Source organism: Ptychodera flava, chromosome 5, assembly GCF_041260155.1.
Source record: "Ptychodera flava strain L36383 chromosome 5, AS_Pfla_20210202, whole genome shotgun sequence".
In the NCBI taxonomy this organism is placed as follows: domain Eukaryota; kingdom Metazoa; phylum Hemichordata; class Enteropneusta; family Ptychoderidae; genus Ptychodera; species Ptychodera flava.
In genome coordinates this window covers 46,451,280-46,553,577 of record NC_091932.1, presented here as the reverse complement: position 1 = coordinate 46,553,577, position 102,298 = coordinate 46,451,280, and the positions used below count along the sequence as shown (strand labels likewise).

The window sequence follows — 102,298 nt, the reverse complement described above, 5'->3', positions numbered from 1 at the left end:
TGGTTATTAGGTACCTTGGGCCCAACTCATTTAAACATATAGATTTGATGTCAATATTTGATGCTTTCTATTTTTAATGAATTTTATTTCTTTTTTTGCCATTTTAGTAAAAAATCTTTTTCTCTTAAACCAATGGTTGGATCACTTTAAAATGTGGCATGCAGGTGCCTTGTGATAACTCAAAATAGAATTCATCGAAATTATGGCAAAATTTGCATATTTGTATTTTTGGGCAATTTTTGCCATTTTTGGTCAAAAAAATCTTCTTTGAAACTGTGTATGCCATTACTTTCTAATTGGGTGTGCAGGTTCCTAGGAGTGACCTGAAGATGACTCGGTGAACTAAAGGCAAAATTTGCAAATTTGTGGTACTTTTTGCCATGCTTTCAAATTTGGTACACAGGTGAAATGTAGTAGGTCATTCATTTAAAGTCAAGTACTGCCAGTGTGAATGAGCAGATAATGATTGTGCTGTTCTAGGCTGAGGTGTTATTTTTAGGAGTGATGCAATGTTAGACGGTAATTGATATAACTGAATTTGACTTACATTGTATGTAACTCTTGTACTGTATAAACCCTATCAATTCACCCAGAAAAAAATAATTAATATGATTTTAAATATTTGAATTAATTAGGAAATCAACAAAGCCAAAATAATTTTAGTGTAGAATTATTACAAAGTTCAACATTTTTGACAGTTCATAGTGAAATGTTTACCATCTTGGATGATAAAAACATGTAAAGGCAACTTTCCTGAATCCCAACTTTGACATATTCTGTACCGTCATGTATTGTTCTCTGTATGTTATCTAAAAGAAATTGCTCATAATAGTTTACCTAATAATAATAATAATAATAATTTATTGTCATATATATACGCTATTGCACATACAATGAAATACATCTTGGTTTTGCGAAAACAAAAGGACAGACAGTGAGATAAAAAACAGGGAATAAAAGAGCAATACACAAAATAAAAGAAACACAATTAAAAATAAACATGTTAGAATAAAAGCGCCGACTTCAGAAGTACAAGTGTAGGAACTATGAGAGACGAGATGTGTGAGCTCTTCCAGTACTCGATTTACATTCATTTAACATGCGAATTGCTGTAGGGTAAAAACTGTTTAGGGACCGATTAGAACTTGACTTGATTGAACGGTAACGTTCACCAGAACGCATAAGTTGAAACAAATTGTGTGCAGGTGGTACTGATCATTGACAATGGAGACAGACTTTTTGAGAACACGGTCCTCGTAAAGACTGTCTAGCGATGGAAGATTACAACCAATAATTTTACTGGCGGTACTGACGATCCGGTTGAGTCGTTTCCGTTCATTCATTGTGATATTGCCATACCAGACAGTGATTGCGAATGTCAAGACACTCTCAATCACTCCGCGATAGAACCTAATCAACAAGTTCTGACTAACACGAAAACTCTTCAACCTCCGCAGAAAGAATAAGCGTTGCTGGCTTTTCTTAACTATGAAATCAGTATTGGTTTCCCATTTCAAGTCAGCAGATAAGTAGACACCAAGAAATTTGAAAAATTGAACTATTTCCACTTCGGTGTCATTTATAGTAAGAGGCGTAATTTCTGATGGATTTTTACGAAAGTCCACTATTATTTCCTTTGTTTTCTTGACATTCAGTTCCAAGTTGTTATTGGAACACCATTTAACTGTATCGTCCACTTGTTTCCTATATAATGATTCATCAGATTCAATAAAACCGCCAAGGGTGGTGTCATCGGCGAATTTTACTATGAAATTGTTCTCCTCAGAACTCACAGCACAATCATGTGTAAACAAAGAATAGAGTATCGGTGACAGGTTACAACCCTGGGGTGTACCGGTGTTTAGAACGATAGAGTTTGAAAAGTTACTGCCAATTTTCACGATTTGGGAGCGATTCAACAAGAAATCGAGAATCCATTTACAAATTGAGGGATTGAAATTCAAGTTGGTGAGCTTATCATATAATTTAAAAGGTGATACAGTATTAAATGCTGAACTATAGTCAATGAATAACAGCCGACAATAATTTGGAATTTTCTTATCCAGAAACTGAGAAACTTTGAAAAGTGCCCAAGATACAGCATCATCAACCGATCTATTTGTTCTATAGCGACTGATATGGATCTAAAGATGCAGGAATATTCGACTGAATGTATTTTCTAACAATGGTTTCTAGACATTTCATAACAGTAGATGTAAGAGCTATTGGACGATAATCATTTAAGCAAGTAACTGGAGTGCGTTTTGGTACGGGAATTATGATGGATCTTTTGAACACATTTGGAACGTGACTCGTTTTCAATGACCAGTTAAATATCACACATAAGATTTCACACAGTTCATCTTTACATGATCGTAACAGGCGAGGACAAATTCCATCTGGACCAGAAGCTTTTCTCACGTTCAATGTACTTAAAGTGCGTCGGAGGTCCCCCAAGCTTACTTCAAACGGAGGAGGCAGCGATTCACTTGTAACTGGTGGAATGTCGAAAGGACGGTCGAATCGCGCGTAAAATTCATTTAAACGATCCGGAAGGGTTTCATCATCCGTTGGAGCTGATTTTGACTTTGGTTTATACCCGGTGATTTTCTCAAAGCCTTTCCACAATTCCCGTGAGTCAGTTGCCAAAATATCATTTTCTAACTTGTCTCGATATAGACGTTTCGCATGTTTAATCGCCTTCACAACATCATATTTTGCCTTCTTCATAGCTGAACTGTCGCCAGATCTGAAAGCAGCTTCTTTCGCGCGAAGATGGGTAGCTACGGTCCGATCAAACCAGGGTTTATCATTGGGATAAGATGTTACCAACTTCCTGGGAATACATAGCTCCTCGCAAAACTTGATGTAATCCATCGTGACCTCGGTGCACTCATCAAGGTCAGCTGCAGTTTCAATAAACAAGTCCCAATTCGTACACGCAAAACAGCCTGAAGTCGCTGAATGGCTGCTTCTGTCCATCGAGGGACAAGGCGTTTTGTAGGTTTTCACGTTTGAGTTGTTGTCTGTATGCGGGAACTAGATGAATCATATTGTGATCAGAGTTACCGAGAGGTACCGAGAGGTTTGTCATGATAGGTTGGCCAAATAAAGAGAGATAGAGAAAGTTCCGATTTCCAGTTGTGGTCAACTTGATAAGGATAAAATAAAATTACATTTTGAGGAAAAAAATAGAGTGGTCAATTAAAAGAGTGGTCAAAGTGATAGGGTTTTTATGGTAAAGCTTGGCTATAAGATTCCTCATGTTCTATTTATAGCAATTATGCAATCTGTGTAAACAGTGCAATGAAAGAGTTACATGATTCCTTATAATGCTTTTGATGACCTTGAACTTCTTAAGTTGCAAACATTTGTCTCTTCAGTGTGCTTTCTCTGAGTACATACAGTCTCAACTTATTCAACAGAACTTACTTACAATGTTAATTTGAGAGTTAAAATGTGCTTGGTTAATAGGATGAAAATACTGATAAAGATAACCAGCTGAAGATTCTTTATAACCTGACAGATATGCTTTTTAACCCTTTTCCTGCCGAGCGCCCTTGTCCGTTATCCTGCCAAGTCAGTAGAAAACTGCCCCATAATATGTGCCTGCAAAGAATTGGCTCTCCTGCACGTTATCCTGCCAGGCATTTTGGCAGAAATCGCCCATTTTCAGGGTAGTTTTAGCCGTACTTATACGTGTTAGACTTCGATAATTTCTACATGCCCGTAGACAGGGGAAGGAGCTCAAGGGTTACTGCAGAAAAAAATTGAGGTCACCGGCTTTGTTTGCCCCTGGGAGTGCGTCATTTTATTGCCGTTTCATGTTTATTTTTTCTGAAATAAACTCCTTCAGTATTGCGCACGTCCACTAGGCACAAACATCACCTCACTCGTCTGTTAGTCAGAGACCCTGGGGGTCGTGCTAGGGGTGCGGCAGCACCGACAAACCTGTCCTGTTTCCCCAGGGTAGGGTCAATTGAATACGTACCTTCAACGACTTGGCAGTGTAGCACAAAAACTACGTTTTTGCCGTTGTATAACAGCATGGCTGAGCCATTGAAGCACAGCTCCACGTAGTTTAGCCAGCTCATTTGGGAGTTGGCTTACGAGTATTACCGTTCATTACCGACTTAATCGAGTGGTCCTCAGTCAGGTACGGGTTTGTACCGTCATGGCTTGGGCTGCAGCTAACCAGTGATAACCAGTCACTACACCCAAGTCGTCAGTCTCACTTTTGCGATGCACGGGTACAACGCAATATGCTTCCATTGTTCTAGCCATCGACGTGTCCACATGCCTGGCGGCCATTGTACTACTAGCTGGTTTGCATAACAAAAGCAGTCCCTGCTAAGTGCAGGCGGTATCCCCGTATCATTGACCTCATGTCCCCTTTTGAATTCTCCGTACGCAAACAGCGTACGTAGTTACCAATGCGTCGGCAAGAGGATACGTTTGCCTGCAAACCAGAGCCAATACTTCGGACGATGGAATAAATAAAAAATCCAAAGCCACGTCCATTGAATGGCATGGCCAAGGCGGTGAAGGACGTTGCCTGGCTTGAACTTGCAGAGCTGAAGCCCAGCTTAGTACGTCGGACACCAGTTTGTAATGGTATTTCCGAGTCGTTCATATCCGTTCCTTTTTATAAGCAGTAGTATCAAGTTGAACAAGCTGATATTGATAGGTTGGGCGGCTGTTGGAGGTTAAAAGCTGTAAAAATAAATGTATGTATGTATGCATGTCTATCTGTCTGTCTGTCTGTCTGTCTGTCTGTATGTATGTATGTATGCATGCATGCATGCATGTATGTATATATGTATGTATGTTAGTATGTGCGGATGTATGTCCGTCCACATTAAAAACTCCTAAACCGCAGCACCTACCATCTTAGTATTTGGTGGACAGGTGCACCCAGGGGTGGAGATGTGAATTTGTTCAAATGAATATGCCAAAGTCAAAAATATGCAAATGTGGGGGAAAAAAGGAAAAATCCTGCAAATTGCTAAAACTCTGTAACCACTGACCAGATTTGGTTGAAACATGGTATGCAGGCTCTTTATAGTGACTTTAGTTACATTTCTTCAAATTGTGGTGAAATGTTGAAAGTTGTATTTTTTGGGCGATTTTCCCGTTTTTGGTCAAAAAATCTTATTTTCTGAAAGCGCTCATCCCATTGCCTTGAAAACTTGTATGTATGATCCCTGGGTTTGCCTTTGTCAGATTTGTTCAAATTGTGGTGAAATTTTCATATTTGTATTTTTGGGGCAATTTTTCCCATTTTTTGTCAAAAAATCATTTTCTCCCAAAGTATTTGTTGGATTGCTTTAAAACATGATAGTCTTGATCCTAGGGTTGTTTTCTGTCAGATATGTAAAAGTCATTATGAGATGGAGCATTTCATATTGCTGGGGTATAAGATTAATTTGGACTTGCAATGGAATTTTCTTAGTAATCAACCTGTAAGAATGCAATGTCATGTTACTTAGTATTTCTGTAAAATGGGAGCACAGTGTCATTGACACTATTTTTATTATAGAGAGATTAGAAATATCCTTGTTTTGAAGTGGTTGTAGTTCATTTCTGTTCATCTTGTGTGATTCTATTGTAGGATAGCTGAGGCAGGGTCACAGAGCTGTTGGTGTGGAGTGCTCAGAACTAGCGATTACGTCATTCTTTTCAGAGCAAAAAATAGAGTACAGCTCCACCCCTATGAAAGATATACCTGATGGAATTGTCCACACAGTAAGAAATGTGCATTTCATAATTTATTCATACTTTCACCTGTGCTTCACATCTCGTGGAACAAATGTGCAACTGACATGCGGTGACTAGTATGTAAGCTGCTTTAGCTGCCTGGCTTGGCATTGAACATTGAACATCGGCAGCCCCATAATAGAACCAGGGTGGGGACATGCTAATATTACCAAATTTAAATCACAGTCACCATAATTGTACATAAAACAACTGGAAGTAGTATTTGTTAAAGGTATACATGAGTCACCTGTAATCTAAATATGCCCATATATGGTATATGGTCAAAGGGGCGTTCCTTGGTATTCAAATGACCCTGTGAGGGCACTGTTTTAAAAGCGGCCACCCACTTAAAATCTGTGATTGTTAGATTTTCTCTTTCCATGGTAACTGTGGCAAAATTGGAACAGGTGACAGTATACCTTTAATACATCAATTGCACATGCCCATTAATAGGTTGAACTTGAACAGACATTCATGGCCATTACATGATGCACAAATACACATAGAATATACACATATTTCAATATGCCAATTTTGCAAGTGGGCTTCTTTGTATGTGATTTCTTGGATATACTGAGTCTGTAGAACACCTTACATCCTTTTTATTCTGGAGTAGAAGCATTGGTCTTCCCTTTCCTACATTATACTACTGGTGGCGCTATGCATCTCCTGGCACTTAGCACTGCTCATGCCAGCACTTCTCTGTATTAAAACATCAACTGTATTTCAGCCAACTATGATGAAAATTTTTTATTGTCAGACCTGATATGTATTGTTCCCCGTTTGCATTTTCAGGGAAGCTTAAGGTCATGTACCAGTAAATTTCAGAGAGATGAAGTCAATATATGCTGATCATAGTTCCTTTTAATGAAAATTTTATCATCAGTGGCAGACTTTGCATATCAACATAGTAATTGATGTTTAATGTTTACTCAATTTTCAGAGTAAAGATGGCAAAATCAAATTGTTTCAGTGTGATTTCTATCTATTTACAGAGTAAGTGAACTTTATTTTTGTTACATCAACACATATCATAAAACTTATGAATTTTAGAGTTGATTTTTATCTTGTTATTATCTCAAAAACCCTCAGAGCCAATTATTTAATACACCCTGGAATCTGATTTGTTTTGTACAGTTTGCGCTCAATTCCCTGTTTACAGGTCAACACTCCCCCAGACAGAACCAGGTTTGTGCCAAACTAAATGGTGGTGAAAAGGTTAAGAAAAATCAATTGTCAAACTGGCAGATTCCTCACATAGAAGTGAATATGAACTCACACTTCCCAAACAATGGTAATTGACATCAGATATTAATTAAGGTAGTATACGCCTTGAAATACTTCAATATCTGCTCAAACTTTTCATAAAGAAACTTTAAGCCATTCCCTTTTGAGATCAATACTAAAAATTATGGTGTTGTGTTCTATGCAAAGTTTTGTACTAGAGAAACAAATTACCTAATATTTACTAGCATTTGAAATTCTAAATGGCTGCCATCCCCGTATTGACCCTATGGGGAAAAATTAAATGTTTGATTTTCACAAAATAATGATCCATTGAAAATGTGCTCTGTGAGCTTCAAAATGAACCTCACAAGTGGTAAATGTCAGGGTGAATGTCAATCCCTTAAATGCACATTTAAGGTTAATTGTAGCTTTCCCTGACTGATTTGACAGTTTTGACACATGCATGGTTGTCAATTGCCATTGTCCATCACGTGTGTAAGATGAGACATGTGCATTCCTCACCCAGGCCAGCATCACTGCTGATAAAAAAATCCTTACTTTAAAAATCCAGGCTGCAACACTGGTGTTGGTCATGCATGCTGTATGTAATAGTGTAGATTGCCATTGTAGGCTTAATTTCTAAATATGGCAACCATTGCATTCGTTTTGTGAGATACTGCAATGTTAGTTATGCTGTTCATTTATTCATAGATAAATCAATTAATGATTTGAATTGATGTTGATTGGTCAGTAAAATGCGTTACATTTGGAAATTGCAAACTAACTTAATTTGTTTTCAACAGAATGCATGCTGGGAAATTTGACATCGTATGGGACAGAGCGTCTCTGATTGCAATCAATCCATCGGACCGAACAAGGTAAGTTTTTCACATTTTCTCTAATTATATCATCAAAGTATTTTCCCAACCCAGGTTCCAAAGAAAATAAACTTTTTTTGTATGCGCATTACTATCGTGACAACAATATACCAAAGATAAATTTACTTTAGCCAGATATTCAGAATAATTATAATGCTGTAATATGATTATCAAAGTCTTTAATTTATTTGATCCAAAGGAACATGAGATAATCATACAAATAATAATATGTAAGTGAGGTAGAAAGAATGTTGGCACAACTGAAGGATTCAATTGTTAAGGAATGTGTGTAAGAGGGAGTCCCCTCATAAAAAAATATTTGTTTGCCATTGTAAGATAACGCATGAAGAATGAGAAATTAGATATTGTTGAATGCAAGACCTTCTTACTACATACATTTTGAAGATAATCTTGAACTTTTGATGATATGTTAATTATTTTTGTTCTAAAAAAATTGCAATGTATTGTGTACCATTAATGCAATGTTATTGTTGGCAAATGAATTCTAGTTCACATTACAATTCATTTGTCAACAATAGCATAGGACAACTGTAGTAGGGTAGAATGTGCCCCGGGGATAGGTATCCAGACTGTCAAATTTTTACAATGCTTTCTGGTCTACTGCTTGTGGGGCTTGTCTTAAAGCTCTTGGAGTAAGAAAAATGTTAACTGTCCTGATAATCAAAAATTATATTTTTCCCCCATTGAGTTAACACAGCAAGAGAGCCATTTTGAATTGCAAATATTGGTATATGTTTAGGTAATTTTATTTTTCTCTTAAACGTTCCCAAATTTAAACAGTGACCCTGATTTTTGTTCTTGATTTTGATTTTGAAAGAGAATGGTTGAAATTTTCATTGCGGAAAGTGTGGACAAAAGTCTTTCACTTTTGAGGCATATACTACCTAACAAGTTGAACACTTGGTGTTTTGACATGAATTTGGAGTAGAAAAAAAATGTATTTTACAAAATATCAGAAAATGTCAGGTACATGATAGGTCCAGGTAATTAATTCACATTCCTATAGATGTATAGCAACAGATTACCTTGTTTGTTCACAGCACAAGAATGACATTCACTGATCAGTTTACTTGACTCTATTTCAGGTATGTTGATAAAATGACATCACTGCTGAAGCCAGATGGATCCTATCTTTTGAATTCTTTGAACTTCAATGAAGATGCTTTCAAAGGTGAGAAATATTCTCAGGTATTGTACATGAAACTAAGATCCAAAGATGTTTATTGTACATCTCATGTAGAATGATCAAAATTAATGATTTAATGCAAAGTGTACTAATGAACATTATGAAGGTATGCAAATCAATTGATTATATATTATTTTCAATGGAAAATATTTATTGGCCTAAAGCTGTGTAATGTTATCACAAAAAAGTACAAATTTGTCATTGTTTAAAATAATAATGGGTACATTTTGGTATTTATTAGTCATCTAAATGTGCCATATTTCACAATTGATCTTACAGCCTTGCATCATTCATAGTTGATTTTGTAGCTTTGTATCTTTGCGGAGTATATGTCTTGGGCCATATACATACATGTAAAGACAAAGGCTATATCTGAAGCTTGTCCTTTTTAACGCTCCATGGATTATAGTTGCGCTAGAAATTGTTGTGACATCGCAGACACTCGGATATTAGTGACGTGTATCATCCTGTGCTTTGCGTCAGGCGATACACTGGACTAATATCCAAGTGCATGCTTTACAGTATTTTCATACACCTGTTACCACAAGCCTAGTATTCAATAACCTACATATTTGTGCTGTAGAGTTCATATTCATGCAACACGTTTGACCTCTGACCTGACAATTTTCAATCTAAACACAGAAATTTATGATGCGTAGAAGTTGCAGTGGCTTTCCAAAAAACCTTTTCATGTGGTACATTATATTAATTCAAATGAAGTGCAACTTTGTCTGAATAAATTCCTTAATTCTTTCTAACTAAACAAATAATAAACAAGTTGCATAGTTTATGATATCTGTGTACAGAAAGTAGTAGATACCATGGTACTAACTGTCCATCTGTAGCTGAGAATTTATCACAATGGATCTGCATACACCTCATCCAATATGTTACTCATCGAGCACCCATCCACACAGTGCTGTATATTGTGGATATATTATTATTAAAATTGGTACAGAAGTGTCACATACTGTGGAAAGTCATTTCAACTGAATTTCAACACAGAGTTTGTTTATTAATTTCCCTTCGTAATATGTGTTAATTCTATCCAGGTCCACCTTTTCCTGTTCCGTTAGAAGTTGTAGAGAGACTTTTCGGTGAGTATAATAATTCCTTGAAATTAACAATCCCCTGTATCCTTTGACAGAAAGCATTCCATCATTGGTGGTTTTTGGATAAGTTCTGGGATAAATTCTGATTTTATGAAAGCACATCAACTGTACCTAGAGTGATTAAATGAGAGTTTACAAAAAGTATGCGATGGTCAACATGAAAATAGTACCCACATACCGGTATGTACCGGTATAGTCCAACCAAAGGAGCTGATTTATGTACATAATATCTGAAAAAATTTCCATCCCAGTTCCACTGATTTTTGTTTTGACTTTACAAAGAATTTCAAATTGTACTGAGTTGGCTTAATCAACTGTTGAATGGTGTGGATGTAATGTAAGTAATCTGTCGACTGCATATCTCACTTAAGCAGTGTAAATGTTGATATTTTTAAAGGTATCTATCAAAGGTCACTGCCAAGGTGAATACTTGTGTATTTCTTATTGGATAAGAAAATGATGAGCAATGGCAGGATGCATTTGTTGCTTTTTAAGATAGAAATAATCAGAATAACGTACACAAATTCTTTTAAGTTACCAGCTTTGTAACACCTCTGTTCATTTATTGTAAATCCAAACAAGACACTACATTTTCTCCTGTCTGTTTTTATTTCAGAAAATTCTTTTGTTGTCAGGTTCTTGGAAGAAATCGACATCAAGGCCACTGACAAAAAGGGACGTCTGGCAAAGTACATGTTTGAGCAGGTGATACTGTTGACACTCAAGTAACGAAGTCCCATCATCTTTATGGTTTGGTTGTTTGATCCGAGGGAGGTACATAGGTTGGGTTTATCATAGATATAAACTTTTTAATGTGAGTGGAACTAATTTGGGATAATTGGACGTTGAAGTAATGTTCATTTAATCTGCAAATGTAGGCTCATCTGCTTTTCTTTTTAAGTTACATACTTGTTTTTATGAGTAATTTGTAATATTGCAACATTCAGCTATAGGTCTCCTAACACATTTGAGAAATTTGAACAATATGAAGATCGAATTGTGTTATTTGTATATGTATATATCCAGAGTTTGTATCAATTCACACCATTCTGACACAGCCTTTGGTTACATTTTAGCAAGTTGTACAAGATGATTTTTAAATTTGCTATTTAACCATTTTGTCAAAGGTATACACACCATAAGGTGGAATTTGGGCTGTAAGTATGTAGAAATAAGTATTAGTTTAGCTACACTTACAATCTTTCATAAGACATAACGGGCCTTATTGGAACTGTTTTCATAGCCGTGTCCATAGTTTTACTCTACCAAGTTGTCTGAAATTTGGAAATTCTGTGACCAAAGGAATATATTATATATTTTTAACACTTGTTAATAATGAAATCAGTAAATTAATTTTGATTAACCCTTTGAGTGCTGCAGTATTCCCACCAAAATTTTAGTGGAACATTCTACAAATTTTTGATAATTTTGGACCAAATGGATATCACATTTAATTGGTTACAGTTTTTTATCAAAATTTTGGCCAAAATCTGAAAAAATTTTACTGGGGTAACATTTTATAAAGGTGACAAACATTGACTTTGGCGCTCAAAGCGTTAATAACTCAATCTTTGAAGGAATTTCAGTTGTGATGACAAAATGTAATTTTCTACGTACCGCCTTCCTTTGTGGAGGAGATAGAAGTGGTCAGAAACGTGAACAGAAAAAAAAACCATCCTGTCCAAGTTTAAAATTTAAGAAGTACTCTTTGTGAGTAAAATTTCTGTCGAGAGAGATGAGTAGACTTTCATATTCATACCATCGACATCATTCCCATTCCCAGTGAGATGGTGAACCATTGATGTACAAATCCGAGAACAGGTGGACACTGGTGGCGCTGTTGATGCTGCAAACCATGTCACAATCTTTGTGCAGCAAGCTGTAGCATCGGAGGTCAATTTATTGTTTTCCTGTCAATGGTCATGGCCAAAGTATTTGAAATCGTTATGTACAATTTTCATATTTTTCAACATGAAGGATAGAGCAGTACTAATAAAGATGTCATTGGTAACTGTATTGGTATCCTATGACACACACTTCCTCAGAATGTATAGCCAACAGATGTTTTAGGTATAATGGTATTTTATAAATTTTGAATGAGGTTAAGAATACACAGAAATATCCCTATGACTTCTATATTGTATTTCAGGTCCTCTGGAAGAATAAGAAAACGTGTTTATTTACTGAACAAAGTAATGAAAATATAATAAGTAACTGCAGTTGCTGCTTTAACAGACCAGTGGTCTAGAAATGCTGACAAAATAAGCATCATTGCTCACTCACATAGTCTAATTATAATCAACAAAATTGCAAAACGCCAGGTTGCTACATCGCAAATGTAAAGGACTTAAGCCATGTCTGTTTTGAGAAGAAGACTTTACAGTATTATTTTTCATAATTTATTTGACTTTGAATTGCCCTATACCTCTGTAGCTAAACTATGGCTCTATCTTATCCTATATAAGAGTACAAGAGGGCCGGTATCTATTGAACAATATGCCAGTATGTGTCCAAAAATGCACACCTAAATTTCGGGGTTGCCACTGACTTTTGACCCTCATGTCATCCTGTACCTGCACATAGATAATTATAGGCTAGCCAATAGAACGATAGCTTTGATTTTTTGTTTACAGGGATGATTACATGAGTTAAGTTTTTTGTCAAAATATCACATGATCTGGATGACTTTTGACATCGATTTCACAAATATGCCTATAAATTCAGTAACTACATGTGCCACAGCCTTCATATTTGGTGGGATGAGGTGTCCCATCCTGAATCATTGATTATAAGCTTATAGCAAATAGAATAATATTGATGTTGACTGTGAATTGCAGGGGGAGGGTCACTGTTTGTCGCACATGGAAATATGGGAGGGTCACTTTGTTCCTTTCAAGGAAAGGACGATTAAATCACGTAAAATTTATTTGTAACAACCATTTCAATAGTCTGTTATGTTTGTAAAATTGAAGTAAATTTGTGCTTTATATATCTCATTCGTCAAAGTTGTACAACCATGATCCTATGCCACGACTTGTCATGGTATTAGCACTCCCCTTTCGCCATTTGATAAATCAAATGAAATGCGCAAAATTTTCGAAAAGTTTGAGGGTTAGGCTGCAAAAAATATTGCTTCTGGCTCTCATAGTTTTCGAAGTTAAGTCTTGAAAATAGATCCCAACCGTTTTTGTTGGCTTTCCATTGTCATTCCTAATTTTGGGTATTGAAACACAATCCCTCGAACTCCATCACCAGATGGTGGAGGGACTGTGATGGAACCAAACATGGCAAAGAAGTGCTAATCGTTCATGGGTTCCCTATTTTATGCAAACATTTTAAGATTCAGATCCAAGTTATCTGACATCAAAAGTTGTTGTGATCTCAGCTTGCTATACATGTAATTGTGGCTATGCCTGAATGGGAATTTTCACGACCTGTGATTTCCACTTCCATCATTAAACATTCGTGCCCTTCCGTCTGAAGCTCGTAGATGTCGTCATATCGGGCAATTTATTCTCGAAAAGGAGATGTCCTGGTGCTTGAACTATCAGTCCATAGAGAGTTAATATAGTATTTGCTTTGATGCGCATACAAAAGTTTTGCAAAGTTCAGTGTTCAACAGGTCATCGGTCGAGAATCAGCTCTATGCGAAGAAAATCTTATGAAATTTGCACGTCCATGGCTAATAAAATGGGAATATAAATGTGCATATAGTGTTTTATTACACTGACATTCAACATATTTATGAGCGTCTAAACCTTTGAATTAAATTTAAATATGACGTGCTGGTCCGTATATCTGTAGAGTTGTCAGGCCAGATTTGCTAAAATGACTCTCCCTATTCCCCAGTCACAACCCCTGTATTAACTAATGCATCCCTTGTGAAAAGCAATCCTAGAGTCATTAGACTAGCTATCTATATTTGAGTGAGAGGTGACGTAAATGAAGAATAACTGGTGTCAGAAAACATTGATCATAATGCATAAAGCCACTAATCATGATATCTAATGGTGTAGCTCTCACAGTCTAGATCAATTCTAACGATAGCCTTTTTTGGTACTTTTGTTTTTCGCAAGTCACTATTTTGTTTTGTTTTTTTTGCTCTTTGCGCTTATATTTTTGTTAACTTTATTTTATCTTTCCTGCCAGGAGCATACTCTGTCTATGAGCCAATGGTATTTATGTGTCAGAGTTAAACCACACAACTCATTTCTGATCAAGGATTCAATCGACGTCCGGCCCTGACTAAAACACGATTTAAATAGTTTCTCTCTTGAGAATAGATGGAATGGAACTAACGTCACAAATGATAGTATATAGCGCATTATGAAAATGGAGAGGTGACAGTACGGTGATCTTGTTCTTCAGATTTACTTTGCTTTGATGTTGTGATCTTCGAAAATAAAAACGGACAGTATCGGTGCACCTACCGGTGCACACAGTGAAACATTAATTTGGTGTTAGGTATGCAATGTGTACGGTCTTGGCAAAAGTTGGAACTAATTGTCCATGCTGATTTATGCAAATGTTCAACGTTGATGTCGAATGCAAAAAGTGAAATAAACTGAAGATAGAGTTTAGCTGTTCCCATGGTGATTTAAATACAGAGGAGCAATAAGCTTAGTAGATGCTGTGCGATAGTCAGGCGTATCCCAGGCACGACCTGACAGTCCCGTGCTGGGGCTACCAGGCTTTGACCTGGAGATGGGGTCTGGCATTATGGATTAGGAACCGCCTTTCCTCTCCCTGCCGGCGGTTAACACCCTCATGGGGTGCGAGATTTCGGTGTAATATCAAGTCCGTTGTTGCCCTTTTCTTCTTTTGTTCGTCAAACTTTTTTCTCACGAAAGGAAAACTAGTCTGAAGAAAATTAAAGATATATTTTCCTAACCGTCTACTTTCTTAACCGTCTACAGCACAGTTAATTTGCAGTTTTTTGGCTCATACAGGATCTAAAATAATATATAAAATATAATATAACATAAAAAATAATGATATAAACGAATGATATAAACAAATCTTATGATATTAACAAGACGCCCATCACTTCACATAGCATCACCGATACATTGACACTGAAATTAAAGACGGCCAAACCATTTGATATCCTGCCACATTCTACACAAGACGTCTTCTGAAAATTAATCTGTATTGCTGTCATCTTCTAGCAAGGCCAACAGCTCGAAGGGATTCTGGGAATAATTCCAGCAAGGGTAGAAGGGTCGCTGATTTTACTTTGAAAAATGAGGGTTGTTGGAAATGTACTAGCTGTTGCCGACAAAGTACGACACCTAGTATTGTCAGTATTGTCTGTTATCTCCAACGTAATATGTCGTCTGAACAACATGTCAAATACTATGTGGTAACAGTCAGTTAAAGTTGAGACGTGCAGCTTTGTCGCGACTCAGAGATTAAGAAAGGGCGATACGATATCGTCCCCATCGAAAATGTGAGACAACTCAAGACGATTCTACCGACAATATCTGTGGCAAGGCTAATATTTTAATATTTTGAGCCTTTGGGAGACAGCAATGTATGAATATTCATTTCATCTAGTTTCACAAAAGGTAGGATGCAACCGTTAAATCCGCAAATACCTGAGTTTGCTCACGACTTGGTCGGGAGACATGCAGGTGTGAAACTAGCCAGTGTCTCGCTTAAACAGAAATTGGCTACAAAATATCTCTATCCGTCAAGTTTTTCTATATTCAAGATGGCGTTCAATAATATCGAATTTTTACTAATATTGTAGGTGACAACGTTGGTTATTGACATCGTACCAAGCATATTTTACTGTGATTTCGCAATTTTTTCAGTTTCTTTATTTCTTCATTTCGCCGTTTTGCGATTTCGTCGATTATAATTGGGCACTTACTTAATCCGATCGGCTTGTCTGGCGGCCTAACCATTACCTGAGTGGACATAGTGCGACCCTGTGTCTGAGATACAGGCTGGATCTTAGCACACGTGTCGAATGTTATCTGATCTTTGTTTTGTACGGAGAACAGATGTTGTGCCGTGCAACCGGATGGATAGAGACTGTTGTACAAATCATCTGATGTTATCTCGGTGAATTATTAGATTAATATCTGAAAAATGTCGTGGACTTTTGAGAAGTTGACCAATAGGAACACCAACACGTCAGATGTCGTCACCAATTACAATTCTCCACATCGGAATTTACGGTTTAAAACGGTATAGCGGTGTTCCCATTCATAGCAGCTTGTCCTTTCTCTGCCCGCACTGCCCGTACAAAGGTAAGTAATAATTTAATTGGGGTTGTAAAATTGTTTAAGTTGTAAAAGATGAATTAGATGATAGATTTATATGTTGAGACCATAATATTACACATTTCGGGTTGTAAAATTAGCGTACATCAGCACTTTGGAAGTTTCGAGTAAATCCAATGTCGACACACTCTTTGAGGAAACGTCCTCCCAGAAGACAAAATACTTAAGACATCATTGGTAGGTTTCAATGAAGGTTTGTAAAATAACAAATACGTAGACATACGCCGCTGTTTTCCAAAATAACGCAGCCAATGGACAGGTCTTACTCACAGTACATGGAGTTAGTGACCAATTAAGTAATTAATCGTTTCACTTTCTATGGTCTAGTATCGTAATATTGACTTTTTCATTAGCTTACATTTATCCTCGCTGCAGAGTTCATGCTTCAGAATACTTGTATAGGGAGTGTTGAAAAGGCGAGTCCTCTGTTTCCGTACATCATTATGAAAATTTAGAAGCGGCTGAAAAAGTCTTGTGGACATGTACATTTTACCGAAAGCAAGATATTCAGTGCTGTGTAGTTTGATAAAAGCTAAAACTTTACCATATTTGAGTATCTTCGTTTTTTTTTCAATTTTATGACTTCAAAGGCTGTAAAATTTCATGGCACAATTAGGTTTCTTGTCCTTCTCCGGCATTTACCATATGGTCTTCGCGAGTCGTGGTTGACCTCGAAACGCACGTGTTGACCTCAGGGATCTTCGGGTCACATTGATACCGCAGAACAGTTATCTCTTATGCGTTGATATCATACCAGTACATTGGTGAAGCATGATACAGCGATCTGATTGGTCGAGACGTGTAAATAACAACGCTTTATTGACGACATAGCAAACCTGAAACGAGCCAGATCTCGGTCAGGTCCCCCCCTCCCCCAAAAAAAAAATTCAATATCGATTCCGATTCGCGACAGCATTCCAATATACTCTTCTGATATAATGACAATAAACTACACAACGAGTATCAGGAGTATAGCACTGACCACATCGCGATGTGTATTTTGACCAGTATATGACGGAGGTATTCTCGGGACGTTCGCGCAGATATGTCGTGAATGGTCAAATTGAGTAATTATTTCGCCGCAGGGTGTGGTTTATTGGTCACTCACCGCTTTGAGCTAAGGTGTTGAATGCAGTATGGGGGGTTTTGCAATTCCATTGTTTCATCACCTTTTACCGTGTACTTCTGATGCAAGTTGACCCAACTAAACATTCACTGCTTGGACAAAGAACTGTTCCAGTAGTTAAATTATAACAACACGGCAGGTAGTGGCAGTAGTGGCTTACCCGTCCGTGGGAAGGCGCCTGACATGCAACAGGTGGTGACAATCAGTACACAGATCGACATCTTTGCCCAAATATCAGGACTTAAAATATCATGAGTTTGATCTACACCCCAGGCTTAGCATATCTTATGTAGAGTGCAGTCATTTCCCTAATCGTGATAGAGGGCGAACAAAGAAATTTAGGAGGCCAAAGGTACTTTAATTATTATTAATTGCATGCTGTGTACCGCGCTAATCTCGTATTGCGTATCGTATAGTGCTGCATTAGATTGAGATGTACAAGTTACAACCAGAGGAAATTATCCTAGTCTATCATGGCTTATAAAATAAAAGCTCTCTTAAGAAAACACGCTGGTATTGTCTCTTCAAGAGATTTAAAAATTTATTTATTATTAATATAGCATCAGGTGAACCTGAAAAGGAAAAGGCTTCTACAAGTAGCCCGTTGATTTCCCTAGTTTGAAAAGATGGCGGCGCTTTTTAGCCGCTGAATACTCTCTATTGATAATGAATGACTTGTCATCTGTTCTAAAGGTAATGTGCGCCTCGAAAGTGATAGACTTAAACTTTGCATAAACCGTCTCATCAATATAGAAATAAAGGTCAACGCGCTGACCATTAACATTATTTATGGGCAAGGGCGAGAGGAAAGCCAAAAATTAACGGGGTCGGCAAGCCTCGCCCCTTAATTTTTGGCTTTCCTCTCGCCCTTGCCCATAAATAAACATTAATGGTCAGCGCGGAGTCTGTTATTTCCATTATATTATCAATGCATCTCCAAACCGTCAAAATTTACGAAACTTTCCCAGGCGAACGACAACGGGGCCCCAGAACTTGTCGGTGAGAGGTGCGCGCTGTAAAAATTTTGAAAATCCGTAGATTTTTCAAAAAAAGGTCTAAACTTGACCCACAATTTTCCATCTTATTTTGTGATTGATTATGATCTTTGTGCAAATTGTACAAATTACAATTTTTTTTCTAAAAAAAGTCACGATGTTTACGGTATTATTCATACTCACGGGCACGCAAACAAATCAATTTTCGATTTTCAAAACACAAAGAAGGCGAAAACTTTTCTTACTCTAAGAGCTTGCGTCAAAATGAGCCAAACAAGCGGTAGACCAGATATCTATTGGCATAGCCTAGGCGTACCCGAGGCGTGTTCTACCTTAAAGGTGCTTCCAATTAACACTAATTAGGATGTAGCCCCGTGTAATTCAGGTCACAGCTTACACTTTTAATTTTGTGGATCGTAAAAAATGACTCCTTTGTAATTCTCAGGTGTCGACCATGAAGCGTGTTTTAGTGTTGGCGCTGTTTACATTGCTTTTGTGCAGCCTTACTCTTTGCGAAGAGGAGAAAAAAGATGATGACAATCCTTTCCCCGGTGACACCCCTGAAGCTGATGGCCAAGGATACAAAGGCCACTTGACATTGCCTTATGATCCTGAGCAGGAAGCTGTCGCTTGGCGCACAGAGGATATTCATGAAGAAGACCTAGCTCCAATAAAGAAAGCCGGCCAGGGAATGCGCATACCTTTTAACTACATTATCATATTGAAGGCAAGGTTGTTTAAAATAATTCCAGTTCAATTTACGGACAATTAATTTGTCGCTTTATGTTGCTGAAAAGTTATTAAAAAATGCGAAGTTCGCAATTTTTCTAGATCAAAAAGAGACAAGAGGATATTCAATATTAATTTTCTTAATAATCATGTCTATCCGACAGACGAAGTCAAATGTAAGCAAGACTAGTAAGAACATACATTTAAAAGTCCTTTAATCGTCATCATCATCATCTCAAGTGAGACCATGACTATGACTATTGCCATGCTGTTGACGCCACAACAAACAATACTTCTTGACTTTTTCCTTCTCCTACGTAGTCGCTATCATCGCTTTCTATTCCTATCGCCATTGCTAGTACTACTGATACCAGTGACATATCGTTATTAGTATCGACAGTACGACGCCGCCTACATCATCATCGTCGTCCTTGTCGTCACCTCCTACATCAGCAAAAGCAGAAGCAGCATCTTCTTCGTCGTCGTCAACAACATTGACATCACTGCAATCATCATTATCATCACCATCACGATCGTCATCATCCTCCTCCTCCTCATCATCATCATCATCATTACAGTATCATCCTACCCTCCTCGTTCTTCTCCGATATCAGCTTGTTTGTTTCATCGTCTTTGCTGAGGTCATCATCATTGACCACCCGTGCACTCTCGTCAGTATTTCGCTCCTGAGGATGACCTTAGTGGTAATGGTAATTTATTTAACATCTGACAATACAATACTGTATTTTTACGACAGAGATTACCAAAAGTTAACAGAGAATGTACAGATAAATGTTCCATCCCGTCGTATATACATCAATCCAATATGAGTACTTTGTTTCTTCGCCCGAGTAAATAACCTTGCTTTTCTCCTTCTATAGGAAGGGTACTCGTCTCAAGTCGTTGACGAAATGGTAGACCGAATGAACGAATTCTGTAAAAAACTTGACACGGAATGTACATCTGAGGCAAGTTACTATAACGTCATTAAAGGCTATCATATGGAGGCAGTCGAGAGAGTCCTCAACGAGGTGAGTGTCAGGCAAAGGTTATATACTATTGCCTGAATACATGGGTTTAGGTGCCCGAGAGCAGGTGACAATTTGCCCGACGCCAGGAGGGCAAATTGTCTTCGGCTGCGAGGGCACATAAACCCATGTATTCAGGCAATAATGTTTTTATTACATGCCTCTTCACAATGCTATATAACATTTAGTTACATGCAGGGCATTTTCAAACAATTTTACCACCATCGACCAGCATCAAACAGATTTTAACGCAAGTCCAAATAGCAGTGCGCGCATGGATATTTTACATTTAGCGTTAAGCGTCTACTTTGACGTCGAAAACATCGAAAGGTTTCACCGGCTCGGGTAACCATGGAAACCGGTCAGTACATCGTTAACCGGCCCGCTAACATCCCGGATGTTCCTATTCAAATCAATGCACTGATTTACATCCACCTCGAGCCATGTAATAAATTACCGCGAGTGACGTCCTTTGCGTATATTGCAGCAAACAAGGCGTTCATATATTCATAATTGTCATGCACAAGACAGCAAACGTGTTCCGGATGTCCGGATATCAAGGGTATATCCGCTTATTCTTCGACAGCCATTCGGCTTTTGTCGGAATTTACTTACTCTAGCCTGGATTGCACTTTTGTACAGTAAGCAGCAGATTTTAGCTTCTTTTATGTATATATATATATATATATATATATATATATATATATATATATATATATATATATATATATATATATATATATATATATATAAACAACCGAATTATCGTATATTTTCAAACATTTTGAAAAATTACTTCACAGTGTAACTCTGTCTATGTCTGTCTGTCTTTCTGTCTGTCTTTCTGTCTCTGTGTCTGTCTCTGTCTCCCCCTCTCCCCCCAAAGACGCGAACATGGGAGGAAGTGTCGTATGTTGAAGAAGACCAAATTTTCCAATTAGAACACGCCTCTGATGAAGACGTCGAAAAACTAGACAAAGGCAGGAAAGACGACAAATCAAAAGAAAAAGAAGAACAGATTACGGAAAAAGATCTAGACAAACAAACGAAGAAGAAAGCCAAGAAGGTGAAGAAGGTCAAATATGACGACGAAAAAATCGACTTCGGCAGGCGGACAATGACAGACGAAGAGATAAGACAATTGGGCCTTGAATTAAGCAAGGACGACTGGGTTGACAGAATTCTAGACGATTTAGACAGAGAAAAAATGAGAAAAGTCCAGTGGAATCTCGACAGAATTGACCAGAGGAAATTACCAACTGACGACAAATACCTGCCGGGGGGTAAGTTGGCTCGCAATGTCGAATTGTTAAGTGAGACACATACGGTGGCATGAAGCATACACTGGTATAACCATCGAACTCTGAAAACCTTAGTAACTGAAACTGGAAATTGAAACAGATTCGACAAGTTTCAAAATAGGTGAAATCTACAATATTTATTGTGGTTCTGAGCTGTGAACTGCCGGAAGATAGACCATGGTTTTTTTTGTTATTGCCCAGTCACAAGAGTTAGTGTCTTAGCATTTCGGCTACCGAATTTTGTAACTTGTAAACCCATTTGCCCGGATGACCCACCTCCTTCTATGTGGCATTTCTTTTTAATTCCCATTTGTCGTATCTTTTTACACTTCTTTCCCGATGAGATGGTTTGACGTCAAACACAACTTATGTATGAGTGCTTACTAAAGTTTGACCACAGAACGCCCTTCAAACATTGGCGACGAACACACAATTAAGATTTTAACAACCAAATTTCCGAGTCACAGCGCGAATATGGTCGCCGCAAATATGCATGTACGCCGCCTAAATTTACTCGACCAAATCCATCATCAAAGATTGAAATGGTAACATTTTGAAATATAACATGGCTTAGTACCGGGAATCCAAAATATCTCCATACAGATTGGATGGTACATTTTGGTAATCAAAATGAAGAAAGATATAATGGGGCTTTAAATGCCATACTGTCATAAAAAGCAATATAACACATGTAACATTCATGAAAAATACTTTGCCCATAAGTCCTTCTTGTAGTGATAGCAGCCAACACAAGTTGTAGTACTTCTACTACAAGTATTTGTAGTATACTGCTACCATGTATTTTTACTTTTGTTCACAGGTGACGGTGCTGGAGTGGATGTCTACTGTGTTGGTACGGGAGTGAGAATCACCCACACAGACTTTGAAGGCAGGGCTTCAGTCTTCTATGATGCACTCGGTGGAAAAGTAAGATATCCTTATGTTTATTTGATTCAAACCTTAGTTCCTTTCAGAAGTATGACAGTCAGAAAAAGCAATTTAAGTGCGAAATATATAAAGCCGTTAAGCAAAGCACGGTTACTGTAACCATGCCTCAACTATGTATTGACAACAGCATTACGCCAAGAAGTGTGGCAATATTGTCTGTGCTTGTATCTTATTCATAGCTTCGTTTGGCTGGAAAGAGTGAATGACAACCTCATTGAAATCAGCGTCTCTTGTGTTTTTTTCCTATAGGGAAAAGATTGTCATGGCCACGGTACGCAGACATGTAGCATTGTTGGGGGTAAGATTTGGGGAGTTGCCAAAAACGTTACTATGCACGCAGTCAGGGTATTCAACTGTGGCGGATATGCATATACAAGACACCTGATCAAAGGTAAGACAATATGCAACAATCAAAGCGTTTTTATGTCTCTCTCTCTATTGTACGTATGTAATTCACATTCATTAATTTGTTCGTTCGTTCCTATGTATGTATGTATGTATGTATGTATGTATGTATGTATGTATGTATGTATCTTTGAGTCTCAGGCGCCACGAAAATAGATTAATATCATGATTATGAAATATAAATATTTTTGACCGTCCAAAATCAGTTGCCTTTGCACGTCATCAGTGTCGAACCTCCTTCCTGTTCCGGTATACTTGAAATATCACTGAACGGGTTCACGTTTATGTCCTACAAAACCGTACGCTGTTTTTAATAACGTATCGTCTCATTACACTATGATAAGTACAGAGTGGTAGGGAATTTCGGCCCTGAGGATATGCTAAAACAACTTTATCAATAATATTAATATTGCACAATTATGTTATTGATATGTTTTTTTTCTCGACAGAATATACTTGTAAACGCCTAATTGGCGTGTGCATTCATTCTTGAATTTTCTTTACTACTCCTTACCATAAATGATATAGCATTTCCCCCTGTCTTGATTTAATTACCACAAGTCTACGTACTGTCTTGTATTTTCAAAGCATTTGATGTCATAGCTGAAAAGGGAAAAGGTGGAGTGGTGCAGATGCCCTTCCTCGGTCCAAAATCCAACGTCACTGACCTGGCAGTCAAAAACCTTTTCAAACATGGATATCTGACAATTGCACCAGCTGGCAATAACCAAGGCAACGCCTGCTACCTTTCACCAGCACGTTCACCCGAAGTAAGTACTATACTATACTCTTTCTTTTCAGGAACACTTGTGCTAATTATCGACACCAGTAAAATTTCTACGATTCCGCTGTTTTATTTAATACTTTCATTTGTGTAATATCTTCCCAGAACATCTGTGTGGCAGGTCTCCGTGACGACATCATCGACGAGAGGGCGATCTTTTCAAACTTTGGCGCATGCGTTGATGTGTTCGCACCAGCCGGTAAGATCAAAGGCGCCTCCCACAGATCTGATAAAAAGATCAAAGAACATGCTGGAACCTCACTGGCAGTGCCTCATGTTACAGGTAAGTCAATAAAGATTAACCCTATTTAGGATGGTCATGTTTGGGAAAAAGTATTCCACAATTTTTTTTTGAATTTTCCGAATCGATATGTTCACATTTCTGTAAGCATATTAAAATTGTTTATTGTTATAAACCTTATTAACATAAGTTCGACTATTTTAAACGTACTCGTCACGGGAGTTGGACCTTTCTATATACTTACCCTTAATTCTATTTTACCAGCTTTGTGCAAGGCATACTACAGGTGCGATGAGTAGTTACTACAGATGCGAGTTAACGTTTGCTCTTGAACAGAAAATAGATAAAACTGGTCATGATTCGCCGCGTGTAAACTATCTGATAAGTTTAATGACGTCGTTTGTTTGCACCATAATTGGAAGTCTTCCGAGTTGTTCCAACTTCAAAATCAATTTTGACATGCCCTTAATTTTAATTTTAAGTGCAGGATTTCATATCATCCATATTCAAATAAAATTATATATCACCTTTGATGTATAGGTGTAGCAGCTATTATCTGGGGCAACAATCCTGACTTCACGCCTGCTGAAGTCAAGGAAAAACTCCTTGACGATGCAACAAGAATTCCAATCAAATACGCTGAGGGGGCGCCAGAGAAAATCGTGTACACGTCAGCCAATCCAGAGCCACAATTGGACGAAGGTAAGCATCCCTTCAAATATTTTGTCATAATGCAAAGTACGCATGCTCGTGAGACAAGTCTCTATTTCACGCATGTAAGATTTTGATACCACTATTGCCTTTGAAAGTTCAAGGGCAATGTTATGTATCCCTTGTAGGGAGACTGGCCGGATGGACTTGTGAACAATGATATGGGATTCAATTTCCGTTCAAACCTTTCGTTTCTCTTGATTGTTGCATTTTCCCGCCTATAATTTTCAAATAGCACTGATCGCAAATGACGTCACTGTTCTCTCTCGTTAATATGCATAAATAAATAAATATTTGTCTGCATTTCCCACATAACTGACGACAATAAAACCTGCTAATGTTACAATGACAACTAAAAGCTGAACTTATTCGTATGAATTGATGGCTCAGACTACAAGATGCAACAACAGCCGCGCATGCAACGACAAAATTTGTCCGAATTTCAGGCATACTTGTCCGAAAGTCGCGCGCATGCAGCTATATTTAGTAACAACTCTGAAATCGCGATCAACGCTATTAATATGAAAGCAGCCATGGTATTGACCATACCTCATTTTATTTCATGTTTGAACAGTTTTGTAATATTACTGCGTAATAGTAAAGCTAGGAACAGTTTTAGATGTAAATTGCTTAATGTGGAAGCCAATTCTATCATTACGGGTGAGATTGTGCTACGACCTATTGAAATTAAAACCCCCAAGTGACTGTACGGACATGGCTCTACAAATAGTGCAGTGAAAGGGTTTTATGTGAATCTTGTGCTTCCAGTTGAATACCTTTTTAAGGTAGTATGCACCTCGAAAGTGAAAGACTTAAACTTTGCTCTAACTTTCCTTAATGAATCTCTTAATCATTCTCTTTCAAAATCAAAAATAAAAATAGGGGGTCACCGTGCAAATTTTGGTACTAGAGAAACAAATTACCTGAGATTAACCCATATTAGAAATTCAAAATGGCCGCCATTCCTGTGTTAACTCTATGGAGAAAATAAAAATTTCGAATTTCGAAAAACTAAGCCGGTGAAAAGTTTTCTTTCACCAAGAGCTTTAAAATGAACCCCCACATGTGGTATATCAGAAGAGAAAAGTTTGAGAGTCCGCATGTCTGTCCTCGAGCTGCGTTCTACCTTAAGCAGACTGTAAATTAATTTTTCGACTTTCTTGTCACATCCATGGCATGAATATTTAAAATTTGGCCATATAAATGTGTTTTTTTCGTTAACATGCCTCCGAAAATTAGGGCAGGTAGTAGGGAGAAAAAAAAATTCATTTTTGTTGACTAAGACCCTTAAAATACTAAATTTTTAGAAAATTTACTCAATTATTTTTGAAAATGCGAAACAAACATCAGGGGTTCGCGGTTTTTTTTGGGGGGGTAGATCGGGTTACTGAATGCAAGCATATTTTCTCAGGCCTTAAAGCTGTCTTCGCTGTTTGCTCGACCGAAGACTGAAAGATCCGTCGTTTGAGGGCGTTCTCTACGCTCCCCGCCCTCGATCGAACAACGGATCGTTTGTCTACCAATCATGTAGCATGTGAACTTCTTATTCTCTTTTCTACATTTCAGGTACTTGTGACAAAGACAGCTGTAAACCCGAATAAAACCGAAGAGAAGCAGGTGTGTTGGAAAAACTGCGTAGATCAATGAATATACCGTGTTTTGATATTTTGATGTTAATTTTGCTGAAACTTCAGCAAGGCTCCCCCTTTTGAGCTTTAATTTCTTCAGAGCAATGTGTCTGACGCGCGGTGGACACTTCTGAATAATTTTATACTGAGTCAAGATGTTACTTGTATTTTGACGGATTTCATAATTGGACAATTACCTTCAAAGTTTAGAATGATAATTTGCCATGCTGTTCAATAACTTTAAAGATATCCCTTAAAAATCTTACTGCTTTTAAACCTTTCAGTATTGTAGTTCTCAGTAATATTTTTGTTTAATATTTTTTTCGAAAAAAGTTATCATTTTGTTTTTGTTAAAGAGCAGAGATATCTGTTTGATGTAATTTACAAGTTCAAAACTTAATTTAACGGTCATGAAATTTGGCTGTGATATCAACATTGTTCTATCTATGATTCTATCGCCTTTTCGACAAGTATCAGCGATAACGCACGCCCTCAACGATATACTAAGGATATGCTGAATTAATGAGGTCGTATCTCGGGCCAAAGATTTGTACGCTTTAATTCAAACAAGATATCTATTATTGTACGTGATCACAATCTCTGTATATGACGCTACATCTACTTGCAAAAGTTTTTCTGAAGGTAAACGATTTGAAACCATTATATTTTATTTATTAGAGCATAGATATCATGTTTCATTTTAGGTTTTAAATTTAATTTGCTTTAGGAGTTTGCTGTCTTTTAGAATTCCCAGACAGTGATTAATTGAATTTATTTGCAACTTGTTGTAACAACAACAATAATAATTGTTATTATATAAAAGAAGATAAAATAAAGAAGAGACACAAAATATTACGGCCAACTGACCAAAAAAATCTTAGTTTTGCGGACAGTCTCTCTCTCCACATACACAGACACACAGACAGACACAGACAGAGAGACACACTTACGCTTCAGGAACAACCATCCGGACTATTAATTTTTTACAATACTTATTGGACTACTTTATGGTGAACCAAAGCGCGTGGCATTACAGTCAACAAATCTCAAGAGATGTTTAACAGAGTCTTGACAAGTCAGAAAACAATTGTCTTAACATTGCAAATGTCGCTTTATAAGCGAGCTTTAAACACGAGGGGGAGCTGAAAATCTTCCAATATTAAAGGGTATCTGCCACTTAGATTGGAAATACATACCCGTTTACACTTCGAACAGACCAATTTTTTGTCGAAATCGCACGGTTCTGCACATTATGACTGACGTTTGTTTGTATTGGCAAACTTCTGCCCAATTTGAGGTGATTGACCAATGTTTTGTACCTTATTTTTTCCTAAAAGAACGCAGTTCTCAGGCTAGCTGGTTGTGTTTTATTCGGATAATATCTACCAAAGTTTATAAGTTGTTTCGTTGAAAAGTTGGCCCACTGGGTGCACGTGCCTCTAATTTTGGACTTGGTAAAAACGATGACTTTCATAATTTAGTTTTGGCCTCAAAGCAAGCCACCACTTGTACCTCCCCGCGCCCTGGGGGACAGGTCTAAAAAATTGAGCCGTTTACAGTCGCTCCGGCGGCAGTTTGCTGAGATCGGATCCAAGGTACACTGTAAAAATAGCGGACGCTAGACGCGTCTTTACGCGTTCAAAATGTACATGTCGGTGTTCAAATTTGAACGGCTAGTGTTCATATTGTTACACCAGTGTTCATAATATTAACAATGATGTTCTAAACCTGAACACTATGTGTTAACAACCATCTCCTTCAAGTGTTCAAAAACTGAGCATCACAGAAATTTTACAATACTGTGAAACAATTAACAATCTTTTGTGGTTTTTTACTTTACAATGGCTGTATTAAATTTACTATTGCTTCACTGTCCGGTAAACATACACGGATTTTGGTGTAACGAATTTCACACTAAGTGAAAAATATTTCCGGCCTACAATTGCTGAAAGCATGTTTTTTCTAAAAAAGGAAGTATACAAAATAATTTTACACGTTTATTACGGGTTGAAAGTTCAAAAATTAGAAAGAAAATCTGAAAACCACCATGAACGTTTTAATTTTAACATCGGCGTGCAAGAGGCGTTCTACTTCTAAACACTTGGTGTTCAAGTTTGGTGCCTTTTCCTATCCCATGATGCATCAAAACGGAAGTTGCGACATTTTTCTTGTAAGCGCACCCTGAAGTCGTGATCGTGCGGAAGCAAGACCAGAAAGGGTAAGTTTCCTCTCCAAAATAGTAAAAGGTATTAGATTTTTGAAGCATCTATATTATCGTCCTTTGAAATTAATTGTATTGTACCTTGAAATAGCTTAACTACGTGAGGAAACCTTTTTCTTCTTTCATGGCTGCTATACTAACAATTAGCTGTGACTACGCAGTGGTACTTTTGGCCATAGCCTATCGATCGATCTCACTCGGGTCAAGGGTCACTCAACACTGATGTAGCGATAACCCTTGACCTCAGCGCGATCGATACGCCTTGCATAGTACTGCTGCGTAATCACAGCTAATACATGTCTTTTAGCAAACACAATCGCATGTAAAACATCAGTTAAACATCGTAGAGTATACAATGTATTGTTTCAGCATATGAGAGTTTGGCTTTTTTATTTTAATCAGTTGATGACAAGAAGCAGCAAATATTTTGTAACAGTATTGAAGAGAGGCACTGTATATGAAAGTCTCCCCTTTTCCTTAACCTAATCAGCTCCTTGTCTTTCATTTAAAGTTTCATCTCGCCATATTACCTATCGTTGCATTTTTCAGGATGTAAAAAGTTGGATTTAACTGAAAATCGAAGAGTTGTTATAGAAGCTGGTGTAAAGATAACGAAGAAGATGAGTGTACAGGTAGCTGTCTGGAAACAAGCTTGAGAACCTCAGTTCATCTCTAATGTAGATTTAAACTTCCAAGGGTCAGTAACTGAATTTTGATAAATTTCTGTATTTTTGTTCTGAATTAATCAAAGCTTTGGTAGCATGCTATGATCAACTAAATGTTGTCGGAGGATAAGCTTTCACAGACGTGTAGTCTCCCTTATTTAAATTAAACCTGAAAGCGACAGACCATTCAGAGTAAAAATGTCCGCTCTGAATTACTGATTTTTCTGAAAATTTCACTCTGAATTTTCTGTCACTTTCTGCTTCAATTTTTCATCTCCCCCCCCCCCCCCTTGCATCTGATGAAGGAGACTTCACGTCTTTGAAAACTTAGCCCTTGTAACATTTAGTTGATCATAGCGTGCTACCAAACCGTAGATTATTTTGTATTGTAGCTCAACACGTCTCTTGTACTTAGCAACTGGTTTTTAGCTTTGCTGTCAGCTAAATAGGTAGATGTGTAGCATTGTCCTCAAATTTGTACATCCAAAGGTTTTTCTTCAAAACAGCCTGTACGAATCCTTAAATATTTGGATTACAGGTCCTAAGGGATTACCCTAATCAGATATGTTCAAATTATGATGAATATGCAAATTTATATTTTTGAGGCTAATTTTGCTATTCTTTGGCAAAAATCTTCTTCTATTTTTCTGCCGTCTTCAATATTTGGTAAACATGTCCCTAAAAATTACCTTTGTCAAATTTGTGCTAGTTGTGATGAAATATTCAAATTGTGATATTTCATGGCAATTTTTGTCATTTTTTGGTCAAAAAATCTTTAAAAATCTCTTTCAACACTGCTAATTGAACAGTTTTGATATTTAGGACATAGATCTCTACTGATAGTCGTTTTCAGATTGTTCAAATTATGCAGAAATTTGCAACTTTGTAATTTTAGGACATTAAAGATATTTCAGACATTTTTAAGACATAAAGGGATTACCAGAATGTGATATATTCAAATTATGATGAAATGTACATTTTTTCATTTTAAGGGTGATTTTTACCATTTTTGGTAAAAAAAATTGTATAAAAATTAATAGCAGGAGACACCAGAATTTGAAAGGTCTTTATGAATATGTTTTAAATTTCTGAGAAGTATATTTTTAAATGTCACCCATTTATTTCAGGGTTTATTTAAAGATATTACAAACAAACAAACCTTTTTGTTTATGAAGGACTTTGTTGGACTAGGAAATAGGTTTTACCCTGCCAAGGACCCTTTTTCTCCACCTTCTGCATGTTGTGCCTTACTGTGACACTTTGACAACTTGACATGTTGTGTTTACTTTAGTGTGGACAACTATATACCATGTGTTGCAGAGAAGCCTTGACTAACTTCTTTTTTCTTCAAAATTTACAATTGTCTATACAAGAGGAAATGTCTGTAAATAACCATCTTACAAAAATGGAGTATGCATTTCATACATATACTTTTCAACACAATAAGTATGCCAATTTTGAGCTTTTTCAGATTATTTTTGTACATTTTAAACAAGTATGAACATAAAACGTCATCCACAATGTGGTGATTTTTATTGCTTATGTTTTTGATAGGAAGGTGTTAACACTGTTGGTTTTTTCCTCTGACAAACTTTACATACAAAGTTGCAATGTTTATTTGCCCATTTTACAGTAAATTATTGTATTTTACTCTAGAAATGTTTCGTGTATTTTTAGAATAAAATAATTTTACTGGATATCAATGGTCTGTAATGTTATTTCAAGGCTTGAACACCCCGTGAACGCCCAAAATTAAAGGTGTTCAACAAGCGCGCATCATGTGTTCTAGCCTTTAACACACTTATCGTTGAACGGCGTCCATGCGTTCAAAAAGTGTTACAGCCCTTTGAACGCGTAAAAGCGTTCAATTTTTTGAACACATTTCCTGTGCAACGTGTGTTCAGATATGGAACACCATGGTGTTCAATATAATGTCTGATGAACACGTAGCGTTCAAAATCTGCACACGTATGTTCAAAAATTGAACGTTGGTTGAACACGTAGTGTTAGATTTCTGAACGTCTACAGGCGTTCAAAAAGTGTTACAAAAAGGCGTTTAATTGGTGTTCTATCCTTTAACACTTAACTTTACAGTGTAGCAGAGCGCCCGCTCACGGCTGAATGTTTGCGTCTACTCAACAAAGACAATGTTGACGGTCTCTCATCCCCTGACACTTTCCTGGGCGATCGTCGCAAAATATATTTTGAAACAAATCTTTCTGAAATTAAGGTCAGGCTAAACAAGCAAGACTGCAAGTCTAAACACAGGAACGAAAGTACTACATTTGGGTCAGACGAAACTGAAGGACTCCTGGGCATTCAATATATTGTTTTGCGAATTCAATATGTTGTCCTAGGCATTCAGTATGTTGTCCTGGGCGTTCGATATATTGTCCTTGACATTCAATATATTGCCCTGCGAATTCAATATATTGTCCTGGGTATTCAATATATTGCCCCTGCATGCGATATATCGTCCTGGGCATTAAATTTATTGTCCTTGGCATTCAATATGTTGTCCTGGGCATTCAACATATTTGTCTGCGAATTCAATATGTTGTCCTACGCATTCAATATATTGTCCTATGCATTGAATATGTTGTCCTAGGCATTCAATATGTTGTCCTAGGCATTCAAGATATTGTCCTGGGCATTGAGTATGTTTTCCTGGACGTTCAATATATTGTTCTAGGCATTCAATGTTTTCCTTGGCATTCAATATATTGTCCTGCGAATTCAATATGTTGTCCTAGGTATTAAATATGTTGCCCTAGACGTTCAATATATTGTCCTGGGTATTTTTATTTGACAAAGGTACTTTGATTTGCAATTTCATCGAAACTTAAGAATCCTTCGACATATATCAAATGCCCAGGACATCATATTTGATATTAGACCACTTAAGTCAGTCATGGCTTTCCATACGGTTGTGTACTTCCGTATATGTTATTTTTAATATTCTCGAAGTTGGACATATGGTCATTGCTCAACCTGTACAATTTGAATTTGAAAATCGACCCGAAAAGGGAGTGCACAGTGCTTATCAATGACATCAGTTCGCCTTGTTTCCATGACAGCGTGCAAAAAGTCACCTGTTTCCAAGGAGATCCTTTGCTTCAGAAACAATTATCTCGGCAATGGAAATCGAAATTCAAAATTTCTGTTGGTGGGTCTCGATCTTCAGCGTGGTTCTGGGATAAACCATTGACATGAATAGGTAAGATTGGCTGTCATATTTCAAAAAACGTGGACAGAAGAATACTTGTATAAGCGTGTCAAGAGGGCACAGACGTGGTATTTTTAATATTTATTCGTCGATTTTAGTAAAAATCGAATCGATCAAAGACGCAGCTCTCTGAAAACTGACACAATGCACAACATGCGGAACTTGTATTTCTCACGCTCTGTTTTTAGGCAGAATAATACAGACGAATTCAAACAAGGGAAACACATCCATCCTTCCTACATAAAAGCCAATTGGTCTGATAACATATCTTGTATTATCTTGAAAGAGTGCGCTGAGGAGTTATCTACAATTATTTCTTTATACAGTTACAAGATTAATTCAAGGAAAGACTGTACGCTGTTACAAGAGGATATTGCTCGACTAAAAAATGGTGTTGAACCTGGAAAATAACTTTAAATGACACCAAATGTTCAGTCATCTCTTTTAATAGAAAGACTCTATTGCATTTCACTACCCATGTAAATAATAGCCAACTAGAAAGAGTTGATAGAATTAAGGATTTAGGGGTAATCTTTCTAGCGATTGGAGTTTTCTGCACATGTCTCTACAGTAAAGCTTTTCGCATGCTTGGTTTTATTAAGATAGAACGCGCCTCGGGGACAGATAGTCGGACTCTCTTAAAATTCTACAATTCTTTTCTGATCTACCACTTATGGGATTCATTTAAAAGCTCTTGGAGAAAGGGAAACTTTTACTCTCTTAGTTTTTTTCATGAATCAAAATTAATAATTTATCACAGGAATGGCGGCCATTTTTATTTCAAACATCGCTAAATGTTGGGTACCAGTAATTTGTTTTGCTAGTTTCCAACTTTACACAGCGACCCCGATTTTTATCGTTGATTTTTTACATTCTGGAGAGTTTGAAGCAAAAGTTAATGTCTTTCACTTGCGAGGCGCGTGCTACCTTAAGCGCAATCGTAATACTTTCTCCGACACCACCTCCTTCAATTCACTGTGCATAGCTTGTATAAGAAGTACTTTAGAATATACTTCTGTAGTGTGATCTCTTTGGCAAAACAACAACAGGACAAAACAAAGAATCCTAACAACCAAAATTATTATGAAGCATTTTGCCAGCGTTTTAAAGTTTCGCCTCTTTATCATTGGAGACGATTTTAGATGTTTCAATGTGAAAAGAATGTGTATGATTGTCACCAAATATATCATTTTTCGTATTAATTTAACGTTCCTCAAGAACTATAAAAATTCGCACTGTTTTCGGGCTCACAGTTAGTAAACTCATGTGTTTTAAGTACTTGGCTACTTTAGATAATTGTGAATTTCAAACCCCGCCATTGATATCACTTCATCTTATGGAATATTCAGACACATGGTCAGAATGTCACGCCTATAATTGTAGATATTTTTAAAGGTTTCACATAGTCAGTCGTCTGCAAAATTGGCGCAGTTGTAACACAGACTCTCAGAAAGATATGTAAGGGCCACTAGATCTTTGGAAGGTGGTCGGAAGATTTTGACCGTGTCAGATTTTAGCGTTGTTATAAAGGGTAAGGTACAAAACACCGTTTTTGTTCAATAATTCAACACGGCTCGGTTTTGAATCACATTAATATTGACATTTTGGCCTATTATTATAGTTTTTGCTACAATTTATTTTGACAATAATAAACTTTAATATTAACGTGATTCAACTTGAAAAAACAGAGCACTGTAGAATTTTTGAACAAAAATGGTGTATCGCAGGAAGTGAAATGATCGGATATAGTATGAAAGGAAGAAACACTTGTCAAATATATTTTTACATTTTTAAAACATCTACATGGCAATCAGTAGAATTTTTCTACCAATAAGAGATTTCAATAATGTAATACGTACTTTGTGAAGTGAATACGGTTTCCAAATTAATTTTGTTTTTACGTTGTTGAGTTTGATTTGCACGGAGAAGGTGGCGGAGTACATAATTTATTGTTCAACTCTTGTTACAAGTGCGCGTTTGGTCGTCTTCCTCAAACTATTCAATAATAATGTACATCTTCCGAGGTGAGCATGTGTATAAATTGTTTTAAGCGATCCACTGGGCTTTCTTATTAATTAAAGTCTCATTTTTGATCAAGAAACAAACAAACCTTCAACCCAGTTATCAAATCTGTCTCGTTCTGAACGCATCTTTTGTATATCACTTGTAGCAGTTATCCGCAAACTTGTTTAATGGGTTGTGGTGAGTAATCTTGTCATCCGTCATATTTTAAAAGATAACGGCGCCGATAGCAAACAAATCTAAAAAAAATCCGCTCACCCGATATTTGAAACGTACGGAAACGCATCCAAACACTATCATGTTAACAGTTGATTTGTCACGTCTATATGCCCGTTACGAAAGGTTGAAGGGGCAAACCTCAAAAATATTTCGAAATAGCGGGATTTTTTGCCACAGAAGTTGACAAATACTACCATTGTATAGTACAAAAATCTACAGTTATCAGGAGTTTCTCGTCAAAAGGCATTCACTACTTTAACAACTTGCGTGGTATGAAATCAAACGAAAAGGTTGGTAACCAAGGTGTCAACCAAGGTCATCATCCTTACAAATTCGCGGGAAATACAAAGTGTAATCCATGAACAAGATAGCGTTTGGTCTTGACGATTTTCTGAACAAGGTTCATGTGATTTCTGGTCATTCTTTTTCTCCACTGTTTTCTTTTAAAAATGCAAAGTCCTAGGATAAATATCGGCCTACACGTAGTTAATCTTTTCATCGATAATTTTACCCTTTCGAACGCTATATTTCGGAACAAGTAAAAGAGGATGATTTCACATAAGCTTTCACTTAAAAGTAAGTCATATTCACTCTATTTATTTTAATCTCAGAGGAGAAAACTGAAAGATTCAGTCGTTTAATATCACAAACGTGTCGCTGCAGCAGTAAAGCCGGGTTTGCAGAGCGCCCGCACACGGCTGAATCATTCTCTTTATTCCCTTGAGAAGCGAAGAAAATCGACGACGGTCATTCATTACCATGCATTACTCTGCATATCGAATAGGGCAGAAATTGGTTTTGAAACGCATTTGACACTTTTTAAGCCCAAACTTAAGAAGCAGTGATGCAGGTCTGAAAACTCCAACATAGGTAATACTTTTCATACTGTCGTCGAAAACATTTTTCAATTCATATTATAACAATATCTAGTCACTAGGGTCATCAACCTTTATTTACTATATCTTTTCAGCTATTTTCTATTTTCGAGGATGATTGGTTGGACTTCTGTTGCATAGTGGAATGACGGGTTGCTTGATATGTCATTTCAGTTATTTTACAGGCTGTATGACGTCACTTGTCATTTTCACACTAAAATTTTGATGTATTTGAGGCAAGTATGAGCCTGTATTGAAATTAAAAAACAAACTGACCTCCTGCCTCCCCCCCACCGGCATTTCAAAAACATGGTGACCCCATCACCAAAGTCAAAACACAGTCCCTCTAGTGGATAGAGGGACAGTGGTCAAAACAAGAGTGACTGCCCATTAATCCACCCCTCCCCTCCCCCCAGGCCGAAGGGACTGACAAGTCCCTAGGATCGTTTTTACACCGCTGACACTGGTTCACTGGCTTCAGAGATAATTATTTAATTTATTATTATTATTATTATTATTATTATTATTTAATTCTTAACAAACGCACTACACATACGTCTCAGTGCATTGTACATACAATAAAGGACAAAAAATAGACAAAGTTATCAAATAGTAAAACAACTCGGAATTGACTTAAAAATGAAATGATGAATTAAAAATTAAAAAATGAGATAAAATTTAGTGTCCAGTTAAAACCGATTCCAATAGAATAAAATATAGAATTGAGTAGTCCCTGTAAAAACATAAATGGACCTATGAATAGTACTTAGTAAAAAGATGTGTCTTTAAACCACGTTTAAAACAGTCAATAGTTTGAGCAGTACGAATTTCATGCGGCAAAGAATTCCATAAATCAGGTGCACACACAGAAATGCTCTTTGACCGTACGCTTTATTAAACTTCCCTCGTAGTGGCACTAACCGTACGGAGTTCGATGATCGCAGGTCTCTGGATGGGACATACATTTCGGTCAGTTCTTTCAAGTAAAGTGGTGCGATTCCATGAACAACTTTAAAGGTAAGTAGCAAACCTTTAAATATAATGCGAGCCTCTATTGGAAGCCAATGCAGATCAGTTAAAACTGGAGTGATGTGACAAAATCTACGTGTACGGCTAACGAGGCGAGCTGCAGCGTTTTGGACTGATTGGAGACGTGCAAGTTGATCTTTGTGGACACCATAGAGGAGACTATTACAATAGTCCAATCGGGAAGTGACAAACGCGTGGATTAATTTCTCTGTGGTTGCTTTATCCAGTAAATTACGTATCTTGCTTATCCTAGATAATGAAAAATAATCATTCCTGCAGATCTGACTCATATGATTTGACATGGAGCCATCACTGCTGAGAGAAACACCTAAATTCCGAACGGAGAGAGAAGGAACGATGTTGATTTCACCTACTCTCAGGCTGGTCAGTGGTACAGTATCTGATTTAAGGCGCGATGAGAAGTGGACGACCACTGTCTTATTATCGTTGAGAACTAGCAATTACATTTCATCCATCCGCGAATTTCGTCGACACATGTCTCAGCATTGACTTTCACGTCATTCGGATTGTTACAGAGAACATAGATTTGCGTATCATCCGCATACATCATATAATCAAGATCGTGAGCAATAATTACATCTTCTAGTGGAGCCGTGTACAAGGTAAAGAGGATTGGACAAATGGAATCACTATATGACCCCTGTGCATTTGGAGTTTATAATGTATCCGTTTACAATACAACGAACACAAAATCATCCTATTGTTGATATTTCACATGCATAGTTGTGAATTTCTGCAGTTGTAGATGAGCAATTTATACAATTTGGAGTCGTCTAGTCACAATGCATGTTGTCGTTGGCAGATATAAACCCACATCTCTACACTCTGAGTGTACTCTCTTGAAAGAATACAGTGGTCACAATATCGATATTGAGACTAATACTAAAGAGAAAGGATGGCAGATTTCAATATCAGACAATGAATGACTCATTCATGTGTTGAAAGCTTTGAGAATGTTGAACTCCGGGAAGTTAATGGCTCCTCCAGCTATCTAATGCGACTTTGCGCGTATCTCACCATAGCTTTCTAAAAATGTAAAGTCTGATTTAATTTATTGTACGGATTGGTTTCTGAGTTAATCCGCAACATCAATACTATCACAATTTCAATTGATACAAGTCTCCATGTTTTGGTAACTAGCAAGTTAAAGCGGCAAAGAATAAACTCAACAGGATGTGTTGTTGACAACTCAACTCATTCCGTAATGACTCTGCGCGCAATCATAGACAGTGGGGGGAGGGGGTGTGTCTTCACACCCCCCTCCTCACTGTCTATGGTGTAATAAGTAATTCCAAAACCTAAAGGAACTGTGGCTGTATCTTTTATATTTTTCTCTATTTTTGTTTTTAATGTCAACTACAGTTTCATGTTCTGCTCACTGAAGTAGGTCAATACATTCACAAGTCAGCTTGTCAACTCAGCCTGTACATGTACATGTGTACGCTGCATTATTACAGTATTTATACCAAAAAGTGACTTTCAATCCGGACTAAAATTCAACTGGCGACAATAACAGTGCACTTTACATGAACAGAAGCTGTGTTCACAAGATGAATGCTTGCTGTTTCAACATCATTTGGGCCAATGAGAACTTGCCATTGATTCACAAAAACTGAGAAAGTATGAAAGTTACAGCCACTTCACTCTTAAATAATGCTAAACATCAATATTGATAATTCCCAAATAATTTCATTTATTTTTCATCTGCTGTGAACAAAAACAGCAACATGCATACTTGCAAGGAATCACAAACTCAAAAACAAAATTATGGAAAAAAAAATCAAATTTACATGTCAATGAAAACAAAATGGATAATTTTAATTTCCCAAACATCTTTGAAGATGACAAGTCAGGAACAAATATTTTAAAATTAGAAATACATTTGCTACGATAGCTGGAAAATAATGGGGTAGTAAATCTGAGGGTTTGTCTGTGTATAAAACAACAGATGTACGCTTGTCATCTCTCAAACTGTCCTGATGGCTAATGAAACAAGAAGTGATGGACAGGAATTAATAATTCTGTCAAAATGTTGTTTAACATGAGTATTCAACCTGGATTTACAAAAATGCCACTGTCAAGATATGATGAGAAGGTTCCATGGTGTGAAGACATTGTCAGTCTCAAGATATTCTCTTTCTTCCATTGTATTCTTTCTGGCGTTGGAAAAACTGACCTACAACCAGTACCACCACATGTTGATGTCTGCCATCACAACATAAGAATAAAATCTTTTGTTTCTGGTGTTTTGGGAGATTATTAAATCCCAAAACCTTACTGGCAGGCCACAAATACTTTTCTCCCCTTTTTTTATACCATAATATCTTTAGAATATTCAAATTGTTCTTTAATATTAAGATAGCCCATCCAGCCACATATTGGGGTTACTGACAGGACTAAACAAAAAGCCTTGAAAGTCCAACACAGGGTTTAATTTAATTGAATGACAAAGTATAAGCAAATAAGGGATAACAAGTAGGGTATTTATGTCTTTTTATTACTCAATATAAATTTAATATTAACTGGGCATAGTTGTAAGCTGAGAAACCCTTCCCAGAATAAATTTGAAGGTTTTTAATTCTCCCAACCGAGGGCTCACATTTATGTTGGTTCACCAATGTTTAAATAATAATTATTACACTGTACCTGACATTCAATTTCGCTGCATACTTTTCCCCAAAAGATACAACAATAGTTTAAAGAAGAATATCACCACTAAACAGTCTACTATGCTCCTTGTAAGTGCTTCTGTGTAAGTTTCTCTTCATTAACAACATGGGCAAATCTTTTGCCAAGAACTATTTGTTACCTGCCGATTCCAAAGCTTTCAGCACCTAGTATTTACTTGCTCTTAGATGCATAGGAATCTATCAGGCCAGCTCCGTATTGCCATAAATTTCTGTGTACTCAAATCTTTGCAATTCCTTTCCATCAAGTTCCAAGTGTTAAGGTCAGACTTCCTGTATGCACAGGAGGGAGCGAAAGGTAAAAGATTGCTTTTCTGTTGTCATGACAACATATTATGGTCAGCATCAATGATATCATACCAAAGTGTTGTTATAATATGTTGTAAAGTGTGCCTGGCTGTCAACCACATATATGAGGGTTAAATTAAAGCAGCTACAACCTTATGCACATTTTTACAAACGCTAGCCAAGAGTGAGACAACCTTTTTCCCTCAAAGAGTACAACCAAATTTTGAGTAACACGTAAATTTATGACAATCACGAACTGGCCTGATCAGTAGAACCTACAGACTAAACTGTCAACAGAAACTACAAACAAATCATAACTTTAACTACTAGGTTGCTACAGGGAGTTTTGAAGACACTGTGTCAAACTACATGTAAATGGAACGAAAGCATGTATTCCACACTGTTCCAACAAATTTATTGATGTTCTTACAAGTTCTAGAAAACGCCAGTAAACATTTCAAAGCAAATGAATAGCTTCTTAGCTTCTATATTTATATAAATACACTTCATAAGTACTACTTTCAAAATAATTATAAAACTTCTGTGCTGTAATTAATCACCTCAGTTTGATGGTATTCAGTATATTTTAAATATTACAATGTCATGCTGTGAACAAATATAATAATGATTGTTGATGTATGTCAAGTCTGTTGACCAATCACACCAGTGTATTCCTCTTGATTTACATAAAACTGTTACTGACTTGACCCCATTACCCATAAATTATGCCTGGGTGAGTCCATACCATGAGATATATGAGGTCTACAGGTTACCGGACAACAAAACAAAATATTTGTCTTTTTAGAATATGAAAAAACATGGCTGCCTTCAAAACTCCCTGGTGTGGACAGTCCAGGCTCTCCTCAGATGACAAGGAGGAGCTGTCTAGCACTTCACGATCACAAAGTGAATATTACATATCTTGAAGAGTTGATCTCTCTCTTTCTAACAATCTAAGAAATTAGCAGCCATTAGCAATTCCAGTGCAATTTCCGGGGCGATTGGAAATTCAGGAATCTCTGTCGAACTGTTGGTGTAGCGAACCTTGTAGGTGAAATACATGCATACTTTACACAGGACATGGGAACTGTGAACAAAAAGAGCGAAATAAATATCAGTAATTAAAGAGTGAAGAATGATTAAATTGCGCATATGTGGATCCTAATATACTCATTGGTAATTTTTAATGTAAGAGCGAGGCACATTGAGATGTCTCTGGAAAACATCAAGCAAAACTAAAATCCAAAATAAGTGCCAATTGGCCTATATTTTGATGGGCCTATTATCAGCTAATAATATCTTCAGCTGATGTGACCCATTCATACCATGATTGAGATTATAATTTATACTTACGGTATTTCTCTGAAGTTGACTTCATTTGTTTCATTTTCAGCAAATTGGCCTGAAACAACAAAGACAGGTTGAATGAATAAAGGTGAAAGGTCAAATGGTAGCTCCAATGACAGTGTATGGTTTGATCCTTGTTCTTCCAAGAGGTCACTGCTACAACTAACAGATAGATTCTAATTGTTTTCACAATACTGAAATGAGTAACTCTTTGCATGTCCAGCAAAGCCGTATGTTGAGGTGATCCTACACATACAGTCTGACAAGACGATTTGCCCTCCCAATGTGTCTACACTGACTCTAGTGACTAAAATTGTGCCTAAGTGAATGTGTACCAACTTTTCTACAAGCTCTTTATACTTAATTAATTCTGCTTTTTTATACTTCAAATTTTATTTTTTACCTACATAACTTTTGTACTTTGGCTTTTGACATTCTAACAGTACCACTGAGAATTTAATATAAAACAATGGAGATGATCTAAAATACTGTGAAGGAAATCATGGGTTTCGGGCACCAGCTCACATTGACATTAATGTCATCAAATTTCACTGACATAAGCTATGTGCAGAAGATGACATCACTACATTGTACACTGCATCAACTGTAATGAGACAAACAATATTATCACATGCACAAGCCAAGTTTGTTGTCTCTGAACAGAAAATACGGGATTTATTCTCTGGTCATTCTACTTCACGACAACCCATGTCTATGTCATCAATTTTGGTGCGTTGGACCTTTTTTTTGTCGATCTTCGGTGTGCTCGTAAATATGTAAACAAACAACATGAAATCGATATTTTCACGGACTACGACATTAATAATCCGAACAATGTAAACAGAAGAGTTTACCGCCTGTATATTCCGAAGGAATTATGTGAATAATTTGCTGAAACAACGAACTCGAAGCTGGTCGCGTATACCGTGGGTTCCGTATGCATTGCAAACAGGGTCAGGCGCGACGTTTACAGTGTTTGCGCCGTCGAGATTCAGTCGATATTTGTTCCCGAAAAATAGCGTATCTTCGTCTGTGATAAATTTCTAGGACTATGCTATCTTTGAAATAGAGTATAACTTTGCTGAAGGTAGCCTACGTGTAGACCAAGAGCTGTCATTTGCTCCACACACGAACGAACGTGAGCGCTAACGCACATGACGGACGACTGGAAATGATTGACAACTTGTGCACAGCATACTGATACTTATTCCTAAAGTAGTTCAAAAGTTTAAACGCGGAATCGTCAGGAAAACTTATTTTATTTTGCAAAAAATAACGAATTCTTGCTTGTGCATGTGATAAGTATATTATTCCCTAATATTTTTCTTCGTTCAGCTCGGAAAATACTCGTGACGTAATGACTGTGTCACCACTCGTCTTCGACTCCTGGTGACACTATCATTACATGAATGTCATTCATATTTTCCTTTGCTGAATGAAGAAAAATATTAGGGAATAATATCTAATGGTTAGGCCAAAAAAAAAAAAATGTGCTGTTCCGATTACCCGACCCAACCCAATTTTAACCCCCCGACCCTAGACTTTTAGAGAGCCTCGTAAACCCGGAAGTAAAAATAACGGTATGAAAAAAAACGTGAAACGCATGAAATCACGCGAGAACTATGACAAATCGCGCAAATCACGCGAGAACTAATACGTCATTCTTCTAGAAGTGATGCCAGACGCTCATGAAAACTTGCGACATGACACTGACAGTTGTTGCACACTGAACGGTTTCCGGTTTTCAAACTGCTGTATCTCAAAAAATGTTAGGTCTAATTCAATAGAATTATCGATAAAAAAAATTCCAATTCAACTGCTCGTTCTACCATGGGATTTTTTTTGAAAATAAAGAAAAAAATATCGTGTCATTTTAGCGTTCAAAATCCAGCATTATTTTTCGCCATACAGCGTGCCGTACTGCGGCACGCACATTTCTCAGGCCACTACTTCCTATGTTAGAATGGAATGGCTCGTTACAGTATGTTGTTCAGTGCCTAAACGGCGTTTTGTAGGTAGGTTTTCGCTAAAATGCAGGGACAATTTTCAGTGATCGGAGTTAGTATACCAAACAGCAACTGTTATATTAAATTTGCGGAAAGTTTGAAGCATTTTCATGGCCGTTTTTTGATGTAATCTTTCATTTACCTTCTTGTTGTCATTTCCGAACCGCGCCATGCACAGCGCGGCCATATTATGCAGGCCAAGTGAAAACCCGGAAGTGTTTTGTGATAGTGAATCGAGCAAAATTTTGGTCAATTTTACTTTTTATAGTCATTCTATCATTAAAATATAAACCCGTACACCAAAAACTGTGTGTTAAGGTCAGTTCTGAGTAGTTTCAAAATCTGTGCGTTCGGAATTTACCGTGAATTTTGCCGTACGTACGTACTTCGTTGAACAGCCCCAACTGCCAACGCCACAATCAGCTGTTTTCAAACGTTAACCCTGGTAGTTTTGCGAACATTAAACTGTGTTCATTTTTCATCTGTTGATGTTACACACAATTTACAAAATGATATTTGACAACAGAAATGAATACTCTTTCAATGATGTACCGGTATGGGAATAAAGTCAGCATGCCATGGTTATTATTATAATAAATGTATGTAAACAACCTGAAACGTAAACTGGGGAAAATGACAGTGCAGGAATCGGGAATTGATAAACAAGACAAGTTGAAAGACGGGCAAATGAAGAGAGAATGAAAAATCTAAGGAAAGGAAAGGAAAAAATCATAACCCTGACTCTAGATTTCAATGCTAAAGGAAAACTGACTACAACAAGATGACAGCTTTTTAGGGGGGAGTAATATTCTTGTGTAAAAAAGGACAGCTCCAGGGGGATTATTCTGTACTGTGAGTTGATCAGTTGAACAATGACTTATTTTATTCATATTCCTATGATTTTTGGTTTTTTGAATATCAGAATTTCTCAAATGTAACACTTAAGAAATTTTACAGATCTAATTGTTATTACTCAAGTTTAACTGTCCAAAATTTGACAGAGCTAGCTTAAAAACTCTGAAAGTTACAGTAGTTTGAAAATGGCGAAAAATAGCTTTTTGACTGGTAGTATACACGATGCCGTCCAATTAATTTTCAACTCTGTCTCACAAAATTTTTGGCATTTTCAAGTCTCTGTGTAAAGACAACAAAAGCTCCTTATACCGTACTCTTACAATATATTGCACAAAAAGTATTTTAAAGCAGATTAGTTAGAGAATTAATTTTATTATACAACTATATTTTATCATAGGGATACCCACAAAATGACTCTTAGCCATATGTTGAAATTTTTTGACCATTTGTCAAAAAATCGAGCATATTTTAATTCTAAAAAAATCGTAACCCTGGAAGTAGACAAGATAGAACCATCATTCAAACAGTTTTTTGAATCCTGAGACAAGATCTTCAAGAAAACATACAATTCAAGTAAGTTTAACCAAGAACAAAAAAGGGCCTGTTATCCCTACTTATAGCAGGCCTCGTCTCAAACAAAATGGTGACTCGCGATGGACATAACGTGTACTCAATTTTGTTTCGCAAATGCGATCATGGTGAAGAAAGGTCGATTTTGTCTTCTGTTAAACAGAACCGAACATTCGAAGAAATTTTGGAGGAACACCATCCAGGTTTTTCTGAATGTAAAATGTACTCTATTCAAGTTGAATGTGCCAGTGATGCTGCTGGGGCGTGGTTGGAAGTACAGCAGACAAATATACAGGTTGGCGAGGCTACAAACAACTTCAACGTAAAGTATGTGCGTTTTTCTTGCGAGTGACTGCAAAAAGCTGAGGATTTACCTTTGGATAAACAGTTCACTTTCGTGTCAAAGAATTGTTATTCACCATATCAATTTCCATGGCAGTCTAATAAACCACACACTTCAATTCTACTGATGAATATTTTATTTTAATATATTGGTATTCAATTTGAGTGCGTTTCATGAGGAAATTGTTCACTGGTAGTTTGAACGCGTACAAAATGCACATTGAGAAATAAAAAAAAATGAAAAAAAAAAAAATTTCCCTACCTACCTACCCTATTTTTGAAAACCATGTAATCGGAACAGCACATATTTTTTTGTTTGGCCTTATGAAAATGAAAGGATAGACTCCAATTACAAAGAACTAGTTTTTCTTATTTCTTTGACACCCAAGTTTAATATATCAGCTTACCTGGTCCACTCAACATAGCTTTGATAGTTCCGGATGTCAGCGCATGGTCTCGTTTCACGATGAATTCATGTCCATCAGATGACACTAGTTTGACATACATGGCGTCCGGGCCTTCACATCCTCCATACTGCTTATCGTCTTCACCTTCCTTGTCTTTTTGATCAGCCATGGTTTGTTACAGTCTGCTCTGCTCTGAAAAGAAAAAAACAAAGAATTCTCTATAAATTCACAATAATTATCATACCTTAAACAACTTTCTCATGTAACACTATGTGAAGAAGCCCCCTAACAATTATGCGGTAACATCCGGGCATACATGTAACCATTGTCTTATGGGCATTTGCATATGATGTGTACTTTTGAACTGCTTTCATTCTAGTTGTATACAATGCTCTCCCCAAGTGTTACGTTCATAAGCAAACCATCGCAAGATTCCAAAAATTACCCAAATTCTGATCGTAGTGGAGACAGTGCAGCTGGATACAATGGGCGATGTTTCTGTTAAAATCTAGTGTAAACAAGCACGCTACTGATGATCCCTGCTTACGCCATATAACCTTGGTCTGTAAAACCGCATCAGGGCCATAATGATTATTATTGACTGCTAACGACGCGAAATCCCATCACCAACATACCGGCAACTTCATATTACACTACAAACATGTACTGTACATCCGTATTTAACATTAAATCAAAAATTGTAATACCAGTGAAAAATACATATATGAAGTAAATCGGTATTCCGTATTATGCTCAACCTTGCTATCAATCATAAGATACATCCACTATATATTTTAATGGGATGCTTACATTTTTATTTTGTTTGTTTTTATTGTGTTTGGGTTTCTCACTTCAGGTTTGCAATTGTTCACTTTGGGATAAAGGTGATATTGAACTGAACTAAAGCAGCAGTGAATTTCTTAATGTTGAATGTCTATGTCAATACAGTATTCTAATCACAAACTAGTAAGAGAAGTAAAGAGGGTAGACTGTGAATGGCATTACGTCAATCATATATATACAAATATAAAAATTTTTCTATGAAACTGTTAGAAATGATGCTTGGAGGAAAGGCAGATTTGTGTTTGGTTGTTACTACTGATCTTACAGTCAGAATTCTAAATACACGTAGAAAAAAATATCAGGCAATCAAACCACAAGTTGCAGCAATAAACAATGGTGTGCAGAGACTAAAACTGTCCAAATTTCTGTTGGTAACAGCCTACTTGAACGATATGTATGACGAACATGCAACGTGCAACGCACTGCAATAACTAACATAGAATTTTTGATCATTGCAGTATTTGCTCTTGTAAGCTCATGCAAAGTTACACAATTAACCCTTTTCCTGCCAGACAGTAATAACTGTATCACTTCCCCATCAGCCAAGTCAGTAAAAAGTGGTATTGAGCCAAAACATGACGTATTTTCACCCACTTGGCTTGGTATGTTATACCGGTAGCATCTTTTGTCCAAAAAAAGTCAACTTTACAGTATTATGTTTTCAACAGCCTTCAAATGTACAGTATTATGTTAAAATACATCATATGGAATACGTCGTGTTTCATTAATTTTAACCATCTTGACCTGGTGGTGAAATACATGTATGGACTTGGCAGGAAAAGGGTTAATAATAATGATAAAGAATATTTATAATGCACCTAATCTCAAAAAGGGAGCTTTAAGCGTAGGACAAAATGACACTATTCCCTAAAAAAATGTATCTTCTCTTGAGAACATAGGGGAATGAAATATGTGAATCCATATGGTGTAGGTTGACAGGCAGACTGTTCCAAGTTTTTGGTCATGAGTGGGACAGACCTTTCACCAAAGGATTTTGTGGAAACATGTGGTATTCTACAGAAGACGTGTCAGGTGAAGAATGTAGGTTACACACTAGTTTTGCCACATGCCATGCTTAAAAAAAATTCTTGGTAAACGCTTACTAACATGGACTGGCACTTAACACTCATGCATACATGTGCATGTATGTGTACTATATGTGTTTTGAGTGACTGAGATACATGTATATCAGTGATAACTGACTGATTTTCACTGCAGCAATACTGACCCCAAATTAACCTCTTTTTATCACTGAAAACTACCCAGGCTAAAGATTGAATTTTAACATTAATGATAAAAGCCACTCCTAGATTGTACATGTTTGAGCTAAATAGACAACTTTAACACTGACGTCAATGGTTAAATTTTGCAACATCATAATGAAAGGCATCAAAGAAAATTATTTGATTTTTAAACGTGACATACATGTACACATACTGATATATTGGACTTCAGAAACAGATACATGTATACAATATACAACAGTAGACTCATGCAAATTATAAACCTGTCAATAATACTATTACTATCAGAAAGGTTGAAGTAGAGTCTGAGTGAAGAGTTTGATTTCCCTCCATCCTCTCAACTAATACTCTCAAAATTATATTCGTACTGTTGAGTATTCTGATGAATTAGGTTTTAAGTATAAAATTAATTTTGTTGGAGTCAATTCTGCACCAGTTACATCTCCACAAATGCAACAAAATGTATATTAATTTAAGACAGCTATGAACAGGAAGTTTAAATTTGTATTGTGAAAAATAAACATTGAAATCACAAGACTGAAAGGTGAATGGTGTTGAAGAGATGTCACACGAAATCCAATAGAACATGAAGATACATGTACTCTGATTGGCAAGTTAGTTGAAAATTGGGCAAACATTATAACCCCCTTATACCCAACCTGGAGAGAAAATGGACCAACTGACATGTTATTGAGTTGACAACATGTAGACAACAAGAATTTAGATTTCTGTGAACCGAATCTAACGCGAAAGCTAACACAGGACACCAACCAAAGCTGTTTGTGAACAGATTTCTGCAGAAATTTTGGGATGCAGCTCATAAAATGTATTCATATATTAATTTTGTGATACACTGCCTATAGTACGAAATAAATTCTGTTTGAACTTTAAGGTACACAATAATGCATTTTTGAAAGGCAGATTATCAACCTTTCATTGGTTGGAATGTAAGCTGCTCTTTCCAAGGTTGATGAACATTTCTGTAGGCACATTCATTTGTTTTACAATTATAAGAACTCATAGAAAATGACTGAGGCATAATAAAAGCAGGATTACAGCAGCAAAGGTTATTTTGACTGAGACACCTTATTAAAACAGGACATAAGATGCAGTATTGTAGAATACATGTAGATACTCAGACTTGGGCATCTCCCCTTGACCTCCTTATCACCTCGTAAAAAAGCATGTGTAATGCTGGTATGACACTTTAATGCATCACCTTGGATTTTCAATGACCTTAAATAACCTTACATTTTCAGTGACAAACAACAGGCAAAACAGTTGTGGAAGTACATGGCAACTGCAGTTGTGACTTTTAAATTATACTCTTTTATAGGAGTGAGTAAATTTGATGGTCTGCTGTGTAGGTCAGCAATTACTTTGTTGAGAACTTGCAGCTATCATTCCTGATAAAGAACGCTGAAAACTTGTGCAATAATCAACAATGGATCACTCAAAGAAGTCTGGGTCACAAACACAGGGCTACTGAATTTTGGCCCTGATTATCCACAAATGATAAAGGATTATCTCAACCCTGTTTGATCATCTGGTAGCTATGGTAGATCTCAAAACTTGTATAATCCAAAAACAGCTACATGTAAATGCAATTTAGTTAATATTAGTGTTAATTATTGCAGTATACATGTACAGTAATACGTTTTTTAAACATTGTCTAAGGTGTGGCAACTTCCATTAGAGCATGGTGTTTTATGAACCTATAAGACTGGCTTCATTGGAACGGCAAAACCAGGAAGTTATCGGGATGTTGAGTCAGAATCACCCAAGGACGTGCAGTGGATCATGTTCCATGAGTAACGTAATTTTTCAGCGTGGTACTTCACCAACAGCTGGACAGCATGGGGAAGTGATCATCGATACTAATACTTATTGGAAATTCCTTCGAAAACACGATCGAGCAAGACGGTCATGATGCTGACCGTCTGACACGAGTAGTGGGGTGTACATGTATAACTAGTACACAAGTATTTGCCGTTTCGATCTAAGAATAGTAAGATGACTGAGACACCCGTGTAACTGAACTTGACTTTACAACAACATGTACATGTATTCTCAAATACACCGATTGCAGGAAGGATCAGGAAAATTTCCCGATAGTTCAAAAACACTGGCACCATGCAACGATCCTACATTGAGATACACCCCTGGTAATTTAAAAGCCCGTTTTCATTCACTGCACGAGTCTGAAATTGAAATAACGGCGTGAATCAAATTGCATGTTTATGATGACATAGCGTCTTCATTCCGTCAAACAAGGTCGCTTTTTACAAGTTTTACCGCAGTATTTTGAAATCATTACCTTTAATTAAGCTTTAATTAAAGGGAAAGGATTTCAGTGACATAATTGATTAGGTGTAGCGTTGAATTATTCAATAAAATTCCTTGTATTACCTTAAAAATCGAGATGATTCCGAGCAGATCTGTGATGTTTTGTCCTGCTTCTTGCCAACCGGCGAGGCCAAGATACCCGGATGTTCACCTTCCCCTCGAACGCAGAGAACTGTGGGTATCACCTCCGACCTCAGTCGAATCGGAAAATATGACAATATGGCGACGGCCATGAAGAAACGTGGTTTCTCAAAGAAACGTGTCAGGAGCAGACGATTAAAGGGTAAGGGGCAGCTGATTGCCAAAAGCAAATGGAAAGAAATCGACATAAAGCCAGAGGACGCCCATTTTGATGATACCGGAGGACTTGTACTCTTTGAAGAGCTTGACGATTATGAACTTTTAACTAAGCGCGATTACAGTGAAGAGCAACAAGATGATAGTGTAAGTTGATTGTGGAGTAGAACGTATCTGTAATTTTGATGTACCTAAGATAACTGTTACTGCTTATTTAAGACAGAATAGACGAAAGAGCGTGATGGATATTCTTGAAAAACAGCAAGGCTTACTGTTCATAGACTTTGTTGGTGTAATTCGAATTTCCAAGGAGAAGGGAATACGAAGCAACGCTGATGGGGTCCTACTAAAGGGGTCCAGACACTTCGCACCAAAACCAGTTCGCCCCACACAACTTCGTCCCAAAACCATTTCGTACCAAAACCACCTCGTCCCAAGTACTACTTCGCCCAACCCCACTTCGCCCCAAGTACCACATCGTACTAAAACCACTTCGCCCTAAGTATAGTACCGTCAACTCGTCCTGAAACAACGATGTTACGACGTATCATAAGGTTGTTTTTACCTACAACTTGGAAGCATTAATGTGTTAGGACATTTTGGCTACCACGAACCATTTATTGTTGCATGAAACCATAAACGATAGAATAAGAAAATAGAAACACGCAAATGCTACAACTCAGGTGCCTTGCGCGGAATTGCACGATGTCAATTTCGCGAAATGCGTACACTTTCAAGATTTCAGTCCCAGGATGACAGAAAGGTGGTTATTTTCAGCTTTACCAGTTAGCGATAAGTTTCGGGCAAAGTGGTTTGGGGACATGACTTTTGGGGCGAAGTGGTTTTGGTACGAGGTTGTTTTGGTGCGAAGTGGTTTTGGTGCGAAATGGTATGGGACGAGATGGTACGGTGCGAAGTGGTTTTGGTGCGAAGTGTCTGGAACCCTACTAAAAACTGCCCGGCAATGCCCGGCACTGCCGGCGACAAACAGGGCACTGCCCGGCACGAAATAAGCGCGTCAGTTATCACAAGAAGTTTATATCTACATACCACAGACCACTAACTCTTATAAAAACCTAAAAAACGATAGTTCAAGCCTCAAAAACGTCGATTTACTGGTCTTTAGTTACGGCGTTTGTAACCTTACGCTGGGCCAGCTAGCCCTCAGAATAATGAATTGTACATCGATAACATCAAAAGTGGAAAAAAAAAACGGGAATCTGGAACTGTCAAATGCAATATGCAAGCACTTGCTTTCGGACACCCCATCAGCAAGACTTCAAAGTACAGGCGAAGTTTCGTTTAAATTTCGATAGGCTACTACCCCTTCTCTCAGTAAATAGTTGGTTCTGTAAACAAGATTGCGTAGGGCCGGCCCAGCTTATTTCGTGCCAGGCAGTGCCCTGTTTGTCGCCGGGCAGTGCCGGGCATTGCCAGGCAGTTTTTAGTAGGACCGCGCTGGGGAATGCGCAACCGACGCAACCATTTTCTGAAGAAAGTAGACCAGTGACAATGGCTGGTAGCCCATGCATATTTTAGTTTAGGATTAATTTTTCAATAACCAGACAAGAAAAAGCTATTTTTCAAGATTCTGCTCATAAGTGAATTTTCAAGTAATTTGCAATTGATGTGAATACTTGCACACCTAATACATGTAATACCCAAAGGAAACAGGTATAACGGACAACAGTGATACTCAAAAGTTTGGCGACCTTTTGACAACTCATTTCATTCTGAGAGTTGTATGCAAATTTTGATAGTTGTCATGACAACAAACACGACCTTCTCAGCACGTACATGAAACTAAATCATGAAAATAGGCCATGGGCTTTCTGTAGGGAGCTCGGAGGAGGCATAATGTCTGTGTAATTCATGATCAAAGTGTAATGAAAATGTGTTTTCATTACGAGCGTAAAGTTGGCGTCATACTCATCCTCATCCTCAGCCTCAGGGGTCACGCAAAAATGAGGATGAGGATGACATGTTGTATTGATGAAACGGTACCCTCGCCATCAGACAAACCGGCAACCGCTGAAATACTAAATTTTTTCCATGGTGGTCAAAATGACCACCAGTTACAGCAAGCGTGGAAAAATGGTGGTCATTTGACGCAGACCACCGCTACTTTCGAGCCCTGGCTTTCATATCGCCTCTTATGGTGGCGATTTTTACACATTTCGGACCATGTATACCTGTTTTGCACCAATTTTTGGAAAATCTTAACGCAAGAGTTGAGAGGATACCAACAAACACATCAGTGGATCCATGGACTAAAAATTAAGAACATTTTCAAAAAACTAGTCTATATGACATTACTGGAAGGCTCCATTAACTTAGGAATACCCTACTTCCCTAGAGGATCAATTTCACAGACCTGCCTTTCCTACAATGGCACTACAATAACACTAGCTCAGCTCAGGCAAGGACTCGGGTTTCAGGTACCATGCAAGTTAATGCATTCGTTCCCTAATGTGATATTCTAACAATAAAAGATTACCTGCGAATCAGTTTTACGATTCAAGCGAAAGTTGAGTGAGAATGGAGTTGTTATTTTCTTAAGTTATGAGCGAATTTTATCATTTATCCGTCATCGGGTAGCGTAACTTCGGCAATCTTCGGATACGACGCTGAAGCTGACGCTGAGTAGCATCATTTTCAGCGTCAGCTAGAAAGGTCACCTGAGGCTGAGGATCAGGATGAGGATGACGCCAACTTTACGTTCGTGTTTTCATTGGCCATCATTTTCTGTGCCTGTCATCCAAGTACATCAGTTGAGATATTGAAACTTTGTTGCAACCCCCCCACCTCCCCCCGCACGGTTGTCTTTGTAAAACATAGTCATAGTCTAGTCTTTCTGGGTTGAGTGTGGCGAGCTCGTCCAAAAGTGACATACTAGACATGTCACGCCAAGTAATGACTTTGGTAGTCCATGTGGGCTACCATTTTATCGATTTTGGTAGCCCCAGGGAAAAGTTGGTAGTCTGTTGATGTGGATCGACCACTAATTGCCAGCCCTGCACGTCCATGCAGTCATGGGCCAGTGGCTAGAGCAGTGGACTCACGATCACAGGATGGTGAGTTCGAGCCCCGGCATGGCTGTGGTGTTGTGTCCTTGAGCAAGGCACTTTATTCCTCATTGCTTCTCCCCACCCAGGAGTGATGGGTACCTGGTAGGACAGTGGTTGTAATGTGTGTGTTTAGCTCTGCTGCGCTTATTGGCTGCACATGTGAGCTGTAGTTTGTTCCCCAGGGAGTTGAGTGGTATCATATTAGTCCAGTGACCAGGGGTAATAATAATTGTAAAGAGCCTTGAGCACATGTACTTGTGGATATGTGCGCTATATAAGAACCCAATATTATTATATTATTATTATTATAATTAAGTAACATGCCTGCAACTGCAAACAACACTATTTGGATTAAATTTTTATAGTTCAGTACACTGAAGTATGACTTATCTTCATGACATTCGAGGTATGTAATGCAGAAAAAATATTTGTACCATACAGCCTAATGTCAGAGCTATGGAACAGATTTGAAGTGCGGTTTGACTGTTGATATTTATTTTTTATAATCTATCAGAGCGATGAAGTTGAATTTGAAGAAGAAAAGTCTAAGAAAAAAGGTAAAAAACGCAAGCAGCATGATGAAGAAAGCGATAGCAAGCCACCAAAGAAGAAGAAGAAGAAAAAGAAAAAGGTGCAGACACAGGTGGGTGCTTGTACAGAATTTTATGTTATGCGTCAGCTGCTGTGTGACCTACATGTTTTCTCCTGGTTCAGACTGCATTTTCCATAATTTCCCATAATAACTTGTTCAAAGGAAAACATTTTGTGAATAGTGTTTGTCAATGCCAATAACTTTATAAGCTTACTAGAGTTTCAAAATTATTCTATAGGGTTTCCATCAGTATCAAATAGTAACCATGACAAGGTTTATGATGGGATATTGTCCAACATATATCTATGATAAATATTTATATTATTAATAAATACAAAAAATGACCTCTGTTGAATGTCTTGACAGACAAAAACAAGACCATGAGAAAAGGAAAATTGAAGAAAACTGTTGGCACCAAAAGAAGGGGAAAGCAACTTGAAGTAATAGCTGCTGATAGTGAAGACAGCGATGTTGAGAAGGATGAAGAAGATGAAAATGAAGAATGGAAAAGTGAGAAACAATGTTTGACTCAGAACATTTTTTTTTTCTGGGACAGAAATTTATCATTTATGCTTTGCATTGCTCTTGAAAGTGTATGGATTATTTAACCCTTTGAGCCCCAAGTAAATTTTTGTCACCTTTTTTAAAAGATAACCAAGTGAATTTTTTTTTGATTTTTGCCAAAAGTTTGATAAAAAATTGTAGCCAACGAAATGTGATATCCATTCGGTCCAAAATTATCAAAACATTACAGAAAAATTCATAAAAATTGGTAAAATGTTGCACTAAAATTTTTGGTAGGAAAAATAACAGCACTCAAAGGGTTAACCCTTTCACCCCAGTTCCCTGTGTACAGGTCCAAGATCACCATTGATAACAATGGGTTTGGGAAGAACCATGGTGGTGAAAGGGTTAAAGTGAAAGTAGCAAGTTTACCAAGTCTGTCACCAACAAAAGTATGGAATTTGAACATTCTGTCTAAGTTTTCATTCCAATATGTACATTATAAAAGTGTTCAGAGATTTGCTAGTGAACCTTAAATGTATCCCCTGAGTATACAATGATCCGGCCAAATTAAGGTTGTTAACACCTCATCATTGAAAGACTTTAACTTTTGCTCACGTTTTCAGTAAGACAACTTTAACCCTTTTCCTGCCAAGTCAGTGAAAATCCGCTTGAAATTCGGTGTAGCCAGAATCTAAGTACTGGTGACCGTTATTCTACCAACCCGGTGGAAATCGGACCCTTTTTGGGTACCCCCTTTCCTGCCAAGTCAACGGCACTACGTTTTGCTATCCCCTATGCGTTTAGGGGTCATCCGGGCCAGGTTTTCTGACAAGGAACGCCTTTTCCCCTCGAAATGGTTCGCAGGGAGTCAATAGACAGGGAAAGGTACAAAAACCTGTCCGCCAGTCCCCCACACCCGAGGGGGGCTGGTTTTTTTTTTACAGCTTTTAGCGGACTTGGTAGGATAGCATGGTGACGTTTTCTGGCGGAGTTGGACGTACTTGGCTGCTGGCACTATAGAGATTGCTGCCGAACTTGACGAACTCGGCAATGCTAATCTAGAAGGCTACCTCTTGCAAACGACTTGGCAGATGGTGCCGATGGTGCGAGACGAAAGTCACTTATTCAGTTGTGCGTGACTGAAAATGAGAACGTATTTTTGACGGGACGGCTCGACTTGTTCCTCCGATGGAACGGATATGAACGACTCGGAAATACCATTACAAACTGGTGTCCGACTTACTAAGCTGGGCTTCAGCTCTGCAAGTTCAAGCCAGGCAACGTCCTTCACCGCCTTGGCCGTGCCATTCAATGGACGTAGCTTTGGATTTTTTAGGGGCAACATCAAAAGTTCAACATAATAAATCTAACTTAATTGCTTAAGTTTGGCCTCAGACCCCCCACCCCCCCTTCTAACTTAACTGACCTAAAATTGAAAAACATTGCGGACTCATACCCTGTACTAATTCTTTCAAACGACGTACCAATGTACCATTGAATTAAATAAAAATTGAAAACCATTATAAAGTAACAAAAATACGGGTGACTGGATCGGTTTTAGAGTACAAAAAACAGCCTTGAAATCGTAAAATTTGCCAAAAAGACGTTAAATCGTTTTTGACTGCACAGAAATTAATTTGGCCAAAACCCCCCCCCCAAACTTAAGCAATTAAGTTTTTTTTCAAACATCGATCTTTTGACGTCGCCCCTATTTATTCCATCGTCCGAAGTATTGGCTCTGGTTTGCAGGCAAACGTATCCTCTTGCCGACGCATTGGTAACTACGTACGCTGTTTGCGTACAGAGAATTCAAAAGGGACATAAGGTCAATGCGTATGACTGCTACGGGGATACCGCCTGCATTTAGCAGGGACTGCTTTTGTTATGCAAACCAGCTAGCAGTACAATATGGCTGCCAGGCATGTGGACACGTCGATGGCTAGAAAAATGGAAGCATATTGCGTTGCTCCCGTGCATCGCAAAAGTGAACTGAAGACTTGGGTGTAGTCACTGGTTATCACTGGTTAGCTACAGCCCAAGCCATGTCGGTACAAACCCGTACCTGACTGAGGTGAGGACCACTCGATTAAGTCAGTAATGAACGGTAACACTCGTAAATCAACTCCCAACTGAGCTGGCTAAACTACGTGGAGCTGTGCTTCAATGGCTCAGCCATGTCGTTAATACAACGGCGAAAATGTAGTTTTTATGCTACTCTGCCAAGTCGTTGAAGGTACGTATTCAATTGACCCTACCCTGGGGAAACAGGACAGGTTTGCCGGTGCTGCTGCACCCCTAGCACGACCCTCAGGGTCTCTGACTAACAGACGAGTGAGGTGATGTTTGTGCCTAGCGGACGTGCGTAATACTGAAGGAGTTTATTTCCGAAAAAATAAACATGAAACGGCAATAAAATGACGCACTCCCAGGGGAAACAAAGCCGGTGACCTCAATTTTTTTCTGCAGTAACCCTTGAGCTCCTTCCCCTGTCTACGGGCATGTAGAAATTATCGAAGTCTAACACGTATAAGTACGGCTAAAACTACCCTGAAAATGGGCGATTTCTGCCAAAATGCCTGGCAGGATAACATGCAGGAGAGCCAATCTTTTGCAGGCACATATTATGGGGCGGTTTTCTACTGACTTGGCAAAATAACGGACAAGGGCGCTCGGCAGGAAAAGGGTTAAATGTATCCCCCTGAGGATACAATGATCTAGCCAAATTAAGGTTGTTAACACCTCATCATTGAAAGACCTAAACTTTTGCTCAAGTTTTCAGTTAAACAACTTTAAGCCTTTCACCCCCAGTTCCCTGTGTACAGGTCCAACTTTACCATAGAAAACAATGGATTTGGGGAAAACCATAGTGGTGAAAGGGTTAAGCCATTCCCTTTGGAAATCAAGAATAAACATCAGGAGTCAGTTTGCAAAATTTGATACAAGAAAATTGAGTTAGCCAATATTTCTGAACACTTAAAATCCAAAATGACCACCATTCCAGTGTTAGCTGTCAGGAGAAAAAGATTACAATTAAAATTTTTGATCTGTGCAAAAATAAGCCAGTGAACTTTTCATTTACTCCAGGAGCTCCACAAAAGTAAAGTCTGCATATCTGTCCCAAGGACACATTATGCCTTAAAGGGACAAAGTTGGACAAAGTCGGCCATTTTTTATGAATTTTGTTTGATACGAGATACTACTTATATTGTTTGACATGTTGTAAGATACTGAATGAATGGGTGACTATGCATATATTCGACCCCGGTTTTAGACACAATACATAAGAACATTGTGAAAATGATTTAATGGTCATGACCATTAATTCATTTTTGCGATGGGTTTCATTTAATCTGTCTATTAAAAACCGGATCCAATATATGCATGGTCACCCATTCATTCAGTATCTTTCGACATGTCAAACAATGTAAGTAGTATCTCCTATCAAACAAAATTTATGAAAAATGGCCGACTTTGTCCGTTGAATATGTGTATTCCCTGATGTGTATTTTCTGCTGCAATATCAAACTGGTATTCATGGTGATAATATTGCTGTATGGAGAGCACCAAATAAGTCTCTGTCAATTTGGTATCTGTCTGTCTGCTTGCATTGAATCAATATATTAGTATACAAATGATCTAAGATTTTTGAGAAGAAATGACAAGATTTGAAAGTGACAACAGAAAAGAGTATAATGTAGTCAGTGAATTGAGTCCAATCGTATAGAGTCTTGCTTCTTCTGTGTATGGTCCAATCTAATGTTTTGCACTGTTTGTGAAAACAATGACTTTCAAGTGTTCTCCATAGCTTGAGAAAAGTAGATGGTTAATTTGCATAACAATACTTAAGGTAGTATGCACCATGAAAGTGAATGACTTAAACTTTTGCTAGAACTTACTGTCAAGAATATTTGATCCATTGTCTTTCAAAATCAAGAAGAAAATAGGGGTCACCGTGCAAATTGTGGTACTAGGGAAAAATATTACCCAAGATTTACCCATTTGTGAAATTCAAAATGCCCGCCATCCCTGTGTTAAGTTTATGGAGGAAAGTAAAATTGGAATTTTATAAAACTAAGCTGGTGAAAAGTTTATGAACCCCCACAAGTGGTTTATCAGAAAAGAATTGTAAAAGTTTGAGAATTTGAATATCTGTCCCCAAGGTGCGTTCTTAACTTGTAAATTCTTTTGGTGTTCAAATGTATATTTTCTTGTCATTATTAACATTTGAATAAATTTGTCCAACAACACAGGTGGCCTATCTCCCCCCCCCGCCCCAAATCACCTAATGCAGAACCCTATTAATATTGTACCAGCATCTTTCCATTTTACTGATGTGCTTCAAGTTACTAAATGTCCATCTTTATACCGGTACAATGTTTTGTTTTACAGATCTTGATATGTCTGCCTGGCTGAATCTGTATGTACCTGAGCCTATCTTACACGGTCTGGCTGACAAAGGATTCACAACTCCAACACCAATCCAGACAAGATGCCTACCACCAGCCATCAGAGATTACCAAGATATCATTGGAGCTGCTGAAACAGTACGTAGTTGAAACACAAAGTGACCCTGTGAGGGCGCTGTTTATATAAGCAGAATGACCCTTGCTCTTCTGGACAAAGCACCGTACACAAATGAAACACTTGCAATCATTTTGTGTAAACACTTTGGTCAGTTCTCCAAATTTTTTCCAAACTTTAATTCAAAGACATTTTATTTTCTGTCAGAAAAGGGGATTTCATAGGTTTCCCAGAGGATAAAGTTAAAAGTGTCAGTAACAGGTTTGAAGGAAATCAGACTACTTTATTCATTTCAGCCAATCATTGATTTTCACTTGGCTTGCCAACTGAATAAAGTGCGCCACCAAAGGGGATATCACTGATATTCCACAAGTAAACATGGCTTACATACCTCTTCGTCATAAATGGATATATGTAGATTTGTTGTGACCAATTATCATTAAACAAAACTTGAGTTGAACAAAATAAGACAATTGTTTAACTCCTCAGAAAGGGTATTAAACTGACGATTGAGTTTAAAACCCTGGTGTTGTGAGAGAAGCAGACTGTCAAGGGATGGTGAATTCAAGATTTAATCAGTGTGTTATGACTTTGAGCAGCATACTTTAATGGGTAGAGGTACCTTCTGTAAATTGGTTTTTTCCTGTTTCATGTAAGCCTGCTGACTTGATATTTTCATTCATAAAACTCAATATTTTCACAGTATTTTGAAGTTCTCGTGCAAAACAACATCTGATTAAGTGGAAATTATCACTAATTGAAATCTCCTCTTTCATGTTGATAGGGCAGTGGAAAAACCCTGGCATTTGGCATTCCCATATTGCATCATATTTTGGAAATTCAAGAGAAGGAAGAAAGACAGAAAGAGAAGAAATTGAAGAAGTGTGGAACTCTTGATGACAGCAGTGAGTCAACCACACATGACAGTTTGCTTGCACTGATACTGACTCCAACAAGAGAACTTGCAATTCAAGTCAGAAATCATCTAGTGGCAGTTTCCAAACACACAGACATTAAGGTAAGATTTTATGGTATGTCTCAAAAACGAGTGTGAAATATGTTTTCCCTGTGTCTCCCAAGAAACTGAAACTTTAAGGGCCTGTGTCAGGGGTCAGATTCTCTTACCACGAAACTGACTGACTAGATTACAATTTCAATGGAAAACAAAAGGCTATAACACACCCATAATCCTCTTAGAGACTAGAACAAACTTGATCCCTGGGGTCGAGTCCCCTACCTTTAAAGGGCCAGTGGATGTAACTTATAATGACTTGTTTGCACTATGTTTGTTTCAATGTCAATGTCAATGTCTTGTACTACTCCACAAAGCATGTTATGAGACAATTAATTGTAGGTGTTTTTAACATGCTTTAGGGAGTCGAACAGGAACTTTTCATTAACACACAAAATAAAAATTGTATACAATGTGAAAAAAAATCATCAAAAGTTACATCTATTGGTCCCTTACACCGTTCTCTTTCAAAATGAAGAACTTATTACGGGTCACTGAGTTCTTAGGAACACAACAGTAAACTATATGTACATCAAGTTTACTTATATTGGGCAGGCAAAGTGGCCACTGTCGTCTGTTTTAATGCAGTTGGAAAACATTACATTTCTGATTTGTACAAAACAAATGTGATGAAAATTCACTCTTCACGTCCAAGGCATAGACTAGAGAAGAATTATGAGGTTGTGAGTACAAAAATTTGTCCGAGAGGTGTAATCTACCTGTAACCTTTTCACCATTGTGGTTTGGCCCAAACCTATTGTTATCAATTGTAAGTGTAGACGTGTCCATAGAGAATTAGGGGTGAACAGGTAAAGATGACAGATGGCAGTTGTAACAGTAACACATGTAGGTTTGAATTATTTGAATGTACATGTATACACATTTCCTCAGTCATAGTGTGTATAACAAGAGTTGTCCCCAAATCTATTATGTTGTATTTTGTGTTCATAACACCTTTAGGGATCAGGGAGACTCATTAATATGGAGAATGAGTGACATTAGCCATTTAAAAGTTCTGTACAATGTACAACACAATTATAAAGATATTCATCATACACTGTACTATGTTACATGTGACCATGACTAAGCTACTGAATTTAGCTACTATAGACTACCGGTATACCGTAGTCTATAGAAGCTATTGGGATGGGTATCCGTACGGCGTCCGGCGTCAGTCTGTAAGAATGTTCCTAGGCTTTATCTTAATGTAATATATTGAAATGATGATGAAATCATCAATTTTGTATTTTTGCAGCTAATTTTGCCATTTTTGGTCAGGCCATCCTGTAATGAGCTATCAAAGATATCCACCTTCTTCATCAGTACATATGTCACAAAAAGTTTTTCTCTACATAACACAGCAGAGCTCTGTAAACTGTTGGGTCGCCAGTTTTTTCAAAACCACTGGTCAGACAGCTCTAATATTTTATTTACAGGTCCCTAAGATGACCTTAGTGAGATAATTTCATACAGTCAGGAAATACTTAATTTTGTATCCATGTCTATAGTAGCTTCAGGGATAAATTTTTTTATCATGGACCTTGTAGAAGATGACCTTATTGGCGTAACAAGTTATAGACAGTAAAAAAAGTTTAATAATAATTCGATGGCAGTACATTTTCCTTCTGAAGTCTTACGTTCTTGGAACCATTGGGATGATACTGCAATGTATCTGTCCGATCAAAGATAAAGTCTCCTGTTCACCATGACTGTTTGCCATGTTATTGCACTTTCCCTTGCTTGATTTTCAGATTGCTGTGATTGTTGGAGGAATGTCAGCTCAGAAGCAAGAAAGAGTCCTCAAAAAGAAACCACAGATTGTCATAGGAACGCCTGGAAGATTATGGGAATTGATACAACAGGTACAGTGTTCTTTGAGCAGTGTTGTATGATTGAGTAAATTAATGAAATGACCAAAGCAGTACTGTGACCTCTAAATTACATGGCCCACATTATATCTAGGGTACAGATAAATCCTCAATCCTCAATCCCAAGTTCTCACATTAGCTTCTGTAGATATTGGCTATTTATGTTTTGTAAGTATTTTACATTGTCCTTCTTTCAAAGTTGTGCCTAGTTAATTAAATAAAGAGAGATAAAGCATAAAACTTTGCCCCTTTGAATGTATTTGCATGTAGTTATTCAAATTGATGAGAGATAAAGCAGACCAAAAACCTGCTCCTTTGAGTGTATTTGCATGCATATACCTGTGTGTGGTCAAGTCATTGAAATATCAGTGTATCCTAAGGACTAAAACAATAACCACTGCGATATACACTGTCTTTATCAGGTACAAGGTCAGTGCTGTAAACATGTCTTGTTTCTGTCATAGCAAGACATGCATGTTTTTAGGTCTAAAGAAGTTCAGGTCTATTAAAATTACCGGTATTGTGTGGTTTTACTTTAACCCAACTTTACCTTAGTACCATATGAACCTGATTAATAAATGGTTGATTGCAAAATAATATGAGTTTGTGATGGTGAGAGGAAGAGGGCCCCCAGGTGACAATATTTGAGCAATAGCTGTGCTTAAGGTAGTGCATGTACCGGTATGCACCTTGAAAGTGAAAGACTTAAACATTTTCTCAAACTTTCTGTAATGAAACTGTCAACCATTGTCTTTAATACGAAATTAACGATAAAATCGGGGTCACTGTGCAAAGTTTAGAACTAATGAAACAAATAACCCAATATTTTGCAATATTTGAAATTCAAAATGGCCACCATTCATGTGTTAACTCTATGGGATAAAATTAAATATTGGATTTTCAAAAACTAAGACAGTGAAAGTTTTTTTTTTCTTACAAAGAGCCCCTTGCTTGTAGTGGTAGATCAGAAAAGAATTGTAGAAACTTGAGAGTCTGAATATCTGTCCCCAAGGTGTGTTCTACCTTAAGGTATATCTGCTAGTGAATTAGAGAGTCAGTGAATTTATTTATTGGTAATCTGATCTTATAAAATTTTATACAATGTAAATCTTTTTGCCTTTGCAGCATGAACCACATCTTCGCACAGTCAATAGAGTGAAATATCTTGTGCTTGATGAAGCTGACAGAATGGTTGAGAAAGGACACTTTGAAGAGTTGTCGCTGCTTCTAGATCTGATCAATGGGTGAGATGAAAAAAATTTCCGCACAAATTTTTCTGTTATGAATATGTTCAGTTGATTGTGAATTTTCATGACCATTTCTAGATAATTAATAAACTTCTAGTGCCTGAATTACATTCTATTGAGTTTCCCAGATTATATATTTGACAGATGCAACTTTCAGTGATAACATTTTGTGTCTTCTATAAATTTGCAACTCATTTGTGCTTTAGCTTCAAAAGCTTCAACTTTTATGCTTGTTTGTATAGTACAAAATTCACAGTTATTGTCCATAAATCTCATATTTAAAAGTTTTGGCTCATTCATAAGTTTGTATTCTTTGGTTTACAAAGCTAAAGTAAACTGTCTCTGCATACCTTTTCCGTAACATTTAGTTACAAACACTGATCTTATTCCTAACTTTACATAAACTCTTACCAAATTCAACCACTCTGGCCTATATTGTATGACTTTCCATTGCTTGAGTTGATCCCTGCTCAAGTATTATTTTTTGTTACCTCAAAATTTAGTAATTATTTTCTTCTTATTTTGTATTTCTCCAAAATTTCTGTTTGATTCTAATCTGTTGTTCAGATTTTCAGTTGTGAAAATTCACTGTTTGCTAATGAAATACTTTGTGAACTTAACTACAAAGTGATACAATTGTGGACTCCTTAGAATACTCTCAATCAACACCATAACAGTCCTTTGAAATATCAGGCGCTAGGGTTTTATCATACCAAATATATTTTGTTGATTTTGCCCTTTTCCTTGTGAAGGTACAAGGTCAGAAATTGATAATTTTAATACATCACGATAGCCGTGTTGCAGCCAGGACATGCCCTTACAACAATGTCCACAAAAGAGAATCCGTTGTCCCACATTCTTGTGTACTGCGGGTCACTTTGGGCTCACCCATGAGTGGACTGTGTTGGGTGTAGTCTGCAAATAATATCTGATACTGACCGTGGCCTGAGTTTTGCATAATTATTATGATGCTTATATTTACGAACTTCCAGAGGTATGATTACAATTAATTAAAATGCTGTACTTCATATTATAAATTGCTTATTGTCTGCCTGAGCTCTGAGCTCTGATTGGCAGCAGACACAGTATACTGCCACAATTACTAGCCTTAAATTTAAAAATCATGATGGGGTCCGGGTACCTTGAAATTTGTTTTGTGAAACTAATTTTTATCAAAATAAGACAAATTTGATTGACAACTGACGCATATTGTCCCCTAGCTGTGGAAACGCAGCTATCTGTTGGCGGTGTAGCGGGGATCGCTATGCGGGTCAGAGGTCAACCCCGCCACGGATAGCTGCGGGCCAACTACCATCGAAAGTGGGTCTATTACGACGACACAACATGTATCGGAACTTTGAACGACAAAATAAACCAAAGTGAGCGTATTCAATAAAATGACCTATACCTGCCTGAACTCACTCCAGCAGGGAACTTTGACTTCCATTGATATGCTAATAAGGACGTCGCTCGTTCGAATGTGAATAGTGTGACGGCCGGTCAGATCCTTATTAGCATATCAAAAGAAGTCAAAGTTCGCTGCTGGAGTGAAAATCTTGAGTACTCCTTGGAAAATCGGCCGAATTACGTAAACGAAGCAGCAATTTTGTTCACAAAAGGAGTTAGGGAATGAGCAATAATCAGAGTTCAGGCAGGTATAGGTCGTTTCATTGAATTACGCTCACTTTGGTTTAGTTTGCTGTTCAAAGTTCCGATACATGTTGTGTCGTCGTAATAGACCCACTTTCGATGGTAGTTGGCCCACAGCTATCCGTGGCAGGGTTGACCTTTGACCCGCATAGTGATCCCCGCTACCCCGCCAACAGATAGCTGCGTTTCCACAGCTAATTGTCCCCAAAATCATGGAAATGTGCAAAGTGTCCCCAAAATAAATGGTAGTGGGACACAGTGTTGCCTGCTTTACAATCCTGGCTGCAACACTGTGATAGTACTTTAAAACTGTTTCAAATATGAAAATGACTGTACATCAAGGTTTAGCTCCATGTTCAGCTGTAAATCTCCTCATGACATAAATTACCAGGTTGGGGTCAGGGTTCAAGGGGTGAAGGTCATTCTTTGACTGAGATTGCTCTGTTTGAATTTGCAGCACTGAAATGAAAAGACAGATGTTTGTCTTCTCAGCGACACTGACCATGGTACATCTTGGACCTCAGAGAAAACTGATGAAAAAGAAATATGACCTGAACAAAGAACAGAAGCTAGGTAAAGACAACATAAATACAAATATTACCATAGTATTGCTGTAGACAATCAGGTTTTCTATGGCTGCAAGTTTCAAAGTGATTGTAAAACCAAATTTTATAATACAAGACTACCCTGTGTATTCACAGGGTAGTCACCCAAAGTGATTGGCAGTATTTTGAATTATAGGAAAGCAATGCAGATTTGTATCATCCTGCCACATGGGAGTAGTAGCTTGCACACTTGACGCCTTAAAAGAATGTAAAAATGAACTGAAAACTGGTCAGCTGTTGATGTCTCTGTAATGTGGCCCAAATAATGATACAGAAGAATATAGTATACTGAATTACATCAAAAAATGTGAAATGGTAGACACTTTCTATTGGCTTAGACACGTCATGTGACACAGTTACATCATCTCACCACAGTACTCAAGCATAGAAACTAAAAAAGCCCAAACAATTTATGTGTAGAATGTAGTGTTTGTGTTTCCGTAGAATTAGAATATGAAAATCAGTATGTCGATGAAGGTTTCATCATAAATAATATTGTGATGAAATTTGTTGTTTATGTCCGTCAGAATCTCTTATTTACCAAATTGGCATCCGAGAAAATCACATGAAAGTGGTTGACCTTACCAAGAAAGAACTGACTGTTGAAACATTGACGGAAGCCAGGATAAACTGTACTCTGGAAGAAAAGGTATGATATGTTTTAACATCATGTCTTGTCATGAGTATTGTAGACTTTCTCACAGTCCCCTGCTGGATCTGAAAACTGACATAGCTTCACTGGCTACGTCACTCACGAACCTGACTATGTCGGCTTGACTTAAGCCAGGCTATACCAGCCACAGTATAGTGCTTGTTTATTAGTCCCCGCGGACGAAGTCCGGCGGGGACTTATAGATTGGGTCCCGTCCGTCCGTCCGTCCGTCATCAACAGTTTCTCAGACACTGCTGAACCAATTTTGTTCAAACTTGGCACAAACGCAAAGCACTATGATTTACAGATGCACGTCGATTAATTTTGTGATACGAACCAATTTGGCCGCAAGGCGGCCATTTTGTTGCGATTTTTCATGTCTTTGAACCATAACTCAGACAGCCTTGAACAGATTCTGTTCAAACTTGGCACAAAGGCATAACACTATGGCTTTCATATCCATATTAAATTATTTCGCGATACGATCCAATATGGGCGCGAGGCGGCCATTTTGTTGTGATTTTTCATGTCTTTGGACCATAACTCAGACATCCTTGAACATATTCTGTTCAACCTTGGCACAAAGGCATAACACTATGGCCTACATGTGCATGTCAAATTATTTTGCGATACGATCCAACATGGCCGCGAGGCGGCCATTTTGTTTGCGATTTTTCATGTCTTTGAGCCATAACTCAAATATCCTTGAACCGATTCTGTTCAAAATTTGCACAAAGGCATAACACTATGGCCTACATATGCTTGTCAAATTATATTGCGATACGATCCAATATGGGCGCGAGGCGGCCATTTTGTTGCGATCTTTCATGTCTTTGGATCATAACTCAGACATCCTTGAACAGATTCTGTTCAAACTTGGCACAAAGGCATAACACTATGGCTTTTATATCCATGTTAAATTATATCACGATACGATCCAATATGGGCGCGAGGCGGCCATTTTGTTGCGATTTTTCATGTCTTTGGACCATAACTCAAATATCCTTGAACTGATTCTGTTCAAACTTTGCACAAAGGCATAACACTATGGCCTACATATGCTTGTCAAATTATATTGCGATACGATCCAATATGGGCGTGAGGCGGCCATTTTGTTGGGATCTTCCATGTTTTTGGATCATAACTCAGACATCCTTGAACAGATTCTGTTAAAACTTGGCACAAAGGCATAACACTGTGGCCTTCATGTGCATGTAAAATTATTTCGCGATACGATCCAATATGGGCGTGAGGCGGCCATTTTGTTGCGATTTTTCATGTCTTTGGACCATAACTCAGACATCCTTGAACCGATTCTGTTCAAATTTGGCACAAAAGCAAAACATTATGCCCTTCATATGAACGCCACTTTATTTCATGATATGATCCAATATGGCCGACAGGCGTCCATTTTTTTGCGATTTTCTCATGTCTCTGAACCATAACTCAAACATCCTTGAACTGATTTTGTTCAAACTTGGCACAAAGGCAAAGCACTGTGGCATACATATGCATGTATCAATTAACCTTGCGATAGGATCCAATATGGCTGCAGAACTGCCATTTTGTTGGAATTTTGCATGTCTTTGAAGCATAATTCAAAGGTCATTAAACCCATTTTGTCCAAACTTGGCACAAAGATCAAGCACTATGGCACACATACATGTATACATGTCAATTTACTTCGTGACATGTCCAATATGGCTGCCAGATTGTCATTTTTGGATTTTTTCATGTCTTTGAGGCTTAATCATAATGCAAATATTCCTTATCCAATGTTGTTGAGACTTGGTACAAAGATAAAGTACTATGGCATACTTATGCATGTCTACTAATTTTGTGCTACGATCCATATGGTCAATAGACAGCCATTTGATTTCAATTTTATAAACATAGGTCACTGTCCTTCAATGGACTGATTTTGTTTAAACGTGATATGGCTGCATTCTTGTGCACATTAATTTGTTTTATTATATGATCCAAAATGGCTGATTACAACAACATACCCGATCCCATACCATTTCGAAAATTCCACCAAACCATGTGTATAGTATGTGCTGTCATGACACTAGAGGCAGTGAGGGCATCGTTATGTGTGATGTAATCAAAAGTTCCTTTAGTGGTCAACACCGGCAGAGATGAGTCTTTTATTGAACGTTCCTCAGATTACTTCATAATGCAAGTCACAGGCCTGATGCACCCGTTGCATCAATGTCATTCCACAGCTACCTAGACACCAAAGATTATGACGAAATGGACAAGCGGGGACTGTGTCATCAACGATGACTTGTTTATTATTACTTTATTTCAGACTTTCAAAAACGTCCATAAGAAATAAAAGATTAAAAAAAACTATAAAAAATTGTTCATGACAAGATATCACACAGTAAAATAAAGCACAATTAATATAAAATATTTGCCCAGTGGGCTTAAGGTCCATGAAAGCGCATGTCACATGCAAGAAGTCGATAAATCAGAACATTTTAATTCTTTGCAAACGAGCACTAAAGTTGTACGCTGTTCTCCTCCTTAAAACTGAGAAACAGTTTACTGAATGGTGAACGAACACCTTCGAGGCACTAGTGTATCTTGGATAGCCAAACAGTCTACGAAATGCATTGTTGTGACACACAATGATACTACGAATGGCGCTGGCATTAAAATCGGACCATAGGTAATTACAGTAAATGTTATTACAAAACACATTAAAAAGACGATATTTGACATCAACCGAACAGGAGTAAAACTTTCTGAGAAGCATATGATAAGAAGCTTAGCCAATGGGGGACTATGAGAGAGTCTCGGGTTTGTGTAATTGAGACATCACGGAACCTTTTACAACCGTCCTTGTTAGCAGCGAAAACTTTCAAAGGTGAACATATGTCTACTGCAGCTTGTTAGCAGTGAAAACTTTCAAAGGTGAACATATGTCTACTGCAGCTTTTAAAGGGTCAGTAGATACAACTTTTGAAAATTTTTCCACGTTTTTTGATTGTAAAACAAGTACAGTTTCTCACTGTACCCTCCAAAACATGCTGAGATACACAGTATTAAGCTTGTCAACTCAGTCTGGTCCAGAATAGAATTCAAATGTAAACAATAACAGTGCAATTAACACATATATACACTGCATTGACAAGGTAAATATGCAGATGTTTCAACTAATTTAGGGAGTAGAACAAGAAATTGCAATTGTCATCAAAAATAAAAAAGTGAGAAAATCATGAAAACTTAAAGCTACGAACACTTTAACATAGCTGCTTTGATGTGGTATCCTGAGAATATCTGGATGTAGAGGGGATGTCTTTCCATCATTTTCAAAAGCTCTATCTTCTCGGTACGGAGTGGAGATGTGTCGGAGGTCAAAAGTCCATCTTGGTGTTCAATATCACTGACTTTCAATGTTCAAAGTTATTCTATTATTCATGCAGTGGTAACAATGTTCAAAGGAAAACCAGTGCAAGCGATTCGGAATAATCACTGAAGTTGACAAAGTGGATCTTACTAGCTACTATTTATATTGCTTATTGAAAAGTTGGTCAAATGAAATTTTGAATAAACTAATTGTTTGACATCACCAACCAACCCACAATCCAACCATCAAGCTATCCGGCAAACTAATTGACCTAGTGAAAAAATAAAAAAATCTGTACACTCAATCACATTGTTCATAATTCCAATAATGTTTCTTTTTCATTCCAGGACTATTATTTGTTTTATTTCCTGCTTCAATATCCAGGACGGACATTGGTATTCACAAACAGCATAGATTGTATTCGCCGTCTAGTTTCCATCTTCACACTCCTTGGAAAAAGACCTCTCCCACTTCACGCCAACATGCATCAGAAACAAAGACTGAAGAATCTGGAGAGGTTCTCATCAGATGCAAAGGGGTTGCTACTGGCAACAGATGTAGCTGCCAGAGGACTTGATATTCCAAATGTTCAACATGTGGTCCATTACCAGATACCAAGGACTGCTGAAGTAATTAATTCAAAACAATGTAGTAAAATACATTTAGTTACCCTCTTAATTTATTCCAAGTCTCCTGTGATGAATATTTCCATCAAAATGTCGTATTTCATCAAAATGTTGACATGGTATCTCAATAGAAGGATGAGTCTTGATTTGGATATTTTTCAGTTGTGATGTTTAAAAAATCTCACATGTTACATTTTGTATCCTGCGAAAACATGTAGATAATGTTTGTAACCTCCATGTCCTCCGTGTCCTCCAAGGCTCTTTAGGAGGCCAATGTTATCACTATGTGTCTGTCTGTCTGTGTCAGAGAGACAGAGAGAGAGAGACAGAGAGAGACAGAGACACAGAGAGAGAGACAGAGACAGAGACAGAGAGAGAGAGAGACAGACAGACAGAGAGAGAGAGAGAGAGAGAGAGAGAGAGAGAGAGACTGAGACTCTTTCTGTTTCATTCATCTGCTTGCCGTGACTTGAAAACAACATTCACAGGTGATACCTTGATGTAAATGCTTAAAGCCGCAATTTTCAATCCCAGGTTCTCGCATTAGTGGAGTTCTCCTCCCAGTCAAACACAAGGCCAGTACGATGTTTGATTTCTATAACATTAATTACACAAACTAATCTCAACCTTTTGTCACCTTTTGCTAATCCTGCAAACAGAGTTTATGCAAACGTTTGATTGACTGTCGGTTAAAATCATCAACAGTCATTGATTCCCCCCACAACCAACGCTCAAAGTTCCTAAAAAATCGTCTTCAAGTCGTGTTAGAATTTGAATATAATCACAGAGTTCGATCGGCAGCAGCTTCGTGCTGACCGCTTGGCAGTCTGTCTGCGTTTTTGTATTTTCTGGAGTGTGTACCTGCGTGTTACCTGTTTGGTGTCCACTTACACAATGAACGCCGCCATAGCTTGGCGCCCTTTTAAAGAGAGGCTCCGCCTTTAAGTAGAGGGGTATCATTACCATCATACTTTGTTTTCATTCTGGTGAATGTTCACAAATCTTTTCATCATATCTACTAAATTTTACAAGACTAGATTCCCTTTGTTAGCAGTGATTGTTTTACTCCCAAGCACAACACATGCCTGTGATGTTTTTGTCCTGTGCATGTTAACCTTCACTGCATTTCTTTGTGACAGCTAATAGAATTCTTCTTGATAGCTTCTTGACACAAATTGACATCTAAACAGCTCTGATGTTGTTTTTGATTCTTGATATGAAATTTTCAGACTTTCAGAATCATGCAAAGTAATGTCATTTAGGAATCAGTGGTAGTCCAATGTACTGACTCAAAGCCTATCTTTACAGGTATATGTCCATCAGTGGTAGTCCAATGTACTGACTCAAAGCCTATCTTTACAGGTATATGTCCATCGAAGTGGTCGCACAGCTAGAGCATCGAAGGCTGGGTTGAGTTTAGCCTTGATTGGAGCAGACGATATGGCCAACTACAAAAGACTTTGTAAAACTTTGAGTAAAGGTTAGTTAATTGATCACATGTACATTCCTCTGTGAGAAGACTAAAAAGCACTCATTTGCTGTGATCATTGACGACGAGAGTTTTGTTGTAGTTTGGCACCTCTCTCATTGCATTATGTACAATGGAACTCCAATAGATAGTATTCTTAGCTGTTGATCAAACAACCAACGCTACAACAGTTTCCAGACACAATGACAAATAATATCCTGATCAAGAACTTTATTGACAAGATGTTTCATTCAACATTCAGGATCTCATATGTAAACCTTTGAGAATAAATAGATGTGAAAAAATAATGAGTTGCTATGTATTGACGAAATTTTCTGCACAAGATAATATCCTCTGCCTTTCCATGCCAGGAAGTACTCATGTTTCTAAAAGTATTCACAATGATATCAATATATATCATGTATCCAGCTTAAAAACATCAGGCATGCTATGTACATGTATTCACTTGATCTACATTCGAGAATGATTCTTGGAGATCTATGTAATTTTGCATAATCTGATTGCTTGAATGAATGCCAGTCAAAACTCAAAATTCCAGGTAAGTTTCATTTTGCAAGTCAATAAATTGTACTGATTGTCGGATGAGTGGCTTGTACAGAAAAATACTGAGCCAGAGTAGTTTGTACCACATTACATTGTTTTCTGTCTTTTATACAAACCAGATGAAGATATTCCGGTGTTTCCGATAGAAATGAGGTACCTCACAGCGGTCAAGGAAAGAGTTAATGCAGCAAGAACACTGGATAAAATGGACCATCAGTTTATGAAAAAGAAACATCACAATGACTGGTTTTCCAAGACTGCAAAAGAACTTGACATTGACCTTGATGAAGATCTTTGGTATCCTTTTAAAAATAGCTTTATCTGGAAGTGTACTTTACATTCCTTATGATCAGATAGATGATCGGCGACTTTTTTATCCAAATAGCGTGAAAGCACTGATTAGCACAGCATTGAAATAGGTGTTGATCAACATTTTTGAAAGTTCAGTGTTTTGTAAAAGGCTGCATATGGTTACATTTTGAATGATGCTGAGGCCATGTACACAGTTTTACATCGTTTGTATGTACAGTGTATCAGTGTGCCCACTAAGATATTTCACCATGTCATTACACAAGGTGAAGCTTCATGATGGATGGAAATTACAAATAATTTAACGTGTTATTGACACAGCCGTAAAAGCACACAAAATTTAGTTTTCTTCAAATGACTCAAAAAATGTTCCCACTTCCCAAAGAGGGTACACTGCATTGTTTCTGTATTGCCATGGCGATCAGTTCAAATGTAACCACATGCAGATGTTTATAGCATAGTGTACCTCACAAAAATTGCCCGATGTCTATTTCATTGCTTTTCTTATGTGTGTGTTTGTGGATGAAAAAGGTTATATTCCTCATTATGGCCGTTGACATTGATATTAGTCATTTTGGATTTAGCAAGCTTAAAGAAGGCAGGCTTTACAACTCCAGTTCAAAATGCAATATTGCTATTTGAATCATTGAACTATCTACCGACATAGATCAATTGGTGTTCATGCTTAAATATCACAGTTTTGTATTAAAAAGATGAATCATATAATGCACAACATGTAGCATGCAAATATCAAATTTTGTTAACTGTGATTTCAAATCATAATGGTTTCCTTAAATGAGTGTCCAGTCTTCATGACATGGGTGATAACTTTGAACAAAAGCAACATGAAAGAAAAGTCAAGAAAATGAAAAGTAAGTCTCTGAGTGTTTACCATCTAATTGAAATGATCTGTTAGGTCAACCTGTTGTCTCCCTTGGTAACAAATTGACACCAGAATTATTTATATCCTGTAGTTGACCTCAGCAGTGTTGAGCCAAATGTTTCTGCTTTATACCATTCAGCTGCACACAATATCTGTTGAATGGTTTAGATCAATGCCAGCGTGAGTTCTGTGGGCAAGTCCACTGAAATTTTAAGGCATGTAGTGAGAATAGCGCCCTCAGCGGTTGTTTTGCCAAAGTCCATGCCTATTGGTATGATTTTAGAGATCCTCATAGCTCCATGTATTATCACAGAATTCTACAGCCATCTTTCACAACAGTCTGTATTTTGATTCAAGCACACAATAATCTTTGCAAGAATGTTTGAAATCTCAGCTTAAGCCAAACAAGCATCACTGCAGATATTTCAAAATTCCAAGGTTGGCAATTTCTTATCATGGGATGACCTTCATGAGCAAACTATCTGAAAGAGAATTAGAGGTCTGATGCAAACAAATCAAATGACTAAAAGATATGAAAAGCTTGACAAGGGACATGCTTTGTTGCAGTTAACCTGTACGTATATGATTCTATTACATACATGAGTACAGAAACATCCTCTGTATTTTCTTACTGACATGGGTGTTACTATTTTCCTTCCAATATTACAGTGGATTTGAAAGCAATGTTACAGAGGCCAGTATTCCCTAAAGGCTTTTCAGCATTGTTTCCAACATTAGGTGGCCATCTCAACATACCAAAAACATACAGTAAGTTGACTTCTATATCACATCACACTAAAGCGTAGATCTGCCAAAGAATCATATGCCCTACACCCTTGCCCATCTTCCACTGGATGGTGCAATCTTTCAGGCCAATGAATACTCTCCACTGATATGACTCACTATCCAGTCATTTGCATATTCAAACAATGCTTGGTAATAAACCTGGCATAAATAAAATTATCATACATCATACATCTACCATTGAGAACAATAGGATTTTGTGTACACAAAAAAAGCCATACTGAAAACCCATTCTGTAACATTTACTATTTCCAGGCGCCCCTTGTCTTTGTGGCTGTATCTGCATGTTCACTGTTGAATGGTTACAAGGGACCCATTGGGGAATGCCAGACTACATCTCACGTTCTGTACGTGTGTAGTGCCCAGGCTATCCAGAAGCGCGTTGATGTCCCAGATAGCATTCCACTTTGTACTTGCGATATAAATTTGAAGGAAAAATTGTTGACATTGCTCAAAAACATTGCATTGAATATAGCTTGCTAGAAGCAGATTGTTCAGTGCTTGCTTTCATTAATAAATTTATTTGTTAATGGAAAGTGTGTCAATCAGAGTCAGTAAGCTCCTGGAAAATTCTTGAAAGACTTTCAGACATGAAACCCATGATTTCTATAAACAGATGACATTGACAGGGTTGGAATGAAGTTGTAATGTTTGGCAAAACTTTGAGGAATTCAACTTTCAAATCTGTTTCTCGAGCAAAAGATATGAAAGTGAATTACCAGTTATGTATATGTTGTAGGCTGTCACTGGTGGTCAAAGATATCTTGACCACAATGTTGATTTATTTTGTATCTCCACAGATGCAGCTGCAGGGACAACCATGAATGCAATTGACGCTGTCAAACAGGAAAAGAAAGACATGGCTGCATTGATACAGAATGTCAAGTTACCAAGGAAACAGAAACATAAACAGAAAAAACGCAAGAGAGTGAAATGAGAATAGTTGTATTATTTAAGTGCAATTTATAACTTGATATACTGTATTACTCATTGAAGGTAATATTTCACTGATTTGGTCTGTTTTTATTTCACAGGAATAAGAAATTGATTAAAGTTGACTGTAGATCTCAAACAAAATCTTGTTGTATCTATGTATGTACTGGAGATGAAGTTTTCCAAGTAGCTAGAGCAACTGCTACCTCATTAGCATATCTTACTGGCAGACCCCAGATAATATGTCATGAATTCTGGTAGCATATCTGTCTATAGGATGGCTGAACGCTTCTTTGGCTTGTTTTTGAGAACCAAACAGTGTAATTTGCAACTCAAATAATACAAAATTTACAAAAGCTAGTCCCCAAACAACCATTTTGTTCCATTTAATATCAAAAATGAAATCCACACAAAAGCCCAGATTTTGAGCATAGTGCTAAATACAAATGGTTTTACTGTTTCAACCAATTACATGGCATTTTGTTCCACCGGAAAGTTTGTCAAACTGAAGATGATGCTATTCATGTTAATATTCTACGTATCCGTTTCATAGATGCTTTAGTTAATACACCAACATTATTGCTGCCTGTCAGTGCACAGTTTTTACTCTATTTCTGTTTATCAAAACATGAAATAGCATTTACTTTTATCTTTTCCTGAATGGAATATAATAAAAATATCATGTCACAGCATTTCTTTTATGGTGAGAGCAGTGATTACAATGACAGCATTGTTTCAGAATTTTTGCAATGATTTAGGAATACTTGTAAATGATTTTGGAACCCAGGCACCATTTCTACTGTTCCCTCATCTAGTTGCATTGAAATACCAAGGGGACCGAAGTAAAATTACTTACGAACCATTGCAACATTTCTGCTGTCAACTGGTCTGATTGCTGTGATATATCAAGGAGAACCCTAGGAAGCCCAGCAACATTTTTGTACTCCCTGCCCTCAGTGTGGTAAAATTTGACAAACAAGTACAAGTACCAGGTACAAGGAGAGCTAGCCGTGGACATTTCCATTGAACAGTAAGGGCAAAGTGTGTAGGTGAAGATTTGTATGTTGTAGACTGTGTGACCAGAGGAGACAATGTGATCGATTTGGTTTCAGTCTTTTTTCAGAACTATTCATCTATAGCTTTGATCAGTTGGAATTTTTTTTGTCATGTTCATGATTTAGGCCTCTATATTGATTTTGAGGATCCTAAGATTTGACTATCTCTTCTCTTTTGTGTATCAGTTTCATCGATATCATTTCATCGCAGCGGTCATATCTTGTGAGTTTGCCTTGATCCATTCAGTCATGGCAACAACAAATGTTAGAGTTGAGGGTACAATTGGATAAAGACAAAATGACGTAGAAGAGACATCTATTTATATGTATATTTATATATGCAACTGATTCAACTCTGAAATGTCCATGTCTCCATTCACTTGACAAATTTCAAATTGATGGTACATCAAGAATGATGATCTTCATAATGACTGAATGTATGATGATGAACTGATGACATGCCCTAATGTAGTATGTATATAATAATTTATGCCAAGTTCATACACTGACATTGCTCTAACTCTCTGGACGGACACAGGTAAGTGTATTATGGGTAACTATCCGAGAAGTAACAGTCCTCAAACCTTTGAAACATAGAAAAATGAAGAGACAAACACAGCCATCTCATTTATTTCATTCAAATCGAGATTCTGCTGGTGGTTGAAAATAAAGAAGATCAAGAAGCTGATTTTATCTTGTACTTGTGTGTTGTTTACTTGTGATTTTGACGAATACACCAATCGAAAACAGTATGGTAGTTTCTGAACGGGTATGAAAAGTAGAACCAAGGTCATATTAATGCTGTAACGTGCATTTCGGTGAATTTTAAGGTCTTGTACCTCAGTCACCGCATGAGGGCGCCACACTGTAAAAAAAAAAGTCATACTTCAGACGGAAGACCAGTATTGTAACAGTCACACTGTTTATTATGTACAATGTTTTTCACTTTTACATATCCTATTTACAGATCAAATAAACAACATATCAAATTATAAACATATCATATTTACAGTGCAAATGTACATCCTTAGTCTGATACAGTCTATTTCTGTGACCATGATCAAAAATCTAAATTCATAAAACATTGATGCGAAAACATTGAAGCTGTGACGAGTCCAAAGACTTTAGTCTTCTACTTCTTCAAACAGGGTACTTTAGCAAAACAACGAACAAACAAGCACTTGAATAAAGAGTTGTACAAAGTCTTAAGCGTGTAACAACGATCATAATACCGAGATGTTGATTGGTCATTGAAAGTTGCCGTAAGTTGAATAATTTAAGATTCAGAATGAGCTGTTACGATGGCAAATCATAGGGAGAACAGACGGTGATTCTAAATCTTGTGTATATTATTTGTTATATATTGAAGCGTCCTGTTATCTATTGTAGTCTGAGCGTCCAAGCAGAAAGATCTAATGTAATTTGGTTTGTCTTTGTGGCCGTTTTTCAGTCGTGAGATAAAGACACCGACACCGGTGGTATCAGGTGCAGCCAACGAACAATGCACTTTTAAAAAGGTCCTTACTATGATAAGATATATTGTGCATGACAAATAATGTGAACTGACTAATTTTAAGTCAAGAGGGTAATTAATTAGCTGTTCATAATTTGCCCTCCCACAGAAAATTTTTCGACTTACCCTCCAAATTCAAACTTCATTTTACCCACTCCCAAGTTATTTTTGCCTGTTTCCCCTCCCCACTGTGAATTTTTGAAGCTCCCTCGCCCTGTAGCGAAAAAAAACTTGCCAATTTCCCCTGCCCTGGAAACAATTCCCCTCAAAAAGTTTTTCGCCAAGCCCTGTCCCCAGGAAATCAACCGATATCCGCCCTGCCCTACAAAAAAACTAAAATTTGCTCCCCTGCCACCTAAAAACATGTCCCCTGCCCTAGCAAAATTAAAATTTCCCCTGCCCTCAAATATTGCTTCTGGAATAGCTTTTTCGATGAATAGCTCCGTTGGCTGCGCCTGTGGTATATATCTCATCAGAGATGAGAGGATTTAGTGACTGCCCAGACTGAAAGATCTGTCGTCGAGGGGCGCTCTTCGAGTTCCTTTCGTAGGGCTAGGATAGCGACGGATCTTCCAATCCTGTGGATAATTTAGTCAATAACTTTAAAAACAGGGAACGACGAGCTGTGTGCAGATGCAAACTGAAGTTGTAACATAGTAACTTCAGAAAGCTTCATTAAAAGCAAATCATATTGATGCAAATACTAATTTTGCAAAGAAAGTTTCCATCAAGCACGAAAAAGCCTTCATGTCTTCAAACTTTTTGCAGGCATGAGATCAGTCATATCAATGCCACAATGATAAAATTGAAAACCTTGACACGTAAAGCCATTGTACCTATTCTGTGATAAGGAAAATCATAAAAACTATTCGCAAACTTCAAGAATTATACTTAATTATATCAACAATTACAGAGTGTAAGTCTGTGTATATTTTCTGAAGAACATTTGATTTTGTTTTGTCGCAGAATTGTCAATGCAAATCGCAGTGAATGGCACTTCGGCCGAGACCCTCCAAGCAAAATTGTAAACAGGTCGTCCTTTTCGTGTCATTTTTTGTGATTCTAATCTTGAAGGTATGATTTGTCGCCCACAGTGTAAATGTATTACAATCACCATATTTCAAAATATGATGAAAATCTCAACGCATTAAACAAACTATACACGCTTAAATTTAGGCACTAATATTTCAATAGTAATATTTGAAGAATGTACCAATATATGATTTGTCTAACTTGTTCATGAAATGCACTGTTCGACCTACGGTGTCAGAAAAATGGTACATTGGAGCTCTAAGTAAAATATAAGGTTTACACATGAATATTTATCGTACACATACACCTTGGTACCAACGCTGCCTATCGCAAGGGGGACAGTTTACGTAATTTTTACGATTGTCAACTGCGCATTTGTACAAAAATATATATGCGATACGTATAGAGCATGTCACTAGACAGTGCTATTTGATACTAAACTGATGTTCAAGAAGTCTTTGAGTTTCAGGGTTTGAATATACTGTTCAACAAATGTGGGGGGGGGGGGTTAACAGTGTTTTTTGATTGAGTTTTATAGTACTGTGTTTCTACGGGATACATCTTGGATAGGAAGAGCTTGGCTACAAAGGAGGACTCTTTTGTGTACCTCAAAGTTTTACGAAGTACTTTGTACTGACAAGCAGGACTTGAGTATAATTCAGTTGAAATTGTCTGTTCATGATACACAGCGCCTAAGACTTTCGATTATTTCTACCCCTGCCAAGGTCAAAGGTCATTCCCGGTAAATTAAGGTAATTCGCGCCTCAAATTGACAGACACACTGTTGCGCAGACTTTTCTAACGAACCATCAACCATTGCCTTGGTAAAAGAAGAGTAGACATCAAGAGTTGCTGTGCGAATTTTTTGTTCACGAGAAAGGAATTACCTAACATTTAGCAATATGTGTAATTCAAAATGGCCGCCAACCCTGAGGCTGGGGAAGAATTAACTTTTAATTTTTAACGAAATCAAGCAGGTAAAAACGTTACTAACTCCAAAGCCTTCGAAATGAGTCCGATCAAGAGATGAGCATGCAAGCTGACAAGAAAATAATGGTAAAAGTTTGAGAGTCCGAATATCTGTCTCCAAGGAAGACTCTACCTGAAGTGAACTGTGTCCACAGCACACCGACCAACTCGCACTTGCCATGAAATCGTCATGACCTTTTCTTATTAGTCGATTTTTTAATAGCCGTAGGTCCTGTGTGCTTGTGGGAAATAGTTCCCCTCCCAGGTTTTAACTCGAGGTCGTTACTGCTTTTACCGGTTGAGTTTTCATCTTTCTCCCCTCTCCCGCCTTTGTCTTTCTTTGTCGCTTTTGCATCGCCCTTTTCCTCTTTCGTCTGTTCTTTTTGTTTTCTAGGTTCAGCATCTTTCGATTTATCTTTTCCTTTTTTCTTGTCGTCTGTCTGTTCGTCGCTTTTCTTATTCTTATTCTCATCTTCATTTGCCTTGTCACTCTTCTTCCCATCTTTGGATTTCTTCTTAGATTTCCCATCCTGCTTTGCGATGACGTCGTCTTCGCTTGTTTGTCCCTTGCTTTGTTTCCCTTGATCGCCAAGTTCCTCAGTCTTGTCTGATATCTTGACGCTCTTTGAAGTCCCTTTCGGGGTTTTGTTGCCGCATTTGTCAGAATTACTGTCTTTCGATGAAACGCCGGATGTGTCGCTCTTCACCGACTTCGAACTTTTTCCAGAGGCCGGTCGGTCAGGTTTTAAGAGATTGTCTGATTTCTCTGGCGAGGGTCGAATTTCTTTGTCTGATTTCAAATTGTCAGTCTTATGTTCTTTTGATCGTTTGCGACGTCTCCTTGGAGAACCTTTCGGTGAAGGTGAAGGTGATTTTCCATCGTCATCAAGGTCTCCCCTCTGTTCCTTCTCCCAGTCAGAATCCTCGTCTTTGATCGGGTGTCCAGTTCTTAGCGCCTTTTGTTTCCTTTCCTGGTATTCAACTTCGGCACTGTATGGAAATATAATTACAAGGAATAAGTAAATCGATCAATCAACTTACATGTAGAGTTTTACCTCTGTCAGTATAGATGGAGGCCGATGGTAAGTGAAAACCCAGCAAATGAACCAATCTCACCGATTTACACCATGGAAATAAACGTCCATTTAAAACCCCATTTAATTCATTAAATTTACTGAAAAAGAAAGACTTAAATAAGAATTTCAAAATTACTGGAACGAGACCAGCACATAGTTAGACCTCCTGATATCCATCTGTGTTTCATGCACCGAAAGAAATTATAGAAAACCCGATTTCTGACTTAGGATCTTCGCCTAGTAATTTATTACATCTACAATTAGTGAATGTTTGACTTAAAGGGCGAGTAGCTGTAACTGTTTTATGATTTACCCCATTTTTTTTTATGTTAACGACAGTTTCTTGTCCTAATCTCCACGTCATGTTTAAATACCGTACCTACTATTTAGCTTCAAATGTCAACATAGCGTCTATATGTGTAAAGTTTGTTATTAAATTTGAATTTCTAGTCTACACCAGAATTCACCTGTCAACAATAACAATGAAGTCTACACCTGCGAAAGGCTGAGTTGACAAGCTGAATACTGTATATATCAACATGTTTTGGGGGGTTGAACAAGAAACTGTAGTTGACACTAAAAATAGAAATAGCGAGAAAAAAATTTAAATTCAAAATCAAAATTTTATACTTCATGCGAGTAAGTACCACTTTCATCCCGATAAAACATTCGTAAATTAGTGTATACTCGTGGGATGTGTCCCTACCACCAAATCAATCAGTTCTCACAATGTTTCTACGATATCAATCGTCTACTTCTTCGATGAAATGAGGGCGAATGGAGAAACCTCTTTCTCACGATCTAAGCTGTTTGACCTTTTTTAGTCTCGTTATCCCATATCACAATTTGATCGATCTTTAGATCTCTTCTTTCCATGATTCAAATTTTACTTTGCCTTTTTATTCACACTTTCGTTCCTTGGTTCGTTTCCAGCAAAACTTTAACCAGCCTTTCTCCATCTTATTCCCTCACAACAATTTACAGCTAAACCTTTCCTCTTTGAATTTTGAGCAGCTCTGATGTTTTCGTCCACGCCGCAGTTCTTCATGAGGCTCAATGAAGACAGTCCGAGTAAAACACTTATCCAATTATGAGGTAAAATTCTGTAAAATTCTGTAAATTACTTTTCTCTGATCAAATCCAAATCATTGCTTTATTTTCGTTGGTGGTCGATTTCAAAATCACTGATAGAGCACTTCATCGGAAGGTCCGCCCCTCGGCATCGCCATTCTCGATCGTCGTAAGCGAGAGCAAGAGCGCCCTCGAGCGACGGACCTTCCTCCGTACATGCGGAGAAAATTAGCATTACGTCGGTGTGATATCGTGTTAGTAGATTTGTATAGTAAGCTGGGTTAAATTTGTACTATAGTAATTTTGATAAATGATATAATCTGATAATAGTCTCAACGATGAGCTATAAAAAGTAAACGACCTACCAGTCAGGCTTTCCAGACCTCGTCACTTCGCTGGCACAATTTAATCGCAGTAAAGTGCATCGCTGGCATTGGGAACAGACAAGTGAGCAGCGACGCGCTCGCTGCTCCTCCCTCTCGTCTTTTCACATCTTAATTATTATGCATGAACGAAGTGACGAGGTCTGGAAGGCGAGACTAAGGATCAACGCGACGCAATGTGTACTGTGCAAAAACCTGAGCACAAAGCGTTACGTGACCAGAAAACAGCACCCATGTTGATAGTAGACATACTATATTACCTATAATATTAAGATCATAGTATACAGACTTTGAAAAAGAAATCTGAAGTACCCAATGGGTTGTCTGTATTCTTCTTATATTCCGTTAGAATGAGAAATACAGTCAAAGTTTGTTTTTTTATTACCGCCATACAGATAGAGAGGAGTAAGTGACACAGAACAGGAAGATACGACAGAACAGCGCCGCGCAGCTGTCGCAGCGCCCTCGGCAGTTTCGATCATAGCCAGGAAAGAAGACTTAAACTATTTTAATAAAAAAAGTTTTCGAAAATGTTACTGAGTATTTTCAAAAAATTTTGTACGAATTTATTTTTATTGGAAATTAGACTTTCTCGAAGGGTACTGCCAACCATGATTTCTTTGATTGCATTATTGTTAAAATCAACGGTGCTACATGGATTAAAAGGGACGAGTTTTGCTGTGGTTGAAAAAAAACAGCTCTCGCTCCAGGGTCTAAAATTTAACTGCGGTGTTCAAGTTGAATGTTAGTCTTTGTGCAATACCCGTATTAACGTGCATAATTTATCGTTAAACGTGAAGTATTACGTCGCAAAATAGTCTGAGCTATCGTAGTGTGACGGGCTACTTAAGGGGTGCAATGTAAATAAATAAATAAACAAACAAATAAATAAACTAGGGGGGGTGTAAATAAATAATTACATGTAAATAGGTAAATAGGGGGTGCGGTGTAATTAAATAAATAAATAAATAAATGGGGTGCGATGTAAATAAATGAGTATCAAACAGATGAATAAATAATCACCAGGGTGATGATATAAGGTGGGGGACTCATAAAAAGTGGAAATGACAGAACCACTTTATTTTGAAATGATATCAACATGTGAAATAAAACCGCGATTTATCGCCTTGACATAAAATAATGAAAACAAAAACTATATAAACATGATAGTGTGAAAATATTAATAATGATGACAATTTTAACGATGATAATGCAATCGAAATCATCATGGTTGCTTTACCTTCAATGGAAGGAAAACCTTAAAACCAGTATAATATGTTTAAAATTCATTGGGCGTTTGACCTTTGACCGGGATGGGAATTGGTTCGGGTACAAGATCGAGATCATCGTTCTCATCATCACTCTGCAAATCATATTCCTCGTCCGATTCGCTGTCCTCGATGTCAGACGACGGTATTTCGGTTCCTTCTCCGAATTTTCTTACCATGGATAATTTTCTGTAGCGTCGTCTTTGTGCATTTTCCCATTCTGCACTGTGAAGTTCAAGTTGGGTTGTTACTGGTTCTACCCGAGTTGGAAGTTAAATGGATTTCCAACAACATTCATGATCTTGATTTATGCAAAGGTTGCAAGGTACACAATTTCGTGCACATATTTTATGTTGTGGACGAAATGCATGACGATATGATATGGCTGTTACCATGACTACATTTTGGTGCAACTGGGTCTTACTGACACTAATTTGCATAAATCAGCATGAATCCTGGTACAGCATGCCATCAAGTCGGTCAAAATACAGAAATACAGAGATATGGGTGCAACAGGCAAAGCTTTGGCAAACATGTTAGATGCTTTGCTCCGCAAGTCAGTGGCGAAAAGAAATACAAACAAACCAATCGCCTTAAGAGATAAATGTTTTATAGTTCTGCTATCACTTCATTATCGGGGCCTTAATTACACTTTATCATAGCAATATCAAATTAGGTACTATATACGATCATTTTGATCCACAAATCTCTAGGGATCTCTAACATTTTAATGGGAAAGAATTATTCCAGCAAGTCCGGATCCATCGTTGGTAGTTATTTTGAATTGAACAAAAGCAATTTGATGTCACGTAATTGGATCGACACCAAACAACGATAATTTCCGACTAAACCGACATAAATATGTCTGATACATGTGTCAAAGACACGATTTTTTACTGCAAAAGGGTGAAGTCATAGTTTTTCACTCCATTCTCTCTTCAGTTATTATCCCTTAGGTTCAATACGGATGACCACCAACTTGTCGATCCTCTTTGACAGTTATTTACTCCCCATATTTTCGTGACGCTGTGAGCCACCAAAGTTGAAAACATCAACCCAAGCCATGTATACTCCAAATTACCTACTGTTAGGGAATTCTAGTCAAACTTAAGACCCATAGTTAAGGTCTCAGAAACAACAAGCTTTATGAAACAAAAAAATCAAGGTTAACAACCCAGGGGTCATCTTGGGTCATAAATCGTACAAATTAGCTAGAGTTGAATGACGTCATGCATGATCACGGCCCGGATTCTCGACAAATTTCCGGATTAGCTTTATTCTTTTGCAGGTGATGGAAACATTTCGTATGTTATAGACCTATTTTAGGGTTTTTTTCAGCTGTTTTATAAGTATTGCGCAAAAACAAACCACAGGACACAAAACGATAGAATACACAACAACAAACAAGATGCACACTAAGACATTAGAGACGAAAATTTGATCACATTAAAACAGGAAATATCAGTCGATTCTACCTTTGAGACTGAACGTTTTACGTAAAACTGCATGACAATGAAGAAATGTTTTAATCTTGCATTATGACAATAAGATAACTTTGTATTGCAGTATGTGAGAAACTGAAAGTATTAAACTGTACTTTTTGGCCATTTCAGACTTGATTTTTCATCGTTTTCCAATATAATTGGTACTTTATGTACATCAGGTCCCCATAAGGTTGTAGTAACAACACTATTTATTTCGACCTGTATCATCATATCACTGTCATTTTGAAATCTATTGTCATCGAATCAATTAGCGTTTCAAAACAATAAGTTGTCCTAGGGAAGAAAAGTTTTATTTCAACTATGGAGTATCTAACACTATTTTAATGATCTCTCGACACACTAGATGCTACTTATGTTTGTAATGTATTATTTACTTACACTTCTAAAATTTGACGCATTCTTTGTGCCCATAGATGTCAGCGACTCTCTTAGGAGTGTCACCGTACTTATCTGTACGGTCCATGGGTGCGTTGAGTTTGTGGAGAACTTTGAGGGCGCCAAGCTTGCCTCCTTCCGCTGCAAAGTGCGTCGACGTATATCCAGTGTCTGTTCGAGCCCCTGATTTTGAACCGTTTTCGATGAGGATCCGTATACACTCGGAGTGTCCTGTAATTTGAGGGTTAAGGCGTACATTAAAACAGCTTTTGGAAGCGCCGGGGTGACGGACGTTGAAATTCTGAGGTGATGTCAGCTGAAACATCCGCAAACCTTGAAGTTCATCTAGCGCAGCCTCATTGAAGATTCACATACCGTGTGTTTTTTGGCATAAAATTTAGCCGTGGGTTTGCTAATTGCAATCAACGAAATCGCGAAACGGCGAAATAGCGAAATGAAGAAATAAAGAAACTGATAAATAGAAAAATTAAAATAAAATATGCTTGATAGGATGTCAATTGTTGGCCAAGCTAGAAGATGGCATCAATAGGGCGTAGTTTTTAGTCCCCACGGACACCGTCCGGGGGGACTTATAGGTTTGGTCATGTCCGTGCGTGCGTGCGTGCGTCCGTGCGTGCGTGCGTGCGTCCGTCCGTGCGTCCGTCCGTTCACGCAGATATCTCTGAGATGCCTGGAGCGATTTCATTCAAACTTGGTACAAGGATTACTTCATATGTCATACAGATGCACGTCAATTGTTTTGTGATACCATCAAATATGGCCGCCAGGCGGCCATTTTATTACGATTTTTTCATGTACAGAGCCATAACTCAGGCATGTTCCAACGATTTTATTCAAAGTTGGTACAAGGACATCAACCAATGTCATAGATATGCACGTCAATTTGTTTGTGATACAATCCAATATGGCCGCCAGGCGGCCATTTTATTCTGATTTTTTCATGTACAGAGCCATAACTCAGGCATGTTTCGACCGATTTTATTCAGAGTTGGTACAAGGACATTGACCAATGTCATAGATATGCACATCAATTTGTTTTGTGATACGATCCAATATGGCCGCCAGGCGGCCATTTTATTACGATTTTTTCATGTACAGAGCCATTACTCAGGCATGTTTTGACCGATTTTATTCAAAGTTGGTACAAGGACATTGACCAATGTCATAGATATGCACGTCAATTTGTTTTGTGATACAATCCAATATGGCCGTCAGGCGGCCATTTTATTAAGATTTTTTCATGTACAGAGCTATTACTCAGGCACGTTTCAACCGATTTTATTCAAAGTTGGTACAAGCTTATTGACAATGTCATAGCTGTGCACGGCAATTTGTTTTGTGATACGATCCAAAATGGCCGTTGTGTGGCCATTTTATTACGATTTTTTCATGTACAGAGCCATAACTCAGGCATATCTCAACTGATTTTATTCAAAGTTGGTACAAGGACATTGACCTATGTCATGCATATGCACGTCAATCTGTTTTGTGATACGATCCAATATGGCCGCCAGGCGGCCATTTTATTACGATTTTTTCATGTACAGAGCCATTTCTCAGGCATATCCGCATGTTTCGACCAATTTATTCAACGTTGGTACAAGGACATCGACCAATGTCATAGCTATGCACATCAATTTGTTTTGTGATGCGATCCAATATGGCCACTGTGCGACCATTTTGTTACAATTTTTTCATGTCCTGAACCATAACTCAGACATGTATCAAGCGAATTCATTCAAAAGTATTTTTATCACAGACCTAATGAAGAGGACTCTATCCTCTCTGAGGACCTGTAATCAAAATACCCATTAACAAGTGGGGACTGTGTCATCAACGATGACTTGTTAGAAGAAGTCTTGCGTAGACTGTGGCAAGATATCAAAGGATCTGGCCGTGTTTAATTTCGGCGTCAATGCATTGGCAATGCTATGCGAAGTGATGGGCATCTAATTTGTTTAATATCATAAGTTTTGATTATTTTACGCTTATATTCTATTTTATGTATAAGTATATATCCTGCATGATCCTCTATGGGCAAAAAGATGCTGTAAGAGCAAAAAGATTACAAATTAACTGTATTGTAGACGGTTCAGATATATCTTTAATTTTTTTATTATTGTATTATTTCAGACTACTTTGCCCTTTCTTAAGAAGCAAAATGTTTGACCGACAAAAGAGAAATGGCAACAACGGATTTGGTATTACACCGAAATCTCGCACCCCATGAGGGTGTTAACCGCCGGCAGGGAGGGGAAAGGCGGTTCCTAATCCATAATGCCAAACCCCATCTCCAGGTCAAAGCCTGGTAGCCCCGGCACGAGACCGTCAGACGCGCCTGGGAAACGCCTGACTATTGCACACTTTCTCAAACTGCTCCTTTGTATTTAAATCACTATGTGAACATCTAAACTCTATCTTCAGTTTATTTCACATTTAGCAGTCGACATCAACGCTGAACCTTTGCATAAATCTGCATGAGCAATTAGTTCCAAATTTAGCCAAGACCTTACACACTGCATACCTAACACCGAATTAATTAACACCTTGAATGAACACTTTCAAATCTTTCACTGTGCCGCACACTGCACTGACACTGTACGCTTTTCTTTTCAAAGATCATGACACCAAAGGAAAGTAAATCTTCTGAACAAGATCACTGTCACCGCTCCACTTTTATGCGACTTGCGAAAAACAAAAGCAACAAAGGGCATTCTTAGAATAGATCTAGACTGTAAGAAGCCACGTGTACATCATTAGATACCATGATTACTGACTTCCCTACATTTATACACATTTATGTTTCTCTTACATGCCGTACCGCCTTCTCTTACATCACCTCCAATACTCAAATAGCTAGTTAGTTCCATGACTCTAGGATTGCTTTTCACAAGTAATTACATTATTGATGTGGACTGTGACATGTAGGGGGGTTCTCTGTTTGTTGTGCATGAAAATTGGGAAGGGTCACTTTTTTCTTGCCAACACATTATTTGAAAACTATTAACAGCTAAAACTATTGATAGTTTTAAGGACAATTTGAAAACTTCCATGTTCACTCAGTTTTTCTCTTTAGCTTCATGTGTGGTTGTACTTTTTATCATTTCACTTTTTATTGTTCTGTAAAATGTGCTGAGATATGTGCAGTGCATTTCAAAGAAGTTCTTAATAATGATAATAAAGGTCACTATTTTACTCTCAGCGCCATTTTGATTAACACCAGCCAGCCCTCCCTCCCTGTAATTTTTGTCCAGCCATTTAGCCACACGGCGGCCGCTGTAGGAAGGGGACAATTGGCAGTGAGTTGTGTGAGTAATAAATCGTATTACTCACACAGGCTACCATCAAAACTCCGATGTGTTGATAATTTAACGTTTTTGAGTCTCATTTAAAAATTTACCTTTTTAAAGAGAGTTACTTGTGTGATTTTTAACCATTTTCATTGCTCTATTTTTATAACTGAAATGTAATGCGCCTTGAGATGTCTTTTACATGGAAGGCGTTTTTAAAGCAATAAATATTATTATTATTATTATTATTATTATGTATTGATCGCCTGTTTTGCTGTTTGCCGGAAGTATTTCTGTCTATCTGTTGCAGTTTCTTCATTTCTTTATTAATGTATGAATTTCTCAATTTTTTGTTTCTTTATTTCTTCATTTCGAGATTTCGCTATTTCACCAATTATAATTAGCGTCTGCAAACTCAAAACACCTTTTGGTGATATTCAAACCATGATCACAATTCCGCATACGAATGTATGCACGGATAGGTTGCTTTATGAACTATTCCATCATAAATTTAACACGAGAACTGAATATCTGCTCAATTTTATTGAACGAAAAAGACGTGTGAGAAGATTCTATGGAGTTTTAGGAGACACACATTGGCGGATGATCACGTATGTATTAAATGTTAAGGTTGAAGTACGACATTTGAAAAGCTAACAGAAACAGGAAGACTTTTGGGCTTTCGATCATCAAAATAGTGGACTGAAAATGTAGATAGACAAAACAAAATCACTGACATTGTAATCTTAGGTAAAGTACGAGCTTTTGTGTTGCGTCGTAGGGGACGCTATTCTACTTCAACTGAAGTTAAAATTCAGGTCAGCTTTCAGCCCTTTTTGATGCAGTTGAAATGCTACTTGTGTTCATGGGTGAATACTTTGTAAACTATTAATGAGATGACGAACAAAATTAATGATTTGGTTTCTAAAATTCCAAGCTGCTGACACTTGAAGATAAAGTACGCCTCGAACTAATTCTTTTTGCTAAATTTAATTTCACCTTACCTTTGATGGCAGCCCAATGAAGTGGAGTCCTGTTACTCCACTCTGCGTCTTTCTGGTTGACGTCATACTTTTGACTGTCAATCAGTTCCTCCAGCAGATCACTGTCGCCCATTGACGCCGCTTCGTGCAGTTCTGACATCATAGCAGCAGATTTTACCAAATACGACTACAATGTTGTATTGATAGATTTACTTTTCACGGCGGTCTACGTACTCTTCATATTCAATCTGTGAATTGAAACGCAACAAAATGGTAATTTTATTCATTGGGTACAAAACATTAATGTCACAGTAAGGAAGCATTTTATTTTCTCCATGGAAAGTCCTCAATTCCTGGTCCTTGTGTTTGTTGTCATTTAGTATTTACTTGATTTTGGTCCGTAGTTGTCATTTAAAAGTTCTGTCCAGTCAATGAATTTATTTGGAGATGAAGTTGATAAAAAACCCTGCCTCTTTTAGTGTTTGAATTGGTGTGAGACGATAGTACGAACTGACTTGAAACGCTCACACACGAGCCGATGGGGGCGCTATTCTCTGAGAAAACTGTTACCTGTAAAGCGTCCACAAACCTTTTCACATTACTCAGTTTAATATGTAGCTCTAGAATGTCGAAAAGGTATGCAAACTGTGTGTTGCCACAGTTCAGAGAATAAGAACAATAGCAAATGTTCACCTGCAAAACCTTGGTCATGGACAAGTTCTCATCAAAGGTATCGCAATATGCATGAGTAATCAACAACAGTTACATGTATCCGAGCATGCACCTGTCCTAATATTATTCTTATATTATCCCCGGTAGAATATCAGATCACTTCTCTGTTAATCGATCTCAACGTCTCTCCGTCCGAATGAATGATTGTGTGTCCCATCTGCATATATGCATGACTTTCTGCCTGTGTTTCCGGAGAGTCTTACGTCTCCGCCTTCTGGCTGCCTCCTACCTCGTTGAACCTTGTTTTTCAATCAATGTTGAACTTTGATCAAATTTCCGCCATGTCCGCACAGCATTTATTACCAAATAAGCTATGCTAACGCACCAAACAAATGAATTGTCTTATCGGTTGTCTAGCATCAAAATTACCATTTTACCGAGATTTATGTTTTATGTGCCAGAAACAAAGATCCGGTGAACATTTTTGCTGATACTGACGTCTCATTTAATTATGATCTGATCAATTGAAAAGGTTAAATTGCGAAAAAAAGTAATGGAAAAAAAATCAGTTGGCGCCATTTGCTTTGTGACTGCATTACCAGCCGGGGTTGTCATGGCGACAGTTTTAATTGCCACACATTACAGTCTATCGTAGAAATGAGCACTAGGCGAGTGAATGTTGCTATATGAAGTCAATATTATAGAAATATTGAGTCTCAACGGGTTTCAAGTAAGGCGTTCGATTCTAAAATGGACAAGTAATTGCAAAAGGCTGATGACGTGCTTCCTTAAACTGCCTGTTTCTCTGTTATCTTATTTCGAAAACGATTCATAGCATACCTGAATGAACCGTTCAATGGTGGCATTTCCATTCCAGCGATTAACGTCTTTGTTTCGGGGTATTATGTATGTAAAATTTGTATTTACAATTTCGGACACCAGAAAATATTAATCGACACCTCGAAACACACTGTAAATAAATGATTTATGAATAAACCCAAATCTAGATGAAGAAAGCGATAACTAGATAAGCTAGGTAGCCGGAATTTCTATTGCCTTCGCAACTTTCTCTGAACACGATTGGAACTAATTTGGGATAATCGGATGGTGAAGTGAGGTCATTTTAACCTGCAAATGTAAGCTCATCTGCTTTTCTTTTAAAGTAGCACACTTGTTTTCATGAGTAATTTGTTATTTTGCAACATTCAGCTATATGGCACCAAACACTTTTGAGAAATTTGAAAAATATGGTGATCCAATTATCCCATATTAGTTCCAATCGTGTTCTTGGTAAATCGAAAAAAAAGCAGAGAAAATTATTAATTTACAATATCATCGTCCCTCAGCATGTGTGTTGAGGGACTATAATTGTGCTTGATATTAGCCGAGTCATACGACTCGTGACAGCTCAGTACATAAAAAGTATTACTACAAGAGTAGATTTGAATCTTCAATATTTGCGTTCGAACATAACATTTATACACGTATACGTTTGGTGTCGTTTGTTTATTTATTTGTTTGTTTTTGTTGTGTTCGACTTATTTTCTGTTCACAACGCTGTACGTAATAGATGTAGCATTACGTTGATTCATGGCATGCTAAAACATGTGCCTAGGTGACAAATACTCGGGCTCCCAAACTTTACAATACTTTTCAGGCCCAACGATTGTGACCGATCATTTTGTCGCTCACGGAGCGAATACAGATTTTAACGGCTTATTTTTTTAAAAACCGAAATCTTATTTTTCCCCATGGAGTTAGAGATGGCGGCCATTTTGAAGTGCTGGGAATGGGTAATTTGTTTCGCTGGTACCAAATTTTTCACTATGACTCTGGTGTTATTGTTGATTTCAAGAGGGAACGGTTTCCTCATGACAATTTTGAGCAAAAATTCAGTCTTTCAATTCAATTTGCGTGCTACTTTAGTATAAATGATTGTGGTCGATACTCGTCTTTTTTTCCAATTGAATTAAAGACGCCAATAAGCTTATGGCCTTACTGAACCGCTTCCTTATATTTCAATTCACTCTGGTTTGCCCATCTATGAATTCCCTTGAGCCTTCTCTGTTACAAATCTCTGAAAGCCCACATACGACACAGATTTATGCACTCCTCTGTACCATGTAAAGGTCCCCACGGCGATTTTAAGGATTGAATGAAACAATGCGACTGGTTTGGTTTGCCTATAATGACCGTGTATACACACGTTGCAAGGCATTTCAAACTCATACTCAAATCTGCCTCTTGGCTAGATTATAAGTATTTTTGTGAAAAGCAAAGCTGAACAGTTAGTCTAGATACAATGGAAAACTATTAGTTCGAATTTGGGTCGCGTTACCGAGACAGGTCAAGCTGTGCGTGGTGAATTCACAGATGTAAAGCTTAGCCGCAAACGGTCCCCGCCATTTGTTTACATGGTATCCATGCGTTGCAAGGCGCACTGCGCGGGCGTAGTGTAATGGCAACAGCGAAGAGCGTGTAGTCCAGCACACTCTGACCTTGGACGCTGCGTACAGGTACGCCAAGATCACAGTGCAGTCCCACTGGATCAAAATCGCCTGATATAAACTTTAACCCATGTTATAGATTGACAATACAGATAATTTCAAGTGGTATATTTCAACACGTTCATTGGATATATGTTGAAGCAGCGGATTACTGAGTAACGGATTTCAGCATGATTCCGAGTATTGTAATCTTCATGGATTGCATGCATGCATTCATAAGTTGCAGTGTTCGTTATGCTCTCCCCGATTACCACATTCACCAAAAACACTCGCTTGAAATATTCGTGAGGTTTAACCAACATCTCATAGTCTGAACACAGTCTCTCACTGGCATAGGCATAATTCCACACTCAACGAGCTAGCTCATACCTGCCAAACATCAGGGCAAATATCCCGGTCCGTAACTTCAACGACAAAGCAGAAAGAAAGTCCATTCCGTGTGTTTTATCGGCAACGATTGAAAGACCTCTGATCCGCTGTTAAATTATATTCGGGCAATTCCCCGGCGTCGTTCCATGGTCACTCCTACATTGTACAGTGTTATTATCGATTGTCCCTGTTTTGAACCTTAGGCCTACTGTGTACACACCACTTACGTATTGACTGGTGCGCCCAGTGTCTGAGGCTTACCCCTTGGTGAGCCAATCTCTTCTGCATAACAATGGCATGAGCCGTGATAATCAATGACCCTAGGTAAACCGTGTCGACTTAAAAAGGCGGATAAATGGGATATGATACAGTATGTGTGTGTTAAAGGATGAAGAACAAAAAGGGGAAATATTTCTAATTGGGGTATCACATAGGGCCAGGAAAATTGCAAATCATTTTAGTTGGTAAAATTACTTTTAGGGCCATTATCTAATCAAAGGTTTTAAAATAATGAAACACTGAAGTTAGTGTTTATTGTTTTCTAACTCCATTTCCAACATGTATTTGTGTAATCACGAGCATGTATTCTGTACTGAAAGGATCGTTGAAAATTTACTGTTTTACTGATTTACGTTTTTAAAATATTTGGATCATCACTATGAAACACAAAAAATATCAACATCTTTTCTTATTTTTGAAAGAACTTTCGAGTCAAATATCTTGATTTCAGAATTTAGTCCGTGGCATAGCAATATCGCTTGCACATTAAACACAGACTGTGAGTGGATTGTACTAGCACTATAAGAAAAATCTGGACGATTTTCAAAATTAGTTGGAAAGTCCGCTTTTAATTAGGCAGAACGCGGCAAAAGTTTTGTTTTTCTTCATGATCATATCTGCTCAGCGAAATCGGTGACACGTAATTGACATCGCTGGACGCCATATTGCTTTGTAGCAAGTAAAAATGAATGACGATAGAGATCTCACTTATTAGAAGCTCTTGCAGATTTGTATATTTCCACTGATTATACCATAGACCCTCGTTCTCGAAGGTCTGTGATTATACTTTTTTGTTTCCGCCATTTCCGCGTTTACGCAAGGCTTTAAAAAGTTTACGGTCGGGGGATAAAAATTAGGGTCGGTTGGCTGAACGGAAACACACGACTTTCCCCTGAGCCATTTCGACGAAACATCTAGTGTAAAATAATTAAACTCTTGGTCCCATGATTTCACGATTTCCACAGAATCACCATACAAACAACACCCATAAAGTATAGCATGTAACTGTTGGTACAGTACAGTTAATTAGCTTGCCCCCTTACTAGGGTAATTTACGCTAATTGCTTCGACGGAGGGTAAGAAAATCGACTGGGATTCATCGACCGTTTGACTTTTTCCACAAATTGCATAATCAATGACCCACATTCTGTGGAGGCGCTTTGTTTTATCCTTAGCTATTTTGGTACGTGAATGACTTCGGAATTTGATCGATTTTTATATGTAAACATAGAACCGCATTTTATGGGGATCGTTATTATTTTAAAGATAGTCGTTGTACAAAGTTTCTTACTAGTAGAGAACCGCCCAATAGTTGCCCATAAAATTCGCAAGCAATAGTCATCAATGCATACAACTAATGTTTCTGTAAGTATATAAGAAACGCATTCCACTGTTTATGACATTGAAACAGGTATTATTCTTACGATGATAACGTATTTTAGACCAGAAAATGAAGTTTACCTCTCGTTCAGTAGCAAGTCTGAGGTAAATTTTAGATCTTCCGACAACCACCCACATTATCATGTATTTCGAAGTAGCTTTCAGCAATGTTGTTAATTACATAAATGGATATAAAGTTAATTGATCGATATGTTGTCGTTTTGAGAACGGTTCCGCAAAAATACGATATCTGTCAAGAACGCGATATTGTACACTGACTGCAGGTCAACCACACTGTAATACAGTTATATTATTATTATGGAAAAAAACACTTATAGGGAGTAGTAACACGCAATCAGAAAAGCCGGGTCATTCGCATTTCTCTCATCACGATTTTCGACTCAGTTCATTAGCAGAGTATTGACAGACTAGCTGTGTGTATTTATGCAGGCAAAGAAAACATTCGTAGGGTAAACGTTACAAAATTAATATTTATAGGTCATTGGAAGACTATTATTCGTTGCTATGTTACTTCATGTTAGGCATAGTCATTTCAGAGAAAAAAATGCACCAGCGAAAACACGCGCCATCAAGAGTTTAAAATTCTAAATGAGAGCTGCCAGCTACAGAATCGGATCAATGAAACAAAGCAGTTAAATGTGATTGGATTCCATTCATTAGCGCATAATCTTCTGCTACAAAACCAACCAACATAGCCGGTCACACTTTTTGAAAACCCTGATAGGTTTGTCAATTTTTGCCAGAATATAAATTCTAAAGGCGACATGGTAGTCATCGTAACTTAAAATGGTCAATAGCAACAATAAGTGATTTGCAGGCTCCATTGAGTGAACAAATTAGAGTTCAATTTATTTAAATAATAATAATAAGCACTGGTAGTAGTGTAATGGGGATGGGTTGAGGTGGGATACTGGGTAGTATAATTGTGTTTACTTTACTATTACATGAAAACTGCCTCTTGAGAATTGCAAAAAATGAATAAATTAGTATATATGACACCCCCTCACATAGAAACAGGCTTCAAATCCTCATGACTGAAAGTCCATATGCTGTGACTCTACAGCGCCTTTAACTAGCATAGACTTTATAGCACCCTTGATAAATATACCATAGGCAAAAATTAAAATACTTACAAAGAAACTATTAGGCCCTACCCAGAAGTTTTCAAATATAAGCTTGGCGATGGCTCAACAGGTGGTTGCACGTCAAATGCGCCCTATGTTCAGAATTATTCAATATGGCGAAATAGAAATTTATGGGCATTCAAATTTGATTCATATAGAATTTAAATTTAATTAAATGGACCATGTGTAAGAAAATAGCAATCCCATGTTACCTCAAAACAACCCCGTATATCAGTTTATCGCCATTGTTGTGCTATAGTCCGCCAGATATCGAACATTGAATCTGAAAAGATTTTACACCTAGCTGTACGTGCTATCGAATAAATCATGTGAAAACGTATTTAAAATGAGGTTAAAGGTCGAGGGGAACCCAAAGGCATACAAAATGCGTTCAAATAGTCGTTATCTAAGTCAATATCACATGTCAAATGTTATAAACCATCAATTATTTCTCTGAGTTAGCTTCTTAAAACTGTTGTTACGTAATGATCCTTTTCTGGAAATGCGATCGGTGATAACGTTGTTTGTCAAACAAACCGCTTTAAAATTGAATAAGTGTCTTTTAAATATTGAATCAGCAATCTGTCGGCGATATCAAATCTTTTCATGGCCAAAACCTCACACAAACTGCCCAACCTGCATTAGATCCGCTTCCGGGTAACATGTGAAAGAGGGTCTTTGAAATTGAAGAACAATGAGAAGGGGCCGGAGTTGTTGTTGAATCGGTTTATACACATCTGATTTCTCCGTTCTCATTCGTTATAACTTCATTACATTTCATCGGTTCTCTTTGCAATTAATTCTCTGTATTTTTTTATTTCAGGCATCTCCCTTACCGAAATATGCTTATGATCATTTGTGCGGAGTCTAAAATAAATATAGCATCTTCAGAGAGAAACCTGTACCGGACACGCGTCCCTGAGTCTCTACACGACCAGAGTATCTCTGACATGAGCCTGTCTTCATTCCATGATTACATCCCTATAGCAGAATGACTTGCTTCCTAATTCAGTGTAAAAGCTCGATGCCATTTTCATCAGTTGACCTTTGACTTCAGCTGCGTCGTCATGGGTACGTCGGAAATTTGCCACCCATGCAACCGCATTTTCATTCGATCATTTGCGCATAGATCAATTATTTTTTTATAATTTGAATAAATGTGTCGACGTCGGCCTATCATCTATTAATGCTCCCTATAAAATACGTATCAGATCCACTCTCAAAATGGCTGACAGTGAGTCATATATTTTGCCTCGTTCTCCTTCGAACATTATGTAACTTATCATTTCTTTAATTTCTTGCGCTTCATAAAAATCATAAATCCTACAAATGGGGCAAGTGCCACTAATTTTACCATATCGAAACGACAAAAAAGGCATAATTATCTGTGTTCGTAAAAGCGCTGTGATTTTGAGGTTAATGGAATTCAGATTTACAGTTAGTATGCAGTGTTTTCGCAATATTATGGTTATATCACAAGTAACCCGGATGTTGAATGCTCTTTCTCGCTGAGACGTGACGCTAAGGGAAACTGTACAAATTATACGAGGTGATATCACTATCTTAAATCATGTCGTATTTTCTGTCTCACTGATAGACACTGTCTGAAAATATCGCTTACGCCGATTTACAAAATTTGAGGATTTCCAGGTTTACGGTTGACCAGCTGGAAAAATCCCAACAAATCGTGTACGGTTTGTTACCATGGTCACAATTTCCGTTCACAATAAAATCACTAACGACCATATGTGATAGATATAATATCATACAGATGTTGGTATGGTACGAAAGGTCATGACCTCTATTGAAATCAGCCAATAAAGAATCAATAAGAATGATTTGTCTTTGGACGTCTACGATTATCGAAAATTATCGTTCTGTTATGTATTAAGGTGAGGCTTCAGGTAAATCCCGCCAAAGGGCGTCTTGCCTTAGAAAGCACGAAGAAGCTTACAGCTACATATTTTAACATTAATCGACTCACTCGTGTCACCTTTACTGCGCCGTCAATGAATACAAACACGTACATGCTCAAGGGTGCCCATATACCGACACAATCACCGTCGAATATTTGCTGTCTGCCATGACGTCGTCAGGCATGTCTTTCGACCATCGCGGCACGGAATATCCTTGGAAGCCGTCGCATTATCATCGACAGAGAAAAATATAATAGGCTATACTTAGAGAAATCGCTATATCGATTTGGTTGACATTTTAAGCAGGAGGGAACTGAGATACGAAAAATATTTAGACGCACCTGTTTCTGCACCAACTGACTGCGCATGTCCTCGCGCTGTGATATTTCCGATATTCGAGACAAGCAATCTCGACCATAGTCACGTGATTGCCTTTCCTGCCAACGGTCGTAAACCTTATGTTGCTATGCTCTCTACACTTGAGATTTGCTTGCTAAATCTATCCCAGATCCTCTAAACTCCAAAACATATACCAGATTTGTTGACATACCCCAGCCACAGGTCACCTAGTGACGTCATCTCAAAGCTATATCTACGCAAGAAGCGTGAAATTATGGATTGTTCTAGAAAAATATATAGAAATTCATTATTTATTAATTTCAGTCAGTCTGGGACACGAGGTAATTCCTCTGTTACAATGTCTACCTGAATCATATTACTTCACGGGTGAATATGATATAAATTAAAAACAACCCCGTCATTTTACACGACGGCACAATCACAGTCTTTTTTCAATTTTACAGAGGAGGATTTTCCAGGTAAATGCTCTGACCAACCTAAATATCAACACTGTAACATACTGACTCTGTCGTCATGGAAATATCGACGTTTACATTTGGATCCATACTGAGTTTAATGATGCTAGGACATGTACAACCAAGCAAGACCGACCTCTCAACATCGATAGCGGACGGTATGAATAATCTTAGGAACAGCTGAGTGTGTGATGAGATTACCGGGATAAAACACTGATTGCTTATCTGTCGTTTGCCAAGATTGCGAAATGAAACGTGTGACAGTAGGGTTGTTCGTTAAACCCGTTATACAAATAGAAAGCTAAGTCGGCTTCAAATATCATTCCTGCAAGACAAAGAGATTGCAAACAAGCGGTATTCAAGATATCCTTGTGAATTGCTCAGTACAAGTAAACATCGATAACGTTATATTTCCTGGGCTTAAGTCAGGGCAGTAATTGATTTGTTGTATTTGCTTTCAGGGAAAGGTACTGGTAACCTATTTTTGTGTATAGAAATCTACTCCTCCACTGACTACAGTATGGCGGGTGTTGACAACTGGTATACTTTGAGAAGATCGACAATTCATGTTGTCTTTTCGGAGATAAACGCCCTCCAGTCTTGTCAATATTGAAGGCTTGCAACACAGCCGCCAAAGCATTAATTTTGCAAGTAGCTAGGGAGTTTATTTTATCCTAGTCTGCCCAGTGTGTCGTAATTGTGAAAACATCAAACTTGAGCGAATTAATTCGAACGTTTTCGCTGCTTTCAGGTTTCAGCCGCGCCCAGCCGGGTTTTTCTGAGTCTTTAATTATGTCGTCATATTTTAACTTTGGAAGAGAAAACATGTCTGTCGTTCACGTTAAATGTACCATCGACTTGGGTCATCTGATGAGCCGGTATTGACTCAAGACAATAAACAGAACATTGACGAAAATGAAATGTTTGAATTTTTAGATATGTCAGCCAAATTAATTGAACATAATAAATTCATTGCTCTTTCACTTCAATCAATGCATCAAAATCTTCCATTGTACATCATTTGTGATTAATTTCATTTCAGAAGTCGGCTCGGACGGAAATTCTGAAACTATACCCATTTTTACGTTAAACATCAACGGAGAATGCAACCGTTGACATTGTGAGGGCCGCGATTTGTACGAAATGACAACAAAGATGATACCTCGAAGGATGTAATTTTAACAATTAACGGTAATTCAGCCTGAAATTAAACTCGATTAGCTCTCGAGAAGACTAGCATTGCTCAGGTTTCGATCAGGGACGCAATGTGTACTTGGAGTCACACTTAATGGAGGAATTCATATAACACCAGCGAAATATAGCTTCTGTATTTAAATGTTAACTCTCTAGCTTCAGGACAGTTGTATTATTATATAATTAGCAATATGCTCTTTGTTTGAACACGTGCAGACTGTTCATTTAATATTCATCTTTCTTTAGAAATAGGTTAGGAATCAAGAAGCATCAATATCTATCTGCATGGCTCCGTGCTATCGATCTCATGAAGGGATGGCCTTGGGGAAAATACAATAGAGGAAATCCTTGGCGCCAAAATCGAGATACAAAACTTCGTCTGCATGGCAAAAGAAATTTTCTCGACCTTGCGTTATCTATTCAGCAAACGACAGATTTAAGACCTGTCTTTAATGGTATACAGTTGATGTTCTGGACCATGCGATGGAATGAATGGTCTCTCCCGTGACCCGGAAAATTGCCATGAATTGAAAACGTTCACAATTGAAATTTTGGACTAGTGTATAAATCGTGTCAATTTATCACGAAACTGTCGATGTCACCTCGGGTGCCGTTGCCAGTCTGAAATTATGTACCTTTGATTTATGAGAGTTCAGTCCTTCTGCCTTCTTCATATACATGCATGAAACATCGGCGGAAATGACGTAAGTGTGTCGATGGGAGTGAAATATCACCATGACAATAAAGTTACAGCCCCAAAACTGCCCATCGTCACTGCCTGTTCGGTCGAAACTACGCGGCCGTGTCACACAGGGAAACTGATCTAGATTAACAGTCGCTTACGAAAACTCCGGATCTGTTCTCGGCCTTAAGAGAAACAGGCTCTGCAAATAATGGGAAACTATATACTCGTTGTATTATGTCGACGGAACATGTCCTTTTCACAAATCTTAAGGAGGCTGTTCTGCAGTCTTCAACAAAGAAAGACTAATCACTGACGACAATGGAAAACATTGCTAGGCGATCGCACCAAAAAGAGAAAAACGCCGGCGGTAAAGTAACTGGCTCCAATGAGTATACTTGTTTTAAATACTATTAGCATTCGATCTGAAATGTTGAAAGGCTTTCACAGTCAATGATTCAAACTTCAATTCACAAACCGTATAACTTGGTCGACTAGAATTGCCAAAATTCACCCCTATTTGTAATGTGATAGAAGCAAACAAGAGATCAATTTCTCGTTACCGTAAACACCTTGTACTCACTGCCTCTACAAGTTTAGATCTGACAAATTTCACCTATCCACCGCTAATAACGCAAGCATTACGCAACTTGAAAACACAGACTATCACTTTAACTGTCACTATTTGTTGAACAGCTTTTTTCCTTTCTTCTCTCACAGTGCTCCGCTTCTTTTAATTCTTTGTGCTTGTTTGCAAACATTCCAAACATAACGGTAACGCAGAGTTTTATGCTAGTATTGGTTTTCGTCTGCAAATCGGTTCCGATCGATTTAAGAAAAGGGATCTAAACACAACGCCTCTCGTCTCGGATTACGCAAGAATGTGGGCAGCATAGCATGGAAAGCGCCATTCAGTCACGGCATATGATCAATAACCAACCGAAAACTACCTACATAATACAACAGATACTACACAACAATTCTGAAACTTTAATACGAAAGCTTGCAAGACCTATGCCCCTGTATTCCGTACAACGCTGACAATTTTGCCATGGCAATAGCAAGCTAACTGTGTCATAAATGATTTTCCAGCATAGTGGTGTGACCATGACAAAATCAGTTGCGAACTTTTAGCTGTTGACGATTAACACAAAATTAGGTACAATCAATTGCCGATCATGGCGACATGTTACTTCGGAATGTCCTAGTCGTCCATTTTTCAAATTCTGCGTCGCTATGCATTAAGGTTCAACCGGTCCGTGCAAGATTATGTCTTCTCTGATCCCGCAAGGTGAACACAACTGTACTACTCAGTTCCAGATACACTTGTAAGCGTTGAGCAGTCAGTCATATGACTTTCAAAACGTGGGGTCAGAAATTACAAGTTAACAGATTTTCGTGAAGTCTTATACGGCAACGCGTTGTCTCACCTTATGCGGTAAGAAATACTTATCGGTCGACTATAACGGTACGCTCTAGGGCGTACTTTGAACCTAGTATAGACTTACCTGAACACCGCACTGCACTGTAGAAACTGGTAGTAACACTAACAAACGTCGTTAAATTGCTCTAAAACCCGAAAATACCGAATTCCAAATGTACTCCAAACACGTATGGACTTCCTATGACTTTCTTGCTGGCAATGATCTCCAAGAAGACACAAGTTAAGTGCACAGCAATGGGTTGGTGGTTATATTGTTTGCAGTCAGCTACGTATGTCGCTATGAACGCGCCGTGTTATTTATGAGTGCACCGTGAACACTGCGCAAATAACAGCGAGTACACAAGAGCATGATAGGCCCACAATAGCATTCCATATAAACCGGCAGGCTCGGTGCTGGTCGCCAACACAATGCTATCTCATTGCCGGGATATAACGTCAACTTTATAAATCGAACAATGGACGCTATTAATATGAAAACCTCAAAGGGGTGGAGGTCAGTAACACATTGTTCCGTGCTGATCAATCTAATAATTGGTCGCTTATCACACATCATCCAAGATACAAAGAAATTTCAAAAAGGTGAGAAAACGTGAAAAAAAGTCAATCGGGATTGCCCAAGAAGAATCAAAGACCGCTCTGCGACCCTTGGATCGAATAGTACGCCTTGAAACAAGACGCCTGGTTTCTATGGGTAAACTGGAAAGGTACGAAAAAATTATGTCGCACAGGGTACACCGTATTCGGCTTTGTTCATACAAATCTTTATTTTAAAGGTGTTTCTCTCGTGAAGATGTGATTATTGTAGGGTTTACA

The 102,298-nt window shown here is 37.8% G+C and overlaps 6 protein-coding genes across 11 annotated transcripts; 3 read left to right on the top strand and 3 right to left on the bottom strand.

The window, feature by feature from the left end:
• The first annotated feature begins 5,591 nt into the window (after positions 1 to 5,591).
• Positions 5,592 to 12,228, top strand: LOC139134121 (probable thiopurine S-methyltransferase). The gene is made up of 6 exons (XM_070701042.1): positions 5,592 to 5,745; positions 6,701 to 6,753; positions 7,788 to 7,862; positions 8,969 to 9,054; positions 10,122 to 10,166; positions 10,798 to 12,228. The coding sequence occupies exons 1-6, from the start codon at positions 5,713 to 5,715 to the stop codon at positions 10,908 to 10,910; spliced, it is 405 nt and encodes a 134-aa protein (XP_070557143.1). The 5' UTR covers positions 5,592 to 5,712; the 3' UTR covers positions 10,911 to 12,228.
• Positions 12,229 to 16,287: 4,059 nt separating this feature from the next.
• On the top strand, positions 16,288 to 27,217 carry LOC139134120 (uncharacterized). The gene is made up of 10 exons (XM_070701041.1): positions 16,288 to 16,438; positions 19,038 to 19,319; positions 20,203 to 20,352; positions 21,236 to 21,632; positions 22,471 to 22,577; positions 22,848 to 22,989; positions 23,592 to 23,773; positions 23,893 to 24,070; positions 24,569 to 24,730; positions 26,306 to 27,217. Exons 2-10 carry the CDS (start codon positions 19,047 to 19,049, stop codon positions 26,338 to 26,340), a joined length of 1,626 nt encoding a protein of 541 aa, XP_070557142.1. The 5' UTR covers positions 16,288 to 16,438; positions 19,038 to 19,046; the 3' UTR covers positions 26,341 to 27,217.
• Positions 27,218 to 38,314: 11,097 nt separating this feature from the next.
• On the bottom strand, positions 38,315 to 49,760 carry LOC139134119 (elongin-C). The gene is made up of 4 exons (XM_070701039.1): positions 49,644 to 49,760; positions 45,148 to 45,339; positions 40,974 to 41,022; positions 38,315 to 40,707 (listed from the first exon to the last, which is right to left on the bottom strand). Exons 2-4 carry the CDS (start codon positions 45,314 to 45,316, stop codon positions 40,566 to 40,568), a joined length of 360 nt encoding a protein of 119 aa, XP_070557140.1. The 5' UTR covers positions 45,317 to 45,339; positions 49,644 to 49,760; the 3' UTR covers positions 38,315 to 40,565.
• A 16-nt stretch (positions 49,761 to 49,776) lies between these two features.
• On the top strand, positions 49,777 to 74,685 carry LOC139134117 (ATP-dependent RNA helicase DDX24-like). Its single transcript, XM_070701035.1, has 15 exons — positions 49,777 to 50,024; positions 53,460 to 53,588; positions 53,904 to 54,047; positions 58,434 to 58,588; positions 59,350 to 59,583; positions 61,329 to 61,439; positions 62,571 to 62,689; positions 64,800 to 64,915; positions 65,475 to 65,596; positions 69,302 to 69,583; positions 70,943 to 71,060; positions 71,732 to 71,909; positions 72,729 to 72,793; positions 73,474 to 73,572; positions 74,409 to 74,685. Exons 3-15 carry the CDS (start codon positions 53,918 to 53,920, stop codon positions 74,543 to 74,545), a joined length of 1,866 nt encoding a protein of 621 aa, XP_070557136.1. The 5' UTR covers positions 49,777 to 50,024; positions 53,460 to 53,588; positions 53,904 to 53,917; the 3' UTR covers positions 74,546 to 74,685.
• A 4,613-nt stretch (positions 74,686 to 79,298) lies between these two features.
• LOC139133769 (nucleolar protein 58-like) lies at positions 79,299 to 80,504 on the bottom strand. The gene is made up of 2 exons (XM_070700538.1): positions 80,500 to 80,504; positions 79,299 to 80,100 (listed from the first exon to the last, which is right to left on the bottom strand). The coding sequence occupies exons 1-2, from the start codon at positions 80,502 to 80,504 to the stop codon at positions 79,299 to 79,301; spliced, it is 807 nt and encodes a 268-aa protein (XP_070556639.1).
• Positions 79,967 to 101,818, bottom strand: LOC139134118 (ankyrin repeat domain-containing protein 66-like). 6 transcript variants are annotated; one of them, XR_011552724.1, is made up of 5 exons: positions 101,550 to 101,758; positions 89,104 to 89,330; positions 84,792 to 85,019; positions 82,943 to 83,133; positions 79,967 to 80,100 (listed from the first exon to the last, which is right to left on the bottom strand). XR_011552724.1 is itself a non-coding variant. In XM_070701038.1 (3 exons), the coding sequence occupies exons 2-3, from the start codon at positions 89,243 to 89,245 to the stop codon at positions 84,796 to 84,798; spliced, it is 366 nt and encodes a 121-aa protein (XP_070557139.1). In that variant the 5' UTR covers positions 89,246 to 89,330; positions 101,550 to 101,818; the 3' UTR covers positions 82,881 to 84,795. The 6 variants fall into 6 exon arrangements, 3 of the variants coding, with proteins under 3 accessions (XP_070557139.1, XP_070557138.1, XP_070557137.1); XR_011552722.1 differs by having other exon boundaries at positions 79,969 to 80,100; positions 82,881 to 83,133; positions 101,550 to 101,771; XR_011552723.1 differs by lacking the exon at positions 101,550 to 101,758 and adding an exon at positions 97,692 to 97,734 and having other exon boundaries at positions 79,969 to 80,100; positions 82,881 to 83,133.
• Positions 101,819 to 102,298: the final 480 nt, after the last annotated feature.

Excerpts from the sequence above, each read along its gene's own strand:
- LOC139134121 (XM_070701042.1), top strand. The coding sequence starts at position 5,713 with ATGAAAGATATACCTGATGGAATTGTCCACACA. Across the intron at positions 7,863-8,968 it reads AATCCATCGGACCGAACAAG|GTATGTTGATAAAATGACAT; the intron begins GTAAGTTTTTCA and ends ACTCTATTTCAG. Across the intron at positions 10,167-10,797 it reads AGTTGTAGAGAGACTTTTCG|AAAATTCTTTTGTTGTCAGG; the intron begins GTGAGTATAATA and ends TTTTTATTTCAG.
- LOC139134120 (XM_070701041.1), top strand. The coding sequence starts at position 19,047 with ATGAAGCGTGTTTTAGTGTTGGCGCTGTTTACATTGCTTTTGTGCAGC. Across the intron at positions 19,320-20,202 it reads ACTACATTATCATATTGAAG|GAAGGGTACTCGTCTCAAGT; the intron begins GCAAGGTTGTTT and ends CTCCTTCTATAG. Across the intron at positions 24,731-26,305 it reads AGAGCCACAATTGGACGAAG|GTACTTGTGACAAAGACAGC; the intron begins GTAAGCATCCCT and ends TCTACATTTCAG.
- LOC139134119 (XM_070701039.1), bottom strand. The coding sequence starts at position 45,316 with ATGGCTGATCAAAAAGACAAGGAAGGTGAAGACGATAAGCAGTATGGA. Across the intron at positions 41,023-45,147 it reads AGCTATGTTGAGTGGACCAG|GCCAATTTGCTGAAAATGAA; the intron begins GTAAGCTGATAT and ends TTGTTGTTTCAG. Across the intron at positions 40,708-40,973 it reads GTCAACTTCAGAGAAATACC|TTCCCATGTCCTGTGTAAAG; the intron begins GTAAGTATAAAT and ends TTTTGTTCACAG.
- LOC139134117 (XM_070701035.1), top strand. The coding sequence starts at position 53,918 with ATGAGAAAAGGAAAATTGAAGAAAACTGTTGGCACCAAAAGAAGGGGA. Across the intron at positions 61,440-62,570 it reads TATGGGAATTGATACAACAG|CATGAACCACATCTTCGCAC; the intron begins GTACAGTGTTCT and ends TTGCCTTTGCAG. Across the intron at positions 71,910-72,728 it reads GACCTTGATGAAGATCTTTG|TCTTCATGACATGGGTGATA; the intron begins GTATCCTTTTAA and ends ATGAGTGTCCAG.
- LOC139134118 (XM_070701038.1), bottom strand. The coding sequence starts at position 89,245 with ATGATGTCAGAACTGCACGAAGCGGCGTCAATGGGCGACAGTGATCTG. Across the intron at positions 85,020-89,103 it reads TCATTGGGCTGCCATCAAAG|GACACTCCGAGTGTATACGG; the intron begins GTAAGGTGAAAT and ends CTCAAATTACAG.